Below are 108,273 nucleotides of genomic sequence, written 5' to 3' on the forward strand. Positions count from 1 at the left end.
GTCCAAAGACATAAGCAGCAGTCGTGAAGGTGTACAAAGTTGTCTACAGCCTCTAGTTGCCTTATTCCACTTCTATCCTGGGGAATTATCACGTGGCGAGAGATATATTATGGGTCATGTGCTGATTGCTACAAAAGCTACAATTGCTCAGGGGTGGAAGACAGCCTTTCTCCCCAACATCACAATCATAGAAAACAAGATCCATAAGCATTTTGTTTTTGAAACAACAGGTGAGAAATACTCCTCCTCCGTCAATTCCATCCATATGAAATGGTTTAAATGGGGAGAATATAGGGAAAAACAAGGCCATTCCACCATTTATAGTGTTCCGGTTGTTCCCGGTGTTCTCTGTTCACCTCACGCAGATCCGGGGCAGCTCCATTAACTGAATATTTAGTATTTTGTCTATATGTGTTGTGAAGTGTTTTATAAAACATTTTTCTTGTCCTAAAAAGTTTAAGTATCAATTATATGTACAAGGACCAAGATCGATTGATTTATATTGTGATATGCTATATGTCTGGCTTACCCCTTTTCCCTTCTTTTTCCTTCTGTATCCCCATTTCTTTGTATTAAACTTTCAATAAAAACTATTATGAAAAAAAAAAAGTTGTCTACAATGTACAATTTCAGTTTGTTATTATTCACATGTATTTATAAAATTTATTGCTCAAAAAAACGAAGTGTCTAAAGACAATTTTGTAAAAAAAAAAAAAAAAAAAATTTAAAAAAGTTTTGTTCTGAATTCAGAATCGCTTTCACAGCTGGTCCCCTGCGGACTGATCCGCCTGCCGCCGCGCCCTGGTACTAGTGCTGTAAACACAACTTTTTTGCTCATCTGTAGACTTGCATGACAAAAAATAAGCACCCACTTTATGTCATCTGTAATTTTATTTGGCAATCTGAAGACAAAGATATATTTCAATTTTAAAATGATGAAGCATACCGTATAGAAAATCATTTATCAAAAAATAAACTTATTATAATTTAGCCTACATGCAAAAAAAAAAGTGCACCCATCTCTAAAATATAAAAATATTAGGTCACTTACACAAGATCATGACATAGAAATTGTATAAAATTTATTGAAAGTGTCAGTTTACTGACTAATGTGTATGTGCTATAAACTACAGACTCTGTAATGATGTAGTAGCGATAGTTCTGGCTTAAGGCAATGGCACTCAAATAACATTAGCAATAGATAATGCAAAATGGCCGGTCCCTTTAAGACAAGCATCACATTTGTACTTATGCCATAGGCTTTTTGGGCACCTAATAAAGGGGAACTCCACCTTCAGAGAATCTTCTCTGCAGAATAGGTTTGTTAAAAAAAATTTTTACCCTTAAAGCTGCACAATCACCTGCATTAAACATTTTATGAACATGCCTACCCCTATAGCTGGAGCACCGGGGGAATGATACATTCTGACGTTCCTCCTCTGCTGGGTCTCTACTACAGAACTCTTACAACATTCACCAACTTTGAACAGTGGCAGAGTGGGTGTGTGAGCAGGAGAGCCAATCACAAGCATCAGTCAAGAAAATGCAGCTTGTTATTGGTCTACCTGCAACTAGGGGACCTGAGAGGGGCGGGTACTGATTACCTGGGCCCGCATGTTGTATAGGCCCAGGCCAGCTGTTGATGGGGCCAAATATACTTTTATTTTTATTTTTTGTGGGGGGGTGTCACATCTCTCGGATTTGGCAACATCCATTCCAGTACCCGAGTCCCATTGATCTCTCAACGGCCCTGCCCTCTATCCTCTAAAGTCCACCCTCCTCAGTTTTGATCAGGGATGTATTGGCCCATCAAGGAAATCTTTTTTGTACAGTAGGTAGTACTGTAACTTTACAGCAAAATGAACACTATGGGGAAGGAAGGGGTCCTTGTAGGTGGGGGCGATCGGGCAGTGCCGGGGCCCCCTCAAAACCAGGCCCCTTAAATGCTGCGTATCTTGCATCCCATATAGACCACCCTGCACTTGGGAATTACCTGGTCGGGAATATCAGTGATTGATCAGATTATGGGGTCTATTTACTAAGTCTTGGGTGGAGATAAAGTGAAGGGAGATAAAGTACCAGCCAATCTGCTCCTATCTGCCATGTCACAGGCTGTTTGAAAAATGACAGTTAGGAGCTAATTGGCTGGTACTTTATCTCCGTCCACTTTATCTTCATCCAAGGTTTAGTAAATAGACCCCCATCTCTCACCACACACATGGTACTGTATAAATGAGGCCTGTATTTTACATGCATACAAATAACATATAATAGAAGAAACTACTCTCAGAATTATGGCGAATCATGACTAAAAAACACAAAGATTATTAAGCTGGACAAACATTTACTTTGCTGTTTCAATGTACTTGGTCATTCAAGAGAGTTTCAGAATGAAAAACACATTTAAAGTGTATTATGTTGTCTCATTGCTGTGCAAGCTTTCTTGTTGGGTGCTGCCTGGAGTGCGCCAGATGAGACAGTCGGACACGGTCAGTCGCTGGTACGGGGCAGACTTAGCTCTCTGCAGTAAAAGGCTGGTTGAACCTTCCCTGTTGCTGTTACAGATCATTGGGATGACGGTGGTAGATGGCTTCTGGGAGGCTGGGAGGTTCGCCTGGCTTCTCAACATGTGCCGGTAGGTCGTCAGTCCAGAGCACGAGGCTGTCGTTGCCCGATTCAGCCTGGGAACCAGCAGCTGAGGGACCTTCCCCACCTTATCCTGCTGTGCCCAGAAGTCGGTTCGATAAGTGCTGAGGATGGGCCTCTGCCTCTTCATTTCCTCCTGCAGGGGGATCCAGGTGGTAAAGTTGTGGGATTCCCTGTTCTCCAGAATTTTTTTCTTCCCGAGTCCCTTAATGAAGACAGAACAACTTTTACCTCAGAACATTCCATTGACTTCCCATTTACTGTAAATGTGCCGCCTTTACCGTACTAGAAGAAAACCCTTACCGTGATTATATTCTCCTCTAATATTTTTAATGAAGCTTCTCATCCTCATCAACAACTCCTTAATTATCCCCTTGCTCAAAATCATCACGCCTCTTTTCAGGATTGCAAAAAAAAAAAACCCTCCCCCTCCCCCCACAGTCCCTGGATGCAAACGGTGCCTGTAAAAGCTGATTCTGTTCTGGCTTTTCCACGTGTAATGCAAAGTAAAGCGATGCGTGATCACTAGGATTATAGAGATAATTGGCTGCTCTGGAGCTGTGAGAAGTCAGGAAAATAAGTACTTACAGGGAATGCAGTGAGCGGCAGGAGTTCGCTTGTTATACTAGAGATAGGAACTGCCGCTCACATCCATAGAATTAAATACATCGTTTAGAGTTCAAACACAAACAAGCCTAATTAGGCGATGACGGGGACAATATTTAAATCATGGAGCAAATAGATTCAGTGACTAGCGCTAAGGGAACCCAACATGGTGCCTCCCCTGGGGACAGATAATGTTTTATTGGGGTTGCCAAGAGGAATTGTAAAGGGTAAATATACTCTGCAAATATTGCTGGCGCGATTACATTCTAGCTCAGATCAATCTGTGTGTGTATATATTTAACAATAGGGCAAAAAAAAAACACTAAGCAGGCGCTAATAAAAAAAATTAAAGTTATATATCACTACGTCTAGGAAAAGCAGCAAAACAAATACGAGCTTGTGTGAGCTCAAATACTATGGCCACAGAATGGTCACTGGATACTAGAAACAGAGACGGGTTTTGCGCTAATTGATATTATGTATCTGAAAAATAGGAGTATATAAAAGTATAATAGGGATATGGTAGAACCCACACAAAGCTCAAGACGCCATTTCTAACCACATTCTTTTTCCAAACACTGCTCCGAAATTGTAGTTTTTTTTTTATGATTGAATTAGGTGAGGAACAGCTTTTTAGAACTTATCCAACACGATTTTGTAAAAAAAATAATATTTTTTTAACCACTGTATACCATAAAAATGGCAATTTTTATGGTATATAGTAATGATGGCCATCGATAGAAACATCGATTTACACCACAGCTGCCGATGTTTCCTTAACATCGGTTGGGGGCTGCCATCTATATACGTGTGTCCGTATATATATATATATATATATATATATATATATATATATATATATATATATAGCGTTACAAATGAGACCAGCAGCACACACCATAAAGTGTAAAATATTGGAGTGCAGGCACATAACATGTTACTTGGTATAGAAAAGAGAGAGTCAGCACATAAAAAAAGTGTTTTACCCATCAGAAAAAATGTATATCCATATAATGTGCATATCCATAGAAAAGTCATGGCTCAGAGGGACTTGTAGAACATCAAAGGAAGAATATATAGCAACTACATGGCATCATCAATAAGAGTACTCATCACAAGTGTCCCTCCTGTGTGCAGGGACCTTCATTTGATGTCTTACAATACAGTATATATATATATATATATATATATATATATATATATATATACACACATATATACATATATATAATATATAATATAATGGCCAGGGCTCTGCTGTTTATACGTGGGGGTGGGGCTTGCATAAATAGGGGAGAAGCTGCTGATGGCAGGGGTGTAGAGAGGGAAGGACAGTGCTGATAGCAGGGGTGTAGAGAGGGAAGGACAGTGCTGATAGCAGGGGTGTAGAGAGGGAAGGACAGTGCTGATAGCAGGGGTGTAGAGAGGGAAGGACAGTGCTGATAGCAGGGGTGTAGAGAGGGAAGGACAGTGCTGATAGCAGGGGTGTAGAGAGGGAAGGACAGTGCTGATAGCAGGGGTGTAGAGAGGGAAGGACAGTGCTGATAGCAGGGGTGTAGAGAGGGAAGGACAGTGCTGATAGCACTACCTTCTCTGCCCAGAGGCTGCTGCTAGGAGGAGAAGGACAGGGCTCTCATCGCTGTCTTCTCTGCCCTGTCAGCAGCCGCTGGGCTGCTGCTATCCGGAGGAGGGAGACAAGGACAGCTCTATCAGCGCTGCCTTCTCTGCCCTGTCCTCTCGACAGCCGCTGGGCTGTTGTCGGGGGTGGGTGCGCTGGCGCTGGGCTGGCTAGCAGTGATCAGCCCACAGGGAGGGACAAAGGCCCTCATTCAGAGCCGGACGCTCTGAGCAGAGCGCACGCTCTGAATGAGGGCCGACCTCCATAATTATGGAGCGTCCTCCTGGACGCTCGTATAGCTGTGGGTCACCACCCACAGCCTATACGAGCGTGCAGTTTGATGGCCGCGATGGTCTTGACCATCGCGACCATCGCCACTGCGAGCCGGAGCCTGCGGTTGAGTTTTTCAACCGCAAGGCCCGGAGTGATTTTGGCTCTATCAGAGCCAAAATCACTCCCACTGACATCACTAGTGATGTCAGTGGGGCCGGCTTCTGACGGTAGGCGTTCCCTTGGTAGGCGTCAGGGAGGCACGCCCCCGGCACGCCCACCAAAGGGGGCGTGCTGTCAATCAACATCAACAGCACGCCCCCTTTGATCAGACACAACGAGCGAGTTGCACAACATCGACCCACTTGCGAGCGGACAGCCGCTTGCGAGTGGGTCTGAATCAGGCCCAAAGTGTCCAGAGGGACCAGGAGATCCCTCTGTGATTGGCGGCTGCTAGAAAATGATTTTCCAGCAGCCGCCCTCAGAGCTTTTCTGTCAAGGAAAGCCCAGTCTGGTATGGTCGTATCTGATACGACCATGCCAGGCAAGTGGTTAATATCATGTCATGTTTATATATGTATTTTGAATAAAAGTAACAATAATATAACAATAAAAACACAACAATACACCCACGTTAATAATCTAGTATAAATTTGTATATACACAGAATTGTACTTTTCAAAGCTGATTATCGATGGTTCAGGTCTGGACTCTATGGATGTCTTACTATAGCACATTAGATCCCAGGGGGCTGCTGCTAATATTCATGCTGCTACCGTGTTTCCCCGATAATAAGACCTACCCCGAAAAAAAGCCCTACCCTTACTTTTGTAACCCGGTCCAAAATAAGCCCTACCCCGAAAATAAGACCTACCGAAATCCCATTTTGAGCTGGGAACGCTTCAGAGGCCAGCGTTCCCAGTCATGCAGTGCGCGGGTGACGTCATGATGTCACCCGCGCGCTGAGGATCCTGTGCGGCCGCGCCTGCTGGATCATGTTAGATCCAGTCAGCGCGCAAGTGAGAGGGACATCTCGGACGGCAGCGAGTCAGGTAAGTACCGTACTGTACTGGTGGGTGGGGGATCAATTACAGGGGGGCTTGCACTGCAATAAGGAAGGCTGCATAAGGGACACTGCTACAGGGGGGGGCTGCATAAGGGGCACTTCTTCAAGGGGGCCTGCAAGGGGGGGGGGGTGCATAAGGGGCACTGTTGTCAATGTTAATTAAAATAAGACCTACCCCGAAAATAAGCCTTATGGTGTTTTTTTGACCCCAAAAAATAATAAGACAGTGTCTTATATCGGGGAAACACGGTATTACTAGATAATATTAATGTGGGTGTATAGTTGCACTTTTATTGTTATATTATTGTTACTTTTATTCAAAATACATATACTGTATAAACATTATATGATATTAAAAATGGCGTCTTGATCTTTGTGTGGGTTCTACCATATATATATTTAAGGTAGACCTGTGACTATGTAAATGCAGCTACACACGCTTTCCCAGGTGTACAATTTGTACGGCCAATGTGAAAGGACTGAGACGCCCACCTTTAGCTCCTGTGTACGCTGTAATACTGATAGGTGCCTCCTTATACACCACCATCAGTGGCAGGTACAGTGTCTTCGTCTGACCACGGCCTCCAATATCTGCGTTTGTACCACACCATTATGGGGCCCCGGGTACTCTCACAATACTGTTCCCCTACCAGGTGACCCAACACTCCTCACTTGGTCGTCCTCAGCCATAAGTCAGTCCTCCGGCTCTCTCCCTCCTTACACCCTCGCTCTCTGGGCCTGATTCAGGTTGGATCGCAACTAGCGAATGTAAGCTCTTTTGAGCAGGGCCCTCTACCCTCTTGTGCTTCTCCCTGCTGTATTTTCATTTATCTCTTCCTCCCCACTAGGGCAACTAACACTCGGCTACATATGTGGGTGTAAAGGTCGCTAATATATAGCTATGTTTATTATCCATGTCCGTGCCCTGCATTGTATTGTACTGTAAGTCGCTGGTTACTTGTTTATGTACTATGTAAGGCGCTGCGGAACACTTATGGTGCCATATAAATAAATGATAATAATAATAACTGCGATCGCGGCTGCGATTACGCACGCAGTCTGACTGCGATGATATGCTAATCAACTGCGATCGCTATGCCATCGCAGCACTACATAAGGACGCCCACCTTACCTTACGCACATCCGTAATACTTTGCAAGAATGTGAAAACATCGGTAACATCGTGTATAATCTGAGCCCCACGCACACTTGCACAAGGTCAGACCTTACTCAGAAATTGCTAACCTTCTGGTACGCAGTGATAGCTCAGGCTGCGTAAGGCATCACGGTGGATAATTTATGCATGCCCCTACAACGGCGTTCAAATGCCCTGGCATGCCTGCATTTCGCCGACCAACCCCCGTCACCTCCCACAAACGTAACTTCTTGTCAGTCACTCTGCGATGGGTCTGCGTAGTCACCGCGATCGCAGTTCCGATCGCAGTGGCTGCTTCTTGCACCGCGATACATATGCATGCGTAGAACACAACAATCGGGCAATGGCGTGCGTAATAGCAGTTGCGATCCAACCTGAATCAGGCCCTCTGTCCCTCCCGGTGCTATAGCTCCCCTCTTCTCACCATTCTCCCTTTTTCAACACCCACTCCTCACTAATCTCCCCTCACTTGGTTAACAGCTACCAAACAACAGCCCACTGACCCATAAACTCCGCAATTCATGTCTAATTTGTTTTGTCAACTAATATCGGTTGATATGCAATTCTAAAGGAAAGCTCATTAACATCTGTACCCTGAGCACGCAATCTACTGCTGAACTGTCCTGTGCTACTGTTTCAATCTCTGATCTCTCTGTACAAGTTTCTGAATGTTATTATCTGTTATAAAATGCTAAATAAATCGTTTTTTTTTTAATGGAGTCTCCTAACAAGCTCCTGGGAGGTAATCATATGTAAATTGCAATTGTTAAATTATTGTTATCGAAGTGGGAAACAGGACATGGACGATTATATACTCATCGTATAAAGACAATAATCTGAGCCTCAAGTTCTAATGTTCGGAGCTATGGACAGTACAAGGCACCATATTCTTTGGTGAAACAAAACATTTCAAACCATGTTGTTTCATTCTTATACACGTTTATATTGACAATTAAATAGATCCTAAAGAGACCCCAAACCTCCAATTACCATCTTCCTGCTGGATCAGGCAGGTGCTAGAGATATTATAGGGTCATCTCTCTATAAATGTTGCCGTTATTGTTTACTTCCGTCTATTGACCTTGCTTTTGGTGGGCGCAGCTGTAATTACCCTTTGGCATCTGTGATTGGCAGGAAATTACATTACAGCAGTGGTCACATGCCAACATCTGTCACAGACGGGCACCCCGGGCGGACAAAACGTGGACAACCAACAGCTTGAAAATGAATCCTATTAAACTCAGTGCGTCCCAATTCCCATAATGTGTACAGCAAAAAAAAAAAAAAAAAGATAAAATGTTGCATTGTGTTTCCATTTCTTGGTGTGTTATGCTGGGTACACACCTATACTATCGTCGGGTCTTTATTTCGATTTTGACCCGTTCAAGCGATATTCGCAAGAGCGTGTACGCACCTTCCGTCATGTTTCGTCAGAATAAAACTGGTCGCATCACAGGATTGCATGTTATGTGCTGTTTAATATTTATCCAATTTGACCGGGTGAGATGTGTGTACGCACCTTCGACTGCTCTTCCAACCGTTCTTGCGATTCCACACCACCTGCAGCGCCTGCTTTGTGGGTGGTACCAAATTTTTTTCTTATGATATTCTGGCAGTCGGGGTTGAAGGTCGCAAGTATCATTGTACAGGTTTGTACACGCGTATCGGCACTGTGATCGGTACTTCCGATTGGGAGTGAAGTCGATCAAACCATTGCATCGAAAGAGTAATCACAAAGGTGTGTACCTAGCTTAAGGCTGGGTACACACTGCGCGATATGTCGTTCAATCAGCTCGATGGGCAACATATCGCATAGTGCATAGGCAAGTGCGTACAGACGATATGTCTGTGAACGACCTCATTCACAGACATAGCATTTCTATCCTGCCGCACACCCGATGCCGATATATCTTGCAGATTCAGCGGCACGTCTGGCCATGTGTACAGGCGACCCGCTGTCCGTCCATACACTTGCTGCAGGGACCCGCGGGTGACTGACATCTCAACTGGGCGGGCAAACAGACACATCCAGCGGCAGATTGGTAAGTGTGTATTGTTTTACCAATCTGCTGCTCGGTCTGCAGATCCCTGGGTCAGCGGATATGTCGCCCAGGTATGTACCCAGCAGTAATGGGCAAGTCTACTTGTCTTGCATAAACCCAGCACTGTAGAGACACAAACGCAGCCGTAGTAATGTTAGTACTTACATTTTCAAAAGAAGAGACAGAGTTTGGGAATACATGGCGGTTTTCGTACTTGGAAAATATATGTTTTGTTGGACTTTCCTGAAAGATAAAATTAAAATAATGCTGAATTTATTCCTTGCATCCGTTGGGGACCAAGAGTCCAGTTACAATTATACGTAGGTTATTATATTAAAATGGAAACATTACTCGCCACATATTATCTCCACATGATAACTCCTCTTTATATGATTACCTCCAAAGCATTCATTACACAAATGACATTAGCTTACTGTGTGCACCAACCACAGAGGTTTGGTAAGGTTAGACATTATTATTATAATTATTATCTGCAGGCTTCATCTGTGCATAAGTAATGTAGAGTAGAATGAGGTTTTAGAGGACAGTCACTTTTTTTGATGCTAGAGTAAGTATTGTCAGGCAATGTACAGGGAATGAGACGTCCCTGTAGGAATATCGCCGATCACTGTCGGTTTGGGTCATGGGGTACTACCACCTGGGAAATGCAACGGTAGGAGCCAATCAAAGAGTGTGTGAGCGGTCTCAAAGCTGAAGGGGCATGGCCAACTACCAAAGTGGGTGTGGCCAGCTGCCAGTGAGGCGTGGCCAATGACTAGAGGGGGTGAAAGGGCAGAAGAATGAATGCCCCGGGCACCTCGCTTGAGTGATTCTTCTTTTGCCCGAGATACCACACAGGATGTACAGTGGGGGTGGCGGCCAAGAACGAAGGTGGGTCGTGAGCGCGTCACGTCCTGCGTTTGCGATCCTGTATGCAAGAAACATGCATCCGGCATCTCAGTTCCTGCAGTCATTCTGTGTACAATCAGGCCGATTGTCCACTTAATGGAAAATGACAGTATATAGAAATGGGTTGGGTATGTTATACCGACGTGTAGAATGCCGGCTGTCAATACACTGACAACTGCATCCCGATAGCTATAATCCCGACAGGGGAAAGGTAAGTAGTGTTCTTCTGTCCTATTTACCCCCTAACTCTCCTGCACCCTAACACTAACCGTCCCTAACACTAACCCTCCCGGTAAGGGCCTAAACCTAACCCTCCCCCCTTAGTGCCTCACCCTAACCTCCCCCCAGTGGTCCTAACCCAAACTCCCCCTGTCTGTAGCCTAACCCTAACCTCCCCCTCCCGCAGCCTAACCCTTATACCCCCCAGGACACCTAAACCTAACCCTCCCCCCAGTGGTCCTAACCCAAACTCCCCCTGTCTGGAGCCTAACCCTAACCTCCCCCCTCCCGCAGCCTAATCCTAAAACCGAACAGGGCACCTAAACCTAAGACCCCACCCCCCGTTCCCCGCGGCTAATAGCTACTCAGCCCCACTGTACTTACGATCGGGATGCCGGCTGTTGGGATTCCGGCGTCAGCATCTCCAGCCATGTCGGGATTACGTCGCCGGTCTTCCCACGCTGATCGGGATTCCGCAGTTGGCAACCCGGCCATCGATCAATTAACTGCGTTCCATAGAAATATGTGTGTGTGCGCATGTGTATGTGTGGGCATGCGTGTGTGTATGTGTGGGCATGCGTGTGTGTATGTGTGGGCATGAGTGTGTGTATGTGTGGGCATGTGTGTATGTGTGGGCATGCGTGTGTGTATGTGTGGGCATGCGTGTGTGTATGTGTGGGCATGCGTGTGTGTATGTGTGGGCATGCGTGTGTGTGTTTTCATTCAACTATAAAAAAGCATCTTAATATAATAAAATATATAAGCAGCAGGCTCTGATACCAGAACAAAATGTGTTTGCCCTCTTTTTAAGCATCTCACAAGTAAATGCATTTTATAGTTTTCAATTAAATGCTCTTCCCAGCCTTGGAATATAATCTCCGGGTCTGCTTAGACGAGATGCGCAGCCTTAAATTGAACTTTCATATGCGAAACACTGAGTTAAAATATTCAGGCTTAATTCTGACGTTCCACGGCGGCACTGATTTAAAATGTGGAATATGTAATATACTCGGAACCAAAAAAAAACATATTACACATTCTGCAATTAAATATAGGAAAATATCACAAAGCAAAATGAGTCATTCTTAGTCATTTCCTTTTCATCTCACCTATTTATATTTAGACTTTCTGCGTCAATCCCGTGCGTTTAAATATACAATGCGTTTTAGCTACTGAAGGCCCTGTGCGATGGCACCGCTTGCGCACCTCTAGTAATGGCGCTGGTCCTGCGGATTATTGCATCAGCATAAGGTAGTATGGGCCTCATTTATCAACGAGTTTTATCATTCAAAACAAGTGATAAAACTCGTTACGTGTGATAAATAGTACTCCAGCCAATCAGCTCCCAACTGTCATCTGTTTGCAAGATGAGCCCCTAAGTCAGTCTTCTGCGGCTGCCGGCAACTTCAGACACTGCGTGTGAGCGTGCGAGCTAAAATCAGCCCCGATGTGTGTCAGTGAATCCTTGCAAACAGTCTCTGATGCAAGTGCTCCAAAATATATTGTAAGAGAATGGTCCTGTGCAATCGGGATTTATGAGTAGCGCTTACTTAATGCTGCGTCAATATCTACATCCCCTGCAGCAGTCACAGCCGTTAACACTGTGTAAAACCCACCGGAGTTCTATGGGAATAATAGCTTTTAGCGCCTGCGAGTTTAACGTATCTCAAAGTGCAATATTGAGATAGGTTAATTTATAATGCAAGGTCACCTGGCACATACCCTTCACCAGACATTTAACAGCCATGTGTGTGTATCCTAATATATAAGATAGTATACAGTACATGCCAGTGTTTTATATTAGTTTAAATACTTTACACAGCTTTTAGCTGCAGTTTCCTTCAAAGGAATTGTTTTTGCAATAACAGACGTGTTTTATTTATTTTGCCAAATACAGTTAAGCGAAGTCTGATTACAAGAAGGGATACAATATACACAGGGGCAGATGTACTAAGCCTTGGAGAGATAAAGTACCAACCAATCAGCTCCTGACATATTACAGGCTGTGGGGCCTATTCATCATTACTAAAAATTCTCTGGAGGTAATTATGTTTAGAACTCGCATGGAGTTCTACCTAATTACCAGAGGAATTCTTCATTCCTCCTCCCCATAACTATCTATTCCGAAAAGCTGTCATTTTTGCGTTGACAGCTTCTCAGAAAGTAGAATCTTTTCCCTGCCTAATCCTCTGCTGTCCTCCGTCTCCATCAGCTCTGCGTGTCCAGCTCTCCCCCGGTGCACACTCCATCCAGGTTATGTCCCCGCACCCACCCCCCCTTCCTATACAGGCCTGCCCGGCTGGAGCTGCAGCCACTGCCGGTTAGAAGGAAGCAGCCGCGATCCGCCAACCCCCGCCCAGCTGTTACCTATCTGTTGCAACTTGTGAGTATTGTGGACACGGCCGGTGGGGAGATGCTGGGTTTGCACCGGCCGTGGCTCAGTGCTCCAAACTGCACCTGTTACACAGCATGGAGCCGTGGCCGGTGCAGACACCGCATCTCCCCGCCGGCCGCGGCTCTGTGCCGTGTAACAGGAGCAGTTTAAAGCTGTGACGCAGGGAATGTTCTGCCCACAGCTGCATGCGGCTGCTGTCGGGCAATGTCTCCCCTTTGTGTGTTGCCCGGTGGCACTTGTAAGTGCTCTTTATTTAACTGTTTATAGCAGTGGCGTAACTTCATCCCAGATGTCCGGAGGCAAGATAAATGTTGGTGCCCCCCCAAACTATATGTACCACCCCCCAGCACCTATGCCAGCCCCAGCTGCCGCTGCCCCCCTTATGCAGTTCCTTTTATATAATGCCCCAAGTAGTGGACCCCCATGCAGTGCCCGCCTATGTAGTGCTCCCCAGTAATGGTCCCCCTATGCAGTACCTCCAGTAGTGAGCCTCCGGTAGTTGCCCCCAGTAGTGAGCCCCCTGTAGTTGCCCCCAGTAGTGAGGCCCCTGTAGTTGCCCCAGTAGTGAGGCCCCCGTAGTTTCCCCCAGTAGTGAGGCCCCTGTAGTTGCCCCCAGTAGTGAGATCCCTGTAGTTGTCCCCAGTAGTGAGCCCCCTGTAGTTGCCCCCAGTAGTGAGGCCCCTGTAGTTGCCCCCAGTAGTGAGCCCCCTGTAGTTGCCCCCAGTAGTGAGCCCCCTGTAGTTGCCCCCAGTAGTGAGGCCCCTGTAGTTGCCCCCAGTAGTGAGCCCCCTGTAGTTGCCCCCAGTAGTGAGCCCCCTGTAGTTGCCCCCAGTAGTGAGGCCCCTGTAGTTGCCCCCAGTAGTGAGGCCCCTGTAGTTACCCCCAGTAGTGATGCCCCTGTAGTTGCCCCCAGTAGTGAGCACCCTCTAGTTGCCCCCAGTAGTGAGGCCCCTGTAGCTGCCCCCAGAAGTGAGCACCCTGTAGTTGCCCCCAGTAGTGAGCCCCTGTAGTTGCCCCCAGTAGTGAGCACCCTGTAGTTGCCCCCAGTAGTGAGGCCCCTGTAGTTGCCCCCAGTAGTGAGGCCCCTGTAGTTGCCCCCAGTAGTGAGGCCCCTGTAGTTGCCCCCAGTAGTGAGGCCCCTGTAGTTGCCCCCAGTAGTGAGCACCCTGTAGTTGCCCCCAGTAGTGAGCCCCTGTAGTTGCCCCCAGTAGTAGGCCCCTGTAGTTGGCCCCTGTAGTTACCCCCAGTAGTGAGCACCCTGTAGTTGCCCCCAGTAGTGAGCCCCTGTAGTTGCCCCCAGTAGTGAGCACCCTGTAGTTGCCCCCAGTAGTGAGCCCCTGTAGTTGCCCCCAGTAGTAGGCCCCTGTAGTTACCCCCAGTAGAGGCCCCTGTATTTGCCCCCAGTAGTGAGGCCCCTGTAGTTGCCCCCAGTAGTGAGCACCCTGTAGTTGCCCCCAGTAGTGAGCACCCTGTAGTTGCCCCCAGTAGTGATGGCCCCCACCGCGTGCGCGCACACACAAAAAAAACAAACAAACAAACACACACTTACCTTTATCCCCGCTCCAGTGCTGCTGCCGTTATGACGTCACTCCCATAGTACACTGTGGGACCCGGAAGACGGAGGGAGCTCCGTCCTCCGGCAGCCGCCGGGGGTTTGAATAGGAGCCGGGCGCCCGCTGGTAACACACTCAGCGGGCGCCCGGCAAATGGAGGGTGCAGGGGGTGCGACCGCACCCCTTGCACCCTCCGTAGTTACGCCAATGGAGGTGGAGCGCCGATCAGCGGCGCTCCTTCTCCATGCAGCTCCCGGGGACAATGGAGCCCGGCGGCAACTGACTCCACTGTCTCCGGGAGTTCCGCCACTGGTTTATAGTAAATAAACAGTTAATGGAAAAAGCACTTACAAGTGTCTCCGGGGAACACACAGAGGGGAGACACTGCCCGCAGCAGCCGCAGGGAGAACACACTGTGCAGCTGGAGCCGGAGGACAGAGCGATGGAGGGAGCCGGATGAAGACCTGCCCAGCTGAACCAGCTAAGTACATGCCGATTCTACAGCCTTACAGGGGCAGTACGCCATCTAAACTTGGCGTATAGTAACACCATCAAATTCCGAAAATACATCATTTTCGGAATTTGATGAATAGCCTACTGTAATTTCTTCATCCCCACCCATACTAATGTACTAATAATGTATGGGGAGTGTGGAATTTAAAACAGAAGTGATATCTCCTGTATTAAGGCCCTCATTCAGAGCCACTCGCTAGCGGCAGTACGCTCGTTCCGAGCGATGTTCGCACATCTGCGCATGCGTACGGATCGTTATACGCATGCGCGAACCAGTCAGTGCGGCCGAAATTCATGTGCTCGCAATATAGCGAATGCCTGCTATTTTGAGTGACAGAATGAGGCGTATGTGGGTGGTAACAGGGGAAGGTGCTTGAAAATGGGGAGTGGAGATCCGAACGCAGGCGTGCTTAAAGGTCAAAACGGGCGTTTTATGGGTGTGCATAATTAATACAGCAGCATCATTGACCACGTCACTGGGTTATTTTCTAGCCAGAACTGCTCGCAAGTTTGTGGTAGCAAAAACCAACCACAAGAATAGCGAGCAGTTCATACGCTGGTCGATGTACTCGATTAATCTAATAAATAGCGGACATGACGTATGGTGCGTGCGGCCAGGGGGCGTTTTTAACAAATAAACGAGCGTATGTTTTGCTCGCTCATTCAAACTTAGAGGTGGGAACAGACTGCAATTTGCGAACTGATCATTTGAATAGCCACCCCTTGTTTTTGAACGAGCGAGCGCAAATAGCGAACGGCTCTGAATCAGGCCCTAAGTGTGTTAATGAATACTTGGTAATTAAGGAAAAATTTCCTTAAAACTGTTACTTTAGTGTTGATGAATAGGCCCCTGTGTTTGAAAAATGACAGTTAGGAGCTGATTGGTTGGTACTTTATCTCTCCGAAAGGCTTTGCACATAGACACCTTAGGGACGGATTCAATTAGACACGAAAAAGTGCTGTCTGGAGAAAATTTTATGCCGATTTTGCCTTTCGCCTGTTTTCAAAGTATCTCCATATTCAATTCCAGGACGATTTCGCCTAAGCGGAAATTCAATGCATTGTAATAGGCAAAAAAGTATCTCCATTGAATAGGAGGTGAAAAAAAGTGCAAAATCTTTATTTTGGGGTGCAAACGTGGGGAAACTAATCAGAACCCCCAAAGGACAAATCAGCCCAAAATAAATAAAAAAAAAATTACCTCAGAACACCCCAAAAAAGACACGTAATTTTTGGCGCGAAAAAGTAATAAATGGGGGGACCACTATAAAAACTAGTGAAATAGGGTTCTTGGGGTGCTGTAAGGAGGGACCAAGGACCCTTGCTCTGGATGAGGGAGGCTGCTTTTTTTTTTTTAAACCAGCCTCCTGGCCGCTCGCTAAGCTGCGGGTGACCACCCACAGCTTTTGCGAGTGGCCAGGTGATGGTCGCGATTATCGCGACCATCGTGATTGCGATGAGACCCTTGTGGTAGGGTCTCATCTGCCGCAAGCCCCAGTGAGCTTCCAGCTCAAATAGAGCAGGAAGCTCCCTACTGACATCCTTCAGGAACGCCTCCGTTTGTCCAGCCACCTCCCCCTCCCCGCCTACAAAACGGGGCGAGCTATCGATCAACATCGACAGCTGCCCCGTTTGTAGCCAGCCCCGGAGCAAGTGAATTTCTCACTCGCTACGGGGCTTGTTTGCGCGCGGCGCGTGCGCAGTGCCCTACCATCGACCCGCTTGCGAGCGGGTCTGAATGAGGTCCCAAGTGTTTTTGGGATTGCAGGTGCATGTATGAGGGTGGTTTTTCGCCTTTTTTTTAAAAGTTCACCTTAGAGACACAAAAAAATGCTAGCACCCATTTTCAAGTACCCCAAATTTGAGAGGAGTATTTATTTTCACCAAAAAATACTGGCCCTCATTCAGAGCCGTACGCTCTGAGCAGAGCGCACGCTCTGAATGAGGGCCGCCCTCCTAAAAAATGGAGCGTCCTCCTGGACACTCGTATAGCTGTGGGTCACCACCCACAGCCTATACGAGCGTGTAGTTTGATGGCCGCGATGGTCTTGACTAGGGGTGTGCACCGGCCACTTTTCGTGTTTTGTGTTTTGGTTTTGGATCTGGATCTTTCTTCGTGTTTTGGATCTGGATTGGTTTTGCCAAAACCACCCTTCCGTGTTTTGGGTTCTGGGTTTTGTGTTTTGGATCTGTATTTTTTTGAAAAAAAGCATAAAAACAGCTAAAATCACAGAATTTGTAGGTTTTTCTGCTCCTATGCTATTATTAACCTCAATAACCTTAATTTCCACTCATTTCCAGTCTATTCTGAACACCTCACACCTCACAATAGTGTTTTTATGTCCAAAAGGTTGCACCGAGGTAGCTGGATGACTATGCTAAGCGACACGAGTGGGCGGCACAAACACGTGACCCATCTAGGAGTGACACTGCAGTGGCAGGCAGGATGGCAGTAAGAAAAACTAGGCCCCAAACTGTACATAATGCAAAGAAAAAAAGAGGTGCAAGATGGAATTGTCCTTGGGCCCTCCCACCCACCCTTATGTTGTATAAACAGGACATGCACACTTTAACAAATCAATCATTTCAGCGCCAGGGTCTGCCACACAACTGTGGCTGAAATGATTGGTTCGTTTGGGCCCCCACAAAACAAGCTGGCAATTAATGTGTCCCTGCACAAACTGGCTCTACGGAGGCAAGATGTCATCCTCATCCTCCTCATCCACCGATTCCTCACCCTCTTCAGTGTGTACATCCTCATCCTCACAAAGTATTAACTCGTCCCCACTTGAATCCACCACCACAGGTCCCTCTGTACCTTCTGGAGGCTGGTCTCCCTGGAAGAGCTGATAATTCATTTTGATGAACATCATCTTCTCCACATTCTGTGGAAGCAACCTCCTACGCCTTTCGCTGACAAGGTTCCCGGCTGCACTAAACACTCTTTCGGAGTACACACTGGAGGGGGGGCAACTCAGGTAAAATAGAGCCAGTTTGTACAGGGGCCTCCAAATTGCCTCTTTTTCCTGCCAGTACAGGTATGGACTGTCTGACATGCCTACTTGGATGCTGTCACCGATGTAATCCTCCACCATTCTGTCAATGGTGACAGTATCATATGCAGTGACAGTAGACATGTCAGAAATTGTTGCCAGGTCCTTCAGTCCGGACCAGATGTCCAAACTTGGTCCTGCCTGCCCTGCATCACCGCCAGCGGGTTGCTTAGGATACCTAAGTTTTTTCCTGGCAGCCCCAGTTGCGGGAGAAAATGAAGAAGGAGCCGTTGACGTGTCACGTTCCACTTCAGCTGACAGTGTGTTCACCAGCAGGTCTTTGCACCTCTGCAGGCTTGTGTCGGCCGGAAAGAGAGACACCACATAGGCTTTAAACCTAGGATCGAGCACGGTGGCCAAAATGTAGTGGTCTGATTTCAACAGATTGACCACCCTGGAATCCTGGCAAAGCGAATGAAGGGCTTCATCCACAAGTCCCACATGCCGAGCGGAATCGCTCCGTCTTAGCTCCTCCTTCACTTTCTCCAGCTGCTTCTGCAAAAGCCTGATGAGGGGAATGACCTGACTCAAGCTGGCAGTGTCTGAACTGACTTCACGTGTGGCAAGTTCGAAGGGCTGAAGAACCTTGCACAACACGGAAATCATTCTCCACTGCGCTTGAGTCAGGTGCATACCCCCTCCTTTGCCTATGTCATAGGTGGATGTATAGGCTTGTATGGCCTTTTGCTGCTCCTCCATCCTCTGAAGCATATAGAGGGTTGAGTTCCACCGCGTCACAACCTCTTGCTTCAGGTGATGGCGGGGCAGGTTCAAGAGTGTTTGCTGGCGCTCCAGTCTTCGGCACGCAGTCGCTGAATGGCGAAAGTGGCCAGAAATTTTTCGGGCCACCCAAAGCGTCTCCTGCACGCCCCTGTCGCTTTTCAGAAAATTCTGCACCACCAAGTTTATTGTGTGAGCAAAACATGGGACGTGCTGGAATTTGCCCAGATGTAATGCCCGCACAATATTGGTGGCGTTGTCAGATATCACAAATCCCCAGGAGAGTCTAAGTGGGGTAAGCCACTGGGCGATGATTTCCCTCAGTTTCTCTAAGAGGTTGTCGGCGGTGTGCCTCTTACTGAAACCGGTGATACACAGCGTAGCCTGCCTTGTAACGAGCTGGCGTTTCTGAGATGCTGCTACTGGTGACGCTGCTGCTGTTGCTGCGTAAGGTGATACATCTACCCAGTGGGCTGTCACAGTCATATAGTCCTTAGTCTGCCCTGTTCCACTTGTCCACATGTCCGTGGTTAAGTGGACATTGTGTACAACGGCATTTTTCAGGACACTGAGGACACTTTTTCTGACGTTTCTGTACAGTCTCGGTATCGCCTGCCTAGTGAAGTGGAATCTAGACGGGATTTGGAACCGGGGACACACTACCTCCATCAATTGTCTAAATCCCACTGCACTAATGGCGGATACCGGACGCACGTCTAACACCAACATAGCAGTCAAGGCCTCAGTTATACGTTTTGCTTCAGGATGACTGCTGTCGTACTTCATCCTCCTCGCTAAGGACTGTTGGAGGGTCAATTGTTTAGTAAAAGTAGTGGTGTTCCTACTTCCTCTCTGGGATGATGAACGACTCCCAGCAGCAGCAGCAACAGCAGCAGCGGCAGCAGTAGGCGTAGCAATGCAGGATCCTCCGGAGGAATCCCGGATAGGAGAGTCAGTCATGCCAGTGATATGGCCTGCAGGACTACTTCCGATCCTGACTAAGGAGGAAATTGACGAGGAGGGAGTTGACGGTGTGGTTTGCAGGCGCTTGGATACAACAGGACAACGGGATTTAGGTGTCCCTGGACTGCTTACGGTCTGAGCCAAAGTTTCTGAACTTGACAGTAACTTTTTATGAACGCGCTGCAGGTGCCGTATAAGGGAGGATGTTCCTAGGTGGTTGACGTCCCTACCCCTACTTATTTCACCTTTACATATGGTACATATGGCAAGACAGTTGTTGTCCGGATTTGGATAGAAATATTGCCAGACCAAAGAGGTGGAATGTTTGGTCTTCTGCCCAGGCATGACCGTGATGGGCTTTTTCATCCCACGGACAACAACTGTCTCCCCCGGAGCCTGATTTAAACAAACCACATCACCATCAGAATCCTCCTCGCCAACTTCCTCCTCAGCGCCAGCTACACCAGTATCCTCATCCTGTTGTACTTCAACAGTGACATCTTCAATTTGCATATCAGCAAGTGGACTGTGGGTGCTCCTTTCAGCACTTGCAGGGGGCGTGCAAATGGTGGAAAGAGCCACCTCTTCCCGTCCAGTGCTGGGAAGGTCAGGCATCGCAACCACCACCACACTTGGACTCTCTTTGGGGATTTGTGATATCTTCTTAGAAAGCACAGTTCTTCGCTGTGCTTTTGCCAGCTTAACTCTTTTGATTTTTTTAGTGGGAGGAGTGCTTCCATCGTCATGTGAAGCTGAACCACTAGTCATGAACATACTAGGGATCGACCTTAGCCGTTCCTTGCCACTCCGTGTCGTAAATGGCATATTGGCAAGTTTACGTTTCTCTTCAGCTGATTTAAATGTCTTTTTCAAGGTCATTTTCCTGAACTTTGCCATTTGGGATTGTATGTGCCCTCTACTATGACATTGGGCATCGGCCTTGGCAGACGACGTTGATGGCATGTTATCGTCTATGTCATGACTACTGGCAGCAGCTTCAGCACTAGGAGGAAGTGGTTCTTGATCTTTCTCTATTTTATTTTTATCGGAGAAAGTTTGGTCCTCCATTTATGTTATATCGATTTGATATATACGTGCGGCTAAACACAGAAAATAAATTTTTTTTTGGTTCGGACTGGAGTGTACTTTGTGGGTTACAGCACCCTTTAACGGTCAAGCCAGCCGGCCCTTTACTTATGACACAGGCGCACTCTTGGCACTACTTTGTTGATGCACGTGCGGCTACTGCGCACACAATTCACAAACACAGAAAATAATTTTTTTTTGGTTTGGACTGGAGTGTACTTTGGGGGTTACAGCACCCTTTAACGGTCAAGCCAGCCGGCCCTTTACTTATGACACAGGCGCACGCTTGGCACTACTTTGTTGATGCACGTGCGGCTACTGCGCACACAATTCACAAACACAGAAAATAATTTTTTTTTGGTTTGGACTGGAGTGTACTTTCGGGGGTTACAGCACCCTTTAACGGTCAAGCCAGCCGGCCCTTTACTTATGACACAGGCGCACGCTTGGCACTACTTTGTTGATGCACGTGCGGCTACTGCGCACACAATTCACAAACACAGAAAATAATTTTTTTTTGGTTTGGACTGGAGTGTACTTTCGGGGGTTACAGCACCCTTTAACGGTCAAGCCAGCCGGCCCTTTACTTATGACACAGGCGCACGCTTGGCACTACTTTGTTGATGCACGTGCGGCTACTGCGCACACAATTCACAAACACAGAAAATTATTTTTTTTTAGGTTTGGACTGGAGTGTACTTTCGGGGGTTACAGCACCCTTAACGGTCAAGCCAGCCGGCCCTTTACTTATGACACAGGCGCACGCTTGGCACTACTTTGTTGATGCACGTGCGGCTACTGCGCACACAATTCACAAACACAGAAAATAATTTTTTTTTTGGTTTGGACTGGAGTGTACTTTCGGGGGTTACAGCACCCTTAACGGTCAAGCCAGCCGGCCCTTTACTTATGACACAGGCGCACGCTTGGCACTACTTTGTTGATGCACGTGCGGCTACTGCGCACACAATTCACAAACACAGAAAAAAATTTTTTTTTTGGTTTGGACTGGAGTGTACTTTCGGGGGTTACAGCACCCTTAACGGTCAAGCCAGCCGGCCCTTTACTTATGACACAGGCGAACGCTTGACACTACTTTGTTGATGCACGTGCGGCTACTGCGCACACAATTCACAAACACAGAAAATAATTTTTTTTTGGTTTGGACTGGAGTGTACTTTCAGGGGTTACAGCACCCTTTAACGGTCAAGCCAGCCGGCCCTTTACTTATGACACAGGCGCACGCTTGGCACTACTTTGTTGATGCACGTGCGGCTACTGCGCACACAATTCACAAACACAGAAAATAATTTTTTTTTGGTTTGGACTGGAGTGTACTTTCGGGGGTTACAGCACCCTTTAACGGTCAAGCCAGCCGGCCCTTTACTTATGACACAGGGGCACTCTTGGCACTACTTTGTTGATGCACGTGCGGCTACTGCGCACACAATTCACAAACACAGAAAATAATTTTTTTTTTAGCACTTGGGGGGAGCACCCCTGATGGACAGAGCACCCCCTGGACAACACTACAGCACCCCTTTAGGACTGGGACACTGCACAGGACTTTGGAGTGGACACAGCCCCTATGGAGAACTGACTGCACAACACAGTCCAGCCAGCCCCTATGGACTTTGAAGTAGTGGACACAGCCCCTATTAACAACAGCAGCACAGCACAACACAGCCAGCCCCTATGGACTTTGAAGTAGTGGACAACAGCAGCACTACACTACACTACACTACACTACACAGCACTAACTCCCACCCTCCCTCTTCACTGTCCACAGCCGAGTGAGAAAATGGCGCCGACGCGGGTACCTTATATAGGATCCAAAACCCGCGAGACTCGGAAGGCGGGATGATGACGTTTTGCCTCGATGTCAGATCCGAGTCAGGCGGGAAAAGTCGAGCCTGACTCGGATCGGACTCGGATCGGGGGGGCTCGGGGGGGTTCGGATTTCAGAAATCCGAACCCGCTCACCCCTAGTCTTGACCATCGCGACCATCGAAACTGCGAGCCGGAGCCTGCGGTTGAGGTTTTCAACCGCAAGCTCCGGAGTGATTTTGGCTCTATCAGAGCCAAAATCACTCCCACTGACATCACTAGTGATGTCAGTGGGCCGGCTTCTGACGGGAGGCATTCCCGTGGGAACGCCCCCGCCAGGGAGGCACGCCCCCAGCACGCCCACCAAAGGGGGCGTGCTGTCAATCAACATCGACAGCACGCCCCCTTTGATCAGACACAACGAGCGAAGGACTTTCCTTCGCTTGTCGCGTCTGGCGCATGCGCATGACGGAGCTCCCTCCGTCGTGCGCATGCTCAGTGCAGAACATCGACCCACTTGCGAGCGGACAGCCGCTCGCGAGTGGGTCTGAATCAGGGCCACTGTTTTCTATTATTTTTCAGCACTTTTACAAAAAAGCAGTTAGAAAGCTTTTAATACAAATGAATGACACAAAGTTTATTAGGGCTAATAGTACATCTGTACTGATTTCCAGAGTCAGTGCGTCTTATTTTGGGGTACAGTCTGATTCCCCCAATGTTATCAGTACTTCCCGCCTGTTCCGCATTTGGCGCTTTCCGTTTTGACCTGTTTTTGAATTGAATTAGGTGAAAAGCGGGGACACGCACAGAAAGATTTCGCCGAATAGGCGAAACTTTGCAGTCTCTTTCCCTGTATTTGAATACGGCTCTTAGTGTGTTATGCTGTCTGGGCTAATTAATACAGCAGCATTTCTGTTATCACCCAGGGATTCCCGCAGATCACTTGGCCCAGTGCACTTATCTCAGCCAAATGTTTAATGAGGGTCACTAACGTTCCTCTGGTGCCCCTGACAGAGCGCGGGTAGGGGGCAGTAAGGGCAGATCCAGCCATAAAACAGCAAAGGTTTAATGGGCCTCATTCCGAATTTTACGCTACTGTCGCTGCAGGAGCTGCAAATTTGTTAGCAGTGTTGTGCGAAAATATGTAAATGTCGCAGTCGTCTGGATTTGTATTGAGACGCCCACAGGCAGCTTCGCAAATCCAAGCGAGTGCGTACAAAGACGCAATTCGGTGAATAATCTGACTTCTGAGTAACCCTATGGTCGCACAAAATGGGGGGGGGGGGGACTGAGATGCTAGAGCCATTTTTACGGGATCGCAGTTGCAAGCTGAGGCATGTCCCAAAAATGGTGGCGACACCATTGTCAGCCTCCACTGGAAACCCAGTGACCCCAGTGAGGCAAGAATGTGGGAGGTCTGGGCCTGGTATAGACAAAGGGTCGGAATCGATACTTTCAGTCATGCCATATCGCCACCTGCACATATATGAAGTGATCATCGGCCAAAAAATTATAATATATATATATAATTTATATTTGGCACAACATGTGTGTGCTGGAGACCCGCTTCTTCCTTCACAGAACACAGCAGATGTAATCTAGGGGCCCATCACCACAATCTCCTATAAACCGTACAAAAATCTGGGGCCTCCCTGATTTCGGTCGGTATGATTTACCGCCGGAAGACCAGCACCAGTGAAGATCCCGACTGCGCTAAAGGTAAGTATAAACTAACCTAACCTTCCCCCCCAACACTCCCTTAGGGGTGCCTAACCCTAACCCACCCTATCCCGCTGCCTAAACCGGACCCTCCCGGGGGGTGCCTAACCCTAACCCCCCCTTCCCCTAGCCTAACCCTAAATCTCCCCTGGGAGTCTCTAACCTATGGCGTGGGCTCCCCGCGCCCGGCTTACCTTCGATCGGGATGCCGGGCGTCGGGCTCCCCGGCGTAGGTAAAATGACAGGCGTCGGGATTTCGACGTCTGTCATTAGACCCTTTGCCGGGATTAGACAGTTGGGATGCTACTAACGGTCGGCATTTAGACCGTCGGCATCCCGACTGCATACCCTCCCTGATACCCCCACATAGCTAATGAGAGAGGGCACCCCAACATCAAGCTGGGAATCCCCCAACTCAGGGGCTCAGCACCACAACAAGGCCAGGAAACAGAATCGATGCTTACATCGATGACGCTAATATGTTGTGCTCCTCACATCATTGCAGAACATCAATATACAGCATTTTATTCTGCGAGGGGTGGGCCAACGGAATCCCGGCTGCCGCATGGCCAGATCGATTCCCGGCAGCGGCAGCCCGACAGATCAACAGAGCCTGGCGGCGGAAGCCCGACAGCGCTGGAAATCCCGATCGTCCCTAAGGTAAGTATAAACTAACCTAACCCCCTAACCCTCCTTAGGGGTGCCTAACCCTACCCTCCCCCCCAAGTGCCTAACCCTAACCCCCCCTTCCCCGCTGCCTAAACCTAAGTCCCACAGGGGGTGCCTAACCCTAACCTCCCCCCGGGGGTGCCTAACTCTAACCCTCCCTCCCCCTAGCCTAACCCTCCTGGGGGGGTGCCTAACTCTAAGTCCCCCCCGGGTGCCCTAAACCTAACCCTCCCCCCCCCCCCGCGGCGGTCTCCTGACGTCGGGTAAATGACAGGCGTCTAGATATAGACGCCGGTCATTTATCCCACGCCGGGATAAAGCAGCCGGGAAGCCGGCTGTCGGTATTAAGGCAGCTGGTTTCCAGACTGCATACCGGGCCAACAACTGAGAGCGGAGTGCACCAACCTATTTATTATGAGAAGAGACCCCTTCTGCATCAACAACAACAACAGACACCCATATTCCACCAGAAAGAAGCAACAGGCTAAAGACAGTAAAAAGGTTTTTTCTCTTTTTTTTAATAGAAACCGGCTAATGAATGGCAGACAGTGCTTTAACGTTCCTTATGTTTGTGCACACTGGGAGCCAGTCAGAAAACGTATAATCACATCGGATGAGTAATTAAAAAAGCAAAGTGACTGCAGCCACGTACAGTATGATTTATCATTGGATTCAGAGAAGAAGAAATGCAGTGTTCTATAACATGTAATCATTTTGCAGAAGTAATTATAATTACAAAGCACTAATGAACATTAATCATATGATGACTAACCCTAATTATGCATCATGGATTACTGAGAATTCAGATAATACATTAGATTGGATGTTTTAAAGATATATATACATGTGCTGAATTTTATATACAAATACATGATAAAGCTGGCCACACACTAGACCAACTTTCATCCAACCAGCCAACTAGTTGATTGGTTGGAATGAAAATCTGGTAAGGTATGAAAGCAAATGTCAATCAGCAATTTGCTCCCAAATGCTGGAAAATGGACAAAAACTGTTGTTTGAACAAATTGTTTAGATCAAACATTTAACAAACTTGTCTGACGCCATTTTCATCTGTTTTCTGGCATTTAGGAGCAAATTGCTGATCATCAGTTACTCCCATACCTTACCAGATTTTCATTCCAACCAATCAACTAGTTGGCTGGTTGGACAGATAATCTTTAGATGTGTGGCCAGCCTAAGGAGTGATGATACCTGGGGGTATAGGTCTAATTAGGAAGGGGGGGTGCCCTTGGTAACTACTGAGTATCTAATACCCCTTTTCCACCTAAATTCCGGGTCTGACCCGGAGTTGGAACAAAGTTCCTATCCGGATCAGATCCGGAATTTTGCCGGCGCCGACTCGGGATATTCCCAGGTCGGCGCCGCTCACACCGGAGTCGGGTCTGCATAGACCCGGCTTTTCCAGAGTGAAAGTGGTCGCTTGGACATGACGTCATCTCCAAGCGCCATTGAAGCCGGACCAATCAGCCGGCTAGCAGCGCACTCCAGGTCATCGTGACACGGAGTGCGCTGTTCTCACAGCAGGGTTTCACGGGCTGCGCCCGTGTTAAACCCTGCTAGTTACCTGGGTTGGATTGCTGGGTCACTCGACCCGGCGATCCAACCCTCTCCCCTATTACACCAGGGAGCTGCCCGGGTTAACCCTGCAATAACCCGGGTTTTAGCTCCGATGAAAAAGGGGTATTAGGCACATAGAAGGGGGGAAAGTGGGGACTAATTAATAGAGATGTGCACGGACCCCTGTGTTTTGGTTCTAATTCATCAACATGTTTTGAGTTTGGCAAGACCAGTAGCGTCCCTCTCCCCGATGTAACCCGGTGCGGTGAGGGATGCTGCCGCCCAAAAGGGGGTGTGGTCTCCTGGTAGGGGGTGAAGCCTAGCAGGCCAAACCCCCGTGGTCCCATGCTTATTACTGGGGGGGGAGGGGTTGCCCTGTGTGCTGTGCCGGCTCCCTCACAGTGTTAGGAGCCGAGTGCTGCACTTAATTCTCTGCACCTTGGTGTCACCACTCGGCAGAGGTTACCCCTTGGCGGGTGACACCCAGATGCGGCCTGCACCCCCCCGCACCCACCTTGTGATGCCACTGGGCAAGACCGCCCTCGAGTATTTTGGTTCGGATTCGGTTTTGTATTCCTTAACAAATCGATAAAAATGTATAAAAAAAAATGTGATGAATTGTGTCATTAGGTCCATTACATTTTTATTACATTTTAAAATTGAAGAGTACAGAAAAGAAAAAGAAGGGTCACAGGGGGAGGAGAGCGTACAAATAATTAGGACAACATTTATTTGTCAAAATACACAGCAGAATATAAATACTTATTGACACAGCATATATCTGGGCCTGCACTAGGAGTTAGATAAAACTAAGCATCAGATGTATGGGAACGGAGGAGACCAAGATCAATAAACCTGCTCAGAGGAGGAGCATCCCTGCTCTTCCCTGTACTCATTCCACCGGAACCACTCCATGTGAGGAGACGATGATGAAGTGGTGTATTTGCATTTTGCAGTCTCAAAGTCACAATGCCTTTGGACCTTGTTTACGATAGAGCTCAGACTAGGTATCTTGTCGGATCTCCATAATTGTGCTATAGCAGCCTGTGTGGCAATTAGGACATGTCCCATAATATATCTATCGCCCGCTGTCAAATTACCAGGAAAAAAATGGAAACAAAGCGACCACTGGGTCCACTGGAATATTCGCTCCCGTTATTTTACCAATCAGGGCAAAACCTTCTGACCAAACCGGCCGTAAAAAGTGGCAAGACCAAAAAACGTGAAAAATACTTAGATGTAGAAGGACATATTTTATGTTGTCTCTCAGGGGTGAAATATGATCTGTGCATCAGCTTAATAAACATTACCTAATGATTAATACAACGGGACATTGTAAAACAAGTACGGAAAATAACATCCCAGTGCTCCTCCTCCTCCTCAAGTGTCCTGGGAAGATCCTCCTCCCATTTCTTTTGAAATTTACTTGACTTCCCATTTGATAGTTGGGACTGGTACCACCACGTGTTGCCCCCTTTATGATTAGTAGATTGAAAGTGCCTAAAAACATATTCGGGCAGAGATGAATGCTTTGCTAAGGGATGGAGGAGACTGTGGATCCAATGGCGCAATTGTAAATATTTGTAAAAGTCCTGCTTTGGAGCATTACATTTACACTGGAGGACAGAGAATGGACTACCCTACTCATCAGACACAATGGCCCTCATTCAGAAACGACCGCTCGTTCTGAATGAGGGTGGCCGCTTCCTTCTTTTTAGTGCGGCCTCCTGGTCGCTAGCTAAGCTGTGGGTTACTACCCACAGCTTAGTGACCGACCAGGTTGATGGTCGCGATGGTGAACACCATCGCGACCATCGCAGCTTGCGACGAGACCCTAAGGTTGGGTCTCGGCAACTGCAAGCCCCAGGGAGCTTCCTGCTCTGATCGAGCAGGAAACTCCCCACTGACTTCACTGATGATGTCAGTGCGGCCACCCACAAAACGGTAGGCATTCCTTAAGGAACGCCTCCATTTTGGAAACCACCCCCCCCGGCCCGCCTACAAAACTCTTTTTGTAGAGAGCTCCGGAGCGAGAGAGTTTCGCTCTCGCTCCGGGGCTTGCGCACGCGCAGTGCGGCCACTGCGCGTGTGCAGGGCTAACCATCGACCCGGTTGCGAGCGCATCGGCGCTTGCGACCGGGTCTGAATGAGGCCCTATATCCTTTAAGGAATTTATCCCACTCCTCACCCAAGAATGCAATTGTAAGTTTGTAATTAAATTGGCTATACAAAATAGTGACAGAGCTGGAGCTGGCAGTGTTAATTACCTACTAGTTGATACGAATTTATGCCATGCTGTAATAGTGGAGTGGACTGACTTAGGCAGCTTGTTACCTAAAGGTTGAACAGAGACAGTGAGCCACATTAAGGGACTGATTCAGAGCCGGGCGCAATTAGCGCTCGCTCGTCCAGAAAATAGGGGTGGCTATTCAAATCAACCGTTCGCTCTTTGCGGTCTGTTCACGCCTCTAGGTCTGAACGAGCGAACAAAACTTGCGGTCGTTTTTTAAAAAAATACGCCCCTGGCCGCTCGCATCATACGTCATGTCCGCTATTTATTAGATTAATCGAGTACATCGACCAGGGTATGAACTGCTCGCTATTCTTGGGGTTGGTTTTTGCTACCACAATTTTGCGAGCAGTTCTGGCTATAAAATAACCCAGTGACGTGGTCAATGACGCTGCTGTTTTAATTATGCACACCCATAAAATGCCCGTTTTGACCTTTAAGCACGCCTGCGTTCGGATCTCCACTCCCCGTTTTCAAGCACCTTCCCCCATTACCACCCACATACGCCTCCTCCTGTCACTCAAATTATCAGGCATTCGCTATTTTGCGAGCACATGAATTTGGACCGCACTGACTGGTTCGCGCATGCGTATAACGATCCGTACGCATGCGCAGTTGGGCAAACATCGCTTGGAACGAACGAGCGTCCGCTTACGAGCGGCTCTGAATCAGGCCCTAAGTCGGGAAGGGCAAAGGGTTTCACGGCATCCTTCTCACATAGGTCCCATGGTTTAAGTGTATCTCCCTGAAACCAGTCTCTTGCTTGATTTAATAGACAAGCGTATTGATATTTTCTAAATCAGGAAATGCTACCCCGCCTATCAATTTAGGCAAGGAAAGGGTACCTTTCACAATCCTTGGTTTAGCCCCTTCCACATATAATTAACAATAACCTTATTAAATTTATTGCATAAGGATTTAGGGAAGATTCTGGGGATGGTACAAAATAAATACATGAATCTTCATGAGACATCCAGGCCGGGATGTACTAAAGGAAAAATGCGGTAAAACCCCCGTTTTTGGGGGTATTTACTGCATTTTCTGTATGTACCATCACCTGGCCGTCGGCTCTCCAATGCGGAGGGTAACGCCAGCTTTTGCTGACGTTACCCTATAGAAGCCTATGGGCTTCTACCGCATCGCGCTGGTATGAGGGATCCGATCCCTCCCAGCATGCCCCGCGACCACCGCGTCAGTCTGCGCATGCGCAGATGGACTCCCGGGTCGTAAACCCGGATGTCCACGCCGAAGAGCGGGTCGCAAAGGACAGCTCTTATTGGAAGAGCTGTTCTTTGCAGTACTGATCGCATATGTTAGTACATAAGAAGACGAATACAGTTACTCTCGATAACATCTCAGTCTCTGGCTAAATGAATACCCAAATATTTAAGCCAACAGGATTGCCAAGCATACTTAATGGTCGCCTTAAGAGATTGTAATGTATCATTAGGAATATTTAAAGAGAGGGCTTCGGTTTTATTAGTGTTAAATTAATAAAGAGAAACATTAGAATAGGCTTCCAAACTACAATGTAGAGCGGGGAGTGAAACCTGGGGGTTAAGCAGGCAAAGCAAAATGTAATCTGCAAATAAACAAATCTTATGAGTAGTATCTCCTACCCTAGGACCCTGAATAGACTCCGTGACCCTGATCTTCTCAGCTAGAGGCTCAACAGCTATTGCAAAAATTAGGGGGGAGAGAGGACACCCCTGTCGGGTACCATTAGTTATATTAAAACATGGGGAGAGACATCCATTGACAAATGTCCTAGCAGACGAAGCTGAGTATAATGCTGAGAATGAATCTAAGATTCTACTGCCAAACCCAAATCTCCTAAGGACAGCTTGAAGGTGGCCCCAGTCAGGGGCGTATCTATAATGGGTGCAGGGTGTGCGGGGAACACGGGCCAGGGGGGGCCCCGTACCGCACAACCTGCACCCATAATATTACTTACCTCTCCGGAGTACCACATCGGCGCTGGCGTCCGGCGCTGTATAACGACTGGAAAATGGCCGCGGCGGCCATTTTCCCGTCGTTTGCGCATGCGCAGTACAGGCAAAATGGCGGTCGCGGACATTTTCCCGGTGATCTGTGCATACACTATAGACTCTATAGAGTCTATAACTCCGGCGCTGGCCGCGCACAGCTCAGTGCGCTGCCAGCCGCCGGGCAGAGAGGAGGGGGCCCGTGTCGGAGATTGCACACGGGCCCCCTCCTCTCTAGAAACGCCCCTGGCCCCAGTGTAACCTGTCAAAGGACTTTTCCGCATCTAAATATTGTTTTTGAAAAACTAAACATTTAATATGTAATATTTTATTAAATTTTTATCTTTTGTCAGTAATTTCTCAACTTTTATTTATGAAAGTTTATAATTAACATTTGCCCACAATGCAAATGCCTTTATTATGTGGTGATAAGTGCCATTTTTGTGAATATAACAGTTTAGATTAATTTACCAGAGCATGACTATGAGGTTACTCCCTCTCATAAGATAAAATGGGTGGATTGGGGAATTTTGTGCTGAATGCATCTTAGGTGCAAAAATACAGCTCATACTAATATTAGATTTTTGTTTATTTTATTTTAAATGAGCTTCAAAAAGTGGAGATTGCACATTGGGAGCAAACCGAGGCATTCTTGGTTTGTTAGGCTTCAAAGCATCCTTGGGACTAACCAGCTAATCTTGTCCACTTTATGCAGGAAAGGATCATTTTGTGTAAACAAAAACCAATTTAATAAAAACATTATTTTGCTTATTGAAGACATAAGGCCCGAACATGCAAAGTTGTAGATAAGAGGGTGATGATAAAGTGGTAGTGGGCTGAACTTCAAAGTGACATTATTATATTTTCCATAATTTGGATCTGCATGATAGCAAAAAGCTATAGCACTTTCCAAACTGGACATACACCTACAGCATGTGAATGCTGTGTTAAAAAATATAAATATATATATAAAAAAAAACAACTGTGCCCCTCCCCCCCTCTTTAAATCTACAAGCCGCATGGTGATTAGCAATTGTGTAACTACAAGTCCCAGCAAGTGCTGGCAGCTATTGACAGCTTGGACATACTGGCTCTTGTGTAACTACAAGTACCAGCATCCCCCGAGCTGCTGGTGCATGCTGGGGCGGGGAGAACTACAAAGAGGCTTCATGTATTTCTGAACAGAACGTCAATAGCTGTATTAGATTAAAGGCTTATATAGGCCTTAGCTGAGTGATCTCAACTTGCTCTGCAGATTCTTCTACTGACGATATTTACATAATGCAAGAACTGGAAGACGTTCAATCCCCTAATTGTTTTCATGGCAACGTGTGAGTATGTATTGCTGAAATGACAGTGCTAATACAGGATATCGGAGCATGAGGCGTATGAACTAATGTGCAACCAGAGCATAAAGGAACATTCCACTCTATTTTTATGACGGTTCAGTAAAACATAGAGCTGACAATTATTCTGCACATAGAACCTTATTTTTAAACTTATTTGCAAGTGTCTCCAGTCATCCCCTCCTTTTCCAGGTTTCTCATCAGCGCAGTTGGATTAAGAAGAGAAGGACAGAAGATTTAATTCTTTTTCCAAGAATTTTTTTTAAAAAAGGAGTGTGGCGTTTTTGTATTTTTTTAATTTCAAATGTATTTTTTAAAAGGTGTGATTAATTGTAACTTTCTGTTATTATATGTATAACAGGCAGGTGTCTTATAAACTTCTTGCCCATAATGTTGGACACATGGCAGGCAGCTCTGTAGGTCTTGTTAATTAGTTACCCAGTTCTCCAGAACTTTTCTGCGTAGAGCTAGTAGCCTCTATTGCAGGGGTCAGGGAACTTTTTTACCTCTTACCCCAAAATATATTTAGATACGCCGACATTACTCCCTTGATTTGAAAGGAGGAAATCATATAGTAGTGCCCCCATAGTTATGCCCCTGTAGTAGTGCCCCCATATAATGCCCCGTAGTAGTGCCCCCATAGTTATGCCCCTGTAGTAGTGCCCCCATATAATGCCCCTGTAGTAGTGCCCCCATATAATGCCCCTGTAGTAGTGCACACATATAACGCCCCTGTAGTAATGCCCCCATAGTTATGCCCCTGTAGTAGTGCCCTCATACAATGCCCCTGTAGTGCCGTTTGTACAAAAAAAAAAACCCCACTTACCTTAATCCCCGCTCCTGCATCCGCCGCCGTCCTGTCCGCTCGGCTGCTCCTCGGAACTATGGGAGAGACTTCATGACATCTCTCCCATAGTGCGCATGGAGAGAGGCGGAAGCTGGAGTTCAGAAGAGAACTCCAGCCTCCGGCTAACGCGGCGCTGCAGGGCAGGAGCCGGGCGCCCGCTGGTTATAACATCTCACCGGGCATCCGACTTAGAGCCTCCCTGCGGCACAGCCGGCATGCATATGAATCATTCTATATTATAGAATGATTCATATGCATGCTTGGCTGTCCGTCCATTACCCCCAGGAATTTTACTTTTGCCCCATGTGGGATAATTTACCCCTGTTCCCTGACCACTGCTCTATTCGGTGATTCCATGTTTTGGGGCCCTCCCTACTCCAACCAGTGTAAGAGCTGCTTGTCACCAAAACTGGGGACCTCTACGATGCCGAATTGCCAGTGTCAGTAATACTCAGCTTAGGCTGCATAATTTATAGGGAACAGAGGGTGAGTTATTTAATTGCACCAGGGCTTTGGTGACACTAAATAAGTTAAATGGAGATCCTCATAGATCCCCCGGATAAATGGCTGACCAGCCAACCAATTAGAAATGCGGGAATATCAAACAAATTCCCATGCATCTGATTGGTTGACCAGTTTAAGCATTTTGATAGTCTGTCTAGTAGATTATTATTTTCATTAATTTAGTGCTCGTAAAACTACATATTCAACGACCCTGTAAAGTGTGACTGAGACCGCTGGATGTGATGCTCGGAATCTGCTTATATTTGCCGTGTGTAGAGAATCTCACCATAGTTTTAATCATTTTCAGAGCCCATTACAGTCATATAGTGCTCTGTGACCCTTTGTAAACAGAGCAAGTTGTTCTGCATTATTGTTACCCCTCCCCCCATTGTTCCTCCAGGACACAGCTATAATCCAAGGTAAACAACTGAGTGGTTCTATTCTTATTGTTTTACAGCAGCCCTGGTGTGACCGCATGCATGTTCCCAGGAACCAGACAGAGACAGATAAGAAGACATCACCAGTTATCAAAGGAATATTAGTATTATAACAGGAAAAAAAGCCACTCACTCCACAATCACACCGCACACACCTTACCGGTCATACGTGCATACGCAGTAGAGAAATCACATGCACAGCAGGCTCCTCTAGCACAGTGCTGGAACCTTCACTGCACACGCGCTGGCGCGAGGGACGGGCTGCACTGAGGCCATGATTCAGAGCCGCTCGCTCTGAATCAGGGCCGGGCTATTTTTTTTTTTGAACGGCCTCCTGGCCGCTCGCATAGCTGTGGGTGACCACCCACAGCTATCGCGAGCGGCCAGGAAGATGGTCGCGATGGTCAAGACCATCGCGACCATCGGGCTTGCGACGAGACCCTTGTGGTAGGGTCTCATTGCCGCAAGCCCCAGAGAGATTTTGGCTCTAACAGAGCCGAAATCTCTCCCACTGACATCACTTGTGATGTCAGTGGGGCAGGCCCTCAAACAGAGGCGTTCACATGGGAACGTCTCCGTTTGGGCAGCCACTCCACCGGCCTGCCCACCAAAAGGGGCGTGCTGTCACTCAACATCGACAGCACGCCCCCTTTATTGCGAGACCCGGAGCGACGGAGTGCCCGTCGCTATCCGTGTCTCGCGCATGCGCACTGGCCCACCATCGACCCGGTTGCGAGCGCACTGCGCTTGTGACCAGGTCTGAATCAGGCCCAGAGAATGTACTTGGGCCGCCTCCCCTCATAAGATGACCCTGCCTCACTCTCACGATTAGTTTAAGGCATATATTAGACTAAAGTGAGCAGGGGGGTGAGAGCTGAAATGTAGCGCCGGCAGCTGATCACGCCAGACAGGAGCAACAATTGAATAGTTCCGTCGGGCGTGAAGTGGGACGCCAACAATTCGAAATCCACCCATATTCTGCAGCACTTTACAGAGAATATTTCAGTCATGTACATCAGTCCCTGGCCCAGTTGAGCTTACACTCTATGGGCCTGATCAGAGATGTGCGCTAATTTCTCAGCTGCTGCGTCTTTGTGAAATTATGTCAAAAGCCACAGGAGGCATCTTAATTATAAAGACGCCCACTGCCAGCTTCTTTGATCCGCCTCTGCGTCCCAAGACGCATCATCGTATCAATTGCGTGAACATCGGACATCTGAGTAACCCTCAGGACGTCCAGCAAAATCACGCTGCCGGGGCCAGTTAAGCTGCGCTTGAACACTGCCACTGGCTTCGGCATGCCCAGAAAATGGGGCAGACACGCCCATGTTTTCTGGAACGCCCTCTGTCGCTGCCGCCAAATGCCAGCAGCGTGTCAATCAAGCTACGGCTTTTGGGGCAAAAAAATAATAAAAACAAACTGTAATAAAACCTGTAGCGAAGGAAACCAGCTGGACCTTAGCGCCATCGCTCTACAAAGCCGGAATGCAAAGAATGGCACTTTGAACTGATGACATCGTCAGCGGGTTTTATACTAGGACAGTCGTGATGACATCTGGGGAATTGTAGCGATAAGTATCCTGAACTACAACCGCGAATACGAAACACATAGTTTCTTCGGAGACATGAATGATGCGTGATGGCGAAAGCCGTCTATTCTAAGCGGTTTATTGATAGAAAATTAATTCAGTTGATCTGTTATATGCTTGCCGGTTTATGTAAATGGCTAACAAACTCCTTCCCTGGTGTTCATCTCTGCGGCCAAATGCGCAAGGACTGAGACGCCTACTTTTAGCGCCCGTGCACGCTGTAATACCGATTGGTGCGTCCTTATATGCCACCATCAAAACTTGCGCTAGCCCCGTGGCAGCTACAATGTATCCATTTGAGCACGGCCTCCCATGCCTGCATCTGTGTGTCTGGGAACGCAGTCGCCATCACTAACACGCCTATGAAACTCCCATAACACGCCCACTGACCGGGCCATTTTTGCGAGCACTAGTAGCCACCTCCCAGGAATGCCGGCCACTTTCCCGACACACTTCTGATACCGTCTTACACGATCGCAACAGCACTCAGGATAACGTATGCGCCATAAGGGTTTTCTAAAATATTCGCGCAGTTGGAAATAATCACTCAACCACGCGAACATCGTCTTTGCGTGCGACTCAGAATCAGGCCCTTAGTGCGCTATTTATGTCTAAAGCTGGGTACACACTAGACAATTTATTGGACGATGTGTCGTTTTGGGCTGAATCAGAACGTCAAATCATCCAGTGTGTGCGCGCTCATGTGCATCGTTCGTCTGCAGTGCAGGCCAATGGGACGATGTGACGGCCGACACCATGGTACCCGGCACTATACAATGCAATAATAAAACAATCAGAATGAGCAACGACAGCGCCAGGCAGAAGTGCATAAAGGCAACACAAGGCACAACCAGTGGCGTAACTTCATCCCAGGTGCACGGAGGGAAGATAAATGTTGGTTCCCCCCCACATTAAAATATACCACCCCCCAGCACCTATGCCAGCCCCAGCTGCCGCCGCACCCCAATGCATTTCCTTTTATACAATGCCCCCAGTAGTGGTCCCCCTATGCAATGCCCTCAGTAGAGGTCCACCTATGCAGTGCTCGCCTATGTAGTGCCCCCGAGTAATGGTCCCCCTATGCAGTGACCGCCTATGTAGTGCCCCCCAGTAATGGTCCCCCTATGCAGTGCCCGCATAAGTAGTGCCCCCGAGTAATGGTCCCACTATGCAGTGCCCGCCTATGTAGTGCCCCCCAGTAATGGTCCCACTATGCAGTGCCCGCCTATGTAGTGCCCCCCAGTAATGGTCCCCCTATGTAGTACCCCCAATAGTAAGGCCTCTGTAGTGCCAATATATGCAGCTCCGGGTGACAATGGAGCCAGGTGCCCCCTTCAGGGCTGGCGCCCAGCGGCAAATCACTCCATTGTCTCCGGGAGTTTCGCCACTGGGCACAACAAAGTAACAAAAACAGAGGAAAAAACAATATAGGACTTGCAAATTTGAACAAGGACACGCGCAGTTCCCCTAAACCGCTACTGTACAAGGTAAAATGAGAATCTCTATAATATTAACAACAAGCAAATATTCCAAAACATTACCCAGGACATGAGAGAGCTCTTACATTAATGACCTTTCTGAATTGAATTTCTATGTTCGGCTTCGATGAGCTTCTGTGTTTTCCCCCCTAGTTGCTAAGTGCTGAATACCGCCGGTTACAGTCACATATTAGACTACAAGCAACTGTAAAATGTCTGAGCTCTGCAGAAGACTGGTGAGTGCATAAAGATGCATTAAGAAATGTTCATTTAAAAAATTTAATGCAATGTTTTTCTTTTAAAAAAAGAGAGAGAGAAGGTGAGAGAGGGAGAGAGAGAAGGAGAGAGAGGGTGAGAGAGGGAGAGAGAGAAGGAGAGAGGGTGAGAGAGGGAGAGAGAGAAGGAGAGAGAGAGAGAGAGAGAGAATGTGAGAGAGAGAAGGAGAGAAAGAGAGAGAGAAGGAGAGAGAGAGAGACAGCTTGAGACAGGGAGCTGCAGAGGGAGATTGTACAATTATTTGTGGGATCTTTACCCCGGTCCCTGAACTACAATGAGATGAAGGAGAGAGCAGTCATAACATCCCCTCTTGGAATGGAATAATCACGGGCCGGTATAATCAGGGAGAGTAGCTAAGTGTGAGGGTGCTGTGTTAAATTGCCCTACATCCATAATGTGAGATACGCTGAGAAGCAGTAGCCGGGAGTCTAAAACAACCTTTTAGATTTGCATGAGAAAATGTAGAAATTATATTCTTTTCCAGCAGTGGTTTGACACTAACAGGATGAATTTCCCACTCAGACCGCAGACCTAAAGAATGGGGTCTATGCAATCTTAGCACAACTGTTGTAGCAGAGGGAGACAGACCAGGGTAATTCTATAGGGGCTGATTCAGAGGTGGGCGCAGTCCGGAACGGTGCTATGTCTCAGGTCACTGCAGATATGCAAATTCTTCAGGTGCCGTTTCCTGCAATGAGACGCCCACTTGCGGGTTCTCAGATCTACTGCATGCGTCAGAAGATGCGGTATCGGATGAACATCACGAACATTGCTTGGACCACTGGACATTTGAGTAACCCGATGGTTGATCCGCGGGAGCTGGAGAGGGGTGCCTGGGTAGTCAACCCCAAAAATGTCCCCTGATTTACAAGCAGTTTCTTTTATTATCTGGGGCTGATATTTCACTTTACCAAAAGGAGAATAAGAACTGTGTAGGCACTGCCAAGACCTGCTGAGGATCACGCTCATCTGGTGGCATTGTCCAACCTGTCCAGTCACCAAAACATTGGCTACCAGGGATGCTACACTGTATACTCAAGTACTTCAAATAGTTTTAGTCATTTTGTTCTTTCAGGCTCAGGGCCTGATTCATTACAGATTGCAACTGCGATTACGCACGCAGTCTCACTGCGATAGTATGCTAATCCATTGTGATCGCTATGCCATCGCAGCACTACACAAAGATGTCCACCTTACCTTACACACATCCGTAATGGACTGCCCAACCATCGGTACAATAGAGTACCATCGCAGTCACACGCACACTTGCACAAGCCCTGACCTTACTCAGAAATTGCTAACCTCATCGAACGATATCAGGCCTCAGGCTGCATAGACCATCGCAGTGGATAATTTATGCATGCTCTAGCAACAGCGTTCAAACGCACTGGCACACCTGCATTTCCCCGACCACCCCCCACAAACGGTGCTTCCTGTCAATCATTCTGCGATGGGTCTGTGTAGTCATGGCGATCACAGTCCCGATCGCACTGGCTGGTTCGCCACACGCACTGGGATGTGTAGGCATTCACAGAACGCAACATTTGGCCAATTGCGTGCGTAATTACAGTTGCAGTCCTTGCTGAATCAGGCCCTTTGTCATCTAGATAGAAAAAGAAGGAGGATTTAACCCCCTATTGTACCTCAGCACACTGAATAATACCTGCAACAATATATGAAGACTATATGGTCATAGAAATCCAGAGATATTAGTTGCATGCATTTGCAAATACATGGGAGGCTGCTGGGCCACGTCACGGCTTCTCTGTTACCAGCAGTCCCTAACACTAAGGGGTTCACGTCGGGGCGCAGTGCACCCCAATAAACGTCCAGCCCAGGACCCCCCCAGGGCAACACACGAAAATGGAAAAAGAGTGACAGTGCAGTGTAAAGTATAGCTGTGTGTGAGTAATCATTAAGTGTGGAATGAGAGGTTAAAATATATGTGAAAAAATACATGAATAATAAACAAACATAAAAGGTGATGTGAAAAGCAACTATGTGTATTAAGTGGTGATGCCCTGAGGAGGCCCAGCCAGACCAGTCCCGGGGGCCCTACGCCCAAACGCTCACCCCAAATGTAAAATATACCAATTATAAGGCCTCATGATAAAGGCACATACATAAATGCATCCAAATTGAGAGCCAGCTTACCTGGGAGTCACCCCTGGGAACTCCAACTAGCACTACTAGAACCAGCATGCCCTACTAAGGCTGGCTCCTTCATGCAACTCATAACAAACAAACAAAAATGGCAGCTGCTCAATCAATCTAGCAGTACTAATCAGGTGCATGAAAGGGAGGGGTCATACTAAGTAGAAAAAGAAGGAGGATTTAACCCCCTATTGTACCTCAGCACACTGAATAATACCTGCAACAATATATGAAGACAGAGATAATCATTAAGTGTGGAATGAGAGCGTTTGGGCGTAGGGCCCCCGGGACTGGTCTGGCTGGGCCTCCTCAGGGCATCACCACTTAATACACATAGTTGCTTTTCACATCACCTTTTATGTTTGTTTATTATTCATGTATTTTTTCACATATATTTTAACCTCTCATTCCACACTTAATGATTACTCACACACAGCTATACTTTACACTGCACTGTCACTCTTTTTCCATTTTCGTGTGATGCCCTGGGGGGGGTCCTGGGCTGGACGTTTATTGGGGTGCACTGCGCCCCGACGTGAACCCCTTAGTGTTAGGGACTGCTGGTAACAGAGAAGCCGAGACGTGGCCCAGCAGCCTCCCATGTATTTGCAAATGCATGCAACTAATATCTCTGAATTTCTATGACCATATAGTCTTCATATATTGTTGCAGGTATTATTCAGTGTGCTGAGGTACAATAGGGGGTTAAATCCTCCTTCTTTTTCTACTTAGTATGACCCCTCCCTTTCATGCACCTGATTAGTACTGCTAGATTGATTGAGCAGCTGCCATTTTTGTTCCTTTGTCATCTAGATCAGTGGTTCTCAAACTCGGTCCTCAGGACCCCACACAGTTCAAGTTTTGCGGGTCACCCAGCAGGTGCACAGTTGTAGTCATTACTCACTGACACATTTTAAAAGATCCACAGATGGAGACAATTATTTCACTTGTGGTTCTGTGAGGAGACTTGGAAAACATGCACTGTTTGGGGTCCTGAGGACCAAGGGCCTAATTCAGAGCCGGACGCTATTTGCGCTCGCTCGGTCAGAAAAAGGGGCCGGCTATTTAAATTGAGCGCTCGCTCTTTGCGGTCTGTTGACGCCTGTATGTCTGAGCGAGCGAATGAAACATGCGCTCGCTATTTTGTAAAGACGCCCCCTGGCTGCTCCCATCATACGTCATCTCCGCTATTTATTTGATTAATCGAGTACATCGAAAGGCGTCTGAACTGCTCGCAGTGCTTGTGGTAGGTTTATCCTACCGCAATCATGCGAACAGTTCAGGCCAAGAGACAACCAAGTGATGTGGTCGATGACGCTGCTTTGTTAATTATGCACACCCTTAAAACGCCCGTTTTGCCCGTTTGGCACGCCTGCGTTCGAATCACCACTCCCCGTTTTCAAGCACCTTCCCCTGTTACCACCCACAAATGCCTCTTCCTGTCACTCAAATTAGCAGGCACTCGCTATTTTGTGAGCGCTCGATTTCCGACCGCAATGACTGGTTGGCGCATGCGCATTATGACCCATACGCATGCGCAGTTGTGCGAACATCGCTCGGAGTGAACAAGCGGCCGCTTACGAGCAGCTCTGAATCAGGCCCCAAGTTTGAGAACCTGTTACCTAGATCAATATTTCTCAAACCCAGTCGTCATGGAATCCTATCAGCGCATGTTTTCCAGATCATCTAGCTGGAGCACAGGTGTGTTAATTGACTTAAGCTGCATACACACGGTACAATCTGCACAACCAACGATATTGCTGAACAATTTGCCTTGAACTTTTCTGTAGTGCAGGATAAACGATATTGGTTGTACACACTGACAGATATCTATGATAGATATTTCAGTGAAGTCATCTCTTAACATGCAAATCTTGATGAAATCGTCCAAGTTGGCCTGCATGTACAGATGACCATAGATATCGTTATCGAGAACACGCATCATTGGTCTTCACTGCATAAAAATGAACGATATGAATGATTTATCGTTGAAGATATCATTATTGTTCATAGATGTTGAACTGTGTGTACGCACCTTAACACAACAGATCTACAGATGGCACTAATTATTTCTGAGGCTTACGTTGAAAATATGCACATGGGCCCTCATATTATACTAACCTCTCCGGAGTCCCACATCGGTGTTAGTGCTGTAAAAACGTCTGGAAAATGGATGCCGCGGCCATTTTCCCGATGACCTGTGCATGCGTTATAGACTCTGAGCACACTCTAGTGCCCAGAGTCAATCAGTACGGCGCTGGCCGTGCTGCGCTCAGTGCGCTGCCGGACGCCGGGCTGAGAGGAGGGGGTCAGTGACGGAGACTGCACACTCTCTTTAAAGGCCCTTGATGAGGACTCAGGGGCCTATTCATCAGAGCCGTAACTACACTTTTTGGTGCCCTGTGCCAGGAAGAGCATTGGCGTCCCCCTCATTTTTCAAAGGGACATAATTCACCAAAAAAAGGGCCATGGCTTCATGGGGAAGGGCCAGGGAAGAGATAAGAGTGAGAATGATAATAAACAGAAATTTGACAGGCCCAAACAGCGCCCCCTGACCTGTGGTGCCCTGTGCGATGGCACCGGTCGCACTACCCTAACTACGGCCCTGCTATTCATCAACACTAAAATAACGTTTTTAAGGACATTTTCCCTAAATACCGTTATTTTAATATTCATGAAATATCTTAACAAAGGAGATATCACTGATATCTCCTGGTTAAGTCCCCCTGTGTTAATTTCCCCACTCCCCATACATTAGTACATTAGTAATGGGGATATGGAAATTATGGTATTCATCAAATTCCGAAACTTATGTATTTTCGGAATTTGATGGAGTTACTATCCGCCACTGTGAGGTGGCGAATTGCAGGTGACACTTACCTGCTTCCAGCTGGTGAGGTCCCCCGGCGTCTTCCTCCGGCGCTCTGGTCCTTCCTCTGGCTCCGGTGGCTGCTCGGACACTGTGTTCTCCCAGCAGAACACAATAAAGTTTAGAAGAAAAAAAAAAAAGAGTTTTTTTTTCTTTCTAAACTGTACTGTGGTCTGCTGGGAGACCATATGTCAGAGCAGCCACCGGAGCACCCCTAGGGGGCAGGGTTAGGTACCCCCAGGCAGAGGTTAGGGTCAGGCACCCCCCCCGGGAGGGTTAGGTTTAGGGAGTGGTAAGGGGGGGGGTTTAGGCACCCACGGGGGGTAGGATAGGGGTAATGCACTAGGGGGAGGTTAGGGTTAGGCACCACTAAGGGAGGGTTAGGCTTAGGAGGGGGGACAGGGGAGGTTAGGGTACTTATCTGCCTCTGTCAGGATCTTGATCCTGTCGGGCAGCCGCTGTCGGAATTTGAACTGGCTAAACAGTTGCCGGCATTTCAATCTCATTCCGTCTCAACACCCTGTGGCAAAACTTCATCCCCAATTCCAGGGGACGGGAATGCAGTGTCTTGCTCTCTCTAGGATAACATGAATAAAGGTACCCCCCTCTCGATGCCACTCCACCACACACACACCTGGTACTCAGAGGCGAATGCTTCCCTTGCCTCTGGGAGCTACACTACTACCTCCCTGTGTACATGGTTCTTCTCGCTTTCTTAACCTGAATTCTTGTTATAATCTCCGCCAAAGGACTCATGAGGAGGTTCATTTTCTTCAGCTTGTATTTACCAGAAATCTTACACTGTCCACATGCTATTTACAGCCAGGAAATGTTCCAGAGATTACAGAAGGCTGACGCTTCCTATTTTATTGAACAAACAAAAAGTTCTCTATCATATTTCTTATACTGGAAGCTCTGCCCACACTTGGGGAGTCTTTTGTTCCTGTTAGGGATTAAAGGGTCATTGTGTCCAGCCCTACGACAGAAGCGTATGCTTATGACAGGAGTAACAAGAGTTGTAGGCTTATGTCCTATAATAGCACGGAGAGAGCATAGAGATAGCATAGAAATGTGGCTTGTCGGTGGGCCTGTTTCCGATGGGGACGCTAATGCATTACACAGCTGCCGTGCGAAAATAAGCGAATGCTACAGCCAGGTGGTAAAGTATTGAGTCGCCCACCGGCGGCCTCGCAGATCCAAGCAAGTGCGCACAAACATTCATCGGTCACAAATCCTTCAATTAATCAACCATCTGAGTGACCCACCACTCCCCGTGACCGCCCGCAAACGGCCCCTGAATGTCAATCGCTCTGTGACTAAATCCTCACTTCAAGCGGCATCGCAAAGGTACCTTGGTGCATGCGCTGTCGACGATAATTGTCCAGTGTAAATAGCGGAAGTGCGGCCGCATCTGAATCAGGCCCAGTGTTAGCAATGCGAAAGTTGCGTTAACCTATTTGTGTAACCTATATGCAATAATATAATTGCACAAGACAACAGGACAGTGAGTGGCATGCATGACACATCGCACTCGGGACGCCATGCATTCCGCCGGTCTTCATATGTATGCCGGCGTTGGTAACGCCGGTATGCATGACCAGCACCGCAAAGGATTGCTCTGTCGGTAAGAGCAGCCCTTTGCGATGGAGGGACTTCCGGGTCTATGACCCAGAAGCCCCTCTGGCGTCCTTCTGCATATGTGCAGATGGACGCATGCGCCACGGAGGGTGCTGGGAGGGATCTGATTGGATCCCTCTATCAGCACTCTGCGGAGAGAAGCACATAGGCTTCTATGGGTGACGCCATCAGGAAGATGGCATTACCCATCACAACCAAGGCTTGGGGCATGTGAGAAATGCAGTCAAACCGGCATTTTTGGGGTTTGACCGCATTTCCCCCCTTCCTGCATCTCGCCCCGTGTCTTTACATTGTTATTAGGATATGTGAAAGATACACATTCCATATAAGACATAGGGCAAACTTACCGACTTTTAGGCAGCCAGGTCGCCTCTCTCCTCACAGCAGGTGGGCGGTGCAGGGGGCGCAGTGCCTCAATCGCGTCATCGTGGCACTGTGGGGCGGGGCTACGATGACGCGATTCCGTGTGTGGGGTGGAGGTAAGGGATGTGCAGGCCATTACAGGAGAGTAAGTAACTATGACATAGGGCCTCATTCAAAGATAGACGCTAATGTCGCTGCTGATTCAAATTTGTACGCAATGGCTGTGCGAAAATGTGCAAATATCGCAGCCGCCGGGATTTGTATTGAGACGCCCACCATTGGCTTAGCAAATCCAAGTGACTGCGTACACAGACGGACCGTCGGACGCAGATCAGACGATTATCTGACTTCTGAGAAACCCTATGGTCGCGTATAGTGGCACGCCCCCTGGAAACACTCGTGATTTGAGTCGCCGCTATCAGCTGTCGATAATAGAGCATAGCCAAAGGGGAGTGGCATTACTGTGCCGCGGCTGCTGATGCGTCATAGCTGAGACAAGGAGTCAGCAGAAAGGAGAGACGTAAAACAAGAACCAATCACTGTAGAAAGCTAATAATAGTCAGCAGACTATAACTGTCCTTTACTATTTATAATAACTGGTCCTTAATCCTCCTCTGGTTCCGATGAAGGCTCCTGTTTCCCTGCTGCACGGGCACTCATGTGGTGGTCTGACAACTAGGGGTAGCTGGAATCAGTATGATATACCGCCGGATGTCAGCCCGGCGGATGAAATACTGACGCCAAAATGCCGGCAGATGAAGAGCACGACAGGTGAGATAAGTAGGCTATCCCTTACCCTCTCCCCCCCTAACCCTCCCTTAGGTGTACCTAACCCTAACCTCCCCCCCTAGTGCCTAACCCTAACCTCCCCCCTAGTGCCTAACCCTAACCTCCCGCCAGCGGTGCCTAATCCCCCCTTCTCCTAGCCTAACCCTCCCAGGGGCGAGCCTACCCTAAGTCTCCCCCCCCCCGGGAGACCCTAAACCTAAACCCCCGGCTATCCGCTCTCGACGCCTGGCCTACCTACGATCGGTAAGCCGGGCGTCAGGATTTCGGCGTTGGGCTAATGATAGGCGTCGGTATTTAGCCGCCTATCATTAGTCCCATGCTGGGATTTCACTGTCGGGAAGCCGGCCGTCGTCATTTCGACCGCCGGCTTCCTGACTACATACCGGGTAGATGTCAGTAACCTGGCATCTTTCTTTAGTATCAACACTAATTGCTAGAAACAGAGCCAGGACTTATACCCATGTTCCATGCCAGCTGCAGTCACCAATGAGGTCACGGGGATCACCAAATGAGGCATAAAGATGGCAGCAGCAATAACGGTTAAGCTGATTTCAAGTCGTTACGGTCACAACATCCACCAGCTCTTTCGTACGGCCACGGCATCATAATTGTCCTGCCAATGGGAGACTCCAGCCGTTCATGTAGAAAATCCATGTTTGCATGTGGAGGTCCATCCCACCCGCTGCTTTTCCGTCCACAACCGTCATCATTAGTATCAGGACTTAAACAGGTGTCCCAACTCCGTTCGCGCGCAATGATAGAGCAAGGATTTTGGCCTACATGCCAACGACATTCCTATAAGAGGGAACAGTTCCTGGCAAGGTTGCCGACCAATCACCAGACAGTAACACCCATTTCTCGCAAAGTGTGGTTCGTTCAATCCGTTTGCAGTAGCGACCTCCGTCAGTAATAGTATGGATGATCCCGAGCAACGCGAAAATGCTTTCTTTGGCGCACATGTGTCGGTATCTGCCGATAAATCCGACTCAGAATCAGCAGCTGAACTGAGAAGGGATTCAGCAAATCTTCTAAATAGCCGTATCCTTGATGTAATGATCCTCTGGACCTTGGTATCGCTTTATAATATCTTACTGCCTTCACAATTTGTTTTTTATATATGTGTGAGAAGATGATAATATGGGAGGTAGAGCATAGAGCAGTGGTAGCGGTATACAATTGGGAAGCCGGCTGACTTAATACCGGCAGCCGGCTTCCCGACTGACACATCCCGGCGAGGGATGAAATGCCGGGCGTCTAGATGTAGACGCCTGACATTTCCCCGACGCCGGGAGACAGGCGCCCGGCATACCGATCGAAGGGATGCCGGGCGCCGCGAGCGGACAGCCGTGGGGGGGGAGGGTTAGGTTTAGGGCACCCGGGGGGGGACTTAGGGTTAGGCACCCCCCCAGGAGGGTTGGGCTAGGGGGAGGGAGGGTTAGGCACCCCTGAGGGGGGACTTAGGGTTAGGCACCCCCCCGGGGGACTTAGGTTTAGGCAGCGGGGAAGGGGGGGTTAGGGTTAGGCACTTACAGGGGGGGTTAGGGTTAGGCACTTAGAGGGGGGATTAGGTTTAGGCACCCCTAAGGAGGGTTAGGGGGTTAGGTTAGTTAATACTTACCTATCCACGATCGGGATTTCCAGCGCTGTCGGGCTTCCGCTGCCGGGAACTCTGCATTTGTCGGGCTGTCACTGCCAGGAATCGATTATCATACCATTCCGTGGTAGCCAACCCTGGTACTCAAGAGCTACCAACAGTGCATGTTTTCCAGGTCTCCTCACAGAATCACAAGTGATATAGGCCCTCATTCAGACCCACTCGCGAGCGGCTGTCCGCTCGCAAGTGGGTCGATGGTCCACACTGCGCATGCGCACGATGGAGGGAGCTCCATCGTGCGCATGCGTGAGACGTGACGAGCGAAGGACTTTCCTTCGCTCGGAGTGTCTCATCAAAGGGGGCGTGCTGTCGATGTTGACTGACAGCACGCCCCCTTTGGTGGGCGTGCCGGGGGCGTGCCTGCCAGACGGAGGCGTTCCCAAGGGAACGCCTACCGTCTGAAGCCGGCCCCACTGACATCACTAGTGATGTCAGTGGGAGTGATTTTGGCTCTGATAGAGCCAAAATCACTCCTGGCCTTGCGGTTGAAAAACTCAACCGCGGGCTTTTGCTCGCAGTTTCGATGGTCGCGATGGTCAAGACCATTGCGACCATCATCCTGCACGCTCGTATATGCTGTGGGTGGTGACCCACAGCTATACGAGCGTCCAGGAGGACGCTCCATATTAATGGAGGTGGGCCCTGATTCAGAGCGAGCGCTCTGGTCAGAGCGTCCGGCTCTGAATCAGGGCCATAATTAGCTCCACCTGTGAATCTTTTCAAATGTGTTAGTTAGTAATGAATTCACCTGTGCACCTGCTAGGTGGTCTGGATAACGTGAACTGTTGGTAGCTCACGAGGACCGAGGTTGGCTACCCCTGGCATAGAGCTGATCTAAACTGATCCATGACTGCCGCCTTGCAAAAAATGGGAAGAAAAACTGCAAATCCGATAAAACTTAAATTACTTAAGCTGCATACACACACAACGATTTTGTAAATGACCGATTTTATTAAACGATTATCGTTCATTTTTTCAAGGGAAAATCATTCATTTACTAAATGTAATGAACGATTGTTTTGAACTACAAAAGATTTTTGCATATTCCCTAATGAAATTCGTTGAGTTGGTCAGTCTGACTGAACTACAAACGTAAACACGCATGAATGATAATCGTTCATCGTTTTAACTTAGAAAGTGAACGATTTTTTCAACGATGAACGATAATCGATATAGTTTATCGATAATCGTTCAAAAAATGGTTGTGTGTGTATGCACCTTCAGTATATAAAAAAAGTAAACACAGTTTTCTTATATCGTTTATCGATAATCGTTCAAAAAATCGTTGTGTGTGTATGCACCTTCAGTATTTAAAAAAGTAAACAGAGGGGCTGATTCAGACCCGCTCGCGAGCGCAGGACGCTCGCAAGCGGGTCGATGGTGCCGAATTGCACATGCGCACGACGGAGGGAGCTCCGTCGTGCGCATGCGCGAGACCAGAATAACGACGGCCAAGCCGTCGTTATGGGTCTCGCACCAAAGGGGGCGTGCTGTCGATGGTGAGTGACAGCATGCCCCCTTTGGTGGGCGTGGCTGCCAGACGGAGGCGTTCCCATGGGAACGCCTAACGTCTGAGTCCGGCCCCACTGACATCACAAGTGATGTCAGTGGGAGCGATTTTGGCTCTGATAGAGCCAAAATCACTCCAGGGCTTGCGGTCACCGAGACCCTACCGCAGGGTCTCATCGCAAGCCCGATGGTCGCGATGGTCTTGACCATCGCGACCATCATCATGGACGCTCGCTATAGCTGTGGGTGGTAACCCACAGCTATGCGAGCGTCCATGAGGCCGCTCCATTTTCAGGGAGGAGGGCCCTGATTCAGAGCGAGCGCTCTGGTCAGAGCGTCCGGCTCTGAATCAGGCCCACAGTTTCCTGGCTATAGCTGGATATTTACATATAAATAATGGTAAATAATGAAATCCAACTTGTATGTGTTTGGCCTGGAAGACACAATATAAAATACAAGATATTTCCGTATTAGATCTTTCACTTATATACACTGAGCTCAATGTGAAACCAGCAAACAGCACAAGGTAAATATGTCCCTTAGAGGCTGTAAACAAACATGTCAACTATGGGTTTGGAATTACGGAATGGTGTTTATGCAAAGTAGTCCCGCGGTGCAGCTTTATAAAAAGAATTCTTTTTATCATGTGGCTTTAATCAGAGATGGCAGCCGAGCAGAACTGACACAGCCTCTGCGCGACTGACAGATCCTTTACCGTCTTCATTTGCACAGAACACAGGTGCCAACGTCTCATAACCCACTTCTGTGCATTCATAATTCATATCAGGCTGCTGAAATGGCACCAAACCTCTCTAAATGAAATGTGCCCTTCTATCACATACAGGCGAGATTCACACGTTATCGTAAGTCGCAGCAATGGGAGATAACAAACCTACCTAATGGGTTATCACTGTCTGTAAAATATAATTCACTGAACAAGTTAGGTAGGTGCTAGGTGAGCTTCTTCTGCATACTGGTACGCCAGCAGTTGGGTTCGTGGCGGTCAAAATACTAACAGTGGCATCCAGGGGCGTTTCTAGAGAGGAGGGGGCCTGTGTGCAGTCTCCGACACGGCCCCCTCCTCTCCGCCCGGCAGCCGGCTGCACACTGAGCGGTGCGCGGCCAGCACCACACTTATAGACTCTGGGCACTAGAGTGTGCCCAGAGTCTATAGCGCATGCACCGTTCACCAGGAAAATGGCAGTGGTGGCCATTTTCCCTGTACTGAGCATGCGCAAACGATGGGAAAATGGCCACGGTGGCCATTTTCCAGACGTTTTTGCAGGCGCAGACATGGGAGCGGACGTGGGACTCCGGAGAGGTAAGTTTTATGGGTGCAGGGTGTGCGGTGCGGGCCCCCCCTGGACCCAGGGGCCCGTGTGCACACCCTGCACCCTTCATAAATAACCCCCTGGTGGTATCCCAAAAGTCAGAATCCCGATGCCTGAAGGTAAGTAGCCCAACCCCTAAAAAAAAACCCAGCCTAACCCTAAAACTCACCTCCCACAGCCTAATCTTAAACCTCCCCCCCGCAGCCTAACCCTAACCCTTCCCCTAGTGCTTAACCCTAAACCTAACCATTACCCTACCCCTAATACTTACATACTGGAGCCTGGATTCCGAATGCAGAAAAAATTCTGGTGCCGGTTTTCTGGGCTCTGGCATCCCGCAGCCGGGATGGTGACTACATCTCCTGGTCGCCCTTTCCTGCTCACTCAATGCCAGGAGAGCACCAGTGGCGGGTCTATAATGGGTGCAGGGTGTGTGTGTGGGACAAGACCCTGGGTCCAGGAAGGTCAACACTGCACACTCTGGAGCTCATTCAGACCCGCTCGCTAGATGCATTCACTCGCTCCCAGCATATGCAAATCTAACGCACGCCCAGCAAGGCAAGCGATCGTACAGCAAGGCATTAGCATGCCCACTATGTCTTGGCGTGCGATCACTTAGTGTATGCAGACGCCCACCAGCCATTCATAAAGACGCCCACTTCTGCATGTCATCTCCTGGAAGTGTATGTAAACATCGGTACATCGAGCACCATCGGATGTGCTCGCAGCGCTTGAGGTTGACTATACCTTGCCGCAAGCACTGCAATCACTTCAGTGTGAAATACAACCAGGTGACGTGTACTATGACGCTGCCTGGTAATTATGCACGCCTCTGAAACGGCATTGAAAGACTCAGGCACGCCTGCGTTCATACCTCCATTTCTAGTGGCCTGCCCCTGTTACCACCCACAAACAGTCTCTCCTGTCACTCAATCAACTGGGCTGTCTATGCTGGGTGAGCGAGCGCTGGGTGAGCGCGCGCTTCCCTATCTTCCGCAGTGGTTCGCGCATGCTTGCGCAGATTGCAAATATTGGCCAGCTACAAGCGATCGCATCCTAGCGGGCGGGTCTGAATCGGAATCGGTATGATTTACCAACGGACCCATGCACGGCGGTTGGAATCCCGACAGCGGCATCCCGGCAGAGGAGAAAATCCCGATCGTCAAAGGTAAGTTTATACTAACCTATTTCTACCCCCTAACCCTCCTTTACGGGTGCCTAACCCTAACCTTCCCGCCCAGTGCCTAACCCCCCTCTAAGTGCCTAAACCTAACCCCCCCTTCCCCGTCGCCTAAACCTAAGTCCCCCCCGGGGGTGCCTAACGTTAACCCCCTCTTCCCCTAGCCTAAACCTAACCTCCTGAGAACCCTAAACCTAACCCTCCCCCCCACCGCGCGGCTATCCGCGCTCGGCGCCCGGCGTCCCCTCGATCGGGATGTCAGGCTCCTGACGTATGTCTAATGACAGGCGTTGGCATATTGACGCCTGTCTTTAGACCCTTGCCGGGATATGACAGTCGGGAAGCAGGCTGTTGGGATTAGGTCCGCCGGCTTCCCAACTGCATACCGTCTGAATCAGCTCCTCTGTACCCAAGGTCTTTAATAATTACCTCTCCATATACGAGCGTTAGCTGTGCAACACTGCACAAATTCACTGTAAAAATGGCATGGCGGGCAATTTCCCAGCGATCTGCGCATATGTAGTGGAAATATCGCCAGGAAAATGGCCGCCACGACGTTTTAACAGAGGCATGCGCATGCGTACAAGACTCTGGCACAGTAATAGAGTCTACTTGCCTATATGCCACTGGCTAGAGAGGAGGGGTCCCGGACGGAGACGGCAACCCGGTCACCTCCTCACTTGGTATGCCCCTGGATAGCACCACAACCTTCAATGAGCCTGTGTGTCATAGAGGTGCCTACTGATCAATGGTGGCAGTTATCATTGGTAGCTGGAAACTATCATTACTTAAAGCTGCATATCGCGCCAAATGATGATGGCAAAAGTTTCCGTTTCTGGTTCTGTCCCAGCAGTGCTCCTGCGTAAGCCAGAGGGAGCATAGGGTCTTTGCACGCAAGTAGCCCTGCCTATTGGAAGTTAGTTTTAGCGTATCTATAATGGCTGCAGGGTGGGACAGAAGGGATCCTACACCTATAACCTAAACCTGCCTCTCCAGGTGCCATTTTCTTGAAGATCTGCGCATGTACAGTAGAGAAATCACTTGGAAAATGTCGCCTTGACATTTCCCGGAGCTCTGCAGAGTAGTCTACTTGGCGCATGTGGCGGGAGAGAGGGAGGAGGGCCCGCACAGAGACAGCACATGGGCTCCCTCCTCTCTTAAACCGCCCCAGCTTTTAGCTGCAGGAAACAAGCTTTGAAAACTTTTGGTTTTCGGCGCTCGATAAATTGTACCATTGCAACGTCCCCATTTCCAGCTGTAGAGCAGGCCTCATCTATGTGACCGCAAGGCTCCCATCAATTCACTGGCGAACGTAGCCACCATCATCAACAGTGCACAATTGCACCAGCCCTTTGCTTGGCGCAATCTGATCCGACTGCAGTCAGACGGATGTCTGCCTGCGTTCACCTCTGAATAGGCCCCAAATCCGTCAATGGCAAACGTATCCTATGTGCAAATACCCCACTGCTGCCCAGTGAAACACACTCAGCTCCATGTGGCTATACGACTTATATCCAAACAAATCTGAGTTTCCTGTTATCGTTGCATATGAATCCCCAAAAAATTAGCTGTTTGCTAAAAAATTGTGAGCTCCATACCCAGACAGAATTGCGTGCAACGCAGAATCAGGCCCTGTGCCGGCTTTTACTTCCGGTGATACTCACTGAGAGCACATCCCCTCCTCTGACCGCGGCCCCAGTAGGTGCCTTTGTTTGTGTGGAATAATGTACTGCATGGCATAGGTGGATTTGCATGGAACTGTTAACGCGTGCCAGGGAAATAAGCTGTTTAGTACATTGTGATTGCTCTTATATACGTTCATACCCCTTTTAGTCAATTTTTTTTAACTATAAATAAATAAAAAACTAAAATACAAAACAATACTTTAAAAAATATATAAATCAGAAAGACTTTACACTCACCCCAGGTACTATGATGTTATTGTACTGCTTCACTGCTGCTGTCTACTATATAGTTAGAAAAATAAAATAGAAAAAGAGGGGCTTCCTGCCAGGGAGAGCTATTTATGTGCTATGCTCTCTCCAGGGCAGACGACACATGCTCAGCAGGAGAGCAATAAGAATAAAGGCAACAACAAAATATAACATTGGAGAACCTGGGGATGGGTTCTCTTTACAAATGCATCAAACACCTTCATTCCTGTTACTTCCCTTTCTGTCACCCTCACATACGTCATACAGAGGATGCTTGTGGGTACAGGGGACGCTGCATCATCATCATTAGTATTATTATTAATAATAATAATCTTATTAGAACATTTATTTAAATAGTGCCAGCAAAACTCCAGATGTGCTTTACAACTGGGAGCAAACACAGTAATAATAGTATGCATGGTGTAACTACCAAAGGTGCAAGGGGTACAGATGCCATGGGGCCCAGAACTGAGGGGGGCCCATCTTCCTTCTCAAAATTACATGTATTATATACATTTATCACCTTTGGCTGGTACATAGGGTCCCTTACAAACGTTTGCTTTGGGGCCTTCAAATAGAATCAGTATTTAATCCCAACGGCTGAATAGCCACCGGATCAAATACCGACAGTGGAAGACCGACGGATCAAAATCCCGACTGGGGCTGGTAAGCACCCTAACCCTCTCCCTACCCTAACCCTCCTGTAGTGGTGCCTAACCCTACCTTCCCCACGTTGGTGCCTAACCCTAAGTCCCCCTGGGGGTTATTAAACCTAACCCTCCCCAAACCGCGGCTACAACCTAAGGACACCAGGCTTCACTTAGTTCGGTATGCTGGGCATCAGGATTTCGGTGTGGGACTAATGATAGGTGTCGGGATTTCGACGCCTTTCTTTAATCGGGCTTTCAGTGTCGGGATTCCGGCGGCCGGTAACCTGACTACATATGCCAGGTAAGTAGATTACGTTGGCTGGGGAAAATATTAATAGCTTAGTTTGTGAAGGATTTAGAGGTGGCGAGAGGTCATCCAAGAAGATATAGCATCAGACATTCAATGACGAGGGCCAACAGAGATGGCGAAAGATCCAGAGGAGGGTAGATACATAGGGGTGTCATTCACATAGAGGATATGCCGAAACCCAAAGGAGTTTATTATTGGGGAGAAAACAAGATGAAGGCAGTGGCCATCGTGATGAGCAGGAGAATCAGTGTAGTGAGAAAACTCAACAGAGGAGGTAAGAGAGAGGAGTTAGGAGGCAGAAGGAGAATGTGGATCATGAAATTGGAGTGTTACCATCAGCCTAAATGATAATGGAGATGCCAGGGAATCAGCGCAACGTGCAGAGAGGAGCAATATGACAATCTGTACTCTAGGTATGTCAAACCATGGAAGTCTGAGTGTAGGAAGACACCTGGGAAGGTGGGGAAAAGAGAAGTCCAACCCCATCTTCTTTTCTCTTTCCAGGCCTGGATGTGCAGTATAGAGGACACCAACATATAAAAGGGCCGCAGGTCAGGCAGTGTCTGAGGGGGTAAGCCACGGCTTTGTTCCTGCCAGAGGGTGAAGGAAGGATGTTTGAGATGCTCATTATCCAGTTATATTGGAATTGGATCTGCTATACCATTTATACAGTTATAATACCAACGTATGTTGCTTCTTGGCAGAAAGTGAAAAAAAGAATAGAGTAGTCAACTATCCACATAAATTAAAAAATTTTCTTCGTGTGAAACTCACTCTCATTCGGTGCATGAAGGCTGTTGGGGGATGAGGCTTTGCTTCCATGCGGTAATCCTGAGATATATCATTCCGAAAATTGCTTCTGAAGTGTCCATGGAATCCACTGGGAAACTGAAAAACAAAACAAAGCAATTCATTTAAAATGGTCAAAATTCAGGGAATGAATAAATGCTGAAATGACAAATTTAGCTCATATATAAAGTGTAGGGATGTACAGAATTCATTCATTTAGGATTTGGCTAAATATTCATAATCATGCTCTTTGATTGAAGGATGAGAAAAGAATATCATCAATATTTAAGCCACATTAGAAGGGCTGTCGAGAGAATTCCCAGGCCCCTTCTCCCCCAAAGCAATGCATTTAACCTAGGGGCTGTGAAAGTGCTGTCAACCTCTGTTAGTTTGTTATTATTATCTGTTATTTATATGGCCCCACGAGGGGTCTGCAGTGCCTTACACAGTACATAGAAATAGTATGAACAAAACAATTGCAAGGACAACAAGGTTTATATACATTGTTGCAGCATCAGTCATAATACCCAGATATGCAGTGTCGGCTGAACCCAAGGGTTTGATGCCGTTGTGGGCAGTGGGGAGGAGATGACTGTATAATGGTGCATACACATGGTCAGATTTTTCTCCAGATCTGAATGATAACGATTTTAAAAATCGTTCAATCGTTCATATCTGAAGGAAAATCTGACATGTCTGAATGATGAACGATGCGCGTTCCCGATGGTCAGATAACGATATCTGACATCTGATGTGTTTGCAGTCAGATTTGGATGATTCCATTCATTTTAATGCAGTCAAAAATCGTTCATAGTTCAAATCGTTCATCAAATCGTTCATCTGACAAATCTGACCGTGTGTATGCTCCATAAGCGAGGGAAGGAAACGCACATGAGGAAAGAGGGCCCTGCTCGAGAGAGCTTACAGTGTAAAGCTTTGTCACATGTAGGAGCTGTCACCTTCCAAACTATTGATAAAACTATTGATTTGTTAGGTTGCTCTCCCCTTTGACAATATAACTCTGATGGGATAGCGGATAGGACCAGAGCCTGGTCTAAAACCATTGTTGGTTCCCACTAACTGTTTATTTCAATCTGTCAGAAGAAATTTCTTTCTTTGTAGTTAATTTACAGTACAACTAGCTATGTGCATTGCAAAGAAAAATGTCTCCCGATGTAACTGTATAGTTGAGTTTGTTACTGTCACCATTCTGTCTTCTTCTCTCTCCTATTGCCGCCATTTTGTAATATATGGTGTCCACCATTTGGCCTCCTCTTCCCCTGAGTATGCCATCACCACTTGTCCTCCTCCGTCTCCTGTAATCGTTGTCACAGTCACCGATTGAATTGTCCTTCTCACACACCGGTGTCAGCCGATGACCACCTTCCACCAGATCCTCTCCCAGCATGGATAACAGGAGGAACGACATACATGCCTGCACTACCAGAATGTACACAGAATACTCCCAGATTTTCCAGAGAGAATAGAGCAGCATCTCACTCCTCAGAGAAGTGGGCAGCCCAAGGGCACAATTATGAGATTCATGGTGGACCAGGCCCCCATGGCACCTTCCACCTGGGCTTCCCTCTCCGACATCTTGTTGACCCGGGTATATATTCAGCAAATATTGGGTAAGGGTCGGTGCAAATAGGGAGTATGATTCTGTCCAATCGGAACACATTTCAAAATTCCCACATTGACAAAGTGATAGGATAACCAGTGAGGATGGACCACATAGTTCCTTAGTAGGGAGGAGGGGGGCTACATGTAGCTGCCACTGGAACATTAGAGGTGGCCTAGCGCTGCTAAGACTCTAAGGCACCCCAATCGGAGGGCATGGCTACAGGCCCCTTGTGATGCTACCACACCCCCACCATAACAGGGCCACGCCCTGATCCCGCCTCCTGGAATGTTAGGAGTTATGTTTGTATCCTTTATATAATGAATAAATTAAAAAGTATATTGTACCTCGGTAATAAATCTATGACTAGTTTTCACAATAATCCCACTTAAATTAATATCAGTATTAAAATATCAGTTTCTACTAAAATGATGGAACATACTGTAGTAGTTGTACAATTAAAACAATTTGATAATTAAAACTTTTATTTTGTTTTTAATTGTCAGTTTTATCAGCTGACAATTGTCATTTTCTAGTGTCAGTAAGCATTGCTCATGCTTTGGCTAGATCCCAGCCTAAAAATTAAATCATTCCTATTCTCCCTTAATTCAATAATTACATTTGTGATGGGATTAATAGCGCCCGTCTATTCTACATTTTCCCCCTTGGCTTTGAGTTGACTCCATGTTTCAGACCTTACACTGAACACTCCTCACAGATCAGCCCTGTGTGCCGGCCCATGTCTGCGGCTGAAGCAAACAGCTTGAAGCCTCTGGGCAACCGTTGTTCATTAATGTTTTACAAAATTATTATTAGAATTCAGTATCGCGCAACTCATTGCTTTAATTCCCAAAGGAGATTATAATTCATAATTCATAGAGTCATTCTGCTGGTTCAAGGTTAACTGGAGCATAGCACATACAATAATCTTTTCTTTATGCAGACGCCCAAAAAGAAGATGTCTACATTATTTTGCAATTATGCTTACGAATTAAGGGCCCGATTCAGACCCGTTCGCTAGGATGCTTTCGCATGCAGCCTGCCGATGTTTGAATTGTGCGCATGCGTATGCAATACAGTGCGCCTGTGCGAACCAGTCATACGATCGCGAAGCGATCGCCCCTTGTGCATAGACGCCTCGCTAGCTTGAGTGACAGGATGAGATGTTTGTGGGTGGTGATGGGTTGGTCAATTGAAATGGGGGAGTGGTGGTGCGAATGCAGGCGTGTCCGAGCGTCTTAACGCTGTTTCAGAGACGAGCATAATTAAGACGCAGCGTCATAGTACACGTCACATGGTTGAATTACACACTGAAGCACTCTCAGTGCTTGCGGTAGGGTATGGTCAGCCACAAGTGCTGTGTACACTTTCGATGGCACTCGATGTTACCGATTGTTGCATACACTTCCTGGAGATGACGTGTATTACTAAGGGAAAGTGGGTGTCTTAAGACAGGCTGGTGGGCGTCTACATACACATAGCGATTGCACGCCAAGACATAGTGGAAGTGCTAATGCCTTGCCGTGCGATCGCCGGATTTTCATACTGCGTGCGAACGCATCTAACGAGCGGTTCTGAATCGGTCCCTAAGAATAAAGAGTAATGCATATGGCATTTGTTCCTCTATAAATCAATGTGAAAATGGTGGGAGGTATTATGTTGTACTCTATCCAGCTTTCCACAATACATTTGCGATATCACTTTGCTCTCTGCAGTAAACAGAGGGTGACTCAATGAGATTGCCTTTGTTTATAGATAAATAATTTCTATCTACAATAATTGAAAATACCCATTGTAGGCGTCATAAATGGTTTAACATTTTAATATTTCTAGGGCATGTACGGTACACCACTGCAGCCTGTGGAGCTGTCTGGATTGTCCTAAGGTTCTACTTCCTAGAGGTGGCTGCCCCACCCCCTAGGTGTGACAGTATGACATCACATATTTAGGAGGCGGAGCCCTGTTACAGCCTTGCACATGAGCACTTCTTTTATTCATTATTTTTATTTCTTAGCAGTTATTTACATTGCGCACACATATTTCACATCGCTTATATGGAGAATAGTACAGTCATCCAGTCCCTGCCCTAGTGGAGCTTACAATCTAATCTATATTCACTACCAAATGGCCGCACATACACAATTGTTTTGGGGTTGAAAACTAATTAACCTATCAGTATGTTTTTGGATTGTTGGAGGAAACCAGAGCCTGCAAAGACAGGGAGAACATACAAACTCCACACATATAGGGCCTTGGTGGGAATTGGACCAATCCCCTCAGCACTGTGAGGCAGCACTATGCCAGCTGTGTTTTCATTTTTAGGGTGTTTTTTAGGCACATTTCACAAGAGGAGACAATATCGAAGTGAAGGTAAAAATAGAGAAGTTTAAGCCATTTTGGGATCGCAAATATGGGCATATGAAGCAGTGTTCAAAGTGTAGTGCATTGCGTTCCTCTACACACAGGACTTTTTGATGCAAAACAATCAAGACAAGTGCACAAGCCTCTTTGGTGATGCCATCCTCCCCATTTGCCCTGGTGATCTTGGATTTCCACCAAGGTGCAAAGTTTTCTAATAGCACTATTTGCACTGGAACAGAATTTGCACCAGCTAACAGGAGATGACTACACATAGGGCCTAACTTGCACAATAGACACACAGGATTATTGAAATTATATCATAGGTTTAAGGCCCCCATACATCAGAGTTTGATTGCAGCAATTGTGCAATTTGCAATCGATCGTGTATAAAAATCTTTCCCTTTTTCAATCGATTGCAGAATTGCCACAATCGATTGAAAAAGGGAAATATTTTTATACACAGTCGATTGCAAATTGCACGATTGCCGCAATCAATCTCTGATGTATGGGGGTCTTCAGAGAGGGTGCATTGTTACCTCTGCAGAGTGGCACAATGTAGATTTCCACGCTGCATAAAGACTTGATAACATAGCAACCAATCAGATTCTAGCTATTATCTTCTAGAAGGTGCTATTTAAATGTTAAGTAGAATCTTATTGGTTGCCATGGGCAACATTTGAAATAGTAAAAACTCTCACTTAGTAAATTTACCCCTAAGCAATGTAATAAAAATCTTTAAATACTTAGAAATTATACGTTATAAAGACCTCACCACTCATGATTCACTTAGGGTCCGATTCAGACCCGCTCGCTAGGCTGCGTTCGCTCGTAGTTGCCGATGTTCCGCAATGCGCGCATGCGTATGCATCGCAGTGCGCGTGGATGAACTAGTCTATGCAATTGGGAAGCGTTCGCACGCTGCGCATAGACAGCCCGGCTGTATGAGTGACAGGACAAGCCGTTTGTGGGTGGTGACGGGCTGGTCGAAGAAAACAGGGTAGTGGAGGTGCGAACACAAGCGTGCCTGGGCATCCTAACGCCATTTCAGAGGTGTGCATAATTAAGAGGCAGCGTCATAGTACACGTCACATGGGTGAATTGTACACTGAAGCACTCACAGTGCTTGCGGTAGGGTATGGTCAACCACAAGCGCTGTGATCGCATCCGATGGTACCCGTTGTTACCGATAGTTGCATACACTTCCTGGAGATGACTTGCATAAGTGGGCTTCTTAAGACAGGCTGGTGGGCGTCTTACTACACACTGCGATCGCATGCCAAGACATAGTGGGCGTGCTAATGCCTTACCGTGCTGTCGAAACCGAATAATTGGGTAAGACAGAATCTGTTTGCCAATCAGGAAAACCTGCACGACGCCATCTTGTGAATGGCAGCAAGACTCCATTTTACATAAGAAAGCTTACACAAGCGCCATTTGTTCAAAAATACATAGTACACAATTCACAGTGCAAAATTGATAAAAGTAGCAATTTTGCTACTCACAACGCAAAGTTGCTAAAAAGTAGCATGAACAGCTGTTTTACAATCTTCCCCTAACACCTACCGACGGTGTTTAGCAGACATAAAATAACTTTGCAACACATTAAAATCACCACAGACTTATATTTGAGCAGTAGCAAAGTAGTGGTGTTTTCCCTGCATTCACATTAACACATACGCGATGTAGCAAAAAGTAGCAAATTAGTGGTGTTTTCCCTGCACTTCATGTTAAACATAGGAAAACGCAAAATAGCTATTTAGACGCACAGCCAGCTTTTTAGTGACCTTTCCCAAACTCATACTGGCATGCTCACACACATACACAGAAGCCTTTCCAACTTAGTGCTGGTCGCTAAGTGCCCCACAGACCCTCAAACACACAACACAATTTAGTGACATTTCTCCCCGCATACACATTTAAAAGCAATGTTCCCGCAGCGCAAAAGGAATGATTATTACTTGGTTTAATCGCAATGTCAGCATATAAAGAAATTAATGTTTTCTGTAACTATGGCTTAGTAAATGACAATTGGACCGTGTTTGGTGCCGTACTGATCTACTCTGTTCCCACAGCGTTCTGGTGGCACCGGTGAGAAGATCAGAACATGCGGCTATGAAATATGAATGTTAGAGAGAATAACTTCTTGAAATGTTGTATGCCATGGTTAGATTAGATTTATTATGCAGCGGGAAGGTGAACACAATCAGGCTGTTAGAGGCTGGGATGAGTCTTTGCACTGACCTATGAATTGTACCGTAACGGAAGAAGCAAGAAGAGGAACCAATGAGAACCTGCCAACGTATCCTATTGTATTGCTTATCCCAGTACGGGTATATATGTGAGTGCTCTGAAACGAGATGCCAGTCTGCGGTGTTCCTGTTATGCTGTTCAACGAAGGTCTCATTATTGATGCCGGTATCTGGTCCCAGAGCGCACACGTATGTATTGACTATACCTTATAACCTAATATTTGTACAATTTATTTTGCGCTCATTGTTAGATCATAGCGTGGTAACATCTGTACTTTTACCTGAATAATAATCTTTAGTGCGTTGGACCGCTATTCAACTGTCTTAGAGTTTTATTAATGGTATGATTAAACACAACGCTAATTAGCGACATCTTGTGGTTTTAAAAGGTATAGGCAGGTTTTGTCTTAGAGGTTCTAGGCAGGTGAATCTTAGAGGTTTATAGGCAGGAATGTACTAAAGGTTTATTTACGATTCAACAGTTGGGGGCTCGTAGGTTTATCATGTTATCTGATACACGGTAACACTCGGTCAGTTCTCACTCAGCAAAAGGGTGGAGGCGCCTTTTGAGAGACGCATTAGTCTTTCATTACCACAGTGTTGCTGAGAGCGTACTGCCGGTTATTGTGTAGAGGAAGCGCTGATCAGAATCCAGGGACAAGGAGAGAAAAGTCGTTTTCTCTCGTTGATAAAAGTTTAGAGGGAGTAGCATAATAGCGTTAAGATAATAACACGTGGGCCTGGTCGCATCACTGTGTATGCGACTAGTCGCACAATTGCGTACACATACTTCCGGTTGTGCTGCCACATGTTTGAACAAAGCCATTGAGGTTTTCATTTTTTTTTTCTATTACCAATATCTGGGTTAACGTGTATTTTTCTGCACAGGAAAAAAGTGCGTAACAGTGAATATTTGTTGAACAAAGTTAAGGGTATCATATGATCCTTAAAGGCTAGGTGCAAGGGTTAGTCTAGCCACTCGGTAAGCAGCTTTACCGTTCTATACACAGTAGCAGGTGTACATGTTGTCTTTGTTGTAGAGAGGTGCGTGAGAGTAGCTGACATACAAACTCTCATAGGTGTGGAAGTTGCCTTACTAAATCTTATCCGGGTGTGGAAGTTGCCTTTTTCAAATCTTATCCAGGTGTGGAAATTGCCTTACTAAATCTTATCCAGGTGTGTGGGCGCCGCCGACTTAAATCGTCCACAGGTAAGTGAAAGTGTCTTGATTGTCTTTCACCGGCTTAAATCTTTATTGAAAAGCATAGGAGTTGTCTCAGAATGGGAGCCACGCAAACAGTAGAGATGTTAGGCAATGATGTGCTGCTAATGGAGGCGCCGATCGGATCGGCCCGTCGTATCATGCATACCAAGTACGGTACTTATGCAATAAGGTATTGTGATTTATGGTTTAATATGACGAGGAAGAGTGTTAGACCGTTTCCCATAATTGGTAGTTTTGATAAAAATGTGTTAGACAATGTCCGGGAACACATCAGTTTGATGCGCTCCCGAGAGAAAAAGGTTAAATATTTTGAATGTTTAAAACTGTGGCGGCACGAGGGGGAAATGTGGCTGAAGGAGGTACCCGCGAAGCAAACAGGCGTCGCGGGCACAGTCTCGGGCAATGCGCTGGTGACGCTTGATAGCGCGCATGCACTGCAAGGTAGCGTCACAGAAGGTAGTACAGATGGTTCACGCGCACCACCGCCGCCTTATGCGGATGGGGGTGTAGGTGCAGTCAATGTAAAAAAAAACCATAAAAATGTAACAAGCAACTTGTACCCTCTCTTAAGCAATTATAAAGAAAATGTTTACGATATGGATGATGAGCCTATTGTAATGTCTGCCATTTCCCATGCTGAGCAAATGATAGATGCTGCATCACCACAATCACGGGTGGGACCGCCATCTCCATCGGTAACAGCAAGGGAAGTGTTAACACACTCTGCACCCGTAGAGGAAGTTGTTAATACCATACATAGCAGCAGCAGATTAAACCCCCAGCCAGGTAACCAGGTCAAAGGTAGCAGCGCTACCGGTCTGCATCCCATTCGGACAATAACTGTTCCAAATGGAAATGCAGACGCAAACGGTATAGTGCCCACGAGGGAAGTAGTAATGCATTGTCCTTGGACAAGAGCAGAACTAAATTCCATCATAAATGATTTCCCCGATCCCAAAAAGGAATTAGCCAAATGTCAAAGATTTTTGAGAAATTTGGGTAGTTCACATGAACCCACTAATAAAGATTGGCATGTGGTGTTAAGGGCCTGTCTGCCACGCAATACCGACGTGACAAAATTTATCACGGATTGTGTATTGGATGGTGACGTCCCCTTAACAGATCAAGTAAACCAAGGTAACATTTCCCGCATTGTAACTCAATTGGGTATATATTATCCAGTAGTAGTTAACTGGAACAAAATTTTCACCATTAAACAAAAAGAGAGTGAGACTGCAGAAGATTACTGCGATCAGGCTCTGCAGGCTATCACCCAGTACACTGGGCTAGAGGATATTAAAGATAGCACTCACCACAGGGGGATGATAGTTACGGTACTTGTGGACGGTCTGAAAGAGACTTTAAAAACTCGAGTTCAGACCTCACAGCATGGCTGGCGGGGACTTACAATAGATACCCTCATAGAAACCGCCATTGAACATAAGAACATCTCCAAAAAGAGAGAAGCCCAGAGCGAGAAACTAATGGCTGTCAGTATACAAGCTCTGGAGGGACTGACAGTAACATCACAGCCAACAGACACACTTGCACTTGCACACACACTCACTCTCACTAACCCCACTCAACAACAAACGCAACTCTATCCCACTAACCCGATGCAACCACAGGTCCCAGGCTATCCACCAACTTCTTATCCCCCACAATACCCTTACCCTCCCTATCCTTACCCATATCCACCACCTTTACCCTCTGCGCAAACCTCACAACACCACATGTCTCCACCCGAAACATGAACCTGTTTTAACTGTAAACAAACAGGACACTTAAGTAGAAACTGTACAGTAAAAGGAGTAGGGATCCCACATCAGGGAAGACCTAGATATCCCCATAAGGGATATGCACAGAGGCCAGCAAATGTTCAGCAGGCACCAGCTCCAATTGTAGCTGTAAATGCTTTATTGGAGAATGGTAGCCAACGCTAGGGGTCAGGTCATACCTGTAGTCTACAGATGGTCAGGTTAACGGGAAGTATTAGGGAAGAACTTGTCATGATGGTTGATGTAGCTGGTACTGAATATCCTTTTCTTGTAGACACAGGGGCGACCAGGTCGGTGATAAAATTTCCCGTTAAATTGCAGGTGACCAACGAGACAGTACCAACAATGGGTGTAACAGGTAAAGTGGAACGTTATCCTTTAACAAAGTCCACAGAGGTTACTATTGGGCCGTTGCATACCAGGCATTCTTTCTCCTGGCTGCTGCGGCTCCTACTAACCTACTGGGTAGAGACTTGTTATGTAAGATGGGATGTGTTATATATTGCACCCCTGATGATGTATTTTTAGATATCCCAGAGAGAATGGAATACGAGGTGCGGGATATGTTAGACACTCCCCAAAGGATAATGTATCACTCTACAAGTTTAAATGAAACTCCATCACAGGTAGATGAAATGTCCCTAATCCCAGATTCCCTTTGGACTAAAGATGGACAGGACACTGGATTAATGGCAAACGTAAGCCCTGTAATGGTAAATTTAAAAAGTGGAAGGCAAGCTCCAAAAATTCCCCAGTACCCACTAAAACAGGAGGTAGAATTAGGGGTGTTTCCAATAATTGAGCGATTATTGCAACAGGGAATTTTAGTTCGTACAGCTAGTGTAGCCAATAGTCACATCTTTCCAGTGAAGAAAAGTGGTGGGAGGGGTTATAGGCTGGTACAAGACCTTAGAGGTGTCAATAAGGTAGTAGAGAGCCAATTCCCCGTAGTGCCGAATCCAGCTGTCATTTTGATGCAAATCCCACCAAATGCAACCCATTTCACTGTCATCGACCTCTGTTCAGCTTTCTTCTCTGTGCCTCTCCATCCTGACTGTCAGTATCTATTCGCATTTACATACAGAGGTTTACAATACACATGGACACGATTACCCCAAGGTTTCATAGACAGCCCCAGTATCTTCTCCCAGGCATTGCACGACTGTTTACAATCTTTTCAACCTGCCAATGGATCTGTTCTAATTTCAATATGTGGACGATTTATTGCTATGTTCTGACTCGTTTATATCATGTTTGAATGATACTAAACTTTTGTTACTTCATCTCTCACAAACAGGACACAAGGTGGCTAAGGACAAACTACAGCCGTGCCAATCCAGAGTAAAATATTTGGGACACTGCCTAACCCAGGGTTACGACACCTTACAACAGATAGAATCCAGGCCATACAAAACATGACACTGCCGCAGAATCAACAGCAAATTCGTACCTTCTTGGGAATGTGTGGATACTGTAGAATGTGGATACCAGGGTTTTCTATTTTGGCATTACCTTTACAGGAATTAGTCTCTTCCTCAAAGCCCGATCGTGTCATACACACAGAGGAATCAGAACAGGCTTTCCTTAATCTTAAGGATAGTCTGACAAGAGCTCCTGCATTGGGAATACCTGATTATGAAAAACCTTTTGATTTGTATTGTACGGAAGCTGATGGTTGTGCTGCAGGTGACCTTACACAAAAACATAGGGATGCCAGTAGGCCCGTAGCATATTACAGTGCACAATTGGACACTGTGGCGAGATCACTCCCAACCTGTTTGAGAAGTGTAGCAGCAACAGCTCTATTGGTCAGCAAAAGTGAGGATGTGGTATTGGGCCATGATATGATTGTTTATACCTCACATGCTGTGTCTGCCCTGTTGAACTCTGCCCAAACCAGACACGTATCCTCAGCTAGATTCACCAAATGGGAACTAGCTCTAATAGCACCCTCAAACATCACTATAAAGCGGTGTAATACATTAAATCCAGCAACGTACTTACCGTATGTGCATAAGAATGCACAAAGGGTGGAGAATGAGTCTCTGGTAGAAAGTGAGTTTTGCAAAGGTATTGATACGCATGATTGTATGGATTATCTTAACCAGACCTTTACCGCTAGACCTGACATACGTGACATACCTTTAGAGAATGCAGATGTGACATTTTACATGGTTGGAAGTTGCCATAGACAAACGGACACAGGTGAGTTATGTACAGGTTATGCTGTTGTAGATGACACAGACATCATAGAAGCTGAACCTCTTGGTCCTCCTCACTCAGCCCAAGTGGCGAGGTTAGTAGCACTGAGAAGAGCGTGTGAATTGGCAGCAGGCAAATCTGCCAACATTTACACTGACTCTAGGTATGCGTTCGGGGTGGTTCACGATTTCGGAGCTCTATGGCGTCTGAGAAATTTTATGACAGCAGCAGGCACACCAGTCGCACATTCCAGACACATAAAAGGATTATTAAAAGCAATTCAGTTGGCCAAAATGGTAGCAGTAATAAAGTGTAAAGCCCACACATGTGAGGAAGACCCAGTATCATTGGGCAACAACAGGGCGGATGAAGCTGCCAAGTGGGCAGCAGGTTTAAAAACAAATGTACCCATAGAACAAGTAATGGTTTTCCAAACAGTTCACATGCAGAAATTAATTGAGATGCAAAATTTGTGTTCTACCCAAGAGAAAGCAACCTGGAAGTCTAAGGGATGTGGGCAAGAGCCCTCTGGACTCTGGAGGGACGGACAAGGTAAGCCGGTGGCACCTAAGGTGTATTACCCAAGCCTGGCTGAGGCAGCGCACGGACTGACTCACTTGGGAAAACGGTATGTGCAAGTTGGTGAGGGCATACTGGTGCGCACCAGGTTTTTCTTCACAAGCAGAGAAGATAGCAATGTCCTGTCTGACCTGCTTGAGAAAGAACATAGGGAAAGCGATCCCTACCGAACCGTCCCACATTCCACCGACCTATGGACCTTTCCAGGTGATACTAATTGATTTCATCCAATTACCACCCTGCAGGAACCTTAAGTATGTATTAGTGTGCACAGACGTATTTTGTAACTGGGTTGAGGCCTACCCAGCGGCCATTAATACTGCTGCGTTTACTGCCAAGAAAATAGTTCAGGAATTTGTATGCAGGTACGGTATCCCTAGAATCATCGAGAGTGATAGGGGTACCCATTTCACAGGTGATGTTTTTCAAAATATGTGTAAGCTGATGGGTATTAATAGCCGACTTCACACCCCCTACCGACCGCAAACCAGTGCCAAGGTAGAGAAGATGAACGGAACTATTAAAAATAAGCTAAGTAAAATCATGGCAGAGACTGGACTAGGATGGCCAGAAGCGTTACCCTTGGTCCTACATAGCATAAGGACCACTCCTAGACCTCCTCTGAATCTGTCCCCATTTTAAATATTGTTCGGTAGACAACCTCATTTGATTATAAGTCCACAATAAGATCTAAAGGGTAACAACGAGGTAACTGTGAAGTATCTTATATCAATGAGTAAGCAGTTAAAGCAACAGCAGCAGAAACTGAAATTGTTGTCTAATGATATGCCTGAAACGAACTGTCATAATGTTGAACCAGGAGAATATGTAATGATCAGAAATTTCTTGCGTTCAGGTTGTTTGACTGATCGGTGGGAAGGTCAGTACCAGGTGCTGCTGACGAGTACTACATCTTTGAAGGTGGCCGAGAGAGATACCCGGGTCCATTCCACTCACTGCAAAAAGGTCAATCAACCGGTGGAGAAACAAGTCGGAGACAAAGCTGATAGCGTGGACCTGTCGATCGCGAGCTTGTTGCGGGAGGATTGAAAAGGTCGTAGTAAGATACCTGAACTGATAGAAATTTACAGGTCTTGTTGTGACAATGGATGGGCCTGCTGTGTTCATTTTCAGATTCTCTTTTAGAGTGTTCACCATCCTGGTCAGTCCGGGGATATCCAGTGTCTGTGATGGGGTCCGATTGAGGAAACGGGAGCTGATGGCAGTGCTGATGGAGTGGAATCAGGAGGAGTGCAATGCCAATCAGGGGAGGCCCTTCCAATCTTAGTACTGTTATTGTTAAAAGAGCTGTCATTCCGGATACTCAGGGAAGGTGTGGAGGGTTATCGCCTGAGGATTCCTGTATTTGTGAGCTTTGTGGGTCCCTAGTTGATGAGAACTGTATCCAACGGTGCCAACCTAAATATATTCCGTACTGGGGTGGGTATCCTCTAGAGGATTATCATAGCATGGTAGGCAAAGTGTTAAATCAAACCGATTTCTGGGTGTGTTCACATGTGCCCCAGGGACAACATAACGTAGGGTTGGTGCCATTTCCGCTGAATATCACGGAAATTTTAGAATTACAAAAAGGGAAAGCATTGGATGGAAAATTCCTCTCATCCAAACCACCTCATTTCAAACTCTATCAATTCCAAGTAGATAGATCACTTTTGTGTTTAAACATAACCAACCCCAATAAACCCGGGAGTTGGGAAGTGACTAATCAGACGATGACCTTCTCACAAAGAGCTGATAATGAGTCCATAAACCATGATCTATTGCGCTCCATTAAGTCTGGTGGGAAACATTTTAGGTATCGGTATACATTGAGTTCCACCAAAGAAATTATTGGTAAGGTGCTAAATAGTTATTGTGCTAAAATAATACAGCCAGAAACTTGCATGTACCAGATGGAAGAACCAGAAATAGGATTGTTTGCAAGGGAAATGTGCTTAGTGATAATGATGCATACCATTCCTTATGTTCTCCCTGATAATGTATATTTCATCTGTGGAAGAAAAGCGTATAAATGGCTCTCCCTGAGTTCCGAAGGTTTGTGTTACCTGGGAAGAGTAGTCCCAGAAGTTATGACCCTCACACATGTTGAAATGCTGGGTATACATAAAAACACACCGTCACTATATCTTCACACACAATATGAACACAGAGGCAAAAGAAATATGGTACCTGGTGATATACATAAAGCCACTCAGTTAATCAGTGAGACAACTGGCTTTCAAGTTCTGGTCGCATTGGACCCCACCAGGATTGCTCGGGGTACATTAAATTTTAGATATATCCAGGAACTTGCTAAATTAATAGATAATATCACCGAGATGTACGATGACACATTCAGGTATACAGGGAGAGAATTGCAAGCGTACAAGAAAGAACTGGTGCAACACAGGCTAGTGTTGAATTATTTAACTGCTGTTACTGGAGGGTATTGCGTAACATTGGCCACCCAATTTGGAGTAAAATGTTGCACCTATATCACCAATGATACCAGCGACCCTAAGGAAGTGATAGACCGGAAGATGGATGAAATTCTGCAGCTAAAGTGGGAATTTCGCAAGAACCATAACTCTTCAGTGGCTGAAGCAGGGGAAAAGATAGAAGGATGGGTGTCATGGCTGAACCCAGTAAAATGGTTCTCAGGTCTAGGGGAATGGGTCCAGGAAGTGATCGCTAGCATAGGCAAATTCTTAATCCTTATACTGATTGTCATCATAATAATTGGCATATGCGTCCGGTGTGTTCCTATTGTGTTGAAGTGTGGAAAATGTAAAAACAGAGTGAAACGAAAGAATTAAACTATGATGGTGGTCAGTAATGACAATATGTATACTGAGGTAAATATAGGACTGCCTTACAACCCTGAACTAGGAAATACAATCGTTTGATGTATTATATTTAGACATGCATGAAATGTATTATTGAAATGTTATTCATAGAACACCTCAGATAATGTAAAGTCTCAATTCCCCTTCAAGACTCTCCTTATAGGATAGGTGTATCCCCACATCTTTCCCATGATACCTTAAGGATCCGCGGTGTGCATATAAGGACAGTTTTATGTCCCTCCCGGAGATGCATTATCTGAATGGTTCAAATGACCACACTGTGTTATACCATAATGGCATTGAATGGTATATTCACATGCATGGCTAAACAGATTCAGAATAGGTTGTGATAGCGCTTGATTGGCTTTCAAATGGTGGACTGTCGAAACCGAATAATTAGGTAAGACAGAATCTGTTTGCCAATCAGGAAAACATGCACGACGCCATCTTGTGAATGGCAGCAAGACTCCATTTTAGAAAAGAAAGCTTACACAAGCGCCAATTTGTCAAAAATACATAGTACACAATCCACAGTGCAAAATTGATAAAAGTAGCAATTTTGCTACTCACAACGCAAAGTTGCTAAAAAGTAGCACAAACAGCTTTTTAGCAATCTTCCCCTAACACCTACCGATGGTGTTTAGCAGACATAAAATAACTTTGCAACACATTAAAATCACCACAGACTTATATTTGAGCAGTAGCAAAGTAGTGGTATTTTCCCCTGCATTCACATTAACACATACGTGATGTAGCAAAAAGTAGCAAATTAGTGGTGTTTTCCCTGCACTTCATGTTAAACATAGGACAACGCAAAATAGCTATTTAGACGCACAGCCAGCTTTTTAGTGACCTTTCCCAAACTCATACTGGCATGCTCACACACATACACAGAAGCCTTTCCAACTTAGTGCTGGTCGCTAAGTGCCCCACAGACCCTCAAACACACAACACAATTTAGTGTCATTTCTCCCCGCATACACATTTAAAAGCAATGGTCCCGCAGCGCGAAAGGAATGATTATTACTTGGTTTAATCGCAATGTCAGCATATAAAGAAATTAATGTTTTCTGTAACTATGACTTAGTAAATGACAATTGGACCATGTTTGATGCCGTACTGATCTACTCTGTTCCCACAGCGTTCCGGTGGCACCGGTAAGAAGATCAGAACAAGCGGCTATGAAATATGAATGTTAGAGAGAATAACTTCTTGAAATGTTGTATGCCATAGTTAGATTAGATTTATTATGCAGCGGGAAGGTGAACACAATCAGGCTGTTAGAGGCTGGGTTGAGTCTTTGCACTGACCTATGAATTGTACCGTAACGGAAGAAGCAAGAAGAGGAACCAATGAGAACCTGCCAACGTATCCTATTGTATTGCTTATCCCAGTACGGGTATATATGCGAGTTCTCTAAAACGAGATGCCAGTCTGCGGTGTTCCTGTTATGCTGTTCGACGAAGGTCTCATTATTGATGCCGGTATCTGGTCCCAGAGCGCACGCGTATTTATTGACTGTACCTTATGACCTAATATTTGTACAATTTATTTTGCGCTCATTGTTAGATCATAGCGTGGTAACATCTGTACTTTTACCTGAATAATAATCTTTAGCGCGTTGGAGCGCTATTCAACTGTCTTAGAGTTTTATTAATGGTATAATTAAACACAACGCTAATTAGCGACATCTTGTGGTTTTAGAAGGTATAGGCAGGTTTTGTCTTAGAGGTTCTAGGCAGGTGAATCTTAGAGGTTTATAGGCAGGAATGTACTAAAGGTTTATTTACCATTCAACAGTGCGATCGCCTGCCTTGCTGTGGGTTTGTCGGAATTGCATACGCTGGCTGCATCTAGAGAGCGGGTCTGAATCGAGCCCTTCAGCCCTAGCAGTATTTGAGAACAAAACTGAAATGTTTATTTAATGAAATGAGCAGCTGTGAATGTCAGGAGGTTGTACTTGGGTGCGACATTTACAGTTCTACTTAGTGCACCTCTACAGACACCACTGGGACAATGCCTTCATTAAATCAAAATTGTGCACTTACTGTATCTGCAGACTCTTAGGGGTAAATTTACTAAGATTCGAGATGGTCCCGATTTTTAAAGTGATTTACCTTGCTGGTACTCGCCAAAATTTGGGTGATTTAATCCCTTTTTTTTTAACCAAATTTGCCAACAGGCGATTTGAGGCTAAACGAGTTTGCCGATGGTGAAGCAGAACGAGATATCTCTCCCGAGTAACTCGTTTTGCAGGAGATTACTCACCCAAGATTGCAGTGTGTTCTCTCTGCAAATCTCTCCCGAGCTAGCAGCCAGCACATATCAGTGAGATATGTGCTTGCTGCTTGTGTGTTAAGACTTGTAAAAAATAGAGGCCTTGCCTTTCCATATCCCACCTGAAACATTGACAAGATTTAAAACAAATTTCAAATACATATGGAAGGAGAACTCCATGGGCCTGATTCAGACCCACTCGCGAGCGGCTGTCCGCTCGCAAGTGGGTCGATGGTGTGCACTGCGCATGCGCACGACGGAGGGAGCTCCGTCGTGCGCATGCGCGAGACGCGCCGAGCGAAGGACTTTCCTTCGCTCGTTGTGTCTGATCAAAGGGGGCGTGCTGTCGATGTTGATTGACAGCACGCCCCCATTGGTGGGCGTACCGGGGGCGTGCCTGCCAGACGGAGGCGTTCCCAAGGGAATGCCTACCGTCAGAAGCCGGCCCCACTGACATCACTAGTGATGTCAGTGGGAGTGATTTTGGCTCTGATAGAGCCAAAATCACTCCAGGCCTTGCAGTTGAGAAACTCAACCGCAGGCTTCTGCTCGCACTGGCGATGGTCAAGACCATCGCGACCATCATCCTGCACGCTCGTATAGGCTGTGGGTGGTGACCCACAGCTATACTCGCGTCCAGGAGGACGCTCCATATTTATGGAGGTGGGCCCTGATTCAGAGCGAGCGCTCTGGTCAGAGCGTCCGGCTCTGAATCAGGGCCCATATCTTATCTAGGGATCCACATATCTAACACTATGTCTAACATAGCAGAATTAAATATTAAACCCCTTTTGACCGATATAGATGACCTATTGAAACGTTGGTTAAGATTTGAAATATCATGGTTGGGTAGACTTGCCGCGTTCAAAATGTTGATTTTACCAAAGCTTATGTATTTGTTCCGAGCAATCCCTTATCTAGTCCAAAAAAATTATATTAGACAGATTCACTCCTTCATTTAGAAATATATATGGAAGGGAAAGACCCCTAGGATCACTTATTCTCGGTTAGCTAGACAGTGCAAGTTGGGTGGGCTTGAAGTCCCCGATCTGTTAGCCTACCATTATGCTTGTCTGGTGGCTTAGATGGTCCCTTCCCCCTGTGGCGAAAGATACTCCCCGAGCCGTTGTAGACTCATTAATGGCCTGGGATCTTACAGCAATCTCTACTACGGGAATCTCTCTACCGACCGGTAACCTCTCCTTAGGAACCCTCTCACATTTAATACCAGATTTAAACATTTCTCGATGGCAAACCTGCAGCATCTCTTCTATCTCTGATCTGATTAATAATAGATCTATCAGAACTTACAATTACAATACAATCTACCACATAGGGAATTATTTACGTATACCCGTATATACCATTGGTTATTGAGTATGTTTAAAATCCCGGGCTCTTTACACCTTCCGCCTGCCCACATCCTATCTAGATTGTCATCAGGGAACTCCAGAGGTTCAATACGGTTTTGGTACTCCATATACCAAGATAGAGAGGAAATGAGGAAATCTCCCACGCAACTTCAATGGGAAGCTGACCTACAAACCACATTTACACCCCATCAATGGGAATCCATATACTTAACAGCCCACCGCTTCTCCAGATGCCATAACCACCTTGAAATGCAATATAAATTGTTACAGAGACTTTATTTCACACCAGCTAAACTACATAAGATTTGGCATTCCCAATCGAAGTTTTGCTGGAGAAACTGTATGGAAATAGGCGATTTATTCCATATTTTCTGGAGCTGCACTCGCATACGACATCTATGGAACGAGGTGTTCACATTAGCCTTTTTCACAGGTATGTCTCCAGGAATCCCCTGCTTTGGCACTGTTACATATATACCCTTCGGGTCTATCTAAGGCGGATTGTTACGTTCTAGGACATATATTCATTGCCACAAGAGCAGCCATTGCTCAGAATTGGAAATGTTCATCTCCTCCCCCCCTTTCTAAAATAATTTGTAAGATTCATTTTGCCTTTTTAATGGAAACTGTAGGGTTATCATATTCCTCTTCGATCTCTTCCCCTTTAGTAAATTGGTCCAGTTGGTCCAAGTTTACTACAGCTGGGGAAGGAGCACTACTTCTCCTGGAAACCCCTTCATTTTCTATTTTATTGAAAGGTTTGCTGCTGTTTCTTCTCCCTATGTTATTTTATTACAACGTAATTATGGGGTATGAGATCAGTCTGTTGTTAATACTATTTGCTTTTTATATACTGCTATGATTGGAAATGTTGTAATTTTTCCTGATTCCCTCCCCCCCTCCTTTTCTCCTTTCTGTACCCCTTCCCCTCCGTGGTTCACGGACAAAATTCTAATAAAAAACTGTTGATGGAAAAAGACTTGTAAAAAATAGATAAATGTTCTTATAAAAAAATGACGTGAGGTTCCCCCCTCCAAAACACTAATCAGCCTCGCACTTGCCAGCCTGTCCTGGTTCTTAATTTACAGGGAAAAAAATGTGTAGAGTTCCACTGTAAATTACGAACCAGCAACAGGCAGCAGGGCCACTGGTACCTGTAGTTCACCTGTAAAGAAATGGTTAATAAAACACACAACACACCGTGAAATAAAGCGTTATTGCATCCATAAACACACTTACACATACTCACCTGTTTCCAGATTTTCATGTCCCCTTGTCAACGTAAAGTATCCCAACGAATTACCTGGGCTTAGCCAATGAGCGGCTCCTCCACGTGGGTCCCAGCCAATGAGCGGCCGCTAATGTTAGCCGCCACTGATTGGCCGGCAGCCCGGGACTGATGTCAACTCTTTCCCACGAGCTGACATTGTGGTTCTCCAAGTACCAGCATGCGGGGGAATTTTTACACTACACCCAACACTATCAACCGGCCACCCAGGGGTGGCGGGGATAGCCCCGGGCTATCAGCCTCGGCCAGGGGTGCCCTGGAGAGGGTGACCCCTTTATTGGGGGGTCCCCATCTCCCCAGGGATCCCTGGCCTGGGCTGACTAACGGTCAGGGCTGACACTGCGGCTGGGGGGCCCGGTGAAAGGGCACCCCTGGCTGTGGCATCAGTCCCCCCATTAGAAAGGGTCCAGGGCTGCTTTTAAATATATGGGGGAACCACACTTCATTTTTTTCCCCCCGTATATTTAAAACCTGTTCTGCCCCTGCTGCCTGTTGCTGGTTCGTAATATACAGTGGAACTCTACATATTTTTTTCCCTGTAAATTAAGAACCAGGACAGGCTGGCAAGCCCGAGGCTGGTTAGTCTTTTGGGTGGGGGGACCTCACGTAATTTTTTTAACAAATTAACCCTATTTTAACCATTTAAAGAAAGCAACATTCACAAATCACAATGATTTGTATATGTTTCTGACCATCTCGCAGCTCAGGGGATTGAGAGTTTGAAAAGTGATTTTGGCAGAGAGTTTGCTCCTATCTCACCCGAGCTTGTCATCCCGATTCTTGGTAAATTTGAGAGATGTATGCTTTAGGTGAAAAGTACTTCCGATTTGACCAGAAGGTGATTTGATTTGAGATTGCTATCTCACCTGAGTTTTACGAGTGAGATGAGAGAAATCTCTCTCTAACTCATCAAACTTTACCTTTAGTAAATTTGCAAGCAGGAAAAAAATCAATAAATCACCCGAGATGGTCATCTCGACCTATCTCGATTCTTAGTAAATTTACCCCTAAGTAACAGAAGTTAATCAATAGAATAACATTAGTGATAGCTAAACCATGCCCCACCTCTATCCCCTGCACGGTAGCTATTCTGTAATATTCTGCAATTGTATTACCTGGTCCTACCCCATTAACCACTTATATGGCACAGTGGTATGGGAAATGACTGCAGCCAGAGGGGCTTACTCTGACATGGTTGGGACTTATGGATCGATTCAGACCCGCTCGCTAGATGCGTATGCTCGTACCCAGCGTATGCAAATCTAACACAAACCCAGCAAGGCAGGCGATCGCACGGCAAGGCATAAGCACGCCCACTATGTCTTGGCGTGCGTTCGCTTTGTGTATGTAGACGCCCACCAATTTGTCTTAAGACGGCCACTTGCGCACGTCAACTCCAGGAAGTGTATGCAACCATTGGTACATCGGGTACCATCGGAAGCGCAGAGCTTGAGGTTGACTATACCCTGCCGCAAGCACTGCGATCACTTCAGTGTATAAACCAGCCAGGTGACGTGTACAATGACACTGCCTCTTAATTATGCACTCCTCTGAAATGGCGTTGAGACGCTCAGGCACGCCTGCGTTCGCATCTCCAATCCCCCGTTATTAATGGCTAGCCTCTGTCACCACCCACAAATGGCTTGTCCTGTCACTCATTCAGCTGGGCTGTCTATGCTTGGCGAGCGTACGCTTCCCGATCGCTCGGACTAGTTTGCACAAGCGCAGTGCAATGCATACGCATGCGCACAGTTTGAACCATCAGCAGCTACGAGCGAACGCATCTCCTAGCGACCGGGTCTAAATCGGGCCCTTATTCCCACTTGGGGGGGTGGCGAGTCCTATTGATATAAGAGTTTATTGCCACTGGAGGGGGGAGACAGTAGGGATCTTTTGATATTAAGGGTGTGAGGGCAATGCTACTGGCGGGATCTATTACCACTGGGTGGTGGGGGTTATAGCCACCGGGAAATCTTTTGCAACGGGGGATAGGCTATTATAATGGAGACATATGGACACTTGGGGTGGGCTAGAACCCCATGGCATATTCACTAAAAAAATGTAAATGTTTTTAAAAAGATGTTCTTGACTTAAGGACATTTTTTATGTTGTTTGAACAGTTTGATAAATATTACAAAAGAGAGGGATCACTGGCCTGCATTCGGCTAAATCGCTGCTATGAAAGCTGTCCCAGAACAACACCTAGTAAATTCACGTTTTTCATTTCGAGTTGAGGTCTTTCAGCCAGTGCTTTTCCCCTGGCGTGTTTTCTTGGGCCTCATCAAAGGGCAAGACTTCTAGGGGCGTATCCACAGTATCTACTGGTTCCCAAATAGCAAAACATCACAGCCCACAAATAAGTGAAATGGGAACTTAGGGACTGCGGACACTACAACTTCAACATGGACATGTAAGATTTTTAGACTTACACTATGGGCCATATTCAATTTGGGAGCGAAAAGTCCGTGCTGGACATTTCGCTCCACATCGCAGGTTTTCCAGGGATAAAGTATCGGGCAAGTGCCCGTTTTATCCCCGTATTCAATTATAAATCAACGAAAACATAAGTATTGCCAAAAAACGTGAATTTTCGGGAAATATTCCAGGGACCCCCCTAAAGATGTCTAGACATGGGGGATCACTACGGGTACCCCCATTTTTACCTGCTGAATGAAGTCTCGGTTTCTACTAGCTGCGGCAGGTGCATATTTGCGGCTATGAAGAAGGGGTGAAGAATAGCACTTAGATTTTTTGGGGGGTAAAAATAACTATTGCTATCAAATTTTGGGTACATGAAAATGGGGGTAAGCATTTTTTTAAGTTCCTAAAATTATTTTTTAAAATTCGGCAAAATGCACCTTCCGCTACTCCCGCAATGAAGAAACACCTGCCGCATACTTGGGAACCCCTCTGAATTTAATTTGGCTATTTTAGAAGTGTGTTCCCTATTTTTTATTGTTTTTTTTACCCCCAAAATTAAAGTAAATTTTTTTGGGTGTCCCGATTTTTTTTCTTTTCCTTTTTTATTGTAACACTGTATTAAAAGCTTAGAAATTGTGCTTCATTCAACAGGGCCGAAGAGTGTCACAACTGTATTTGCTATAATTAATTGGCGTTAAAGACACGGGATGCAGTCAGGAAGCCGCCGGTCGAAATGCCGACTGCCGGCTTCCTGACTGTGCAATCCCGACAGGGGACTAATGATAGGCGTCGAAATCCCGACGCCTATTATTATCCTTACGCCGGGAGCCCGACGCCCAGCATACCGAACGACAGTAGGCTGGTGCCAGGTGCGGACAGCCGCGGGGGGGAGGGTTAGATTAGGGGATGCCCGGGGGGGACTTAAGGTTAGGCACCCCCCCGGGAGGTTAGGCTAGAGGAAGGGGGGTTATGGTCAGGCACCCCCGGGTGGAGGTTATAGTTAGGCACCCCCCCCCCAGGAGGGTCAGGTTTAGGCTGCAGGGAGGGGGGGTTAGGTTTAGGCACTTACGAGGGGGTTAGGCACTAGGGGGGAGGTTAGGGTTAGGCACTAGGGGGGAGGATAGGGTTAGGCACCCCTAAAGTGGGTTAGGGTTGGGGGGGTAGGGATAGTTAGTTACTTACCTTGTCGGGATCTTTACTGCTGCCGGTCTTCCGGCATCGGCATTTATACCGATCCCAAAGACACATCATGCAATTGAGAAATAAGCGATAAAAGCAGGAGCTATATGTAAAATGAGCTCAAATATGCTCTAGGTTACTCAGAATTTCTATGCAATCTACAACAAGAATGTGATTAGGTGAAAGTAAGCCAAGTGAAACTCTAACGCTTGGTATCTCATTGGGATAGCAGAGATTTTAAAAGAGCAATATTTCGCATGCAGGGTTGAATGAACAGAACTAAAGATAGCTAAAAAAAAAAGAAAGACAAATCATCCTTACCCAGGATCCAGTAATTGCCTCAGGCATCACTCTATTTCCAAAACCCACATACAAATCCTTTTTCAGGTGAGCTGGGTACAGAGAAATCTCATATTTTGTGTCCTCAGCACTGTTACTGTGTTGCCAGGGCACTGTTGACAGCGTTGCTAGGTGACCAGAAGAATAGTGTGAGAGCTATAGAATTCTGGCTTACAGCATAATACATGTTGCAATTGTACACAACGTAAAGAGAAATTAGAGGGGACAGGATTTATATCCTTTAATAAACAATATTGCTCAGATGGCTCTGTACAAACACCCACAGTTTCTTTTCATTGGACTGTGAACCTTACATGATTCATTTGTAGTGTTTACTGCGATCGTGTTGTATTAGTTCATAGAGTGTATTTCATTTCTGATAACCGGCAAATAGATGAGAAATATGATTCAGTTTGGCCATTTACTTTGAGCCTTATTTACAATTTTACTTGGGCAGACAGACTTTCCCCAGGCTCCACTGTTGGCATTGGGCTATAAAGTAAACAGCCCAGGCTCTCTACCCTTTGGACATTTACCTAAGAGGACTGGGTACCCTTTTAAAAGCATTGCTCTTATTATCTTATATGTTTTTGTATACTGTTCTCCCTTCACCTATGTAACCCAATAAAAACCTGTATATAAATATGCTAACGAGGGATCATTTTGCATCCAGCTCTTATACATCGAATATATACGTTCCAGAGAGGGACGGAGAAAGGGTACTAGGAGACATGTGAAGCAAGACATACTACTATTGAATTAGCATATTCTGGTACGCAGCCTCTTTATTTAATTATACCATTGATTCAAAAATAAATACTACACTATATATATATACTTTCCCCTCTGTGAGCTTGCATAAGCTCTGCTTTAAGGTGATCCAGTTGACGACATCCCATACTATCTATCCAGAGCGGACCACTCATTTCTGGATTTCAGATAAGCTTAAAAGAATTTCATTTTGGTACGCACAATCATTACTTGAGGACCGGTATATCATTTACTTGAATTACTACAGTATTGGGCGCATGTCTTCTTAAATCTCTTTTCCAGAACTACTCCATACGTTGGCCAAACGGACCCCAAGAGGACTGCTGCCACCTTTTTCATCTAAGGATTAGTGGCCCTGATTCAGAGCTGAACGCTCTGAGCAGAACGCTCGCTCTGAATCAGGACCGTCCTATTTAAATGTGGAGCGGCCTTATGGACGCTCGCATAGCTGTGGGTTACCACCCACAGCTTATGCGAGCGTCCATGATGATGGTCGTGATGGTCAAGACCATCGCGACCATCGGGCTTGCGACGAGACCCTTGCGGTAGGGTCTCGCTGCCGCAAGCCCAGGAGTGATTTTGGCTCTATCAGAGCCAAAGTCACTCCCACTGACATCATTACATGGGAACGCCTCCGTCTGGCCGCCACGCCCCCTACACGCCCAGCAAAGGGGGCGTGCTGTCAGTCACCATCGACAGCACGCCCCCATTGGTGCGATCCCTCCGTCGTGCGCATGCGCATTCTCACAACATCGACCCGCTTGCGAGCGAACTTTGCTCGCGAGCGGGTCTGAATGACCCCCAGTGACTGCACGGACTACACTTTATACCACTTCTTGCACTATATGCACGTCATTTATACACAGATACCTTAATATCTTTTAACTTAGACTGACGGGATCTCTATTTTCTGTGCGCTGTCCCTACACATCTTTTCACGAAAGATTTGTAATAAATCTGAAACGTTGCTTCATTATAACGTGAGTCTGGAATGGCTGTTTGTACTTGCTTGAAAATCTGTGGAGTGCTGCCTTATATGGATCTATATATATATATATATATATATATATAAATATATATATATATATAGAGTATATATATATATATATATATATATAGATATATATATATATACATGGGATGCGATCGATATCCCGACCACGGGAATTCCAGCAGTCAGCATACCGGTGCCAGAATCTCGACACCTGTCAGAATCTCGGCTCCCACATTCTGACCGCTGGGAATCCCGAAGGTGATTAGCGGGGTTAGGGGGAGGGTTAGCGTTAGGCACTAGGGGAAGGGTTAGACACTAAGAGGGGTATTCAATATGGGAGCGAAAAGTCCGTTCTGGACTTTTCGCTCCACATCGGAGATTTTCCAGGGATAAAGTATCGGGCGCGCGCCCGCTTTATCCCTGTATTCAATATAAAAGCTGCGAAAACGGGAACCTGCGAAGTGGGATCTGTGAAAAAATATGAAATTTTCATGGAATAAATTATAGGACCCCCTAAAACTGTAAAAGCATGGGGGATCACTATGGATACCCCCCGTTTTAGCCTGCAAATGAAAGTCGGGGATTTAAATAGCGGCTGCAGGTGTTTTTTTCCCGACATTGAAGAAGTGATGCAGAAGAGCACTTAGGTTATTTTTTTCATTTTTTTTAGTGGTCCCATCAAATTTGGGGTACATGTAAATGGGTACTAGTATATTTTTATGTCCCTAAAGTCTTTATTTAAAAATTCTGCAAATATGCACCTGCCGCTAATAGCCTATTCTAGAAAACACCTGCCGCATACTTGTAGAATAGCCCTGAACCTATTTCCCTATTTTTAAACACTTTTTTCCCATTTTTTTTTTTTTCACCCCAAATTTAAAATCATTTTTTTGGGGTGTCCCTATTTCGTTTTTAAACTTTTTTTTGACACAGTTTATTTTAAAATGACATTCCCAGGGTTGCAGGCTATTTTTTTAAGCCTGCACCCCTAAACCAGAAATTCTGCACTTTTTTTCGCCACCTATTCAGTGGGGAATAGTTATCCCCGTTTTTTTCAAAGACTTTTCAAACCTGCGAAAAGTCTTTGAAATTGAATACGGTGTAAAACCAAAACCAGCGAAAATGACGTCATCGGTGCGAAATTATTGCAAAAAATGACTTTTCGCTCCAAATTGAATTGCCCTGTAAGGGAGGGAGGTTAAGTTTAGGGTGCATGGAGGGGGAGCTTAGGTTTAGGCACTAGGGGGAGGTTAGTTTCAGGCACCAGGGAGGGAGGGTTAGGACAGGGAGAGAGTTAGGATACCTGCCGACAGGTTTAGGTATCCTAACCCTGTCGTGATGTCGGCGTCACGATTCTGACCGCCGGGATTCTGACCGGAGTCATCCCGTAACCCATGGTTACATACATACATGCGCACACACACACACATATATATATATATATATATATATATATATACATACATATATAAAATCAGAAAACTCAGCACTCACCATGTTTAAACACTCACAATAATGTATAAATAAATAATGGGGTTTTGGTTCATGGATTGGTCAATGCATTTAAGCCTGCAGCCCACATCACGGGACCCCACTTCTCTGCATGTCCTACACTATCTGTCACACTGATGGAAACCTCTTGGCTGCTATCACATAGTTTAAACTGAAAAAATGTTACCTGGTTTAAAGCTCACCTGCCAGCTAATGGCTTTTAAAGGCAAGGCAGTCACCAAACATAGCTTCTATCATACTACAGAAAGGCAGCTGACACAGGTTATATAAACGAATTTGCACATGGGGTGCATGAGAGAGTTATGATCACAAAAGGTTAATTAAAAATTAACCACATAAACAAAGTCAGAAATCCACTGCACTCGTGACCCCAACCTTTTGAACGGTAGTGTATATATATATGAGATATAGGTATATGGCATACCACCACTTCCTGCCGCTACTTTATTTTGCCACATTAAAGAGATTGTACCAGCACTGGAATCACGTATAGGATCGCAGTGCTGGAACAGCAGCGGCATTGCATGGAGAATGTGTTCCACTGGGGATGCATCTCATTGGGCAGCTGCGCTGAGATGGAGACGGGAGATACACTGCAGTTAGTTGGCTGACAATCATGGCTCGCGGAACGCCAACCAATGAGAAGCGCGGCCAGCACTGGATTTAACATGCCGTCCCATCTGCAGAAGCAGCCATCTCTCGGCTGTGAATCACGAGTGATCAGCCGGCATCAGTGTGCAGCTCACAGCGGTGTGCCCGATCTTCCCCCATAGTGACCAAGTCAGCAAGGACATTAAAAGGCAGGGTGAGAATGCAGTGCACGGCTTACCACTCACAGCCGACACATGCCCAACTGCTTTCACATGCTATTAAGTTGGACCATATAGCATATAGGTCCGTAATATGGGCACCATAATTAGGTCAATTAAGTTGGGTAGTGGCACACCACTGATGTCACATAGTGCCCTGTGACTGCAGGTTATGAAAAGCCTCCCTGCATACGGGTCATTCCATGCCAAAGCATCACAGCTTCCAACCCGACCGTCTTATGGTGCATACACACGGTCAGATTTTTCTTCAGATCTGAATGAAAACGATTTAAAAAATCATTCAATCGTTCATATCTGAAGGAAAATCTGACATATCTGCAGGGCTGGATTAACGGGGGGGCGACAGGGGCGGTCGTCCCTGGGCACCCACACGTAAAGGGCCCCCACACGAGGTTAACGTGCGCCGGAGGAGACGGAACCAGTTCCGCCTCCTCCGGGCTACCTCAGCCCGGCGCCGCAGAGAGGGTCAATTTACCGGGCGCCCGCTGGTAACCAGCGTGCACCCAGCTCTCTCCCCTCAGCAGCAGCCCGGAGTCGGAGCTCACTCGAGAGCTCCGACCTCCGGCTCACGCAGTGTGCACTATGGGAGAGACATCATGAACACTTGTGGCGCCATATAAATAAATGATAATAATAATTAGAAGCGGAGCTGGGGGCGTGACTAGGCGATCGCATCATTTTGGCCCCGCCACCACTACACAATGCTGGGATTACCGGCATTGTGAAGCAGGGGGCAGAGCCATGATGACGTGAGCCTTGCCAGCTTTTCTGGGGGTCCGGGAGCGCCCATCAGATTTTTGGGAGGCAAGTATGATATAAGGGATAGTTTATCTCAGAGGTTCCAAACCTCAGCCCTCAGGGCACTCTAATGCTGGCCATACACTGCGCAAATTTTAGACGCGCCGTACGATGAATTGTGTCGAAATCGTGTTGTAGGATAGGATACGATTCGATGCGCACTCCCGCTGCTCTTAAAAGTATCCTATGATCAGTTGTGCAGCCCATATTATCTATCGTAATCATATGCAGATTGTGTGTGAAAAAAGCACCAAATCGTGCGGTCGGGACTGCCAGGGAGTTCAAGGGAAAACGTACGATGAATCGCATCATACTAGTGTATGGCCAGCATAACAGTCCAGGTTTTAAGGATATCGATGCTTGACCACAGGTGACTTAATTAGTACCTTAGTCAGTTTGATTTAACCACCTGTGCTCAACCATGGATATCTCTAAAACCTAAACTGCTGAGGTGCCTTGAGGACCGCGTTTGGGAACCTCTGGTTTATCTAATAGTTTGTCAGTGAATAGTGGTAGTTTGATCAAGTGCGTGACATATGGATAAAGCTGCATACACACACAACGATTTAGTAAATGAACGATTTTAGTAAACGATTTTCGTTCATTTTTTCAAGGGAAAAATGAACGAAAATCGTTCAGTAAAATCGTTCAGTAAAATCGTTAATTTACTAAATGTAATGAACGATTTTTTTTTAACTACAAACGATTTTTGCATATTCCCTTACTGAAAATCGTTGAGTTGGTCAGTCTGACTGAACTACAAACGTGAACGCGCATAATCGTTCATCGTTTTAACTCAGAAAGTGAATGATTTTTTCAACGATTGAACGATATCGTTATCGATAATCGATCAAAAAATCGTTGTGTGTGAACGCACCTTTAAGCTGCATACACACACAACAATTTTGTTAAGAAAGATTTTCTGTCAGATTATCTGTCAGATTTTTTAAAGCGTAATAAATTATTTTTTTGAACTACAAACGATTTTTGCATATTCCCTTACTGAAATTCATTGAGTTGGTCAGTCTGACTGACCTACAAACCACAAACGTGAACGCGCATGAACGATAATCATTCATTGTTTTAACTCAGAAAGTGAACGATTTTTACGATTGAACGATAAACGATATCGTTAACGATAATCGTTCAAAAAATCGTTGGTGTGTATGCAGCTTAAGAAGTACATTATGGCTCAGTGCTGCAAACCATTTGATATTAAAGGACATAGCAGCAGAAAACAATTAAGGAAGGTGCTACCTTGTCAGATTAAAATACAGACACATGTCACTAGTCATCAAATGATTTGTATTAACTGTAGGAAACAAATTAAAAGGGATTCTTTAGCTGCTGAGGAAGGACCATGCACATCATTTGATGAGGAGAGTGACACAGAACATGCAGGACTGAATCAGCGTTGCAGTGTAAGCGAATAACCTATTAAGAGGAAAAGAATGAAAGAAGAAAACTATTGCAAAAGGAAAGCTTTAAAAATTGCAAAAGTTATAAAAAAGGATATATTTAATATTCCAGCAGAGGAACCTTTGCTTGATAATTGTTTTCTACTGCTGCTGTGTCCTTTAATATGAAATGGATTGCAGCACTGAGTCTTAATGTACTTTTTTATCCATTCGTCACGCTACCGCTATTCACTTATAAACTGTGGGCCTGATTCCGAGATGGATGGAATTGCACAGCTACACACAAGCGGCTGTGCAGTTCCGTCCATTTAAATTGCGAATGCAGAAAGAGGTGTCAGGCACCTTCTTGCTGCATCTGCATGATCCCAACGCTGCGACCGAGGTCGTAGCCGGGATCACCATCGGAACAATCACGATTGTTGTCCCTCCGGCCAGGCTGCGGCAGCTGAAGCTTACTGCAGCCTTACCGGGTCCTAGCAGCTTGCGAGGACAGGAACTATGCGTCCACCGACGTAGACCCTGGCCTCGTCCCTCCAGAAAACAGAGACGCTGCCCAGGAACACCCCCACTCCGCCTTCCAAGCGCCGCAGCCTGTCGATCAGACTGCGGCTGAGAGCAGGGCCGGATTAACAATGGGGAGGGTGGAGCTACAGCTCCAGGCCTCCCATTGGAAATAGGCCCATAGGATAAACAGACTACAGTGCAGACAGGAAAAAAAAAGTTTTTTTTTTCCTGTCACCACCAACAGTCCATCTCACTGCCCTGCTCACTCACCACCCGGCCGCCCGAAGTTTAGCCTATTCTAACTCCCACTTCCCCCCCTCGGTGGGTCTACTCACTGGCAGTCCCAAAGCCCCGCCCACCTCTGGTCAACGAAGCTCCGCCCATTAGTCATCTGAAGCTCCGCCTCCAGTGCTGTCCTACTCGTAAGCTGTGTCCTAGCTCATGAAGGAAAGCAGCCCAGGAAACCATGCTCAGAATCTTTCAACAGGTCAGTGTAATCGTAATATCTGGCCCCTGTGTGTGTATGTATGTATGTGTATATTGATAGATATATCTATATAGATATGCATATAGGTGTTAAATTAAGTGGGTACACAGGTACATATATGTATGTATTAGGGGTGAGCGGGTTCGGATTTCTGAAATCCGAACCCCCCCGAGCCCCCCCGATCCGAGTCCGATCCGAATCAGGCTCGACTTTTCCCGCCTGACTCGGATCTGAAATCGAGGCAAAACGTCATCATCCCGCCTTCCGAGTCTCGCGGGTTTTGGATCCTATATAAGGTACCCACGTCGGCGCCATTTTCTCACTCGGCTGTGGACAGTGAAGAGGGAGGGTGGGAGTTAGGGCTGTGTAGTGTAGTGTAGTGTAGTGCTGCTGTTGTCCACTACTTCAAAGTCCATAGGGGCTGGCTGTGTTGTGCTGTGCTGCTGTTGTTAATAGGGGCTGTGTCCACTACTTCAAAGTCCATAGGGGCTGGCTGGACTGTGTTGTGCAGTCAGTTCTCCATAGGGGCTGTGTCCACTCCAAAGTCCTGTGCAGTGTCCCAGTCCTAAAGAGGTGCTGTAGTGTTGTCCAGGGGGTGCTCTGTCCATCAGGGGTGCTCCCCCCAAGTGCTAAAAAAATAATATATTTTCTGTGTTTGTGAATTGTGTGCGCAGTAGCCGCACGTGCATCAACAAAGTAGTGCCAAGCGTGCGCCTGTGTCATAAGTAAAGGGCCGGCTGGCTTGACCGTTAAAGGGTGCTGTAACCCCCGAAAGTACACTCCAGTCCAAACCAAAAAAAAATTATTTTCTGTGTTTGTGAATTGTGTGCGCAGTAGCCGCACGTGCATCAACAAAGTAGTGCCAAGCGTGCGCCTGTGTCATAAGTAAAGGGCCGGCTGGCTTGACCGTTAAGGGTGCTGTAACCCCCGAAAGTACACTCCAGTCCAAACCAAAAAAAAAATTATTTTCTGTGTTTGTGAATTGTGTGCGCAGTAGCCGCATGTGCATCAACAAAGTAGTGCCAAGCGTGCGCCTGTGTCATAAGTAAAGGGCCGGCTGGCTTGACCGTTAAGGGTGCTGTAACCCCCGAAAGTACACTCCAGTCCAAACCAAAAAAAAAATTATTTTCTGTGTTTGTGAATTGTGTGCGCAGTAGCCGCACGTGCATCAACAAAGTAGTGCCAAGCGTGCGCCTGTGTCATAAGTAAAGGGCCGGCTGGCTTGACCGTTAAGGGTGCTGTAACCCCCGAAAGTACACTCCAGTCCAAACCAAAAAAAAAATTATTTTCTGTGTTTGTGAATTGTGTGCGCAGTAGCCGCACGTGCATCAACAAAGTAGTGCCAAGCGTGCGCCTGTGTCATAAGTAAAGGGCCGGCTGGCTTGACCGTTAAAGGGTGCTGTAACCCCCAAAGTACACTCCAGTCCAAACCAAAAAAAAAATTATTTTCTGTGTTTGTGAATTGTGTGCGCAGTAGCCGCATGTGCATCAACAAAGTAGTGCCAAGCGTGCGCCTGTGTCATAAGTAAAGGGCCAGCTGGCTTGACCGTTAAAGGGTGCTGTAACCCCCAAAGTACACTCCAGTCCAAACCAAAAAAAAATTTATTTTCTGTGTTTGTGAATTGTGTGCGCAGTAGCCGCACGTGCATCAACAAAGTAGTGCCAAGCGTGCGCCTGTGTCATAAGTAAACGGCCGGCTGGCTTGACCGTTAAAGGGTGCTGTAACCCCCGAAAGTACACTCCAGTCCAAACCAAAAAAAAAATTATTTTCTGTGTTTGTGAATTGTGTGCGCAGTAGCCGCACGTGCATCAACAAAGTAGTGCCAAGCGTGCGCCTGTGTCATAAGTAAAGGGCCGGCTGGCTTGACCGTTAAAGGGTTCTGTAACCCCCAAAGTACACTCCAAACCAAAAAAAAATATATTTTCTGTGTTTGTGACTTGTGTGCACTGTGGCTGCACGTGCATCAACAAAGGAGCAGCGCCAAGCGTGCGCCTGTGTCCCATAAGTAAAGAGCTGGCTGGCTCATTTCTTAAAGGGTGGTGTAACCCACAAAGTGCACTACTCTCCAGCAAAAATAAAAAAATATTTTCTGTGTTTGTGTGCGCTTTAGCCGCACGTATATATATCAATATAACATAAATGGAGGACCAAACTTTCTCTGATAAAAATAAAATAGGGAAAGATCAAGAACCACTTCCTACTAGTGCTGTTGCTGCTGCTGGGAGTTGTTCATCATCCCAGAGAGGAAGTAGGAACATCACTACTTTTACTAAACAATTGACCCTCCAACAGTCCCTAGCGATGAGGATGAAGTACGACAGCAGTCATCCTGAAGCAAAACGTATAACTGAGGCCTTGACTGCAATGTTGGTGTTAGACGTGCGTCCGGTATCCGACATTAGTGCAGTGGGATTTAGACAATTGATGGAGGTAGTGTGTCCTCGGTTCCAAATCCCGTCTAGATTCCACCTGCATCCTCAAAGCAGCAGCGACAAGCGTGCGTCTGTCTGTTAAAGGGTGGTGACACCCTCAAAGTGTGCTACACAAACAATTAAAATATTGTTCTTTTTTTTTCTGTCTTTGTGAATTGTGTGGGCTGTAGCCGCACTTGCATCCTCAAAGCAGCAGCGACAAGCGTGCGTCTGTCTGTTAAAGGGTGGTGACACCCTCAAAGTGTGCTACACAAACAATAAAAATATTCTTCTTTTTTCTGTCTTTGTGAATTGTGTGGGCTGTAGCCGCACCTGCATCCTTAAAGCAGCAGCGACAAGCGTGCGTCTGTCTGTTAAAGGGTGGTGACACCCTCAAAGTGTGCTACACAAACAATTAAAATATTGTTCTTTTTTCTGTCTTTGTGAATTGTGTGGGCTGTAGCCGCACCTGCATCCTTAAAGCAGCTGCGACAAGCGTGCGTCTGTCTGTTAAAGGGTGGTGACACCCTCAAAGTGTGCTACACAAACAATTAAAATATTGTTCTTTTTTTTTCGGTCTTTGTGAAATGTGTGGGCTGTAGCCGCACCTGCATCCTTAAAGCAGCAGCGACAAGCGTGCGTCTGTCTGTTAAAGGGTGGTGACACCCTCAAAGTGTGCTACACAAACAATAAAAATATTCTTCTTCTTTTATCTGTCTATGTGAATTGTGTGGGCTGTAGCCGCACCTGCATCCTTAAAGCAGCAGCGACAAGCGTGCGTCTGTCTGTTAAAGGGTGGTGACACCCTCAAAGTGTGCTACACAAACAATAAAAATATTCTTCTTCTTTTTTCTGTCTATGTGAATTGTGTGGGCTGTAGCCGCACCTGCATCCTCAAAGCAGCAGCGACAAGCGTGCGTCTGTCTGTTAAAGGGTGGTGACACCCTCAAAGTGTTCTACACAAACAATTAAAATATTGTTTTTTTTTTTCCGGTCTTTGTGAAATGTGTGGGCTGTAGCCGCACCTGCATCCTTAAAGCAGCAGCGACAAGCGTGCGTCTGTCTGTTAAAGGGTGGTGTAACTCTCAAAGTGCTCCAAAAAATAAAAAACTATTTTTTTAATGTGTTTGTGACTTGTGTGCGATGTAGCCGCACTTGCATCCTCAAAGCAGCAGCGACAAGCGTGCGTCTGTCTGTTAAAGGGTGGTGACACCCTCAAAGTGTGCTACACAAACAATAAAAATATTCTTCTTCTTTTTTCTGTCTTTGTGAATTGTGTGGGCTGTAGCCGCACCTGCATCCTTAAAGCAGCAGCGACAAGCGTGCGTCTGTCTGTTAAAGGGTGGTGACACCCTCAAAGTGTGCTACACAAACAATTAAAATATTGTTCTTTTTTTTTCGGTCTTTGTGAAATGTGTGGGCTGTAGCCGCACCTGCATCCTTAAAGCAGCAGCGACAAGCGTGCGTCTGTCTGTTAAAGGGTGGTGACACCCTCAAAGTGTGCTGCACAAACAATTAAAATATTGTTCTTTTTTTTTCGGTCTTTGTGAAATGTGTGGGCTGTAGCCGCACCTGCATCCTTAAAGCAGCAGCGACAAGCGTGCGTCTGTCTGTTAAAGGGTGGTGACACCCTCAAAGTGTGCTACACAAACAATAAAAATATTCTTCTTCTTTTTTCTGTCTATGTGAATTGTGTGGGCTGTAGCCGCACCTGCATCCTTAAAGCAGCAGCGACAAGCGTGCGTCTGTCTGTTAAAGGATTACATCGGTGACAGCATCCAAGTAGGCATGTCAGACAGTCCGTACCTGTACTGGCAGGAAAAAGAAGCAATTTGGAGGTCCCTGTACAAACTGGCTCTATTTTACCTGAGTTGCCCCCCCTCCAGTGTGTACTCCGAAAGAGTGTTTAGTGCAGCCGGGAACCTTGTCAGCGAAAGGCGTAGGAGGTTGCTTCCACAAAATGTGGAGAAGATGATGTTCATAAAATGAATTATCAACTCTTCCAGGGAGACCAGCCTCCAGAACGTACAGAGGGACCTGTGGTTCCAGCAGGGACGAATTAATACTCTGTGAGGATGAGGATGTACACACTGAAGAGGGTGAGGAATCGGTGGATGAGGAGGATGAGGATGACATCTTGCCTCCGTAGAGCCAGTTTGTGCAGGGACAGATAAATTGCCAGCTTGTTTTGTGGGGGCCCAAACGAACCAATCATTTCAGCCACAGTTGTGTGGCAGACCCTGGCGCTGAAATGATTGGTTTGTTAAAGTGTGCATGTCCTGTTTATACAACATAAGGGTGGGTGGGAGGGCCCAAGGACAATTCCATCTTGCACCTCTTTTTTTTCTTTGCATTATGTACAGTTTGGGGCCTAGTTTTTCAATGCCATCCTGTCTGCCACTGCAGTTTCACGCCTAGATGGGTCACGTGTTTGTGATTTTAGCTGTTTTTATGCTTTTTTTCAAAAAAATACAGATCCAAAACACAAAACCCAGAACCCAAAACACGGAAGGGTGGTTTTGGCAAAACCAATCCAGATCCAAAACACGAAGAAAGATCCAGATCCAAAACCAAAACACAAAACACGAAAAGTGGCCGGTGCACACCCCTAGTATGTATATACAGTATATATATATATATATATATATATATATATGTGTGTGTGTTTTTATATATATATATATATATATATATTAGGGGTGTGCGGGTTCGGATTTCTGAAATCCGAACCCCCCCGATCCAAGGCCGATCCGAGTCAGGCTCGACTTTTCCCGCCTGACTCGGATCTGAGGCAGAACGTCATCATCCCGCCTTCCGGGTCTCGCAGGTTTTGGAATCTATATAAGGTACCCGCGTCGGCGCCATTTTCTCACTCGACTGTGGACAGTGAAGAGGGAGGGCGGGAGTTAGGGCTGGCTGGGCTGTGTAGTGTAGTGTTGTCCTGTGTTGTGCAGTCAGTTGTCCATACGGGCTGTGTCCACTCCAAAGTCCTGTGCAGTGTCCCAGTCCTAAAGGGGTGCTGTAGTGTTGTCCAGGGGATGCTCTGTTCATCCGGGGTGCTCCCCCCAAGTGCAAAAAAAATAAATATTTTTTCTGTGTTTGTGAATTGTGTGCACTGTAGCCGCACGTGCATCAACAAAGTAGTGCCAAGCGTGCGCCTGTGTCATAAGTAAAGGGCCGTCTGGCTTGACCGTTAAAGGGTGCTGTAACCCCCAAAGTGCACTCCAAACAAAATAAAAAATATTTTCTGTGTTTGTGAATTGTGTGCACTGTGGCTGCACGTGCATCAACAAAGGAGCAGCGCCAAACGTGTGCCTGTGTCCCATTAGTAAAGGGCCGGCTGGCTTGTCCGTTAAAGGGTGCTGTAACCCCCAAAGTACACTACAAACAAAATAAAAAATATTTTCTGTGTTTGTGAATTGTGTGCACTGTGGCTGTACGTGCATCAACAAAGGAGCAGCGCCAAGCGTGCGCCTGTGTCCCATTAGTAAAGGGCCAGCTGGCTTGTCCGTTAAAGGGTGCTGTAACCCCCAAAGTACACTCCAAACAAAATAAAAAAATATTTTCTGTGTTTGTGAATTGTGTGCACTGTGGCTGTACGTGCATCAACAAAGGAGCAGCGCCAAGCGTGCGCCTGTGTCCCATTAGTAAAGGGCCAGCTGGCTTGTCCGTTAAAGGGTGCTGTAACCCCCAAAGTACACTGCAAACAAAATAAAAAAATATTTTCTGTGTTTGTGAATTGTGTGCACTGTGGCTGCATGTGCATCAACAAAGGAGCAGCGCCAAGCGTGCGCCTGTGTCCCATAAGTAAAAAGAGCCGGCTGGCTCATTTCTTAAAGGGTGGTGTAACCCACAAAGTGCACTACTCTCCAGCAAAAATAAAAAAATATTTTCTGTGTTTGTGTGTGCCTTAGCCGCACGTATATATCAAATCAATATAACATAAATGGAGGACCAAACTTTCTACGATAAAAATAAAATAGGGAAAGATCAAGAACCACTTCCTCCTAGTGCTGAAGCTGCTGCCACTAGTCATGACATAGACGATAACATGCCATCAACGTCATCTGCCAAGGCCGATGCCCAATGTCATAATAGAGGGCACATACAATCCCAAATGACAAAGTTCAGGAAAATGACCTTAAAAAAAACATTTAAATCATCTGAAGAGAAACGTAAACTTGCCAATATGCCATTTATGACACAAAGTGGCAAGGAACGGCTAAGGTCTTTCCCTATGTAATGACTAGTGGTTCAGCTTCACATGACGATGGAAGCCCTCCTCCCGCTAAAAAAATGAAACGAGTTAAGCTGGCAAAAGCACAGCGAAGAACTGTGCGTTCTAAGAAGATATCACAAATCCCCAAGGAGAGTCCAAGTGTGGTGGCGGTTGCGATGCCTGACCTTCCCAGCACTGGACGGGAAGAGGTGGCTCTTTCCACCATTTGCACGCCCCCTGCAAGTGCTGAAAGGAGCACCCACAGTCCACTTGCTGATATGCACATTGAAGATGTCACTGTTGAAGTACAACAGGATGAGGATACTGGTGTAGCTGGCGCTGAGGAGGAAGTTGGCGAGGAGGATTCTGATGGTGATGTGGTTTGTTTAAATCAGGCTCCGGGGGAGACAGTTGTTGTCCGTGGGATGAAAAAGCCCATCACGGTCATGCCTGGGCAGAAGACCAAACATTCCACCTCTTTGGTCTGGCAATATTTCTATCCAAATCCGGACAACAACTGTCTTGCCATATGTACCATATGTAAAGGTGAAATAAGTAGGGGTAGGGACGTTAACCATCATCCCAGAGAGGAAGTAGGAACACCACTACTTTTACTAAACAATTGACCCTCCAACAGTCCTTAGCGAGGAGGATGAAGTACGACAGCAGTCATCCTGGAGCAAAACGTATAACTGAGGCCTTGACTGCTATGTTGGTGTTAGACGTGCGTCCGGTATCCGCCATTAGTGCAGTGGGATTTAGACAATTGATGGAGGTAGTGTGTCCCCGGTTCCAAATCCAGTCTAGATTCCACTTCACTAGGCAGGCGATACCGAGACTGTACAGAAACGTCAGAAAAAGTGTCCTCAGTGTCCTGAAAAATGCGGTTGTACCCAATGTCCACTTAACCACGGACATGTGGACAAGTGGAACAGGGCAGACTAAGAACTATATGACTGTGACAGCCCACTGGGTAGATGTATCACCTTACGCAGCAACAACAGCAGCGTCACCGGTAGCAGCATCTCAGAAACGCCAGCTCGTTCCAAGGCAGGCTACTCTGTGTATCACCGGTTTCAGTAAGAGGCACACCGTCGACAACCTCTTAGAGAATCTGAGGGAAATCATCGCCCAGTGGCTTACCCCACTTAGACTCTCCTGGGGATTTGTGATATCTGACAACGCCACCAATATTGTGCGGGCATTACATCTGGGCAAATTCCAGCACGTCCCATGTTTTGCTCACAATGGGACGTGCTATTTTCACTCTTGTGAAGTCTTCTCTTGATTGTTGACTTTGACACATATACACCTACCTCCTGGAGAGTGTTCTTGATTTGGCCAACTGTTGTGAAGGGGTTTTTCTTCAACAGGGAAATAATTGTTCTGTCATCCACCACAGTTGTTTTCCATGGTCTTCCGGGTCTTTTGGTGTTGCTGAGCTCTCCGATGCGTTCTTTCTTTTTAAGAATGTTCTAAACAGTTGATTTGGCCACACCTAATGTTTTTGCTATCTCTCTGATGGGTTTGTTTTGATTTTTCAGCCTAATGATGGCTTGTTTCACTGATAGTGACAGCTCTTTGGATCTCATATTGAGAGTCGACAGCAACTGATTCCAAATGCAAATGTCACACCTAGAATCAACTCCAGACCTTTTACCTGCTTAATTGATAATGAAATAACGAGGGAATAGGCCACACCTGTCCATGAAATAGCTTTTGAGTTGATAGTCCCATTACTTTTGTCCCCTTAAAAAGTGGGAGGCACATATAGAAACCGTTGTAATTCCTACACCGTTCATAGAGGGTTCACCACAAGATGTAAACCATTGGTGAGCCACAAAAACAGGAAGACCAGATTAGAATTTGCCAAACAACATCTAAAAAAACCATTACAGTTCTGGAACAACATCCTATGGACAGATGAGACAAAGATCAACTTGTACCAGAGTGATGGGAAGAGAAGAGTATGGAGAAGGAAAGAAACTGCTCATGATCCAAAACATACCACCTCATCAGTGAAGCATGGTGGTGGTAGTGTCATGGCGTGGGCATGTATGGCTGCCAATGGAACTGGTTCCCTTGTATTTATTGATGATGTGACTGCTGACAAAAGCAGGAGAATGAATTCTGAAGTGTTTCGGACAATATTATATGCTCATATTCAGTCAAATGCTTCAAAACTCATTGGACGGCGCTTCACAGTGCAGATGGACAATGACCCAAACCATACTGCAAAAGCAACCAAAGAGTTTTTTAAGGCTAAAAAGTGGAATGTTATGCAATGGCCAAGTCAATCCCCTGACCTGAATCCGATTGCACATGCATTTCACTTGATGAAGATAAAACTGAAGGGAAAATGCCCTAAGAACAAGCAGGAACTGAAGACATTTGCAGTAGAGGCCTGGCAGAGCATCACCAGGGATGAAACCCATCGTGAAAGTTAGATTTAGGATTGTTTAGTTTGTCCCATTACTTTTGGCCCCTTAAAAAGTGGGAGGCACATATAGAAACCGTTGTAATTCCTACACCGCTCTCCTGATGTGGATGTAATTACCCTCAAATTAAATCTGAAAGTCTGCAGTTAAAGCACATCTTGTTTGTTTCACTTCAAAGCCATTGTGGTGGTGAATAGAGGGCAAAATATGAAAATTCTGTCAATGTCCCAATATTTATGCACCTGACTGATATATATATATATATATATATATATATATATATATATATATTAGGAGTGTGCACCGGCCACTTTTCGTGTTTTGGTTTTGGATCTGGATCTTTCTTCGTGTTTTGGATCTGGATTGTTTTTGCCAAAACCACCCTTCCGTGTTTTGGGTTCTGGGTTTTGTGTTTTGCATCTGTATTTTTAAAAATAAAAAGAATAAAAACAGCTAAAATCACAGAATGTGTTTGTTTTCTGCTCCTATGCTATTATTAACCTCAATAACATTAATTTCCACTCATTTCCAGTCTATTCTGAACACCTCACAATAGTGTTTTTATGTCCAAAAGGCTATGCTAAGCGACACGAGTGGGCGGCACAAACACGTGGCCCATCTAGGAGTGGCACTGCAGTGGCAGACAGGATGGCAGTTTGAAAAACTAGGCCCCAAACAGTACATAATGCAAAGAAAAAAAAGAGGTGCAAGATGGAATTGTCCTTGGGCCCTCCCACCCACCCTTATGTTGTATAAACAGGACATGCACACTTTAACAAACCAATCAATTCAGCGCCAGGGTCTGCCACACGACTGTGGCTGAAATGATTGGTTCGTTTGGGCCCCCACAAAACAAGCTGGCAATTAATCTGTCCCTGCACAAACTGGCTCTATGGAGGCAAGATGTCGTCCTCATCCTCCTCATTCACCGATTCCTCACCCTCTTCAGTGTTGTGTACATCCTCATCCTCACAGAGTATTAATTCGTCCCCACTGGAATCCACCACCACAGGTCCCTCTGTACGCTCTGGAGGCTGGTCTCCCTGGAAGAGTTGATAATTCATTTTTATGAACATCATCTTCTCCACATTTTCTGGAAGCAACCTCCTACGCCTTTTGCTGACAAGGTTCCCGGCTGCACTAAACACTCTTTCGGAGTGCACACTGGAGGGGGGCAACTCAGGTAAAATAGAGCCAGTTTGTACAGGGGCCTCCAAATCGCCTTTTTTTCCTGCCAGTACAGGTACGGACTGTCTGACATGCCTACTTGGATGCTGTCACCGATGTAATCCTTTAACAGACAGACACACGCTTGTTGCTGCTGCTTTGAGGATGCAGGTGTGGCTACAGCCCACACAATTCACAAAGACAGGAAAAAAATAAATTTTTATTTTTTGTGGAGCGCACTTTGAGGGTTACACCACCCTTTAACAGACAGACGCACGCTTGTTGCTGCTGCTTTGAGGATGCAGGTGCGGCTACAGCTCACACAATTCACAAAGACAGGAAAAAAAGATTTTTTTATTTTTTGTGGAGCGCACTTTGAGGGTTACACCACCCTTTAACAGACAGACGCACGCTTGTCGCTGCTGCTTTGAGGATGCAGGTGCGGCTACTGCGCATACATTTCACACACAAACACAGAAAAAAATATTATTTTATTTTGGTTGGAGCGCACTTTGGGGGTTACACCACCCTTTCACAGACAGACGCACGCTTGTCACTGCTCCTTTAAGGATGTAGGTGCGGCTACAGCCCACACATTTCACAAAGACAGGAAAAAAAAGAAGAATTTTTTTATTGTTTGTGGAGCGCACTTTGAGGGTTACACCACCCTTTAACAGACAGATGCACGCTTGTCACTGCTGCTTTAAGGATGCAGGTGCGGCTACAGCCCACAGATTTCACAAAGACAGAAAAAAAAGAAGAATTTTTTTATTGTTTGTGGAGCGCACTTTGAGGGTTACACCACCCTTTAACAGACAGGCACACGCTTGTCACTGCTGCTTTGAGGACAGTATCATATGCAGTGACAGTAGACTTTTCAGAAATTGTTGGCACTTCCTTCAGTCCGGACCAGATGTCCAAACCGGCCAATGACTTATGACACAGGCGCACGCTTGGCGCTGCTACTGTGTTGATGCATGTGCGGCTACATCGCACACAAGTCACAAACACATAAAAAAAATCGTTTTTTATTTTTTGGAGCACTTTGAGGGTTACACCACCCTTTAACAGACAGACGCACGCTTGTCGCTGCTGCTTTGAGGATGCAGGTGTGGCTACAGCCCACACAATTCACAAAGACAGGAAAAAAAAGAATTTTTTATTTTTTGTGGAGCGCACTTTGAGGGTTACACCACCCTTTAACAGACAGACGCACGCTTGTCGCTGCTGCATTGAGGATGCAGGTGCGGCTACTGCACATACATTTCACACACAAACACAGAAAAAAAGATTCTTTTATTTTAGTTGGAGCGCACTTTGGGGGTTACACCACCCTTTAACAGACAGATCCACGCTTGTCTCTGCTGCTTTGAGGATGCAGGTGCGGCTACAGCCCACACATTTCACAAAGACAGAAAAAAAAATAATTTTTTTATTGTTTGTGGAGCGCACTTTGAGGGTTACACCACCCTTTAACAGACAGACGCACGCTTGTCTCTGCTGCTTTGAGGATGCAGGTGCGGCTACAGCCCACACAATTCACAAAGACAGAAAAAAAAGAAGAATTTTTTTATTGTTTGTGTAGCGCACTTTGAGGGTTACACCACCCTTTAACAGACAGACGCACGCTTGTCGCTGCTGCTTTGAGGATGCAGGTGGAAACTAGATGGGATTTGGAACCGGGGACACACTACCTCCATCAATTGTCTAAATCCCACTGCACTAATGGCCAATACCGGATGCACGTCTAACACCAACATAGCAGTCAAGGCCTCAGTTATACATTTTGCTTTAGGATGACTGCTGTCGTACTTCATCCTCATCGCTAGGGACTGTTGGAGGGTCAATTGTTTAGTAAAAGTAGTGGTGTTCCTACTTCCTCTCTGGGATGATGAACAACTCCCAGCAGCAGCAACAGCACTAGGAGGAAGTGGTTCTTGATCTTTCCCTATTTTATTTTTATCGGAGAAAGTTTTTTCCTCCATTTATGTTATATTGATATATACGTGCGGCTAAGGCGCACACAAACACAGAAAATATTTTTTTATTTTTGCTGGAGAGTAGTGCACTTTGTGGGTTACACCACCCTTTAAGAAATGAGCCAGCCGGCCCTTTACTTATGGGACACAGGCGCACGTTTGGCGCTGCTCCTTTGCTGATGCACGTGCAGCCACAGTGCACACAATTCACAAACACAGAAAATATTTTTTTTATTTTGTTTGGAGTGTACTTTGGGGGTTACAGCACCCTTTAACGGACAAGCCAGCCGTCCCTTTATTTATGGGGCACTACTTTGTTGATGCACGTGCGGCTACTGTGCACACAATTCACAAACACAGAAAATATTTTTTTATTTTATTTGGAGTGTACTTTGGGAATTACAGCACCCTTTAATGGTCAAGCCAGCCGGCCCTTTACTTATGACACAGGCGCACGCTTGGCACTACTTTGTTGATGCACGTGCGGCTACTGCACACATATTTCACAAAGACAGAAAAAAAAAGAATTTTTTATTTTGTTTGGAGTGTACTTTGGGGGTTACAGCAGCCTTTAACGGACAAGCCAGCCGGCCCTTTACGTATGGGACACAGGCGCACGCTTGGCGCTGCTCCTTCGTTGATGCACATGCAGCCACAGTGCACACAATTCACAAACACAGAAAATATATATATTTTTTGTTTGGAGTGTACTTTGGGGGTTACAGCACCCTTTAATGGACAAGCTAGCCGGCCCTTTACTAATGGGACACAGGCGCACGCTTGGCGCTGCTCCTTTGTTGATGCACATGCAGCCACAGTGCACACAATTCACAAACACAGAAAAAATATTATTTTTTTTTGCACTTGGGGGGAGCACCCCTGATGGACAGAGCATCCCCTGGACAACACTACAGCACCCCTTTAGGACTGGGACACTGCACAGGACTTTGGAGTGGACACAGCCCCTATGGACAACTGACTGCACAATACAGTCCAGCCAGCCCCTATGGACTTTGAAGGAGTGGACACAGCCCCTATGGACAACAGCAGCACAGCACAACACTGCACTTCACTGCACTACACTACACAGCCCAGCCAGCCCTAACTCCCACCCTCCCTCTTCACTGTCCACAGCCGAGTGAGAAAATGGCGCCGACGCGGGTACCTTATATAGGATCCAAAACCCGCGAGACCCGGAAGGCGGGATGATGATGTTTTGCCTCGATTTCAGATCCGAGTCAGGCGGGAAAAGTCGAGCCTGACTCGGATCGGCCTCAGATCGGGGTGGCTCGGGGGGGTTCGGATTTCAGAAATCCGAACCCGCTCACCCCTAATATATACAGCATAATCAGTTTCCTTACAAACCATTAAAGCAGGGCAAGCTGGCAGTGGAGAGGAGTTTAGTAGCCCAAAGATATATTCTCTAAAAGGAAACATTAACATTAAACTGGCAGATACTTTATACTCAACCAAGGAGGTTTATGTAAATGCAGCAGCTAAGGTAGCAAGATTATTGAGCTCTGACATAAGGGGACTATAGTTCAAGTATACAAATAGAATACCCAGGATTTATTCATACTAGAAAGCCTTTAACAGCACATTACCTTTGCTATAACTTTGCTGCATAATACCCACAGGGAACAGTTATATTTATAAACAGTGGTAATTCATCAAGCCTAAGGGTCTTTTTCCTTGGGACCTTATTGCTAGAAGACTGTTTCAAACATCAGCTGCGACATTTTATTACATTCAGTGGAGCACAAACCAGACTATTTAAGTGTATCTTTATTGATTTCATAAAGGGACATAAAAGGACATTTAACAACTCTACAGGCATCTTGCTAACGGAACTGAATGAGAGTAATTGAATCAAAAATATGTGTTAGGAGAAGTGTAATTAACATCTTGCATGTGACCACAGTATTGCTAATGTGTATTGTATATGCATGTTGTTTACCTTTTTAAAATATACATGTTAAAAAAGAGAACCTGTTATTAATTTACTGTGAAGTACTTACCTGATTCGGAATCGACAAGATTCAGCTTTGCAGCTACCTGGATAAGAGAAAGAAAAAAGGTGGTAAATTTATTGTAACTGTTATAAGGTATAGATACTATATTAACGACATTTCTCACACTCTACCCTATATATATATATATATATATATATATATATATTTATATATACGATCCACAGAGGCGGCACTCAGGAGACTTCTCAAAGAATATAACAGCTCTCTTTAATGTTGATGTATCAGCATTAAAGAGAGCTGTTATATTCTTCGAGAAGTCTCCTGAGTGCCGCCTCGGTGGATCGTATGTTGTGGGGACGCAGTTCCCCAATAGGAGGGCACCGGAGCGATGAAATTTATATAACATTTTGTGAGTGCCGGATAATTTGTGTACTACTATATATATATATATATATATATATATATATATATATATATATATATATATATATATATATATATATATATATATATATTAGGGATGTGCAGGCTCGGATAGGTTCGAGTTTGCACGTTGAGTTCGGATTTTTCCCTCCAAAAAAACGGAACTCAGAAAGAGGCTAAACGTCATCTTACATGGACGAACATCATCATTCATGATGATGTTCGTCCATGTAAGATGACGTTTAGCCTCTTTCTGAGTTCCGTTTTTTTGGAGGGAAAAATCCGAACTTAACGTGCAAACTCGAACCTATCCGAGCCTGCACATCCCTAATATATATATACATATGTATTAATTACTGGGCTTTCCCAAGTAGACCCATATAAGCTATTATTACTTGGGTGGAGGCACTGACCTGATAGAGAAAACGTATATCTTTCACAAAGGTTAAGGGAGGGTATATTAGTAACCCAAAGGTGTTAGTAACCCAGTATCCCTTTTAGAGAGTAAAGGGAGGTTACAAAGGGTTCAATTACTGTACTTAATAAATTTTTTACTCCTGTTCCAGTCCTGTTTTTACTCCTGGAAAGGGGTATTAGATTATTATATATTTTGAGAACAAACTAAGGAGTCTATGTGCTAACAACAGCAGCACTGCTGCGATTATTATCTATCCATATTGCAGGAGATACTTTCATTTTTAATAAAAATATCCCCGCTATGTACAAAGGGGAACTCTCAGGGACTGCGGTTGCGGTAACCACTTCTACTGCAAGTTATATCCCCGGCAAATTGTACAAGTCTTTCACAGAAGTGAAATGCTGGCCATACACCTGCACGATTTCGGGCTGATTGCCCGATTTTCGACGGGTCATAAGATGGATCTTGTGAAAATCGTGGATTTTTTTAGCAAGATACGATCGGATGCACGCTCCCGCGGCGCCTATAATCCGATCTTATGATCAGATGTGCAGCAGATCTTGTCCATCGTATCATGTGGAGATCGTGCCGTTTATTTTGTTCATGCGATCCATCGTGCGGAAATTCAAGTCATTTCAATGACTGTTTCCAGCCTGTGAGACACAGGATCGATCTTACGACAGATCCTGTGCTAAGAAAAACAATGAACATGCTGCCGGGACTGCCAGGGAGCTCCGGGGAATCGTAGGGAAATTGTATGATGAATCAGATCTTATGCTGGTCGTGTCGGTGTATGACCAGCTAAAGACTTCTCCTGTGGAAGCTGACACTGCGCACAGTGGGCCTGATTCAGAGCCGGACGCTATTTGCGCTCGCTCGGTCAGAAAAAGGGGCCGGCTATTTAAATTGAGCGCTCGCTCTTTGCGGTCTGTTCACGCCTCTATGTCTGAGCGAGCGAACGAAACATGCACTCGCTATTTTGTAAAGACGCCCCCTGGCCGCTCGCATCCTACATCATCTCCGCTATTTATTTGATTAATCGAGTACATCGAAAGGCATCTGAACTGCTCGCAGTGCTTGTGGTAGGATTTTCTTACCGCAATCATGCGAACAGTTCAGGCTAAGAGACAACCAAGTGACGTGGCCAATGACGCTGCTTTGCTAATTATGCACACCCTTAAAACGCCCGTTTTGACCGTTTGGCACGCCTGGTTCGGATCTCCACTCCCCGTTTTCAAGCACCTTCGCCTGTTACCACCCACAAATGCCTCATCCTGTCACTCAAATTAGCAGGCACTCGATATTTGGCGAGCGCTCGATTTCTGATCGCACTGACTGGTTGGCGCATGCGCATTACGACCCATACGCATGCGCAGTTGTGCGAACATCGCTTGGAGCGAACGAGCGGCCGCTTACGAGCGGCTCTGAATCGGGCCCAGTGTCAGAGGCTGCGTGAGAGAGTAATACCCCTTTCACACTTGCAGCAATAACCCGGGTTACTGTGCAGTGTGAAAGGGCCAAGTTAAAATAAGCCGGATCGAGCGCCCTGGCATTTCAACCCTGGTAACGAGCAGGGTTGAACATAGGTTCAACCCGGCTCGCTATGCAGTGTGAATGGGTAACCCGGATCATCGTGACCCGAGTCCTGTTCACAGCATAGGAAGAGCCGCCACTTGGAGATGGTCTCATCTCCAAGTGGCGGCTCATCATATGATAGCTGTGACGTCATCGACCCGGCAATAAGCCTGTAAGTCTGAAAGGGGTCTCACCCAGGTCACACCAGGAATGGACTCGTGCATAAAGTCCAGGGTGCGGGCCGACAATGCAAAGTGAAGGGTTAATAGAAAGATTTCCCTCCTGCTCCTAAACCACCATAGGCTTAAAGCAGTTTACACCATCTGAAGATGGTGTAAACTAACGGGACTAAACTTATTTGGAGTTTGGTACATAGGGTTCATATCGTAGTCCCCACTGATAATAATGTTGACTGTGGGCCTGATTCAGACCCGGTCGCAAGCGCTGAGTGCTCGCAACCGGGTTGATGGTGGCCCACAGCGCATGCGCGAGACCCGGCTAGCGTAGCGACGGGCACTCCGTCGCTCCGGGTCTCGCACCAAAGGGGGTCTGTCGATGTTGAGTGACAGCTCGCCCTCTTTGGTGGGTGGGCCGGGGGGTGGCTGCCCAAATGGAGGCGTTCCCATGGCCCCACTGACATCACGTGATGTCAGTGGAGAGCTTCCGGCTCTGTTAGAGCCGAAAACTCTCTGGTGGTCACCCACAGCTATGCGAGCTGCCAAGAGGCCGCTCCAAAAAAATAAAAGCCCGGCCCTGATTCAGAGCGAGCGGCTCTGAATCAGGGCTTGTGATCTGAAGTGCTCATTAGCAGTTTGACTGAGATTTCAGTGGAACCTCCTGCATTGTGCCAAAGGTACATAGCTATAACACATAATAGTATGCAGTAACTGCAGTTTCTACATAATTTTATTTTAAAAAAACTGCTTGATACATAGGCCCCCAAATGTTTAAAAAATAAACATAAAAATATATTTATGTTGTAGTAATGCAGAAAGGGTTACTGATTGCTACAATAATTATTAATAGAGTGATTTATTCGTTTCTAGTAACCCCTTTATGTGTGAATTTAGTGTTGGCGTACACCTATATATTTATACTCCAGCAAGTGGGTGCCATCGTAGACAATCTGAGGAAATGGCACCAAAGGGTAACACAGTTTAACATGTTTTTATTCATGCATTCTTATACTTTTCGCAGGACCCTACAGTTCTTATTTTTTTTTATATTTTGCTGTTGAATGTTATATTTGGTCATTATAAAACTCCTTTTAAGATTTATATAATAAAAGTACTGTTCTATTATTCATCTTCCAGTGCACCAATTATATATAGACACCCTTTTCTTTCTTTGATACCATTTCCTTTATGAATCAAGGTTGTATTAAAGTGGTCAGAAATCAAGCCAGTTGTATAAATCACAGCTGTCTCCCGGTAAGGGCAGCGTCAGATGCTCGCATTGAAATACCGTTATTTGCCGACCAGCAGTCTTCTGCTGCGATGATAATGCTCGGTCTATCTTGATAATGAATAGGGATCACTAATTCTGGTCACATCAGAGCAGTTCACCCGTCAAAGCGCTGTTTTAACAGTGGAATAACTTCGGTGTGAGAAGGGAACAGTTTTCTTCATTTATAATACATTGGAAACCACAGAGGTTTTACTCTGCAGCCAGTGACTGCAAGTTTATCTTACAATAGTATCATTATTTTATCGTTCATCTGTACCATCATATTACACAAAAAAAGTGCAGAGAATCTATATAATAATCGAGAATGGCATGTCCTAAAACTTACATATGCATTTGGAGCTGCATCGCGTGCCCCCCATCACTGTCAATGGCTCCCACTTGTCACCATGTTGCCAATAGTGCCACGGCCAACGTGCCTGTTCTGTTTTGTCCAATCAGATAATTGCGTACCTTTGTTTCGTGTCTTGGCTATACCGCACCTCCCTGTTCAGTAAGCTTATTGACTTAACATAAAAATCAAGCGACGCTCAGCTGTCAACGAGTGCTCCGCCCATCTACTGTTGTTGTCGGGTGATTGGCTAAAGCTGGGTACACACCAGGCCGACCTATCTAACGATTGGCAAGTGCATACACAATTACCAATCGTTAAGCTGATGCACATGCGCTGACATCACAAACTGGACGGGCATTTAATTTGTCCGCCCAGGTGAGATGTCAGTCAACTGCGGGTGCCTGCAGCAAGTGCACGGGCAGACGGCGGATCGCCTGTACGCTCAGCCAGGCGTACCGATATATCTGAAAGAGAATCGGCATCAGCTGTGCTACAGGGCAGATGCGATACGATTGTGGACAACGTCGTTCACCGACATATGGTCTGCACTCACCCGCAGATGCCCTACAGATATATCGCCCGCCTGTCATGTCAGAACACCACTTTTTCCCTCCGCTCACCCCCTAACGGTCCTGTCAGGCCTCGGAGAGGGTAATAATGGCAGCCAGGGAAGAGGGCTTTCTGCAGCTAGCTCAGTGGCGCCGTGCTGCTCTACACGTGTGTATGGGGTATGTGCCACCTACTGCGGGGGAAATAGAACAGGGAGTCGCCCCCGGGCCAAGTGAATGGGCAACTCGACACGGCATTCGCTGGGCCCAGGATACTAATATTTACATCAGTCACTGTCCCGTAGGAGCTTACAGTCTAATTATCTGTCAAACACACACCAGGGTTCATTATTGCCAGCAGCCAATTAATCTTCTTTTAAGTATTTATTTGACAATATAAAATAACATGTAAGCTCAGGAAATCAGTTTTCCTACTCAAGCCAAATTCATCCTTTTATGACACATTTTAAAATAAAATTTAGGACGGATCATGTTTTTTTTTTTTTTGCTAGACCATTAAGTAGTCTAACCTACATTATTCTTAAGTAGAGGCAATTACCTTGACGTTATAACTTATAATTACATTTCACGATTGGCTTTTTTTAAATCAATAGTGTAAAGTACAGATGCGGGCTGGCAATTGTGTCATAAAATCATTTTCTTTATTCTCCTATGTAATATTCCTAAAAGTATATAAAATTCAATGTATGACTAAAACAAGAGCCCTAGAACTCAGGAGATGACCAATGTTGGCCTTTGTGCGAACACACAACCTGGGCCGAGCTACCCCGGGTGTCAGTGTCCACTTAATTGGGCAAATCGGACAAGAAGTGACAGGACTTGTGATAAAAATACCCTTCTCATCAATTCATTAGTCCAACACAGGTAACTGCAATCGTGTCTCCTATAACCGGATATCCCAATGTGTCAGGTCAATCAGGTGATAGGAGACACAGAAACTGCGAACCGAGGTTGGGAAACACTGATCTACACCCACTCCCCCAGGGCAGGACAGACCACTATGCCGGAGAACAACTGACTACGCCGGGAACGACTAAGTGTAGCAGGAGAGTGGCGTAGCTTAGTGCACACATAAACAGGGCTGTAACTAGCTATAGGCGACTTGTTCCGTCAATGCCCAACCGTAACGCCCCTTTGCAATGTCATGACATTGTGCGCTCAGTGAGTAGGGCTGGCACTGGGCGCTGATGTGCCCAGTAATTGCCCTGCACAGATACACACATATCTATATCACACTTACTGTATGCATCCTCGGCAGCGAAGGCAAAGGGGGGGGGCATGATGACATTTCCACCTCCCCAATGACGTGATTACCTTCATTGTGAAGTGAGGGATGGAGCAACGATAACAGGATTCATCTACCCTCCAGGGGCAGAACTATGGGAGACAATGGAGGCGCCTGTCACCGGGCACCTCCTGCATTGCCCATAAATATATTCACCCCACTTAAGGCTATTTTATATTAGTTGAAGGATGGCGCTACTTGTTTTATCACAAATTAATAATAAATAAGAAGGTTGGATACTTATCCGTAAATGCAGAGCTAATAATGTCCCTCTTAAGATGATTGTTCTTTTTTTCCCTTTTTTTTACCAGAGGCTCCGTGGACACATGGAAAAAGAGGGGGTGTATATAGTATCAGTGTGATGATGTATTAGATAATGGAACACATCATACTCATTGAAGAACAATGGTAAAGGTATGAACTGAAGCGTACCCCAACTCACTGATTGAGAGATGGGTGTGCTCCTATATGGTTATCTCTATCGTCCAATATTAGTGCACACAACTCAAAACTTCTGGTTAAAAACACCACATCATGGTATCTTTCATTCCAGATAGTTTTATATATAGGTATCTACATCATCCAATAGTGTATAAAAAGCAGGCGTACCCCAACTCACTGAATAAGAGATGGGTATATTCTTTGTAATGGTATCTTTAAAGCCCAAATTCATGGAACCAAGTCTGGACACACACCTAGACTTACATATTCATGACAAGAAAAGGTATGTAAAGGTATCTTTCACCCAAGATGAAATTTGAAGGCAGAATGCATACCGGTACTCACAAAGCTTCTAGTAGTAAGCAACCCATAAAGGTATCTTTCATTCCAAATTTCTTGCTAACTTTCTTTGCGTAGAACATATATCATTCCTCCCGCAATCCAAGGATAACGAGTAGTTTATAAAAATGAATATAATTTAATGTAAACAACAATCAAGGCATGAAGGTGAGTGTTTACTCTTCTGTTTATATACATATGTATATAAACAGAAGAGTAAACACTCACCTTCATGCCTTGATAAAGAGAAGTTGTTTTCGAAACGCGTTGGTCTGGAGGGTGACTTTCTCACGGGGACCGCTGCGGTGGGTGTACACGCTTGAGGTAGGTGTTGGAGAATTGCATATTATGATCCAGTGTTTTGCATAAATTGGGATCCGGACTCCTTTTATCTCCGCACCTAGATTGCCTGAGTCTGTCACCACGCAGCTGATCCCTCTAGAGAACATTTTTATATCTATTTGTATTTATGGAATCGTTGTTTACATTAAATTATATTCATTTTTATAAACTACTCATTATCCTTGGATTGCGGGAGGAATGATATATGTTCTACGCAAAGAAAGTTAGCAAGAAATTTGGAATGAAAGATACCTTTATGGGTTGCTTACTACTAGCTTTGTGAGTACCGGTACGCATTCTGCCTTCAAATTTCATCTTGGGTGAAAGATACCTTTACATACATTTTCTTGTCATGAATATGTAAGTCTAGGTGTGTGTCCAGACTTGGTTCCATGAATTTGGGCTTTAAAGATACCATTACAAAGAATATACCCATCTCTTATTCAGTGAGTTGGGGTACGCCTGCTTTTTATACACTATTGGATGATGTAGATACCTATATATAAAACTATCTGGAATGAAAGATACCATGATGTGGTGTTTTTAACCAGAAGTTTTGAGTTGTGTGCACTAATATTGGACGATAGAGATAACCATATAGGAGCACACCCATCTCTCAATCAGTGAGTTGGGGTACGCTTCAGTTCATACCTTTACCATTGTTCTTCAATGAGTATGATGTGTTCCATTATCTAATACATCATCACACTGATACTATATACACCCCCTCTTTTTCCATGTGTCCACGGAGCCTCTGGTAAAAAAAAAGGGAAAAAAAGAACAATCATCTTAAGAGGGACATTATTAGCTCTGCATTTACGGATAAGTATCCAACCTTCTTATTTATTATTAATTTGTGATAAAGCAAGTAGCGCCATCCTTCAATTTTTTGTTTCTTCAGTGTTTATCCAGATCTTTTAGGGAAGATTATTTGAAGGGGCTGCAGCTTACTCAGAAGCGCCAACAGTTTATCTGACCATTTGACTTGTCTATTTTATATTAGTGTTTTTGTGCATATGTGATAGATATGTACCATAATTGAATTATTTTCCTTTTTTTTTAGGGGGGCACCAAATTATAACTTGCTTCCGGGCGTCTGGGATGAACACGCCACTGCTACCCTCCAACATGTCCCCTTCCATCCAGTACAAAATGCTATGCTCCTGGGCGTCCCACCTAATGATTGCAGACACCTGTGTTGAGCTTGTTAATAGATGAGGCATGTGTATCACCACAGGTGGCTGCAATCATCAATTAAGAGAGAAATCCAGGAGCAGAGCTTTTTGTACCGGAAGGAAGGGGTCATGTTGGAG

The 108,273-nt window shown here is 46.2% G+C and overlaps 1 protein-coding gene across 2 annotated transcripts; it reads right to left on the bottom strand.

The window, feature by feature from the left end:
- Window positions 1-2,180: 2,180 nt before the first annotated feature.
- Window positions 2,181-78,349, bottom strand: CIMIP7 (ciliary microtubule inner protein 7). Of its 2 annotated transcripts, XM_088473279.1 has the most exons (4): window positions 78,251-78,349; window positions 54,516-54,629; window positions 9,570-9,647; window positions 2,181-2,851 (listed from the first exon to the last, which is right to left on the bottom strand). In XM_088473279.1, exons 1-4 carry the CDS (start codon window positions 78,275-78,277, stop codon window positions 2,414-2,416), a joined length of 657 nt encoding a protein of 218 aa, XP_088329405.1. In that variant the 5' UTR covers window positions 78,278-78,349; the 3' UTR covers window positions 2,181-2,413. The 2 variants fall into 2 exon arrangements, with proteins under 2 accessions (XP_088329405.1, XP_088329406.1); XM_088473280.1 differs by lacking the exons at window positions 54,516-54,629; window positions 78,251-78,349 and adding an exon at window positions 39,515-39,592.
- Window positions 78,350-108,273: the final 29,924 nt, after the last annotated feature.

This window comes from Taudactylus pleione, unplaced genomic scaffold, assembly GCF_031769625.1.
Source record: "Taudactylus pleione unplaced genomic scaffold, aTauple2 ptg000133l, whole genome shotgun sequence".
Classification (NCBI taxonomy): Eukaryota; Metazoa; Chordata; class Amphibia; order Anura; family Myobatrachidae; genus Taudactylus; species Taudactylus pleione.

Coding starts and splice junctions, on each gene's coding strand:
- CIMIP7 (XM_088473279.1), bottom strand. CDS start 78,277: ATGCCTGAGGCAATTACTGGATCCTGG. Junction 54,630..78,250: donor AGGCAATTACTGGATCCTGG/GTAAGGATGATT, acceptor TTTGTTTTTCAG/TTTCCCAGTGGATTCCATGG. Junction 9,648..54,515: donor CCTTCATGCACCGAATGAGA/GTGAGTTTCACA, acceptor TTTATCTTTCAG/GAAAGTCCAACAAAACATAT.